The sequence below is a fragment of the Lepus europaeus genome, chromosome 1 (assembly GCF_033115175.1).
Source record: "Lepus europaeus isolate LE1 chromosome 1, mLepTim1.pri, whole genome shotgun sequence".
In the NCBI taxonomy this organism is placed as follows: Eukaryota; Metazoa; Chordata; class Mammalia; order Lagomorpha; family Leporidae; genus Lepus; species Lepus europaeus.
In genome coordinates, this window is record NC_084827.1 from 183,733,738 (window position 1) to 183,837,992 (window position 104,255).

Genomic DNA, 104,255 nt, shown 5'->3' on the forward strand with positions numbered 1-104,255 from the left:
GTAGGCCTGGCACCACCACCCTGAGTGGCTTGGGGAGGGGCTGCAGTCTTGGATTATGGCAGGCTCCCAAGACTGGTCCTTGGGCCTCACATGTGCCTTCTTGCCGCTGGGGCTGCCTCTTGGTGTCACAGACTGGCCCATGGTGCTGGAATGGCTGTGGCTCCCGGGGCCCTGGGCCTCGTGTCTGTGGGTGCTGTGGCTTCTCACTGTGCGGTGCTGGGTCCCCAGCAGCCAGGCTGGGCACTGTAGGCTCTCCACGTGCACCCGCAGAGGTCACAGGTCAGTCTGCTGATTCTGTTGGTCAGAGGTGAGTCCCAGGCAGGGTGGCTCTGGGGCACCTTGGAGAGGTAGCAGCACACCCGTTACCTGTGGCTCCTGGGGTGTGAAGAGCAGGGCAGTGAGGTCTGAGGTGGGTGCATCCAACAGCAGAGGCTCTGAGGGGTTGCCGGGTAGGGGGAGGTGGTAGAGAGGGGTGGCACGCAGCTGAGCAGGACCCAGGCATCAGGCTCCAGCTTTGTTCAGTTTAAATCCAGTGGCTTTTGTTGGAAGACTGGGGCCTACCCAGCAGGCAGGCTTGTCTCATGGAGGCCCCCACATACATCTGAGGCAGCCTCTACCCAGGCCCTGATGCCACTCGGGTGGCCCAGCCGATGGGGAGCAGGGGCCCCCTCACAGGCTGTGTGGCCTTTGATGGCTGCCTTAACTTCTCTGAGCCTCAGAGCCACCAAGAGGGAGCAAGGCAGAGCTGCCCGGGAGAGCGGGGTCCCAGGCCTGCCACTTGGCTCTCAGGCTGCCCCCAACACTTCACCCCAGAGCACTGCCCTGAGTTCCTAGTCGCCCCACACCTGCCCTCCTGCCCCGTGGCAGCCAGCGGGGCACACACTGCCCCTCAGGCCGGACCTTCCTCCTGGCAAGGCCCTGGGGTGTGAGTGTGGCCGCACGAAAGCCACCAGCCTGGACCTCCCCTGGCTGGGCCGCTGTGATACAGCCGGGCTCTGGAGTGGCCTCACGGAGACCCCAGCCCCAGGGGCAGAGACAACTGGCGCTGCTTGGGCTTTGGAGCTCTTGTGAGTGGAAAACTCATTTTTCTTACCTTGATTAAAAGTTGGCAGTTTTCATCTTTTTCCTTCTTATAAGAGGAAAATTTTATTTAGATGTGTATTTATTTTCATCTACTTGAAGGGCAGAGCGACAGCTGGGGGTTGGGGGAGAAAGATTTTGCATCCACCGCTTCACTCCCCAAATGCCTGCAACAGCCAGGCCTGGGCCTGGCTCCCCCTCAGACTCCCATGTCGGTGGCAGGGGCCCAAGCTCTTGGGCCATCAGCTGCTGCCTTCCAGGATGCTTGGCCAGGAGCCGGATCAGAAGCAGAGGAGCCGGGACTGGAACTGGCACTAACGGGCTGTGCCACGTGCCCGCCCCACGAGTGAGGTCTGTTGTCACAGAAGAGGAGAAATATGTAAAGAACTCTCACACATAAATATGAACAAGCCAGGCCCCGCTGGACCCAGGACGGAGTGGACAAGGACAACGGCCGGTTACCAGCAAGCACACGGGAAGACGTGAGGCCGGTGGCAGGGGGAGGTGCACAGCAAAACCGCTGGACACAGCCACTGGCAGCAGGGGTCAGGCCTCACGGTCACTGCCAAGAGGTAGAGCCGTTCACGCGCACGGATTCGCACGCCAGCGTTCATGGCCGCGCTACTCAGAGCAGCCAGAAGGTGGAGACAGCCCACGTGTGTGTCAGGCAGCAGGCGGAGACGCCAGCCTCGGCACAGCCCTGCCCAGGAATATCACGCAGCAGGACCAGGGAGGGTGCAGTGTGGACAGACCTTGAGGACACACAGTGCGATCTCGCTGGGGTGACATCCTGAGTAGTAACGTGCTTTTTACAAATTAACTTTACAGTAACAGACTGTTACCTAAATAAAAAGGAAACCCCAGGGAGCAGGTGTTGGCTCAGTGGTTCTGCCTGGGCCCTTCTCCTGTGGTGCAGTGCCTGGTTCAGGCCCCGGCCACTCCACTTGGGTCCAGCCCTGATGCGCACCTTAGGAGTGGCAGGATGGCTGCCACCCATGTGGGAGGCTCGGGCTGAGTTCTTTGCTCCTGGCTTTGGCCCAGCCTGCGCGTGGTGGTTGCAGGCATTTGGGGAGTGAGTCAGCAGGTGGAAGGTCTCTCTCTGTCTAGCTCTTTACCTTTCAAATTACAAAAGGAGAAAAGCACACTGAGTAGGAAAGGGAGGCAGGAAGAGCCTCAAAGGGCAGAGACTTAGACACGGGGCAGGTCCTGCACCTGCTGGGAGCTTGTGTGAGGACTTGTACGTGAGGTGCTTCAGGAAGTTCAAGGAAAACAGCTGGCAAAGGAACCGCAGAGGAGCTCAAAGAAAACAGGAGGTGCTGAGGGTCCCTGCTGCAGCCCCTCGCAGCCCCACCAGGCTCCAGACACCGACACGTGGTCATCGCATGACCCTCAGAACAAGTGTCCACGAGGCCCAGCCAGGAGGGGACCAGCTGCTCCCCTGGGGGTCATGGATTCAGCTTGCTGGTCTGGTGGCTTCAGGAGGACCTGGGACAGACCCTCCCCGTGGGAGCCCCTGCAGCTGGGGTGTGGGGGATGGCAGGACGAGGCCTGGGAGGCTGTCAGGGGCCAACTCGGCTGGGATTTCACACATGGATTTAAAACTTTATGATTGACACATAAAAATTGCACAGATTTTAGGGTACCATGTGACGTCTGGATGTGCGTCGGCATCCGTCTACACCAGCAGACTGGTGTGTGTGCTGAGAAGGGAATTTTCAGCAAGGGAGTTGCAGGGGCTGGCTCCAGGGCTCCTCCCGTTTCTTATTGTCAGGTTAAAGTTCATGTAATGCACAACTGTCTTAGAGTGTAAGTCCAGGCCCGGCTAAGACCCGGCTTGGGACGTCTCCTCCCGTATCAGTGCCTGGGCTCGAGTCCCATCCGTTTCCTGCGAGTCTGGGAGGCAGTGGTGATGGCTCAGGTGCCTGGGTCCTGGCCACCCATGTGGGAGACCAGGATAGGGTTCCCAGCTCCTGGCTTTGGCCTGGTCCAGCCCTGGCTGTTGTGGGCATCTGGGGAGCGAACTAGCAGGTGGGAAATGGCTCTCTTTCTCTCTGTGCCTCCTCTCTGCCTTCCAAATAAAAATAAATGAGTGCACAGCCCAGTGACGATCTTTCAGCCCAGAACGCCCTGTCTCCTGAGCGGCCGCCCTCCCGCGGCCCAGCCTCTGGCAGCCGTGCTGCCGGCTGCGTACGCTGCCTTTTCTGGACGCGCAGCCGGCAGCGTGGGTGGCCTTCTGTGTCTGGCTTCTTTCACGCTCGCCGAGGAGCGGTAGCGGCCGGCCAGCTTCATTCCTTCTCCCTGTGCACGGACTGGGGTGAGCCGGCCCCCGGGGAGCACAGGGGGTCTCTGCCCTTGTCGGATCCTGCCCGTCACGGCTGACCGGACCACAGTCGCCTGAACGCGCACATGGCCTCCGAGGGGCTGTGGCGTGGTGGATCACAGCCCATGCCCAGCCCACCACTCTGACCATCAGCGAGGCGAGCATTTCCCCATGTGTCTCACATCTGGGTTTCTTTGGCGAATCGGCACTCTTCTTCCTTAGCCTTCACCCTGGGGAACTTGCAGGTGCTCCTCCCCAGGCTGCCACTCGCCTGGCTTTTCCTTCGAGGGCCTCCTACCTCTCTTCCTCCTGTGGCCTCTGCTTTCCTCCCGGCTTGTGGACAACGGGCCCTGTACTGCTGCCTGCAGGGTGTCCAGGACAGTGGACAAGCAGGCGCAGGGGGCTACTCCCTGCTCAGTTTCAGTGGCTCCTGCTGGCCACTGCTTCCTGGCAGGCTCACCCTGGGCTAAGAAATCCCCTGGGAACTTCTCCAAGGGGTGACCAGCCTGGCACCAGCGTCAGCTAGCTGCACGTGCTGTGGAGTGGGACCCCCATCCTGCTCACACCCGGAGGCTGGGCCCTCCATGGGGGATTCTGCTGACCTGCGGCTCCCCCTCTGCAGGCATCACGTGGGGCAAGGTGGTGTCCCTGTATGCTGTGGCCGCGGGGCTGGCCGTGGACTGTGTGCGGCAGGCCCAGCCCGCCATGGTCCACGCCCTGGTTGACTGCCTGGGGGAGTTTGTGCGGAAGACCCTGGCCACCTGGCTGCGGCGGCGCGGCGGATGGGTGAGCCCCCACCCCCAAGCCCTGCCTGTCCCAACCTCTCCTGTCTGGTGCAGGGGGAGCCCAGCCCCGCCTCTCAGAACAGGGCAGACCCCCCCCCCCACTGCTTCCCTGCCCCCAGCCGCAGGCACTGTGAACTGGGGAGCACAGCTGTCTATTGGAGTAGCCGGGGCGGCAGCTGGGGCTCCTCTGCTGGGGCCCTTTGATGCAGGATCCGGCGAGGTTGCAGGCTGAGTAGGTGGATCTGTGGCGGCCCTCAGCATGGACTCCAAGGCTGCTGTCCTCTGCCCAGTCCCCTGCAGGGAGGTGAATGGGGAACTCTGCTCCCATGCTGCGGGCAGACCAGGCTAAGGGACGACATCATTTCTTAGCGGGAATAGGAAGATGGGAGACCCAGGGGTAGACACCCATTCCTTCTTCCGGAAGACTTCAGAGTCCAGGGAAACCCAGCGTGCTCTTGTTCCACGCAAGAGTCTGGCTTTGCCCCTTCCCGGGAGCCCAGCTCGCGGCCTCGCCTCCTGCTTCTCTCCTGGCTGTGGTCTCTGCTCAGCTCACTGTCCCCCTCCCCTCCCAGACCGACGTGCTCAAGTGTGTGGTCAGCACGGACCCTGGCCTCCGCTCCCACTGGCTCCTGGCTGCGCTCTGCAGCCTCGGCCGCTTCCTGAAGGCGGCTGTCTTTGTGCTGTTGCCGGAGAGATGAGGCGCCCAGGTGGACAGCGGCTGCTGCCCAGCCCAGAAGCCCTGCAGCACCCGGACAGCATCTCCCCCTCCCCCCCGACTGCTCCCCCCCAGACCAGGGCCCTCGCCTGGAGCTGGCCTGCCTGCCGCCTGGGCCCTTCCCTTCACGTCTCCTGCGAGAAGCCAGAGGGGCCCCCTCAGGACACGAGCTGGCCTCGGTCCCTCTGGGCAGCAGGCCCAGCAGATGGTGTGACTTGTCTCTGGAAGGAGGACCGAGGCTGTGGGGTCCACGCGGCACGCCTGACCACAGTGCAGATTGGTCCCCACCTCCCCTCTGTGCCCCTCCCCGCCCTGCCCATGGACTCTGACACCAGGGAGGCTCGGCTCTGCAGGCTGCCCCTGGCAGGCCCACGGGAGCTGTCCCTGGGGCCTCCAGCCCATGTGGAGTGGCGCTGGGGACCCTGGGGCTGAATGCAGGCCCAGCCCTGCCCTGCCTCCCTGTGGCTTCTGACGGCCCGCGGGCAATAAAGTCCAAACCATGGTTTTCACTGTCGATGGCAGTCTTCCAGTGCTCAAGGCTCTGCCTGTGGCATCCTGGGAGGGTGGAATCCCTTGAGAATGGCGTGGGGGCTGGGAGGGGGGAGGGACAGGAGCTGGGCCTCCAGGCTCATGGGATCTGCAGGTGCTCACACGTCTGGAGCCGGCAGGCCCTGCTGGGGAGGAAGCCTCTGGCGACCTCACGACACTTTAGTCCAACCAAGGACAGTGGGCGTGCCTGGCCGGGAGGGCCAGGGTGGGCTGAGGTTCCAAGTCCCAGCTCTGAGGGCCCCTAAGTAGCATAAAGTTTTGACCTCAGTCCTGGGGGAGACCTTTGTCTCTGGGGCTGCAGGGCCAAGACCTTTGAGGTGCTGGGGACACACGGGGCACTGGCCACTGGGCTGGGCGTGTGGAAGGGGCCCAGGAGAGGCACCCAGCCACAGTGGGCTGGGGCTGAGGGCATTAAGCCTGCTTTGTCCGAGGAAACAGCAATGCACACCCCAACCCCTGCAAGATGGAACTGGGTCTCTGCTTCTGCACCCACAGCCTGATCCGGGCCCAGCCAACCGAAGTCAGGGACGCAGCCACAGCCTGATCTGGGCCTGGCCAGCCGAAGTCAGGGACGCAGCCACAGCCTGATCTGGGCCTGGCCAGCTGAGGTCAGGGACACAGCCGCCAACGAACCGCCTGCTTATCCAGCTCACAGGGCAGAAACCGGGACGCATGTGGGAGGCATCCTGAGGGTGTGGGACAGCAGTGGGAGGGACAGGAAGTGGACCTGGCAGGTTTGCTGTGGCTGCAATGTGGCCATGGGGTCTTCCACCGTCCCTGGCTCAGTGCAGAGCGGGGATTTGGGGCTCAAAGATGGACACAGCATGGATTCGGCCTCCCTCCAGATACCGCATGACCCAGCCCCGATGCCACACCCCAGGGCCTCTTTCGACCTCAGCAAGGGGGTTCCCTGACCGTCTCCACCCCTCCCAGGGCAGAGTTTTGGCTGAGGAGCCACAGGGAGGTGGCTCAGGAGCAGTCCCACAGCCATATCCCTGTCACTTCTGCTTTGGACACCTGTCCCTCCTAGATGGGGGCCACCACGCTTCCCAGAGCTATGTCCGGGTCTTCCTGGCAGAATGGGTGTTTCTGAAATCTCCACATGGGCCGCAACAGTGCTCACGTGTGCACACTCACACGCACAGCTCCCAAGTGCCAGATCACACAGCACCTCGGCTCTCACGGTCCCCTGTCCCCATCAGCTTCACCCTCTGTCCCCTGCACAGGGCTCCCAGGCAGGCCCACAGCTGCGTCCCTCAGCCTCTCCCTCCTGCTGGTCTCCAGGCGGAGCAAGACCTCCAAATCCAAGGCCTCTGGCCCAGGACCCCTTCCTGGGCGCCTGCTCCTGCTGTGTCCCCCAACCCCAGGAAGCACGGAGAGGGATCCCAGAAGCCTCTGGGCTGTGTCAAGCCTGGCTCAGGGCATGTGCCAGTGAGGTGGCCTCAGCTGCACCTGCCTGGGGACAACAGGTGGACAGAAGGGGACAGCTTCCTGACCTGCAGCCCTGCACTTTGGGCTCAGATGTTCCGGGATATTCCCAGCACGGAATGTGATGTCACCAGGAGCAACAGCAGGATTTAGGAAAACAGGGACCAGCAGCCTGCATGTGTGTCCAGTTAGTTTAGTCTCGGTTCTTTACTCAAGTGTTTGGGCTCTGCACCCCATGGGAGACCAGGATAAGCACCTGGCTCCTGCCATCGGAACAGCGCGGTGCGTTGGCCGCAGCGCGCTACCGCGGCGGCCATTAGAGGGTGAACCAATGGCAAAGGAAGACCTTTCTCTCTGTCTCTCTCTCACTGTCCACTCTACCTGTCAAAAATAAAAAAAAAAAATTAAAAAAAAAATTTATTTGAGAGGAAAAGCTAGAGAGGGAGGGAGAGGTAGAGAGACAGAGAAGTGATGAGCAGACTCCACTTCCCACCTGCAGCCTGGGCTGGGGTTTCTACATCTCCCTCGACCTGGTGCCCCCTGTGTCTTATTTCACATGCGCCAATGACTGGGATACGCATTTGCTACTGGAAACAGACCAGGGGGTTGGTACTGTGGCATAGCAGGTAAGACCACCGCCTGTGGCGCCGGCATCCCACATGTGCACAGCAGTCCCGGCTGCTCCTCTTCCGATCCAGCTCTCTGCTATGGCCTGGGAAAGCAGTGGAGGATGGCCCAGGTGCTTGGGTCCCTGCCGGCTTATGCGAGAAGCTCCTGGCTCCTGGCTTCCGAACCTGACCTGACAAGGCTGTGGAGTAACAGAGCGCCCAGACTCAGAGCCTGCCCCAGACCCGAGACCCCACTTTGCTCCACTCCCTCCAGTGCAGGTGCTCATGGTGGAGGCCCCTCTGGCCAGCATGGCCACGAGCCCTGCATGGCCACTCACTGCCTGACCATAAGCTCCAGGCACAAGGCCACAAAACCCAGAGAGACGATGCTCCTGGAGTTCCCCACGACCAAGTTCAGAATCCAGGCCTCCCTGACTCTGCTCTGCGCCCAGGCTGGCACCAGAGCAAACAGCCACACGCATGTTGCTCAGGAAACTTGTTGTGTGCCCAACAGCATGCCAGGCCGGGGGTGTGGTGCCTGTGTACAACCGCGAGGCAGAACAGGTGCTTCCACCCACCAAGTCTCACGCCCAGGCTTCTTCCAAAGGCTGCGTGGCTCCCTGATCCCAGTAACAGCAGCAACCATGCAGCCCTCAGAGCTCGAGAGCGCAGTGGAAGTCTCACTGGTTCCAGCTACACCAGCGCAGCAGATGGAAACCAGGAAAAACACAGCACATGGGAGCGGGCGCCGAGCTGGCGGCCGACACGGTGCACCGCAGCCGACAGCCGGGTTGGATTCCTGCTGAGGCAGACCACGGGAGGCGGCAGGGACAGAGCTCCTGGCTGCAGCCAGCCCAGCTCAGCTGTCGTGGGTGTCTGGGGAGTGAGTCAGGGTTGGGAGCCATCTGTCTGTGTCTAACTCTTAAGTAAATAAAAACAAGTGAAATTTTTAAAAGAATTTGTGGCCGGCGCCACGGTTCACTAGGCTAATCCTCTGCCTGCGGCGCCGGCACACCAGGTTCTAGTCCCGGTTGCCCCTCTTCCAGGCCAGCTCTCTGCTGTGGCCCGGGAAGGCAGTGGAGGATGGCCCAAGTGCTTGGGCCCTGCACCCCATGGGAGACCAGGAGAAGCACCTGGCTCCTGGCTTTGGATCAGCGCGATGCGCTGGCCACGGCGGCCATTGGAGGGTGAACCAACGGCAAAAAGGAAGACCTTTCTCTCTGTCTCTCTCTCTCACTGTCCACTCTGCCTGTCAAAAAAAAAAAAAAAAAAAAATTGTGTGCCAAATTGGTAACTAAGCACACAGAGAAATTAATTATTTCAAATAAAATATCTTTTCACTTTGTATCTTCAATGGGAAAAGCATAAAAAGATAGCAGGGGCTGGTGCTGGTGTAGTAGGTTAAGCCTCCATCTGCAGTGCCGGCATCCCATATGGGTGCCACTGCTAGTCCTGGCTCCTCTTCTGGTCCAGCTCTCTGCTGTGGCCTGGGAAAGCAGTGGAAGATGCCCAAGTGCTTGGGCCCCTGCTCCTGACTCCTGGCTTCAGATCAGCCCAGCTCCAGCCACTGTGGCCATTTGGGGAGTGAACTAGTGGATGGAAGATTCTCTCTGTAACGCTTTCAAATAAATAAGTCTTGGGGCTGGCGCTGTGGCTCAGCAGGATAAAACCATGGCCTGAAGCGCCAGCATCCCATATGGGTGCCGGTTCTAGTCCCAGCTGCTCCTCTTCCAATCCAGCTCTCTGCTGTGGCCTGAGATAGCAGTGGAAGATGGCCCAAATCGTTGGGCCCCTGCACCCATGTGGGAGATCCAGAAGCTCCTGGCTTCGGATCGGCACAGGTCCAGCCATTGCAGCCATCTGGGGAGTGAACCAGCAGATGGAAGACCTCTCTCTCTATCTCTCTGCCTCTCGTCTCTCTGTGTAACTCTGACTTTCAAATAAAATAAATCTTTAAAAAAAAATAAGTCTTAAATAAAAAATAAATAAAGATGGCAGGAACCCAAGGACTTGAGCCATCACCTGCTGCCTCCCACAGTGTGTACGACAAGGCGGACCAAGAGCAGAGCCAGTCCTTGAACCAGGCACTCTGATATCTGACATGGGGCTCCCAAGCAGCCTTATAAAATACACTTTTAAAAAATATTTATTTACACTATTTGAAAGGCAGAGTTAGAGAGAGACAACCACTCTTCCATTTGCTTGTCTATACCCCAGATGGCTGCAATGGCTGGGGCTGGGCCAGGCTGAAGCCTGGAGCCTGGAGCTTCTTCCGGGTCTCCCACATGAGTGCAGGAGCTCAAGCACTTGGGCCATCTTCTGCTGCTTTCCCAGACACATTAGCAGGGAACTGGATCAAATGTGGAGCAGCTGAGACTCGAACCGCTGCACTGATAGACACCAGCACTGCAGGCGGTGGCTTAAGTCACTGTGCCACAATGTCAGCCCCAAAAGTGGCATTTTAACCCGAGCCAAGCACTTGTCCCAAAAGCAACAGTTGTAACGAACTACGACTTAGTGCAAGAGACAAAATCAAAGAATGTATGCGGAGACATGAGTGTGGACCGAGACTTTCTTGTACCCACGCGGTTAGTGCTGAAGGGTCACAGCTTCGGTCCAGGGCGAGGTCTGGGAGCTCAGCTCCCGGCTAGACAGCAGCACCACAGGCTCCAGGCCCACAGCCAACACGGGACCCCCAAACACCTTCCTTCTGCAAGGCAGTGGCCGGCAGAGGTGACCGCAAGTACACGAAGCTCAGGAGAAGGGCGGGAGGGAGGCGTGGGGGGCTCTGTGTGCCGTGCCCTTGGCGGTGTTGCTGCCTCGCTGCTGTAACCTTACTTCAACAAGAGGAGATGTGGCCTGGCGAATGCAGGGGTGCCGAGTTCCAGCTCTGGACGCAGCCACAGTTGTGGGGCCAGCGCTGCAGCATGCCTGCAACGGCAGCCTCCTGTATGGGCGCTGGTGCTGGTCCCGGCTGCTCCACTTCCATCCAGCTCCCAGCTGTGGCCTGGGAAAACTGGAAGACAGCCCAAGTGCTTGCGCCCCTGCACCTGCGTGGGAGACCTGGATGAAGCTCCTGGCTTCGGTCTGGCCCAGCCCTGGCTGTTGCGGCCACTTGGGGGTGACCCAGGAGAGGGAAGATCTCTAACTCTGCCTTTCGAATAAAATAAGTCATTAACAGAAGTCGCTCTGCAGCCCGAGGGAGGGGTAGGGTCAGGCATTAGGGGCTAGGCTGCCACCATCCAAGCCGACTAATTTTAGCATCAACAAAGTGGGCCAGCACACGTGAGGCTCCCTGTGTGCTGAGCTGTGGAGAACTGAGCACGCCCACGCGTGGGTGAGCAACAGGACTCAGGTCCAGCTCGGGACAGCAGCAGCCTCAGCGAGGACGATGTGTCGATCCCGAGTGGGGGCATCCTCTAGGACGACAGGCATGGGGAGGCGAGGGGGCGTCGCCACACACAGCTGCTGAAAATCCACTCGGGCAAAGGCGTTCCTGACACCAGGCACACGTGAGGCCTGCATTCTACGCCTGTCCTGACAGTACCAGAACCATGTCTTAGTGACTTCTCGGCAGCTGGCTCCAAACCCCACCTTCATGCTGTACCCTGGGCGCTGCCCTCTCAGAGGCTGGCCAGCAGGTGGGAGGGGCGCGCTGGACACCTGGGCCCCCAGGACGGCCCAGGCACTTCCTCCCTGGTTCTGAGAAGCCGACCCCAGGGCCTGTGGTCCTGCAGCTCCCTTACTGGGGAGGTTACTGATACCGTGCAGGGAAAAAGAAGCCTTTGTTTTATTCTTGGATGCATGCCAAAGCATGTAGGGGCAGACGGGGGAAACCAGCCTGGGAGAGTGCGGGGCAGCGAGGCTGGGGGCAGGGACGACGCATGGTAAGAGACTCCGAGGCCACGGTGGCATCATGGCACAGCTGTAGCACAGGCCTCACGGGAGAGTGCTGAGCCTCAACCAGTTCTCTTGGGAATGCACTTGGTTCTGAAAGTAACAACGAATAACCACATCCCAGCCGGTCCACCTTTGTTCTTCACCTTAGGGTTGACCACGCCACTGCAGATGTGTGTGTTTTACATCTTGCCAAACCACAGGAACAGAGAGAAAGCATTGGCCCTTCTTAATTTCTTGGGAAAAGATTTGGGGAAAAAAATTAGGCAGCAGATGAAAAAAACGTAGGCTACACAAGTGATAATATTCAAAACCCTCAGCCATAAAAATAAAGGCCTTTTATTTGGTTTTCTACGCCACTACAGGAACATCTGGGCACCACTCAGGAGCCAGCAGCCCCCTCCTGAGGGCTCTGAAGCTCCACTCCAGGTCACGGGGTCACCTTCTTGTAGGTGACATGAAGATGCTGAGTCATAGGCTGTGTGGTGGTTGCCATGGAGACTGTCTGCTCAAGTTTGCCTTCAGAATTCAGCCTGAATTTCCGGGTAATCTGAACAGAACAAAACAAGCCACCTTAGTTTTAAAATCTTCAAAAGTTTCAACCAATGTCTGAGCAGCTGCCGGTGCCAGGCCTGCTTCATGGCTCTGCAGGTGGGCAGTTTCTCTCCGTGGATGATGGCAGTGGGCACAGAGCCACCCCACGGAGGGCAGGATCAAGGTGTCCTGGCCCCTGGGCCTGTGCCCCAGAGGGGAGCACCTCTGGTGCTTCCACAAATCACTCGGTGTTCTCAGAGACTTCCCTCTACTCACCCAGGCACACACCGCAGTGCAGCTCATGCCACAGTGTGACGGGCCCTTGCTGGCGAGGATGAGTGACAGCAAGTGCACAGCCTGAGGGCACAGGCCCGGGTGCCAGGACGTGTGCTGGGCAAAGGGCAGAGTGGGAGATACACCCACACAGGCCGCACTCCGATTCCAGCTTCCTGCTTGTGCACCAAGAGAGGTGGCAGATGACGGCTCGAGTACCTGGGTCCTTGCCACCATGTGGGAGATGCAGGTTAAGTTCCAGGCTCCTGGCTTCAGCTGGGCCCATCCCCAGCTGTTGCTGGCATTTGGGGAGTGTCTGTTTCTCAGTCTTTTTTTTTTTTTGACAGGCAGAGTGGACAGTGAGAGAGAGAGACAGAGAGAAAGGTCTTCCTTTTTGCTGTTGGTTCACCCTCCAATGGCTGCTGCGGACAGCGCATCTCGCTGATCCGAAGCCAGGAGCCAGGTGCTTCTCCTGGCCTCCCATGGGGTGCAGGGGCCAAGCACTTGGGCCATCCTCCACTGCCTTCCCGGGCCACAGCAGAGAGCTGGCCTGGAAGAGGAGCAACTGGGACAGAATCCGGCACCCCGACCGTGACTAGAACCCGGTGTGCTGGCGCCGCAAGGTGGAGGATTAGCCTGTTGAGTCACGGCGCCAGCCTGTTTCTCAATCTTTAAAACAAACGAAATGTGTATGTGTGCGCATGTGGTATGTGCACGCTGTGTGTGCACGTATGTGTACACTATGTGTGCATGTGGTGTGTGCACACTGTGTGCGTGTGCCGTGGCACAGTGGCTGAAGCGGCCACTCCACGGGATAGCGCTGCTGTGAGCACGCGGTGTGTGCGTGTACGTGTACACTGCGTGCATGTGTGTGTGCACGCTGTGTACGTGTGCGTGTACGTGTACACAGTGGCTGAAGCGGCCACTCCACGGGATAGCGCTGCTGTGAGCACACGGTGTGTGCGTGTACGTGTACACTGCGTGCATGTGTGTGTGCACGCTGTGTACGTGTGCTGTGTGCCGTGGCACAGTGGCTGAAGCGGCCACTCCACGGGATAGCGCTGCTGTGAGCACGCGGTGTGTGCGTGTACGTGTACACAGTGGCTGAAGCGGCCACTCCACGGGATAGCGCTGCTGTGAGCACAGGCTTCTCTGCTCTGACGCAGCTCCCTATTCATGCATCCTGCCAGGCAGGGGTGACGGCTCAGGTGCTTGGGCCCCAGCTACCCACAGGGGAGACCTGGCTCCTGGCTTTGGTCTGGCCTAGCCCCAGCTGTTCAAAGCATTTGGGAATGAACCAGTGAATATAACATTCCCCCTGCTCCCAGCCCCCACCGCCCCGGTTGCTCTGCCTTTCAAGTAGATAAAACACACTCTCCCTCTCTCTCTCCATATATATATATATATGTGTGTGTGTGTGTGTGTGTGTGTGTATGTATATGTATATATATGTAAACACATACATATTATATACACACATATACTGTTATATGTCGATTACATACACTGTTACACGTGTATCACACTACATATACGTACTACACACCCATACATGTATATCACACTACACACATATCACACTATGCACATCCACTACACCCACCCACACATATGTAGATCACACTATGCACACATCCACACACACACATATTACACTATACATAACCCCCCCCACGTGTATCACACTATACACCCCCACACACGTGTATATCACACTACACACATCTACTACCACAGACATTTTTAAGAACACTGAGCAGTGCTGGGGGCACCACGTCATAAGCCCTGGAAGGCGCAGTGGCTGCCCAGCCACGGGACAGGACTTCTGCCTCGGCCAGGCCAACTCCTCTGTGACTCACTAACCCTGCTGCTGAGAAAAACCCAGAGAAGCTGCATTTTTTGTTTTTTTGACAGGCAGAGTGGATAGTGAGAGAGAGAGACAGAGAGAAAGGTCTTCCTTTTTGCCGTTGGTTCACCCTCCAATGGCCGCTGTGGCCAGCACATCGCGCTGATCTGAAGCCAGGAGCCAGGTGCTTCTCCTGGTCTCCCATGCGGGTGCAGGGCCCAAGCACTTGGGCCATCCTCCACTGCACTCCTGGGCCACAGCAGAGAGCTGGCCTGGAAGAGGAGCAACCGGGACAGAATCCGGCATCCCAACAGGGACTAGAACCCGGGGTGCCGGCGCTGCCGGTGGAGGATTAGCCTAGTGAGCCATGGTGCCAGCCAAGAAGCTGGATTTTGAAAAGTCTATGTAAAGGTGTCAGAGCACCACTAAGCAAGGACCCGGGCCTCCAGAGAAAGGCTATCTCCCCAAGGAGGTTCAGGCCGGGAGTCCTCTCAGGGCACTCACCTGTCCGTGAGCCCGCCTGACAGCTGCTGAGGCTGACACCAGCTCTGAAGATCTAATGCTTGACCATGATTTCCCTTCCCAGTGGTTCTGCAGCCTGCAGCCTTATAGCCCTGCACCACACAGGCTTGTACAGGCCTCAGGGCCTCTCTCTCTGCAGTCTGTGACTACAGCCCTGAGCACGCTTGTACAGGCCTCGGGGCCTCTCTCTCTGCAGTCTGTGACTACAGCCCTGAGCACGCTTGTACAGGCCTTGGGGCCTCTCTCTCTGCAGTCTGTGACTACAGCCCTGAGCACGCTTGTACAGGCCTTGGGGCCTCTCTCTCTGCAGCCTGCAGCCTTATAGCCCTGCACCACACAGGCTTGTGCAGGCCTCAGGGCCTCTCTCTCTGCAGTCTGTGACTACAGCCCTGAGCACGCTTGTACAGGCCTCGGGGCCTCTCTCTCTGCAGCCTTATAGCCCTGCACCACACAGGCTTGTGCAGGCCTCAGGGCCTCTCTCTCTGCAGTCTGTGACTACAGCCCTGAGCACGCTTGTACAGGCCTCGGGGCCTCTCTCTCTGCAGTCTGTGACTACAGCCCTGCACACGCTTGTACAGGCCTCGGGGCCTCTCTCTCTGCAGCCTGCAGCCTTATAGCCCTGCACCACACAGGCTTGTACAGGCCTCAGGGCCTCTCTCTCTGCAGCCTTATAGCCCTGCACCACACAGGCTTGTGCAGGCCTCAGGGCCTCTCTCTCTGCAGTCTGTGACTACAGCCCTGAGCATGCTTGTACAGGCCTCGGGGCCTCTCTCTCTGCAGTCTGTGACTACAGCCCTGCACACGCTTGTACAGGCCTTGGGGCCTCTCTCTCTGCAGCCTGCAGCCTTATAGCCCTGCACCACACAGGCTTGTACAGGCCTCAGGGCCTCTCTCTCTGCAGTCTGTGACTACAGCCCTGCACACGCTTGTACAGGCCTCGGGGCCTCTCTCTACAGCCTGCAGCCTTATAGCCCTGCACCACACAGGCTTGTACAGGCCTCAGGGCCTCTCTCTCTGCTGTCTGTGACTACAGCCCTGCACACGCTTGTACAGGCCTCGGGGCCTCTCTCTCTGCAGCCTGCAGCCTTATAGCCCTGCACCACACAGGCTTGTACAGGCCTCAGGGCCTCTCTCTCTGCAGTCTGTGACTACAGCCCTGAGCACGCTTGTACAGGCCTCGGGGCCTCTCTCTCTGCAGTCTGTGACTACAGCCCTGCACCACACAGGCTTGTACAGGCCTCGGGGCCTCTCTCTCTGCAGTCTGTGACTACAGCCCTGCACACGCTTGTACAGGCCTTGGGGCCTCTTTCTCTGCAGTCTGTGACTACAGCCCTGCACACGCTTGTACAGGTCTCGGGGCCTCTCTCTGCAGTCTGTGACTACAGCCCTGCACCACACAGGCTTGTACAGGCCTCGGGGCCTCTCTCTGCAGTCTGTGACTACAGCCCTGCGCACGCTTGTACAGGCCTCGGGGCCTCTCTCTGCAGCCTGTGACTACAGCCCTGTGCACGCTTGTACAGGCCTCGGGGCCTCTCTCTGCAGCCTGTGACTACAGCCCTGCGCACGCTTGTACAGGCCTCAGGGCCTCTCTCTCTGCAGCCTGTGACTACAGCCCTGCGCACGCTTGTACAGGCCTCGGGGCCTCTCTCTGCAGTTGCCCACGTACAGCCGCATTTCCCACAGGGGCTTGCACTTGCCCAGTCTCAGTTCTGCCTCTGCTGGTGCCATCGATGCCCTGGACTGCAGTCCTGCTATGGAGGAAGTGGCACGGCAGCAGAAGCAGGCAGACGGGCCCGGGCAGACTCCATAATTGCCACACCTCCTTCACGGCCCTATTTCTCAGTCCCTGGGAAGAACACAGTGACAAGAAAACAGAGCTGGAGCCCGACCTTACACCACACAAAAACAGTCATGAACCTCAACGTGAAAGGGAAAACTACCCAGTGCTTAAGAGAATGCAGGTAAAACTCTCTGAAGACCAGGTCAGGCGAAAATGTAAGACAGGACACACAAAGTACCAAGCACAAAAGGAACTAAGACACACGCTGTGTGAGAATTGACCTGGCAATCCTGGTGGCAGCCGTCTCAGCCTGCGCCCCCAGGGCTCTCCTGCAGGCCAGGGCCTGGACCCCCCTCAGAAAGCAGGAAATGCAAGTCGCAAACAAGCTGTGGCAAGGTGGCCACTGCGTCAGTCACCAGCAGCGGGCACCGTGTGACACAGCCTGCAGCCACACCCTGGGCCCCTGACACGGGCAGCCCCCATCGCAGGTGTCACTGTGTGCACACAGCCCTTACAGAGGCTCTGTGCAGCCATACCGAACCACACCAGCTCAGAGGACGCACGGAGCTGAGGGCACGGGTGCCGACACAGCAGCAGTGGGAGTGCAGCCTGCACAGTTGTGCTCTGGGGACCACAGTGGGGGGCTGGTTTCTGCAGCGACGGGATTGTTCTGTCTTGACTGCGGTGGTCCAAGACCATGCACACTGACCCAAATGGTCACACTAACTGCCTGGGACAGCACCACATGGAACTGCATCGCACAGCACCACACGTGACTGCACCACATGTGTGACAGCACCACACGTGACTGCACCACAGGTGAATACACTCCACAGGACAGCACCACACGTGACTGCACCACACAGGACAGCACCACACGTGACTGCACTGCATAGGACAGCACCACACAGGACACTACTACACGTGACTGTACCACATGTGTGATAGCACATGTGACCGCACTGCACGGGACAGCACCACACGTGACTACACCACATGTGTGACAGTACCACATGTGACTACACCACATGTGTGACAGCACCACACGTGACCACACTGCAGCATGATTGGTTTTTAAATGCAAAGAAAAATTCCATTAAGCAAAGCAGTTGAGACGGCGCAGTCCTGGCAGTGGGACAGGCGCTGGGCCACTCGGAACAGCAGAGTGAGAGAAACTGCCCTGAAGGCAGGGTAAGGGGCAGAGGTGGGAGTCTGGGAGGGAGCAGGTGGAGGCAGCAGGCCACTTGCCTGGGAACAAGACAGCAGACACAGCACACACACAGCTCCAGGTGGACACACACACACACACACACAGCTCCAGGTGGACACACACACACACACAGCTCCAGGTGGACACACACACACACAGCTCCAGGTGGATACACACACACACACAGCTCCAGGTGGACACACACACACAGCTCCAGTGGACACAGCACACACACAGCTCCAGGTGGACACACACACACACACAGCTCCAGGTGGACACACACACACACACACAGCTCCAGGTGGACACACACACACAGCTCCAGTGGACATAGCACACACACAGCTCCAGGTGGACACACACACACAGCTCCAGTGGACATAGCACACACACAACTCCAGGTGGACACACACACACACACACACAGCTCCAGTGGACACAGCACACACACACACACACACAGCTCCAGAGCAACCAGGACAGCCAAAGGGAAAGTTTGAGGTGACACAGGAAAACTCCCTTCAAATTATAAATACCTGTTTTGGACCTGTTTTTTTTTGTTTTTTCCCCAGAAGGAAAAATAAGGCACAGGACAGACAGGGTCCGAGCAGTGGAAAAGGAGCCCAGTGTCTCACTGAGGGCAGTGTGGGCAGTGCAAGGAAGCGTCACAAATTTGGAGAAATGGAATTAAAAGTTTTATTTTAGGGGTGTGTGTACCTGAACTGTGTGTACACGAAGTGTGTGGGTATGTCGTGTGTGAAGTGTGGAGCTGGCATTGTAGTGTAGTGTGACGCCAGCATCCCATATGAGCGCCGGTTCAAGTCCTGGCTGCTCCACTTCCAATTCATCTCTCTGGCCTGGGAAGCAGTGGAAGATGGCCCAAGTGGGTGTCTCCCACGTGGGAGACCAAGAAGAAGTTCTTGGCTTTGATCTGGCCCAGTCCTGGCTGTTGTGGCCATCTGAGTAAAAAAGAAAGTTTGGGGTCTGGCGCTATAGCATAGCGGGTAAAGCCACCACCTGTGGCACTGGCATGCCGGCATCCCATATGGGCATTGGTTCGAGTCTCGGCTGCCCCACTTCCTATCCCGCTCTCTGCTATGGCCTGGGAAAGCAGTGAAAGATGGCCCAAGTCCTCGGGCCCCTGCACTTGCACAGGAGACCTGGAAGAAGCTCCCGGCTTCTGGCTTCAGATCGGCCCAGCTCCAGGCGTTGCGGCCATTTGGGGAGTGAACCAGCAGGTGGAAGACCTCTCTCTCTCTCTCTCTCTGCCTCTCTGTAACTCTGCCTTTCAAATAAATAAATAAATCTTTAAAAAAAAGTTTCATTTTGGTACAAGACATTTTAAGTTCACCCCATATTTTTGTGAAGCAGATTCTCAGTTAACGTCTTCCAGGCTCCTTGTAGCACACAAGCTCTGGAACTGACAGGTCAAGGAGGAAACCAGCGCAGGAGACAACGTGACCGTACCGCGGCGGGAGCTCCGTGCTCACGGGAAGGCTATTTTTTCCATGCTGTGCACTCGGCCCAGGGCCTCAGGGAATTCCCCCAGCTGTGCAGGGCCCCCTCCTGTCGCCCCTCGCACAGCCCCTGGCCTCCAGGTGCCACACTGTGTGATGTGCTTCCCACGGCCCTGTGCAGACTGTGCAGACGCCTGCTTGGTGCCGCACCCCAGGCCCCTCCACATCACCCTGCCCTCCCTCCTTGCGCAGAAGAGGCACTCTCTCACTGTTTAATTAACAAGAGCCAAAAGCTATTCTCCAGAAAACAAACAAAATCCACATAAAACCCTTGGCCAGGCGTGCTCAAGAAAAAGAAAACACGCACACACAAGCATCCAGCAAATACACATGACAGAACTGACAGGACGGCAGACAGAAAAAACTATGTCTACTACCTGTTCCAAAAATCTTGAAAATCTACAAGAAATAGATGTTCTCCCTAGGAAATGTGCATTTGCAGAGCTGGCATCCCACATGAGCGCAAGTTGGAGTTCCGGCTGCTCTACTTTCAATCCAGCTCCCTGCTAATGGCAGGGGAAAGCGGCGGAAGACGTGCTTGGACTCCTGCCACCCCTGTGGGAGACCCAGACAGAATTCCAGGCTTCTGGCTTTGGCCTGGCCCAGCCTGGACCCTTGTGGCCATTTGGGAAGTAAACCAGTAGATAGAAGGTCTCTCTCTGTCTCTGTCTTTCAAATACAATAAAACAAAAGATAAAAAGAATAAACAAGCTCTCTGCCGTGGCCAGGGAGTGCAGTGGAGGATGGCCCAAGTTCTTGGGCCCTGCACCCCATGGGAGACCAGGATAAGCACCTGGCTCCTGCCATCGGAACAGCGTGGTGCGCCGGCCGCAGCGCGCCTATCGCGGCAGCCATTGGAGGGTGAACCAACGGCAAAAAGGAAGACCTTTCTCTGTCTCCCTCTACTGTCCACTCTGCCTGTCAAAAGTAAATAAATAAATAAATAAACAAGAAAATTTGGAGAAAAGAATATGAAAACTTTCCTTTAGAAATCAAAATGTAACATCAACCTGAGACAATGAGAAGACTGTGTTACTGGTGAAGGAGTGGACAACCAGAGAGAGACTTCTGTGTTTATGTGGTGACACCCCAAACCTGTGGGCTCAGGCGGAATTCATGAAATGGCGTTGGGAACAAGGGCCACCTTCTGGAAAGTGAGACTGGCACCAGCCAGCTTCGAGACAGATTAAAGGTGTGGACATGGAGACCACGTTCTCACTGTGGAGGAGCCCACGGTGGACGCTGGGGATCAGAGACCCTGGGGAACTGCAGATGCCACACACAGGGGAGGCGCCCATGTTGCAGGGAGCAGACAGCAGATGGACGAGAGGAAAACACCCACCCTCAGACAGCCCACTGAGCACCCACAGCAAGACGTGGCCCAAGCACGAGCCATGGGCTCATCGCTCAGACAGCAGATTCGAAACAGACGAGACACCACCAGACTCCAAAGGCAGCTGCAGGCGACCCCACAGCTCCTGTCAGAACGGCACGCACCTCTGTCCTCACGGCCCCACTCACACAAGTGTTTGTGACAGGAAACCAGGGACTGGGGACCAAGTGGGCCACACGCACAGCTGGGACGACCCTCAGGGCTGGCAAGCTGGGCTCACCTGCTCCACGTGGGGCTCCTTGGCGAAGGAGATCCTGGCAATGGAGTGGGATGCGATGCACAGCTCCTGCCCGTTCACCTCGCCCTCCTCCACCTCCACGATGCCTGCAAGGGAGGCAGGGGCTCTGACTGTGACTCAGGCAACACGGACCCCAGCGACCGAGCTTGGCAGCCACGGCAGTCCGTGTCGCTCCATCCCGACGAGGGCTTCAGGACGGCAAGAGGACAACTCTTCTGACAGCTTGGGGAGGGGCACCCTCTTCAGAAGTGCCCTGGACCCTGCCTCCTACCTCCACCCACGAAGGGCCAGGGAGCTCCACCCCCAGGAGGTCCTGAATGCCCAGGAAGGTGGACTCTTGGCCAAGTGGACAAGGTGGCGGCCACACGCGCTGTTACTGAGTAACTTCCTGGTAAGAAACTGCTGGGGAGCGGTATGTTCTGGGAGGACTCCAGGACAGGCCAGGGCAGACCAGGGCAGACCCGTGCTCCCCTGTTACGTCTGCAGCAGCGGCACAGCTGTGAGGGGCCAGCGAAGCAGGCGGACAGCAAGCTGCTGCTGCCCCATCCCCACCAACATGTGACACGAGCAGGGACGCTGGGAGCCCCGAGGCAGCCCCTCCCTGCCCTCAGAGCAGTACCTGTGTTCTGTGCGCTGACGAAGGCCACCTTGTTGGTGTCGGGCTTGAGGCGGATGAAACCACACTCCCTGTGCATCGGCTTGCGCGTGTCGGGGTGGAAGGAGTTGAACCTGGACAGGATGCCGAGGAGGTGACGTGGGCGCCGTGCGTGCTGCGCGCTGGCTGCAGCCGCGGGGGCAGGGCTGCTCTGCTCCACCCAGGAGCCGCTCTTGCAGACCCCTGACCCGCAGGCCCCCTCCCCTTCCCATCGCTGCGGCTGCCTCACTCAATGTCAACGATTTCTTGGCTGAGGTGAGGAACTCTTTGTGCCCAGTGCTACACAGTCCTCAGCCCTGAGCACTCTGCGAACGGACACTGGCCGTGAAATCCCACTCCCACTTCCTCTCCGCAGCCCTGTGCTTGGGGAACCGGTCCGTATATATGCCAAGAAACACATCCACGTTCATTACTGCAGGTTCATGATGGAAATAAAAGGTACCTGCGTCCTGAACTCAGCAAACAAACCCACGACCTGCAAACTCACTCGCTGATCACTTCACCAGCCCAGCAGCCGCTATGGGGAATCTTTCTCTCAGAGAGGGCGGTAGCACATATTTCCCCTTTAACGTAACCCTAAAACGTGCTTCTTCTATCATAATGCAGTAACGCACATGAACACTCACACGACACTCTCCAAACCCAGCTCCTACTCTACTCTGCTTTGTTCTTCTTTGCCTGCTGGTCACAGACAACGTTTGACCCTCTCTCCCCCGCACCTCCCTCCCGGTTCAGAGAAGGCTGCACTCGCTGCCCTGTGGACCTGGCTCAGATGCTCTGGGGCACCTGGCTCAGAGGCCCTGGGGACCTGGCACAGACGCCCTGGGGTACCAGGCTCAGATGCCCTGGGGTCCTGGTACAGACGCCCTGGGGACCTGGCACAGATACCTGGGGACCTGGCTCAGAGGCCCTGGGGTCCTGGTACAGACGCCCTGGGGTACCTGGCTCAGAGGCCCTGGGGTACCTGGCAGAGACGCCCTGGGGACCTGGCACAGATACCTGGGGACCTGGCTCAGAGGCCCTGGGGTCCTGGTACAGACGCCCTAGGGTACCTGGCTCAGAGGCCCTGGGGTACCTGGCTCAGACGCCCTGGGGTACCTGGCTCAGAGGCCCTGGGGTACCTGGCAGAGACGCCCTGGGGTACCTGGCTCAGACGCCCTGGGGTCCTGGTACAGACGCCCTGGGTACCTGGCTCAGATGCTCTGGGGTACCTGGCTCAGATGCCCTGGGGTACCTGGCTCAGACGCCCTGGGGTCCTGGTACAGACGCCCTGGGGTACCTGGCACAGACGCCCAGGGGTACCTGGCACAGAGGCCCTGGGGTACCTGGCTCAGAGGCCCTGGGGTACCTGGCTCAGAGGCCCTGGGGACCTGGCTCAGACGCCCTGGGGTCCTGGTACAGACGCCCTGGGTACCTGGCTCAGACGCTCTGGGGTACCTGGCTCAGACGCCCTGGGGTACCTGGCACAGACGCCCTGGGGACCTGGCTCAGACGCCCTGGGGTACCTGGCTCAGACGCCCTGGGGTCCTGGCTCAGATGCCCTGGGGTACCTGGCACAGACGCCCTGGGGACCTGGCTCAGAGGCCCTGGGGTACCTGGCTCAGACGCTCTGGGGTACCTGGCTCAGACGCCCTGGGGTACCTGGCTCAGATGCCCTGGGGTACCTGGCTCAGACGCCCTGGGGTACCTGGCTCAGACGCCCTGGGGTCCTGGCTCAGATGCCCTGGGGTACCTGGCTCAGACGCCCTGGGGACCTCGTTCAGATGCCCTGGGGTACCTGGCACAGATGCCCTGGAGTACCTGGCACAGATGCCCTGGGGTACCTGGCTCAGAGGCCCTCGGGTCCTGGCTCAGATGCCCTGGGGTACCTGGCTCAGATGCTCTGGAGTACCTGGCTCATCTATATGCAGAGATTACTCTGTCCTTGTCTGTTTAAACAGGCTAGTAAGAAAGGCGTAATAATACTGTTAACAACAACAACGAGGTCTTCTACATCTAAAACTGTACAGGACCAAGTTCAGCTTGGGATCCTGCAGCTGCACCACCAGCTTGGCTGAGCGGGGCTCCTCACACACATCACTGGCACAGCAGACACAGGGGAGAACAGCTTTGCTTCTTACTTTACACACTCAGACTCCTTCGTTGTTCAGACTTGTAAACAGTGTGTTTGCTCCTAGAAGCAAAGCGCACAGCTCTCAAGCCTCGAGTGGCCCTGGTGCAGCGCTAGCCTCCCTGCCTGGGGTGGGGGGGGCGGGGACGGGGACGCTCTGCTGCTCCTGAGACTGAGAACCCAGCCTGGCGGCCGTCTGCAAACTCAGGCAGCTCAGGGAGAAAGCCACGCCCTCTTGTGTCACACTGGGGCAGTGGTTGTCCACGGAGGGACCCGGCGTGAGAGCAGGGCCTTCACGGAACACAGGTGCTTGTTTTTATACCTGTGTTAACAAACCTGTAATCTTGTGGTCTGCCTAGCATGACCAAAAGTGGACAGAACCCGAAAGAGCCATTTTACCAACTGTGGGCCTTGGATGCTGGCTCAGGGAAGGACACAGATGGACACAGATGGACAGGCTCCTCTGCACTTTCCTGCCTGGCGTTTGCCCTTGGTCAATCTGGAAGGCTCTCAGGGACCCAGGCGCAGCAGGAACTTACGAGAAGTTCAGCATGGGCTGGCCCACGTGGGAGATGTGCACCTCCTCCAGGTACTGGAAAGGCGGCAGCGTCGGGAAGGTCCCGGCCCCCGGGGGGTCCGACAGCCACGTGCCCAGCATCCAGGACAGCGGCTCCACCACTGGATTCATCTTGGGAGGCTCTGGGGACAAAAGGAGAAGAGTCAGGGCCGCTCTTGACGGGGTCTCATGAGCTTCAAGCCCACTCTGCAGGGAAGTTCGCCTCAGGCAGCCACGGCGTGCCCTGCAGGACCTGCACAGTGGGAAGGAACAGGCTGACCACCAGCAAATGTCCTGCTGTGAGGTCCATTTCCAGAGCTCTGCAGTTCCAATGAAGACACAGAACCAAGAGGGCCCTAGGGGGCAAGAGGAAGGGGAGAGACCTTGCCATGCCGAGCTAGGCTGCCCAGGTGTGGGCTCTGGCGATGGAGATGAGAGAAGACTCCAGGCAGGTAATGGTGAGGACAGGTAGGAGCTGGGTGCAAACTGCTGGCTCTGGTCTCTTTGAGACGTGACCTACAGGGCTGGCTCTCTCATCCCACCAGGTGTGGGGATGACACTGGAGGCCTGGGACTCCAAGGTCCTGAGGGGGAAGGGATGCAGCCAGTGGACAGTGGGCACAGCAGGCAGGATTGGGACATGTGGCTGACTTGGCTTCCCAGGGTGAGCCCGTGTGACCCCCATCAGCTGGAGAACTGGGCACTAGAGGAGAGGCTGTGCAGGGTCCATGGCAAGGCGTGCAGCAAGGGTGCTGGGAAAGGCAGTCGGCCTCCCAGAGGCAGCCGAGACTGCCCCTGACCACAGCCCGCCTCCCACGCCTGACACCTCACGTCCAGGTGCTTTATCCCTGAAGAATGGACAATGACACCAAAGAGGAGCAGCAGGGAGGGGAGCGCACAGGCCCCACCTATTTGCTGGCTTCACCTGCCAACCCCAAATGGCACGCCCACCAGCTGCCGGGAGGGCAGATGCACTGGCTGGGGCAGGAGTCCTCAGGACCAACTCCGCCTCCTGTGGACAGCCTGGGACCCCACACTGGAAGCCGCTGGGAAAGGACATGGGGAGGAAAGAAGTTAAAGGGCTGAGGCGAGCCCTGGGCACTGCTGAGGACAGGGAGAGAGACGGGCGTGGACACCCATCCCCTCCCCGCCTGGCCCACCCTGGCAATCTTTCCTTTTCCAGCTGCCTGTGAGGAGCTGGAGCAGATGACCAGAGTCAGGGTTCTGGTTACGATCTCTGATGCTGACTGCCCACGGTGATGGCCAACTCCCTCCACCCACGGCTTCCTCCCTGTGCCAGACAGCAGCAGCTAAGAATACAGACACCCTGCCACCCTGTGGGGCATGCGTCCCAGTGAGGGAGCACAGGGTGGCAGAAGCAGAGTCCACAGTGTAGGTGGGGATGAGCCGAGAGACATTTTCAGAACCTCCTTAAAAGGGCCAGGGTTGTGGCGTAGCGGGTAAAGCCGCTGCTGTTATCCCATATGGGCACTGGTTCAAGTCCTGGCTGCTTCACTTCTGATTCAGCTCCCTCCTAATGCTCCTGGGGAAAAAGCAGAAGACGGCCTAAGTCCTTGGGCCCCTTCCCCAGGTGGGACACCTGGAAGAAGCTCCTGGCTCTGGGCTTCGGACCAGCCCAGTTCTAGTCATTCTGGCCATTGGGGGAGTGAACCAGTGAATGGAAGACCTATGTCTCTCTCTCTTTGTCTCTGTAACTCTGCCTTTTAAATAATTTTTTTTTTTTTTTTTTTTTTAGACAGGCAGAGTGGACAGTGAGAGAGAGAGAGACAGAGAGAAAGGTCTTTCTTTTTCTGTTGGTTCACCCCCAATGGCCACTGCGGCCGGCGCGCTGCGCTGATCCGAAGCCAGGAGCCAGGTGCCTCTCCTGGTCTCCAACGCGGGTGCAGGGCCCAAGCACTTGGGCCATCCTCCACTGCTTTCCCGGGCCAGAGCAAAGAACTGGACTGGAAGAGGAGCAACCGGGACAGAATCCGGCACCCCGACCGGGACTAGAATCCAGTGTGCCGGCACTGCAGGCGGAGGATTAGCCTAGTGAGCCGCGGCGCCGGCCACAAATAAATAAATCTTTTAAAAAGAAACTGAAGGGGCTGGCATTGTGGCTTAGCGGGTAAAGCTACTGCCTGCAGCATCGGCATCTCATATTGGCGTTGGTTCAAGTCCCGACTGCTCCACTTCTGATCCAGCTCTCCGCTATGGCCTGGGAAAGCAGTAGAAGATGGCTCAAGTGCTTGGGCCCCTGCACCCGTGTGGGAGACTTGGAAGAAACTCTAGGTTCCTGGCTTTGGATCAGCCCATCTCCAGCTGTTGTGGTCATTTGGGGAGTGAACCAGTGGGAGGACCTCTCTCTCTCTCTGTCCTTCTCTGCCTCTCTCTAACTCTGCCTTTGAAATTAATAAACAAATCATCCTTGAGACCATCCTTGTTGAGAAGGGTGAGAGTGGGTGGGATGTGAGAGCAGACCCGGCAGAAGCATGGAGATGTCGGAGCCCTGGGGTGGGCAGAGCTGGCAGGGACTGAGCAGCAAGAAGCCCTGGGCATATCTCTGTGGGAGAGACGAGCTTGCCGGGTGTGGGGGAGCAGACACAGCTGCAGGGAGCCAGGACAGCAATGGCACAAGTGCTGACGGCAGAGGTGCACATGGTGTCAAGGACCAGCGTTTGGCAAAGGAGCTGCAGAGTGCAGCTGAGCGGATGTGCCGATGGCTTGCACAGGGTGCACGAGAGCAAGTGAATCACCGAGAGACAGGGGCTGGGGGAAGCGAGCTGGAGGGCTTGGGCTTTAGCAGCTGGGAAGACTGACTGATTTCCAGACAGAAGACTGAGAGACCAGGCCGCCATGACAGCCCCTGCCACCTCGTCAGCGTCCTGGGACGTTCATCACACAAAGCACAGCCAAGGTCACTGCCCGAGTGTACCAAAGCTGAATGTTAGGAGAAGGGGTCCCTCCCATGATGTGGGACATAGGGGCCGGGGCAAGCCTGGCCAACCTGGCACCCTGGCACAGGAAGTGACGCCTGCCTACGATCCAGACCAGAGGTCTAGGGTCTGTCCTCAGAGCCGCGCTCTACAACACCCTTGATCCCCCCCTCCCCACACACACCTGAGCTCTTTAGCATGGGATTTCACAGGCGCTCCACCCTGGCCCTCCCTCTCGTGCAGGCCCCCAGCGTAGGGAGGGACGGGGCTCCAGCGCAGGAAAGCCCGCAGGTGTGTTCCGGCTCAGGTCTCGCCCTTCCTCATCCACCCTACTCTGAGCACACACCTCCAGTGCTGCCAGGGGGCCCAGTCCTTCCTCCAAGGTCCTGCCAGGCTCCTGCTCTCACTCAGCCCTGGCAGCAAGACCAGGAGTGGGGCGAGCCTGCCCCCTAGGGTGGGAGTCCTGGCACTGCAGCTGCCGAGAGTGACAGGGGGCGTCCCGGGCGGCCTACCCAGGCGGCTGAAGCAGAGGAGGGAACGCCGCCACCCTGACCACGGAGAGGCCCTCCACGAGGCCAGTGTGCCTGGGCGCACCGCACTGCCCTTGCTCCCGGGTTCCCGCTCCTCCACACCTCCCATCCGCCCCACTGGGGAGAGACCCTGCCATCAAGCTCGAGGGCCCTCCGATGTCCACGTGGAGACGGTCTGAGGCCCAGCCACAGAGGAAGGCAGAAGCGGACCTGGCCCTTTCTTTCTCAGACCAGCTGGGGATTTTCCTGAGGGCTGGGACTGGGTAAGTCAGCATGGTTTCCTTCTCCGCAGGAAGTGAGACAAACTTCTTCCCGAAGTCGATTCTCAGGGAAAATAGGCCACAGACAACCTTTGGTCACCAAAATTGGTATGAGGGCTGGAAGACACAGCTTGGGGAGCACAGTGGTGGCTGGAGGTCCCATAGCAGGAGAGGGGGCTGGTGGGCAGACGGGAGGGGTGGGAGCGCTGGACTCAGAGGCCTGGACGCTCCTTTGACTGACCATCTGCCATGGGCAGTTCCTGCCAACAGCAGGCCTGCATACCCAGAACATCCACCGAGGAGCAGGGAATGGCAAGGCCAGCCTCTGTCCGAGCCTGTATCCAAGCAGGATGTGCCCAGATGTGGCAGGGGCGCTGCCCCCAGCTGACTCTGCTCCCCAACTCGGGAGGCAGAGGAAAGCTGGTGAAGCCCAAGGGTGGGGCACGCAGGGTGCTGACATGGACCAGAAACAGGCTACCCGGGAAAGACGCTGTCAGACATGAGGCAAGAGCTGCTGCTGAGCTTGCAGAAGCCTGGAAAGCAGTAAATGAAAAAGAAAGGTGAGCTCTCTCCAAGACCCAGGTGAGAATCAACACAGCACAGGGAGAGGAAGACACCTGGGACCATGTGGGACACAGAAGATGGAGCAGAGTGACAAGGTCAGACAGGATTCAAGGCCCCCCCACTGATGGGACTGTCCATCACACAGCCCCTCCCCCCCCCACTGATGGGACTGTCCACCACACAGCCCCTCCCCCACTGATGGGACTGTCCATCACACAGCCCCTCCCCCCCCACTGATGGGACTGTCCATCACACAGCCCCTCCCCCACTGATGGGACTGTCCATCACACAGCCCCTCCCCTCCCCCACTGATGGGACTGTCCATCACACAGCCCCTCCCCCACTGATGGGACTGTCCATCACACAGCCCCTCCCCTCCCCCACTGATGGGACTGTCCACCACACAGCCCCTCCCCCACTGATGGGACTGTCCATCACACAGCCCCTCCCCCCCCACTGATGGGACTGTCCATCACACAGCCCCTCCCCCACTGATGGGACTGTCCATCACACAGCCCCTCCCCTCCCCCACTGATGGGACTGTCCATCACAAGCCCCTCCCCCACTGATGGGACTGTCCATCACACAGCCCCTCCCCTCCCCCACTGATGGGACTGTCCACCACACAGCCCCTCCCCTCCCCCACTGATGGGACTGTCCACCACACAGCCCCTCCCCTCCCCCACTGATGGGACTGTCCACCACACAGCCCCTCCCCTCCCCCACTGATGGGACTGTCCACCACACAGCCCCTCCCCTCCCCCACTGATGGGACTGTCCATCACACAGCCCCTCCCCTCCCCCACTGATGGGACTGTCCATCACACAGCCCTTCCCCTCCCCCACTGATGGGACTGTCCATCACACAGCCCTTCCCCCACTGATGGGAATGTCCATCACACAGCCCCTCCCCCACTGATGGGAATGTCCATCACGCAGCCCCTCCCCTCCCCCACTGATGGGACTGTCCACCACACAGCCCCTCCCCTCCCCCACTGATGGGACTGTCCATCACAGCCCCTCCCCCACTGATGGGAATGTCCATCACACAGCCCCTCCCCCACTGATGGGAATGTCCATCACGCAGCCTCCAGGACGACAGTCTGGATTTCTGTACTAGGGGAGAAGGGAGCAACGACCCAGCGACTCCACTCCTATGGCACACATCTGACCTAATGGTTAAGGTATCCGAGTGCCCAGCCTAAGACCCAGCTCAAAGCCGGTGCCGCGGCTCAATAGGCTAATCCTCCACCTGCGGTGCCGGCACACCGGGTTCTAGTCCCGGTCGGGGCGCTGGATTCTGTCCCGGTTGCTCCTCTTCCAGTCCAGCTCTCTGCTGTGGCCCGGGAGTGCAGTGGAGGATGGCCCAAGTGCTTGGGCCCTGCACCCCATGGAAGACAAGGAGAGGCACCTGGCTCCTGATCAGTGCGGTGCGCCGGTCCAGCGGCCATTGGAGGGTGAACCAATGGTAAAGGAAGACCTTTCTGTCTCACTGTCCACTCTGCCTGTCCAAAAATAAATAAATAAATAAAAAAGACCCGGCTCAGCTCCTGACCCAGCTTCCTGCTAGTGCACACTCTGAGGCAGCAGGTAATGGCTCACGTAACTGGGTCCCCGCCTCCCAAGTGGAAGAAGCGGATTGAATTCCCAGCTCCTGCTCTGGCCTGGCCTGGCCCAGCCCTGGCTCTTTGGGAATTTAGGAAGTGAACCAGCAGGTGGAAGATCTCTCTTTCTGCCTTTCAAAAAACCAAAACCAGAAAAAACTCCAAGAAAATGGACACACCTGTCCACACAAAAACTAAGCAGCATTATCCTAGCAGCCCGAACTCAGAGAGAAAGCAAACACCCATGGCGAGCGCACAGCACGCCAGTGGTGCAGACCCTGGACGCCACACAGCCACGGAGGAACAGAGCACGTGCTGGGGGCAAGAGCCATACTGAAAAGAGCACATCTTGGAGTCTGTTTACTTGAAATGTCCATAAGGGGTAAACCCACAGACAGGAAGTAGACCAGCGGTGAAAATCCCATATGGGAGGCCAGGCTCTCACAGCCTGCCCCCGGCCCCGCCCCTGCCACTCCCGAGTGCATGCCCAGTAGGGCAGGTCAGAGGCCCTGTGAGGCGGAGACCACCTGGGTCTGGAGCTGTATGCTGACGATGCTTCAGGTGCACTGTTAGAACCAGCGCCTTGCTGCTTCTGTGTGGTCTCGGGTGGCTGTCAGGAAAACTGCAGCTCCAGCTCCGACCTCTGGCCACACTGGAGTGGGCAGTGTCCCACACCCAGCTCCAGGGAGCCCTCTCTTACCCTAACCCCGAGGAGGGCACAGAGGACAGGCCTGACCACCCAGGGCCTTCTCTTCTTCACACTGTCACTACTGCACACCTTCGGATAGCTCAACGAAAGCCAGAAACATTATTTTGTGCAAAATATCTCGATTTCTAAAGATCTGATCAAATTAAAACAAACAGCACAGCTGTGGCGTGAGCCACACGCCCTCGTCCCCGGCTGAGTCCTGTCCATGAACACCCACAGCCTTGTCCTCCAACACGGGGCGGTGTTGGCGGGACGGAAGCTTCCAGGCCCAGCCTCCCCTCCTGCTGGAATCTCTGTAGCGCCCAGTGCTGTCAGAGAGGAGGTTTCTTGTTGTGACTGCACAGCACGCAGGCTGCTGGGCGCCTCCGTGTGCCGTCACGTCATACTGCACACATGCACTGGGGAGGAACTGGCCGCCCAACAAAGATCCCATGGAAGAAAACAAGAGATCCTGCTGTAAAATACCCGTGAGAACCGGGGAAGGAGTGGGTAAGGAAGCCTGATACAGCTAGTCCCAAGCAAGACCCGAGCTGTGTGGAGTCCGACCAATACCCACCCCACCAAGGCCCACCAGGTGGGCTGGAAGCCTCTCATGAAGAAGGGGAGCGCCCCTCCAGAGTGAGCAATGCTGACAAACTCAGAAAAGGGCCTCACGAGGGAGGTAGAGATGAGGCTGCAGAAGCCTGCGAACAGGGAGTCACGTGGGGGCTGTGCTACAGCGGCTCCTGTTCTTGTACAACAGGAAGGGTGGGAACAGGGGACAGCAGAGGATGTGTCCCAAAGGCCTGGAGGGTGTTGCAGGGTGCTGAGGGGCTAACAAAAGCCTGTCAGGAGTCAGGCTGCCCCAAGCCCATAGACCACCTGGCACCCGGCCAGCCAGCTCTGGCTGTGCCTGACACCCCAGGCAGCAAGAGAGGGTGGGATGGGGCACACGTCCCTTCTCTGCTGTGACACCAGCCCTGGGTGAGGTCTGAGTGAGGTCTCACTTGACAGCAGCTGTGCTCTGGGGGCTACGCAGGGACACTCAGGTCAAAGGGGCTGCCGCTGGAAGCGAGATGTCTGGGAGGGCAGGATCACCAGAAATCACAACGCAGGATGGCAGGTGGTCAGGGAGGTGGAGGTGCCCAGAAGGCAGGTCGCAGGAGCCATGAGGGAGGGTGACAGGTGCAGGGCCCATGAGACCAGAGAGTGGACATCCCTTCTGGACAGACAGAAGCTGCAGAGGGCAGAGCCCAGTCTGACGGGGGCACTGGAGCGGAGGACAGGAGGTGCCTGAGAGCAGGTGGGGAGACTGCTGAGTGCCCTCACTTCCTGCCCTTGCTCTTTTTTTTTTTTTTTTTTTAATTTACCAATTTACTTGAAAGGCAGTTAGAGAGAGGTAGAGAGAGATGGAGAGAGAGGTTTTCCATCCTCTGGTTCACTCCCCAGATGGCCACACAGCTGGAGCTATGCCATCTGAAGCCAGGAGCCAGGAGCTTCTTCTGGGTCTCCCACGTGGGTACAGGAGCCCAAGGACTTAGACCATCTTCCACTGCTTTTCCAGGCCATCAGAGAGCTATATCGGAAGTGGAGCAGCCAGGACTAGAACCGGTGCCCATATGGAATGCCAGCACAGTCTGTGGCGGCTTTATCCGCCACATCACAGCGCCAGCCCCTGCTCTCGCTCTCGTACCTCAGCTCTTGCAAATCGACTTGGCCAATGTGAGCGAATTCATGAACCCAAGTCCAGCAGGTCCTTCCAGAGGCGGAAGCACAAAGGTGGGTGCCTGGGGACCCTGTGGTGCTCCTGTGGATAATCTTGGCTTCTCTGGACAAGCCCGTGCCGCACACACTGGGAGCGGAAAGCAGCAGCAGTGTTTCAGGCACCACCTGACAAGCACAAGGGGGCCTCAGAGGAGGCATCGTGAGTGGAAAAGTGGTCTCCATGGAGCCAGCAATGAGGCACAGCAGCACGGCTGCTGCCTGCAGTGCCGGCATCCCATACGGGTGCCGGTTCGTGTCCCGCTGCTCCACTTCTGATCCAGCTTCCTATTAATGGGCCTGGGAAAGTAGTAGAGGAAGCCCCAAGTATTTGGGCCCCTGCACCCATATGGGAGACCCAGAAGAAGCTTCTGGCTCCTGGCTTCAGCCTGGCTCAGCCCTGGCCATTGCAGCCATCTGGGGTGCAGATAGAAGATTGATCTAACTCTTTCAAATGACTAAATAAGTCTTAAAAAAAAAAGAAAAAGAAAAAGAAAGAAAGAAAGAAAGAAAGAAAGAAAGGTTAGAGCCCTTCATGGAAGATGAAGGGCCGCGCAGCTGTCCAGGCACCCAGCTGTGGCCTCTGAAGTGCAGGGCACTGACCTGCTGGAATCTCTGTGAATTTTTTTTAAAGATTTATTTTATTTATTTGAAAGGCAGAGTTACAGAGCGAGGGGGGAAGAGACAGGAGAAAGGTCTTCCATCTGCTGGCTTATTCCCCAAACGCCCGCCACAGCCAGGGCCGAGTCAGGCAGGAGCCAGGAGCTTCCTCCGAACGTTCCAGGTGGCTGGCAGGGGCCCAAGCACTTGGGCCGTCTTATGCTGCTTCCCCCAGGCCATTTAGTAGGGAGCTGGATTGGAAGAGGAGCAGCCAGGACTCAAACTGGTGCCCGTGTGGGATGTCGGTGTGGTGGGTGGCAGGTTTACCTGCCACATCACAGCACCGGTCCCAGAGTCTCTGAATTTTAACTTAGATAGTGACCAGGCTGCTCTGGGTGCTGGCTCCCTCTGTACTCACCCCTACCAGGGATGCTGCTGCCAACTTGCCCGCCACCGGCTGGCAGGATCATTCCAGAATCCAGATACAGGTCAAAATCCATTAAACCATATCCTCAAGGTGTGCATTTTACTTTATGCAGATTATCCTTAATTAGAAAACCAAAATGAACGTTAAAATGAAATAAAAAATATATTAAGTGTTCTACCCTATTTGCTACTTTAACCTCTTCAACTAAATCAGACAGGCTTTTCTATGCATTTTTTTCCTTGATTTCATTTTTCTTCTATTAAAAGATAACCAAAATGCAGAAGTAAAACTTTAACTTTTATAAAAAATGTAAAGTTTCATTTTTCTGGCCCAAGACATGGAAAGCAGGCTTACCCATCCCTACGTCTCCTAAACTCGACACCGTCAAGGTTCCTCAAGGTTGTTTGCTGCCAACCGGACACGGGAACTGTTTGTACCTGGCCGTGAATGGCCCTGCAGGAAGTGAGCGTTAATTCAGGGTGCATTCTGGGAGCTGTAGTTCTACAAGGAAAGATCATTTCTCAGAAGACAGTGGGAGGCAAAGATGGCCCTGGAGCTCACAGACTGTACAGCTGGGAGTTTTGGGGAGCCCCTGGATTTTAGGAGTGCAGGTCAGTCCTGCGCAGACTGAGGAGCAGGACTGCTGCCGAGGGCCACCTGCTGAGTGGGACTGGCTCGAGGACCCTGGGACAGTGGCTCTGGCATGAACTTCTCTGCCTGCCTCCTGGGGCTCGGGGACTGTTCTGTCTCTTGGCAAACGGGACTGGGGAACCTGGGGACAGAATCGTTCCTGGTGTTCCAACTGCACATCACACAGTGGGGCCAGAGTGGGGTTTCCTGCCAGCACACAGAGAAAACACTGACTGTGCAGCACAAGAGGCACAGGCGTGCTGCGGCCGCCCGGAGCACAGGACCTGGCCCCGCACACTAGGGGAACGTTCTGTCACACGACTGCAAGGAAGAGAGGTGCATGGGGGAGACAGACCCTGGAGACAGACACAGGGAACAGACACTTCTACGTAAGGGGCTCCAAATGACAACCGTCCGCAGATGCTTTGTTGGGTAACCTGGTTATGCTTGGTTACCTTGCTAATCCAAAAGTCCCAACTGAAAAACGATTAACATCAGTAACAGAACTGGATAAAACAGCTCATGTCTGAAACTCACGGCTCCCTCATATACTGACAATAGCCAAACTGAAGGTCATAGAAGGGGAGCTTCCAATTCCAACTCTGACACGTACGGACTACAGGTCCTTCCAAACAAAACAAGGAACAGACTGAAAAGCAAAGACTTTTCTTGGACCCAGCAGAGTAGTCAGGGCATGGACAGCGGCCCCAACACGGAACTGTGGCCCAGGTTGGCTTCCCCAGAGCAGAGACCGCAGGGTCCAGGAGCTGCCGGGAGAGGAGCTGGGCAGTGGTGAGCAGGCCGAGGCACAGCTGAGTGTCTCCTGATGGCCACGGCAGGAAGCAGATCAGGGCTTTACCGTGAGAAGCCAAGGGGAAAGGTTTCCTTCCCCTTCTGACAGGGGAAGGAGAGCTGGCCACTCTGAAATGAGCCCAGAGCTCTCTGAAACAGGCCCGTTCTGTAGAGGGCCGGGGCTGACCTCGCCTGGGAAGGGGTTGACGCCCACTGCCCCCTCCAGCCTTCCTGGCTCACTCGAGGGGAAATGCTTGTGAGTGCCTAGCAGGGCAGGGAAACAGGCCATGAAGGTCCGCCGCGTAGCCACAGCAGTGCAGACCACCTACCTGCCCCACACCCAGGGCTCCAGCAGGAGCACCGGGAGCAACCAGACATCAGGGAGATGAGGCAACGCTCCTCTCGAGCCAGATCCATCACCTGACACACCACACCTTCTCCCGGCAGGAAACTACAGGAGTTCAAACAACAGGAGGCCACTGCTCTGGGCTCCACGGAGCCAGCCACGCTGAAGGCCGACCTTCTCGCTCAGGAGGCAGGCGGCAGCAGCATGCCCCCTGCCTCCACCCCACAGAGAGGAACGCGGGGTCAGTCAGTCATTTCCCTGCCCTTCTCGGCGACTTGGAAACCACAGATCGCTTTATGTTTCCTTCTGCCTGCCCACTGCGACACCTGCTCCATCTCCCTGACACGCTGCCCACTTCTAGAACCACAAAGTCAAGCCAATCAAGACCTTGCACTGCTCTAATTCTGCCCTCTGACATATACACAATGAAAAGAAAAACACAGTCTTGAAAGACAGAGCCAACATGAGAATCAGACTCCCTGAGGCAGAGATGAGGGAATTATCAGACTGAGAATTTAAAGTGACTATGAGTAAGGGCTCCAACAGAAAACGTGCACAGAACAAAGAACACACAGGTGCTGCAGGAGGACAGGGGAACAGAGTCACAGAAAATGACACACTTAAGGGTTGGCACTTGGTGTGTAAAGCTACCACCTGTGACTCCGGCATCCCATTTGGCCACTGGTTCAAGTCCCAGGTGCTCCATTTTTGATTGAGCTCTCTGCTAATGTGCCTTGGAGCACACTGAAAGATGGCCCAAGTCCTTGGGCCCCTGCAACCACGTCAGAGACCCGGAAGCAGCTTGGTTTCAGTCTGGCCCAGCCTAAGCAGTTGCGGCCATTTGGGGAGTGAACCAGCAGAAGGAAGACCTCTCTCTGGAACTGTGCCTTTCAAATAAACAAATCTTAAACAATTAAAGAACAGAGGGCATTCATTGCCACTGGCCTTTCCGCAAGGGACATCATTTAAGTAGCCTTCGCCTTTTCCTCACATTCTTAACTGACCTAACAGATCGATCTACCAATAATAGCAAGCTTGCGGCTCCGTGTGGAAGTGAGACGAGCAGGCAGTCTACAAGGGACAGTGTGGAGCTGTAGACACTGTGCTAAGCCTTGCTCTGACCGTGCGCAGGGCAGTGTCGTCTGCTGTCACTGTTCCCTGCAAACTCCAGGACAACCCCTGAGGAAGCCTAGAGAATGCGTGTAAGTGATAACCTAGGAGAGGTAAGAAACTAAAACCACAGAAAAGCCAGAGCAGGTAGGAAAAGAAAGAAAGAAAATGAAAGCAAAAAGAACAGAGAGCAGTTACAAACATGGCTGAAACCACCTAGCACATCAGCGGCCCCTGTGGATACCTGAACACACCAATCAGAAGAGGCCACCGAGGGCCGGCACCGTGGTGTAGCAGGTAAAGCCGCCACCTGCAATGCTGGCATCCCATATGGGCACTGGTTCGAGTCCCAGCTGTCCCACGCTTCCAATCCAGCTCTCTGCTATGACCCGAGTCCTTGGGCCCCTGCACCTGTGTGGGAGACCAGAGGAAGCTCCGGGCTCCTGGCTCCGGATTGGCGCAGCTCTGGCCGTTTCGGCCAATTGGGGAGTGAACCAGCAGATGGAAGATCTCTCTCTCTCTCTTTCTCTCTCTCTGCCTCCCCTCTCTCTCTATGTAACTCTGACTTTCAAATAAATAAATGTCTTTTTTATTTTTAAACAGAAAAGGCCCCCTGAGTAAGCTAACATGAGGTTCAGAAAGATGAAAGATAGAAGCAAAGCTACGTCACACTGCACTAGGCACAAGTTCCAGGGGCACGTTTGGACTGTGGTTAGGACTCCCCTAGCCCATATCAAAGTGCCTGGTTCAACACCTGCTAATGAGGCCCCGAGAGGCAGTGGTGGCGGCTCAAGTAATTCAGTTCCTGCTACCCATGTGGGAGACGTGATCAGAGAACCAACTCCTGGTCCCAGCTGGCCCAGTCCCAACCTTTGTGGGCATTTGGGGATTGAGCCAGGGGACGGCAGCTCTCTTGTCTGTTTCTCTTTGTCCATTCTCTCTCTCTGTACTCCCCCACCAACAACAAGAACAGTTATGTTAATGTCAAACAAAACCAACATCAGCACAAGAACGACAATCAGGGATACAGCAGGGCATCACAGATAACAGACATTCACCTCCGGAGACGTCACGGCCCCACCCACGGAGCATCAGAACATCTGAGCCTGGAATACGTGCGTCAGAAGCAGACGGACCAAGAGCAGAAAAGTGGCGGTGACACAGCTCACCCGACAGCAGCATCAGTGAGGCCGAAGGGGCACCTTCAGATGGCTTCATCAGCCAGAGCAGAGCACACATACTTCTCTGGTCCTGAAACACTTCTCAAAGAACAGAAACCCTACAAACTCTGCTCTCAGACAACAACAGAGTTAATCTAGAAATCAGTAACATCAGGGCAAGGTATGTGGAGGGCCAACAGCCTCGGCACCCTCCCCAGGCAGGGGCTCAGCCCAGCAGGTGTGTATAGTGGCCCTGTTGCAGCCTCCAGCCCCTCTCCTCTTCCCAAAGGTTGGGGGTGGAGCTCTCTGGTCCAACAAGACCGGGTCCTCTGGGGACAGTTTCATCTCCAGCAGGCACTCAGGAGCACACAGGCCTATTACAAACCAAGGAGGAAAGATGCTCCTGTTACCCCATCACTCAGGAAATCCCACCTTGGGTTTTAGGAACTCTAGGCTGGGGCAAAGGCCAAAATGACATTTATGAGGGACTGCAACAAGACCATGGAAAGGGGCCGGCGCTGCGGCCCAGCTGGCGAAGCTGCCACATGCCATGCAGCATCCCATATGGGTGCTGGTTTGAGTCCTGGCTGCTCCACTTCTGGTTCAGCTCCCTGCTGATGGTCTGGGAAAGCAGAAGTGCTTGGGCCCCTGCACCCATGTGGTAGAACCAGAAGAAGCTTTTGGCTCCTGGCTTCAGACTGGCCCAGCTCCATCATTGCGGCCATTTGGGGGGTGTACTAGCAGATAGAAGAGCTCTTTATCTCTCTCTGTAACTATGCCTCTTAAGTAAATAAATAAATCTTAAAAAAGATCATGGGGAATGGAATTAAAAGCATATTTTGGTGGAAAAAATTGGAAATCAATGCATATGAGGGTCTTCAAATCATTCACGATAAACTCGTACATGTTATGCAGAGACTACACTTGATCTTAGCCAAAGGCTGAGAAACGATCATTCTATTATGAAAACACAACGCACGGATTTCCGATTTTTTTGGTAACAAAACAAATTTACCTTTTAATTCCACTTTCCATGGACTTTGTGAGGTTTCCTTGCATTGCATCACAGCATCACATGTGAGACACACATCACTTCACGGTGAGAAACTGGGTTTCCCACAGATCCAGACCAGGCAAGGACGCAGCCTCCGACCGCACTGACCGGACCTGTAGGTACCAGCTGACGCAACCCAAGAGGAGGGGGTGAGAGCTGATACAGACTGTCCGCACACTGTGTGCCTAGAAGATTCCAAAGAATCTGCAAAAACAAACACACACACACATCCCCTCCTAGAAGAAACATGGCAATGAGTGCAAATGGTCAGGAGGCACGCCTGCCACAGCCTGTCCACCAAGTGTCCAGGCGGAGCAGGCCCGCTTGACCTGGGTGATGTGCATGTTGGGTCTGGTTCATCTTAGCCATCTGGAGCAGTCTTGTGCAATTCTCTGGTTTTTGTTTTTTGTTTTCTAGATTCATTTATTTATTTGAGAGGCAGTTACAAAGAGAGAGGGGGAGAGACAGAGATAGAGAGGTCTTCCACCCACTGCTTCACTCCTCAGGTGGCCACAATGACTGGAGCTGAGCTGATCTAAAGCCAGGAGCCAGGAGCTTCTTCTGGGTCTACCACACAGGTGCAGAGGCCCAAGCACTTGGATCATCTTCCACTTCTTTCCCAGGCCATCAGCAGAGAGCTGGATCAGAAGTGCAGCAGCTGGGACTTGAACTGGCGCCCACATGGGATGCCAGCACTGCAGGCAGAGGCTTAGCCCACTACACCACAGCGCCAGCCCCCCATTCTCTGTTCTTTACCTGCACATTCCTCATCTATTCTGAGAAATGTTCCTTCTTCTGAGCGCCAGTCGTCTCTGAGGGTGTACACAGCCAACCGTGTTCTACAGAGAGCGATCTCCAGCCTGTGAGGACTCACCTCGGCTTCCCTAAGTCTCCTTTCCAGCCAAGCCAAAAATGCAGTGAAAAATAAAAATTATCATAGAACACGCACATTTCAACTAGAATTCGATCACTTTGGAACACTTCATTAAAAGTTGTTGGGCTTGTGAACGCAGGGCCTAGGTCAGGCTTAGCCTGCCCTGTGAAATCCTTTATTAGCTTTCTCACAGAATCTGCTCACTTCTGTGGACAGCAGTTACACCAACACTGCTGGCCAAGGTTATACACAAGTCACTTGCTTTTCTATATGCTAGCACCAGGCAATCAGAATTTGAAAAAAAAAAAAAAAAATTACCAACTTATATTTGGAGCAAAAAAATGAAATATTTAGGTATACATGGAACAAAATATATATACGGGCCGGCGCCGTGGCTTAACAGGCTAATCCTCCGCCTTGCGGCGCCGGCACACCGGGTTCTAGTCCCGGTTGGGGCGCCGGATTCTATCCCAGTTGCCCCTCTTCCAGGCCAGCTCTCTGCTGTGGCCCAGGAAAGCAGTGGACGATGGCCCAAGTCCTTGGGCCTTGCACCCACACGGGAGACCGGGAGAAGTGCCTGGCTCCTGGCTTCGGATCAGCACAATGCGCCGGCCGCAGCGGCCATTGGAGTGTGAACCAACGGCAAAAAGGAAGACCTTTCTCTCTGTCTCTCTCTCTCTCACTATCCACTCTGCCTGTCAAAAAAAAAAAAATATATATATATATATATATATATACACAAAATATGTACAAGTACTGAGGAAAACTATAAAACTCTGATGAGGGGATGGCATTGTGGTGCAGCGGGTAAAGCCACCGCCTACAATGCCGGCATCCCACGTGAACACCAGTTTGAGTCCTGGCTGCTTCACTGCCGATGCAGCTCCCTGCTAACGTGCCTGGGAAAGAAGTGGAAGATGACCTAAGTGCTTGGGTCCCTAAACTCACGTGGGAGACCTGGAAGAATCTCCTGGTTCCTAGCTTTGGTCTGGCCCAGCCCTGGCCATTGTGGCCATTTGGGGTGGATGGAGGATCTCTGTCTCTCCCTCTGTCTCTGTAACTCTGTCTTTAAAGGAAATGGAAGATTTAATACTGCTAAGATGTCAGTTATTGGCCGGCGCCGCGGCTCAATAGGCTAATCCTCCGCCTTGCGGCACTGGCACACCGGGTTCTAGTCTCGGTCGGGGTGCCGGATTCTATCCCGGTTGCCCCTCTTCCAGGCCAGCTCTCTGCTGTGGCCAGGGAGTGCAGTGGAGGATGGCCCAAGTGCTTGGGCCCTGCACCCCATGGGAGACCAGGATAAACACCTGGCTCCTGGCTTCGGATCAGCGCGGTGTGCCGGCCGCAGCGCGCCAACCGCGGCGGCCACTGGAGGGTGAACCAACGGCAAAAAGGAAGACCTTTCTCTCTGTCTCTCTCTCTCTGTCCACTCTGCCTGTCAAAAAAAAAAAAAAAAAAACAAAAACAACAGATGTCAGTTCTTCCTGACTTGATCAACCAATTCAAAATACCCAGTCAAAACCCAGGAGAGCATTTTGTAGACACGAGCTGGTTGCAAACTGTACATGGAAAGGCAGAAGGACCAGAAGAGCCACTACTGCACTGAGGACCACAGCCAAGGGCGCCCCCAGGGTCTGCTGTGCGCTGTGTGGTCACTAATGGACAAGTCACAGGGTGCAGAACTGGACCCACACAGAAAACACGGATTCTGGTTGTGGGTCACGTGTGGGACAAGTGTGCTAGAAAGACTGGCTGGAATCTAGACACAGACCTCACACTTGTCACAAAGGTAACTCAGGAGGGATCACAGGTGTAAATGTAGAACACAGACTACAAAACTCTTACAAGAAACAACAAAACCTAGGTGACCTGGGGTTTGGCAGAGTCTAGAAATAGCACCAAAGCATGACCCTCATAAGAAGAACCTGGTAAGCCAGACTTAATTAACACTGAAACCTCGGGGCTTGCGCTGTGGCACAGCGGGTGAAGCCGCCGCCTGCAGTGTTAGCATCCCATATGGGTGCCAGTTCAAGTCCCGGCTGCTCTACTTCCAATCCAGCTCTCTGCTATGGACTGGGAAAGCAGTAGAAGATGGCCCAAGTCCTTGGGCCCCTGCACCCGTGTGGGAGACCAGGAAGAAGCTCCTGGCTCCTGGCTCCAGATCAGCACAGCTCCAGCTGTTGTGGCCAATCGGGGGAGTGAACCATCGGATGGAAGACTTCTCTCTCTGCATCTCCTTCTCTCTCTAACTCTGATTTTCAAGTAAATAAATAAATCTTAAAAAAAAACAAAAAAGAAAAAAAAACCCTGAGACCTTCTGCTCTGCCAAAGACACTGTTAACAAAATATAAACAGACAAGCCACAGACCTGGAGAAAATATTTGCAAAACACACAGGATTTTTATGCAAAGAAACAGGAATTTTTAAAACCTGACAACAAGAAAACAATCTTTGAACCAGACCCAACATGCACATCACCCAGGTCAAGCGGGCCTGCTCCGCCTGGACACTTGGTGGACAGGCTGTGGCAGGCGTGCCTCCTGACCATTTGCACTCATTGCCATGTTTCTTCTAGGAGGGGATGTGTGTGTGTGTGTGTTTTTGCAGATTCTTTGGAATCTTCTAGGCACACAGTGTGCGGACAGTCTGTATCAGCTCTCACCCCCTCCTCTTGGGTTGCGTCAGCTGGTACCTACAGGTCCGGTTGGTGTGGTCGGAGGCTGCATCCGGACACCTCACCTCAGAAGATACACAAGTGGCAAAGAACCAGCAAGATGCTTCCTGCACGCGTCACCGGAGAATGGCAATGAGAACTCCACATAACCACAGCCGTGGCCGAGACAGAACACTGGTGCCGAGGGGTGTCGAGCCACGGGAACTCCCACTCGGCGCTGGTGCACATGCAGGACAGCACCAGCACTCCAGAAGACGGCTTGACAGTTTCCTACAGAGCTAAACATCCTCCTAGGAATGTGACTTCTTGTGAATCTGCACCGCGGCTTTAGTCACAAAAAGCAACCAAGGCCTCCCTCAATAGGGAAGTCTGGTCTCCCACGCTGGCAGCAGGGACTGGAGTACTTGAGCTAGCACCGTTGACTCCCAGAGTGCACATTAGCAAAAAGGTGGAATCAGAAGCAGAGCCAGGGGGCGGAGCTGTGGCGTAGCAGGTTAAACCTCCACCTGCAGCACCAGCATCGCATATGGGCACTAGTTCGAGTCCCGGCTGCTCCACTTCCAATCCAGCTCCCTGCTAATGCACCTGGGAAATTAGTGGAAGATGGCCCAAGTGCTTGGACCCTGAATCCACGTGGGAGACCTGGAAGAAGTTCCTGGATTTTCGTATAGGCCCAGCTCCAGCCATTACAGCAATTTGGGGAGTGAACCAGTAGATGGAAGACCTCTCTCTCATTCTCTCTCTCTCTCTCTCTCTCTCTCTCTCTCTCTGTAACTCTGCCTTTCAAATAAATAAATAAATTTTAAAACAAAAACAAAAAGCCAGGCCAGGACTCTGAATGCAGGTGTCAACTGCTGCGCCAAATCTCAGCCCATGTCTTTCAAATTAAAAGCAAACAAAATTAACAAAAACCAGAAACTACATTCTTAAAAAAAAAAGAAATGAGCTTGGGGTAGGCATTTAGCTCTGTGTTCAGACGCCAGTTATGGCTGTTAAGATCTACACTGGCAGCCATGCAGCCAGGCCGGTGACGGGGAGAGCGTGCACGCTGTCCAGTGCCCCCCATTCTGCCGTCTGCAGGATGAGGGGTGCTTCAGAGAAAACAAGCCTGGGAAGGGTCCTGGAGAAATTCAAACCGCAGTGAACAAAGCCAAGAGAGACCTTGGAATAACTCGTGGCCAGGTCCACACTGGGAAGCTCTGACAGAGCCCAGACGAGCCCAGGACCCAGGGGTTAGGGGCTGGCTGCCAGTAGCAGCTGTGGGCCACCTTCAGGATCTGTTCTGGTTTGGCCTACGGGCTCTCAACACCACCATCAAACAGCCTCTTGCTCTGCTTGCCTATAGGAGCTGCTACACTGAGTCCCGTCTCCCTTCTGCTGTGCGGCGTCATCAGCCAGTTACGCACAGACGAGCTGCAATCCTTACAGCACTAAAATGCAATGTTTACGTCTTGATTGTCAAATTGACAAGCCCACTTTCCCAGGATTCCCATCTCACCCGGGAGCAGGATGCAAGCTAAGACCCTACCCCGCTTGCTTATCCAATTAAGGTAGCACCCCTGCTTCACTGAAGAGAGGAGAGAAGAGAATGCTGGGGAGAGGCCTCCTTACCACAGGTACGGTGCGCTTGCTTGCACTCGCTCCCACACAGTCCTCTGGCCCACTCATGAGGGGCAGCCCACACTCACGCTTCAGTGTGTGCTTATCCTCACTTGTAAAGAAACCCTATTTTCACATGATGTAACGCACACAGATGCCTCTGCTTTGCATTCTTCTCTCTCTGGGGCCAGTGGCCCGGATCAGAAACTAAGACACACAGGTTCGAGTCAGGTTCAGGTCAGAACAGAGAGCTGGAGCTCGCTCGCTCGCACACTGTGTCCCTGGCTTCCTCTCCGCTCCCCGCGGTCCTGCTGTGGATCAGCACTGGCACACAACATTCCAGACTCGGCTTCTTGGTCCTTCATGACAAACAGAACTGTCTTCATAAGCTTTCACATCAGGAAAAACAAGAAGCCAATTAAGACGCCTGCACCCATGGCAGAGTGCTCAGACAACGTCCTGACTGGCTCCCGACACCCCAGGAAGTAGTGGCGACAGCTCAAGTCACCAGGCTCCTGCCAGCCATGTAGGAGACCCAAACTGAGCTCCCAGCTTCTGGCTTTGGCCTAACCCACTCCCAGCAGTTGTGAGCATTTGAGCCAGCAGACAGGAATTCTCTTTGCTTATCTCTCTTGCAAGCCATCCCTCAAAAAAAAAAAAAAAAAAAAAAAAAAAAAAAAAAAGCTATTAAACTATGAGGAGACAGGGAGGAGAGAAAGAAGCCAGAGTGAACAGGCAGCCTAGTGTGTTCCTTGGAGTTTTGCAAAGGGAAACCTATAGAGTAGCAACATCAGGAGCTGCTGTGGGCTGTGGGGAGCAGGAGGGAGGAGGACAGTGGGTTCTTAGGCAGGGACACCACTGCAATGGGGACACATCATCTGCTGCTATCAGAATTCAAGCACAAGGTGAACCTGAGTAATGAAGTGGCCATATTGTTTCAGTTTGGGAGAAATGGATCACAAAAGGCAAGATTTTCTTTTGGGAGGAAGCAGGAGTAAAGTTGTTCTTTGTATTATCTGAATTTTTCTGCTAATCTAAAACTGTCCTAAAAATCTACTAATTAAAAAGATAATGTGGGGCCTGTGTTGTGGCACAGGGAGAGAAACTGCTGCCTGCAACGCTGCCATCCCATATTGGAGTGCTGGTTTGAGTCCCAGCTGCTCCACTTCTGATCCAGCTCCCTACGACTATGCCTGGGAAGGCAGAAGATGGCCCAAGTTCTTGGGCCTCTGACACTCACGCAGGGGACCCGGATGGAGCTCCTGGTTCCTGGCTTTGGCCTCGCCCAGCCCTAGCTGTTGCAGCCATTTGGGGAATCAGCAGAAGGAGGCCTCCCCTCCCTGGCCGTGTCTCTCCTCATTCTGTCACTCTGTCTTTATTTCAAATAAGTCTTTTAAAAACAATAAAAAGTTGAGGGGTTGGTAGAAGTGCAGATGAAACAAAAGTGGCACCATGCTGATGTATCCCAAAGTTGGGACATGTGTGTGGGGACAGGTGTGTGGGGACAGGTGTGTGGGGGCAGGTGTGTGGGGGGACAGGTGTGTGGGGACAGGTGTGTGGGGGCAGGTGTGTGGGGGGACAGGTGTGTGGGGACAGGTGTGTGGGGGCAGGTGTGTGGGGGGACAGGTGTGTGGGGACAGGTGTGTGGGGGCAGGTGTGTGGGGGGACAGGTGTGTGGGGACAGGTGTGTGGGGACAGGTGTGTGGGGGGACAGGTGTGTGGGGACAGGTGTGCGGAGGCAGGTGTGTGGGGACAGGTGTGTGGGGGGACAGGTGTGTGGGGACAGGTGTGTGGGGGCAGGTGTGTGGGGGGACAGGTGTGTGGGGACAGGTGTGTGGGGACAGGTGTGTGGGGGGACAGGTGTGTGGGGACAGGTGTGCGGAGGCAGGTGTGTGGGGACAGGTGTGTGGAGGCAGGTGTGTGGGGGGGACAGGTGTGTGGGGGCAGGTGTGTGGGGGGACAGGTGTGGGGGGACAGGTGTGTGGGGGGACAGGTGTGTGGGGACAGGTGTGTGGGGGGACAGGTGTGTGGGGACAGGTGTGTGGGGACAGGTGTGTGGGGACAGGTGTGTGGGGGGACAGGTGTGTGGGGACAGGTGTGTGGGGGGACAGGTGTGTGGGGACAGGTGTGTGGGGGGACAGGTGTGTGGGGACAGGTGTGTGGAGGCAGGTGTGTGGGGGACAGGTGTGTGGGGACAGGTGTGTGGGGACAGGTGTGTGGGGGGACAGGTGTGTGGGGACAGGTGTGTGGGGGGACAGGTGTGTGGGGACAGGTGTGTGGGGGACAGGTGTGTGGGGGCAGGTGTGTGGGGGGACAGGTGTGGGGGGACAGGTGTGTGGGGGGACAGGTGTGTGGGGACAGGTGTGTGGAGGCAGGTGTGTGGGGGGACAGGTGTGTGGGGACAGGTGTGTGGGGACAGGTGTGTGGGGGGACAGGTGTGTGGGGACAGGTGTGTGGGGGGACAGGTGTGTGGGGACAGGTGTGTGGGGGGACAGGTGTGTGGGGACAGGTGTGTGGAGGCAGGTGTGTGGGGGGACAGGTGTGTGGGGACAGGTGTGTGGGGACAGGTGTGTGGGGGGACAGGTGTGTGGGGACAGGTGTGTGGAGGCAGGTGTGTGGGGGGACAGGTGTGTGGGGACAGGTGTGTGGGGACAGGTGTGTGGGGACAGGTGTGTGGGGGGACAGGTGTGTGGGGACAGGTGTGTGGGGGGACAGGTGTGTGGGGGCAGGTGTGTGGGGGCAGGTGTGTGGGGGGACAGGTGTGTGGGGGGACAGATGGGGGGAGGGTCAGGTGTGGGGGGACAGGTGTGTGGGAGACAGGTGTGTGGGGGCAGGTGTGTGGGGGACAGGTGTGTGGAGGGACAGGTGTGTGGGGGGACAGGTGTGGGGGGACAGGTGTGTGGGGGACAGGTGTGTGGAGGGACAGGTGTGTGGGGACAGGTGTGTGGGAGACAGGTGTGTGGGGGCAGGTGTGTGGGGGACAGGTGTGTGGAGGGACAGGTGTGTGGGGACAGGTGTGTGGGGGGACAGGTGTGGGGGGACAGGTGTGTGGGGGGACAGGTGTGTGGGGGGACAGATGGGGGGAGGGTCAGGTGTGGGGGGACAGGTGTGTGGGAGACAGGTGTGTGGGGGCAGGTGTGTGGGGGCAGGTGTGTGGGGGGACAGGTGTGTGGGGGGACAGATGGGGGGAGGGTCAGGTGTGGGGGGACAGGTGTGTGGGAGACAGGTGTGTGGGGGCAGGTGTGTGGGGGACAGGTGTGTGGAGGGACAGGTGTGTGGGGACAGGTGTGTGGGAGACAGGTGTGTGGGGGCAGGTGTGTGGGGGACAGGTGTGTGGAGGGACAGGTGTGTGGGGACAGGTGTGTGGGGGGACAGGTGTGGGGGGACAGGTGTGTGGGGGCAGGTGTGGGGGGGTCAGGTATGTGGGGGCAGGTGTGTGGGGACAGGTGTGTGGAGGCAGGTGTGTGGGGACAGGTGTGTGGGAGACAGGTGGGGGGGTCAGGTATGTGGGGGCAGGTGTGTGGGGACAGGTGTGTGGGGGACAGGTGTGTGTGGGGGCAGGTGTGTGGAGGCAGGTGTGTGGGGACAGGTGTGTGGAGGCAGGTGTGTGGGGACAGGTGTGTGGGGGACAGGTGTGCGGAGGCAGGTGTGTGGGAACAGGTGTGTGGGGGGACAGGTGTGTGGGGACAGGTGTGTGGGGGGACAGGTGTGTGGGGGGACAGTTGTGTGGGAACAGGTGTGTGGGGACAGGTGTGTGGGAACAGGTGTGTGGGGGACAGGTGTGTGGGGACAGGTGTGTGGGAGACAGGTGTGTGGGGGGACAGATGGGGGGAGGGTCAGGTGTGGGGGACAGGTGTGTGTGGGGACAGGTGTGTGGGGACAGGTGTGTGGGAGACAGGTGTGTGGGGGGACAGATGGGGGGAGGGTCAGGTGTGGGGGACAGGTGTGTGTGGGGACAGGTGTGTGGAGGGACAGGTGTGTGGGGACAGGTGTGTGGGGGACAGGTGTGTGGGGGACAGGTGTGTGGGGACAGTTGTGTGGGGAGGCAGGTGTGTGGGAGACAGGTGTGTGGGGACAGGTGTGTGTGGGGACAGGTGTGTGTGGGGACAGGTGTGCGGAGGCAGGTGTGTGGGGACAGGTGTGTGGGGACAGGTGTGTAGAGGCAGGTGTGTGGGGGGACAGGTGTGTGGGGACAGGTGTGTGTGGGGACAGGTGTGTGGAGGCAGGTGTGGGGGGACAGGTGTGTGGGGGGACAGGTGTGTGGGGACAGGTGTGTGGGGGGACAGGTGTGCGGAGGCAGGTGTGTGGGGGGACAGGTGTGGGGGGGACAGGTGTGCGGAGGCAGGTGTGTGGGGACAGGTGTGTGGGGGACAGGTGTGTGGAGGCAGGTGTGTGGGGACAGGTGTGTGGAGGCAGGTGTGTGGGGGGACAGGTGTGTGGGGACAGGTGTGTGGGGGGACAGGTGTGCGGAGGCAGGTGTGTGGGGACAGGTGTGTGGGGGACAGGTGTGTGTGGGGGCAGGTGTGTGGGGACAGGTGTGTGGGGGACAGGTGTGTGGAGGCAGGTGTGTGGGGACAGGTGTGTGGAGGCAGGTGTGTGGGGGGACAGGTGTGTGGGGACAGGTGTGTGGGGGGACAGGTGTGCGGAGGCAGGTGTGTGGGGACAGGTGTGTGGGGGACAGGTGTGTGTGGGGGCAGGTGTGTGGGGGGACAGGTGTGTGGAGACAGGTGTGTGGGGGACAGGTGTGCAGGGGCAGGTGTGGAGGGGAAGGTGTGCGGGGGGGCAGATGTGTGGGGACAGGTGTGTGGGGGGACAGGTGTGTGGGGACAGGTGTGTGGAGGCAGGTGTGGGGGACAGGTGTGTGTGGGGACAGGTGTGTGGGGGCAGGTGTGGAGGGGAAGGTGTGCGGGGGGGCAGATGTGTGGAGACAGGTGTGTGGGGGACAGGTGTGTGGGGGGACAGGTGTGTGGAGGCAGGTGTGTGGGGGCATGTGTGTGTGGGGACAGGTGTGTGGGGGGACAGGTGTGTGGGGACAGGTGTGTGGGGGGACAGGTGTGCGGAGGCAGGTGTGTGGGGACAGGTGTGTGGGGGACAGGTGTGTGTGGGGGCAGGTGTGTGGGGGGACAGGTGTGTGGAGGCAGGTGTGTGGGGGGACAGGTGTGGGGGGGACAGGTGTGCGGAGGCAGGTGTGTGGGGACAGGTGTGTGGGGGGACAGGTGTGTGGGGGACAGGTGTGTGGAGGCAGGTGTGTGGGGACAGGTGTGTGTGGGACAGGTGTGTGTGGGGGACAGGTGTGTGGGGGGACAGGTGTGTGGGGACAGGTGTGTGGAGGCAGGTGTGGGGGACAGGTGTGTGTGGGGACAGGTGTGTGGGGACAGGTGTGTGTGGGGACAGGTGTGCAGGGGCAGGTGTGGAGGGGAAGGTGTGCGGGGGGGCAGATGTGTGGAGACAGGTGTGCAGGTATGTGGGGGGCCCACTATGCTACTCTGTGTGGCTTGTATATCCTCAAGACTTCACAATGAAAAGTTTTATTTAATTTTTAAAAAGACATATTCATATGAAAGGCAGAGTGATGGGGAGGAAGAGGAAGAGGCAGATCTTCCATCTTCCATCTGGGGTTCACTCCCCAAATGGCTGCAGCAGCCAGGGCTGGGCCAGGCTGCAGCCAGCAGCCCCATCCGTCTCTCCTGCAAGGGTGGCAGAGACCCAAGTGCTTGATCCATCATCTGCTGCCTCCCAGGCACATAAGCAGGGAGCTGGACCTGAAGCAGAGTAGCGGGGACTTGAACCCACAACCCCTCTTGGGATGTGGGGCTCTAAATAAGTGGCTTAACCTGCTGTGCCACAATGCCTGCCCAGTAAAAAGCTTTTACAAGCCCACATGTGCATGATCACGCTATAAAGGAGAAGGAAATACAAACTTTGAAGCTAGTGTGAAATCCTTAAATTGAGAGCAACAGTCAACTCCTCTGTGATCCACGAGCAAGGGGCACAGCGGGCAGTCAAGGAGCGAGCAGCTGAGCAGTGAGCCCCTCCAGGAGCTGGTCTGGGTGTGACAGCAGCACCCTAAGGCCCATGGCCAGAGAGGGCTCAGGGAGCAGAGCAACGCCTCCTGAGAGGGCGCTCAGACTGACCGCTGAAGCCCGTCGGTCCAGCTGCTGCATCTTGAGGAACTTGTCCAAAACTGAAGTAAATGGACTGAAGAGCACCGTACTGTCCTTTCCACATAACCCCCCGACTGACAGCCAGAAAGTCCCCACGCTGAAGAACCCTCAGGACGGCAGACCTGAGACAGCGCCTGGCTCTCATGGCTCCTGGCCACACCCTCCCAGCTCGGGCGCAGAACTGCCACTGAGCAGCCACCGCCTCTGTCCCCATGTCCTGCTGCTCTCCCAAGACAACCAAGACTCTGCTCCCTTCACAGCTCAACTTCCTAGGCAGAGCACCTCCTTCCGGGGCCCCCTTCCCATAGGGCCTTGGGCCCAGTCAGCTGTCTCCATTCTGACCACATCCAGGTCCCACACAGCCGAGTGCCCCTCCTTTTCAGAATGCTCCCTCTCCCCTGGCTCCCATCACTCCACACACACCCCTACAGTCTCCTCTCCCAGATCTGCCCAGTGGCACCTCCACAACCATGGCCTGCTGCTGGGTGTGGTGCCACAGCCCAGTCTAGAACCTCACTCAATCCCATGGCTTCAAACCCCAGACCTCACCCTGACACTCCAGACTCCAACGCCCAACTTTAAGAGGTTCCGTGGGGCCAGTCTTGTGGCATAGCTGAAGATGCTGGCTGCAACACTGGCATCCCATATGGATGCCAGTTGAGCCCAGCTCCCTGCTCATGAGCTCGGGAAAAGCAGTGGAGGATGGTCCAAGTGCTTGGGCCCCTGCCACCCAACCGGGAGACCTGGATGGAGCTCCACGCTCCCGGCTTTGGATTGGCCCAGCCCTGGCTATTGCAGTCTTTTGGGGAGTGAACCAGGGAATGGAAGGTGTGTGTGTGTGTGTGTGTGTGTATGTCCTCCTCTCTCTGTAAGTGCCTTTCAAAGAAATTTAAAAAAGAAAAAAAAAAAAAAAAAAAAAGGATTTTGTACCTGTTCAAAACTGGCCCTAGTCCCTCATGGCACCTCCAACTCAATTCCTCCCCCATGTCAGGAAACCCTCACAGCAGGTGCTCAACCCCACATCTGGCAGATGGGAGCTGGCAGTGCCTGCATCGGCCAGATTGGCATCTCCATCTTCACGGCCACTGTCTACCCTGGGGCCACAGCTGCAGACACCAGCGCCCACTGCAAAATCTACAGGCCACAGGGTCCCACCCTGCTAAAGCCATTCTATCAATTCCCAATGCCCCAGGAAGAAAATGATTCAGGAAACAGAAGACTGTCCACACCTCAGGTCAGAAAGTTCCGCCAAGGGGGTTAGCACTGTGGTGTGGCAGGTAAAGCTATCATCTACATGCCGGCATCCCATACAGGTGCCAATTTGAGTCCTGGCTGTTCCACTTCTGATCCAGCTCCCTGTTAATGTGCCTGGGAAAGCAGCAGAAGATGGTCATTGTTCTCGGTTGGGCTCCTGTGCCCACAGGGGAGACCTGGAAGGAGTTCCAGGCTCCTGGCTTTGGTCTGGTCCAGTCCTGGCTGTTCCAGCCACTCGGGGACTGAACCAGTGCTTGGAAGATCTCTAACTGTGCCTTTCAAATAAAATAAATATCACCAAAAAAGGGGGCGAGGCCCACAGGGGACAAGGTAACAAGATCCACATCAGACACAGCGATGACATTCAGCACTCCAGGGACAAAATGCAACAGCATCCAGCTTGCAGGTCACCCTACAAGGAAACCAGGATCTGACTGGCATTGGACAGTGGGGCCACAGAGAGGGTGACTGATCCCTGTGGGGTGGACATCTGGTGTAGTGGTCAAGATGCTGCTTGGAGCACCCACATCAGAGGCCCAGCTCCGAGCCTGGCTCCACTTCCAATTCCAGCCTCCCACTAACGCACACCCTGGGAGGCAGCAAGTGGTGGTTTCAACTTGTTGGGTTCCCGCCATCTGCACAAGAGACACAGACTTGAGTACCAGGCCCTTGGCTTTAGCCTGGTACAGTCCTGGCTATTATAGATGTTAGGGGAGTAAACCTGCAGAGAAAGATCTGTCTCTCTGTCTTGTCTAATAAGTAAAAATAAATAAACAAAAACCCCAAAAAATTGATTCTTCTGGTTCAGACAGAAAAGAACATGGATATCCAGAGGAAAGATGTTTCCCTGTGCTCAAGGCCAGGAATGCTGACAGCAAACAACCCTTTCCTGGAACTTTACTAGAGTATAAATTCTATACTATACTAGAGTATAAATTCTATACTATACCAGAGTATAAATTCTCAAGAACAATCATCAGACATTTTCTCAAAGGAGAATGACTCCGGATACGATGGACAGTGTGCAGAGGCAGGCGTGGCACTGTGGGTAAACCACTGAGACGCCCCATCCCGTATCCGAGTGCTGGGTTCAAGTCCTGCCTCCACTTCCGATCCAGCTTCCTGCAAACGCACACTCTGGGAAGCAGAAGGTGACGCCTGAAGTACTTGAGTCTCTACACACCCACATGGGAGACCTGGAGCTCCTGGCTGTGCCCTGGTCCAACCCCAGCTGCTGCAGGTGCTTGGAAAGTGAACTAGTAGATGGAAGATCTCCATCTCTCTGCTTTTCAAAAAAACTAAAATTTCTTTTTAAATGGTAAAAAAAAGGTAACCAGTAAAATCTAAATTAGGGTTGCTTCATGCGGGAAAAGTAAGAACACGGGAACTCAGACCCCTGTCTGGACCTGGGAAGCACAGCACAGGGGAAATGACCAACTCTAACCACCGACAGGGTGGGCATCGGCCTGCAGCTGAGACGCCAGTCAGCCCCGGTCCATCAGGGAGCAACATGGTGTGATACTGGGATCTGGCCCTGACTGCAGCTTCCAGCTAACACAGACCCTGGAAGGCAGCAGGTGACAGCCCAAGTAACTGGGTTCCTGCCACCCAAGGAAGACCAGGGCTGGGGCCAGTGCTGTGCTGTAGCAGGTAAAGCCGCTGCCTGCAGTGTAGCCATCCCATAAGGGCACTGGTCTGAGACCAGCTGCTCCACTTCCGATCCAGCTCTCTGCTGTGCCCTGGGAAAGTGGTAGAAGATGGCCCAAGTCCTTGGGGCCCTGCAAGAAGCTCCTGGCTTCAGCTCGGTGCAGCTCTGGCCATTGCAGCCGACTGGGGATTGAACCAGCAGATGGAGGACCTCTCTCTCCCTCTCTCTGCCTGTCCTCTTCTGTGTAACTCTTTCAAATAAATAAACCTCATGGGAAGAAAAAAAAAAGATGACGACCAGGGCCGAGGTCCTGGCCCTTGGTCCAGCTCAGGCCAGTCCCAGCCACTTGCTGCAGGCACCTGGGCAGTGAGTCAGCGGCGGGGGCAGGGAGCTTTCTCCCTCTGTGTCTCTTTCTCGCTGTCTAAAAAAAACAAACATATAAGCATTTACAGGAAAATGGGTTTAATGTCAGTTTCTAACAATGACAGACATCCACTAGAAGAACAGAAACAGGAAAGCACTGTAAACTCAGAAGTAAAAAGATATATAAAAATGCCAGAGTCCCCCACGCACAGCTACAGGTCACAGCCGACAGCCCCAGAGCCCCCACGCACAGCTGCTACCACTGGACCTCAGTACATCAGACAGGAAATGGAGCTCCCTTGCCCCAGCAGTCCACTCCAAACACTGTCAACGCCTTTCTAGGCAACTCCAGGGTTCAAAAGATTCCACCAGCAACAGGGCAGCAGGGGTGTATGGCCAGGCGGAGAGGACAGAGGCCAGTCGCAGGCTTCAGGAAGACAAAATAAACCAAACAAGCAGACACAGGTGGGACGCCAGCGACAGAAACACAGCGGAGGGAAGGGCTGGGTGCGGGCAGAACTGCAGCAGGGCCTCCAGAGCAGTCCTGGAAAACACACGATGAGAAACGCTGTGCGTGGCGTTCAAACACTTTGGCACCAAAAAAACCTGATTTTGAAAAAGATTTGGGGCCAGCGCTGGGGAGTAGTGGGTAAAGCTGTCGCTTGAAGGGCCGGCATCCCATATGGCACCAGTTCGAGTCCTAGTTGCTCCACTTCCAGTCCAGCTCTCTGCTATGGCCTGGGAAAGCAGTAAGCAGACAGCCCAAGTCCTGGAAGAGGCTCCTGGCTTCACACTGGCCCAGCTCTGGCTGTTGCGGCCATTTGGGGAGTGAACCAGTGGATGGAAGACTTTCTCTCTCTGCCTCTGCCTCTCTGTAACTCTCTGCCTTCCAAATAAATAAATCTTTATTAAAAAAAGATTTAGTTATTTATTTGAATGGCAGAGTGACAACGACAGAGAGCGTGTGTGTGAACGCATTATCACTAAAAAGGTATCCTCCACCTGCTGGTTCATTCCCCACATGGCCCAGACTAGGCCAGGCCGAAGCCAGGAGCCAAGAACTCCATCTGGTCTTGCACATGGCTGGCAGGGGCCCAAATACTTGGAACGTCATCTGCTGCCATCAAAGTGCATTAGCAAGGAGCTGCAGTTGGACTGGGAATGGAGCAGCCAGGACTGGAAGCAGCACCCTGATAATGGGATGCCGGCATCCAGGCAGCAACTTAACCCACTGTGCTGCAACTGTGGCCCCAAGGTCATCGTCTAACACTGCTTTCTCGTGAACTTTCTGAAGGCATCCCGGTACAGTGAGAAACCGAAGGAAACGTGGCCAAGAGGGACAGAAAGGCACCACAGCAATCTCAGGTCAGAGAAACCAGGAAACAGGTTACGGTTCTAGGCCAGTCGCCTCGCGTTACCCAGCGTGTCTGAGGAGCCCGACGCAGCGAACGCATCTCAGCCCGGCTCAGCCCACAGCCCGCTGCGGTGCCCTCCTGCTCCCACGAGGGAATGTGCTGTGCTAGAACAGACGCTACGAGGGCAACCACTCACGTCCACACCGACTCTACCCAGGAATAGTCCCGAAACAGGCGTGGAGACGGTCTCCCCAGACAATGCCGCCTTGCCCTGCTTCACACCCAGCTCCCCCACTCTCTGGCTGCCTCTCCCGGGCCATGTGAATACCATGCACGGAGGCAGCACACACTGGGCCCGAGCCCATCCCCGCAGGGCACGCAGCTGCCTTTCTCAGCCACAAACCCAATCGGTGCAGAGGCCTCTCACGTGACCAGAACCCCCCAAGGTCTGCTCCCGAGCCTGGGTCCCCTGTGCACAAGGCGCAGCCACCCGCAGCGGCCCCCAAGGACAGCCCTGGCTGGGGGGAGAGCGGACGCGGGCGCTCATACTGACCACGGCTGGGGGGCGGCAGGCCGCTCAGGTAGGGCAGGCTCAGTCTCCGCAGCTCGTCCAGCTTCTCGCGCAGCTGGCGCACCTGGCTGTCGGAGCGGCTGACCCGCTGGCGCAGGCTCCTCAGCTCGCCGTTCTTCTTCTCCACCTGCTCGCGCAGGCAGCACACCTGGCTCTTGTTCTGGCGGGAGGAGAAGCAGTAGGAGTGCAGCGAGTCGATGAGTTTGCAGGCCCCCGACGCGGACAGGATGACCTCGTTGATGGACATGGGGCTGGCATCGCTGAGCTCACCCTTCACAGCTTCTGCGGCTGGCTTTGGGGGGACGTCGGCGGGAGGGGAGGAGGGGCCCTGGGAAGGCTTCTGGGGCGTCGCCGTGAGCGACGAGCCTGGGGGACTCTGGGCCATACCCTTGTCGGGGCCCAGGCTGTTCCCACTGCAGCTCGGCTCCACCTCTCTCCTCGGCCTCTTGCGGTCGATGGGCTCCCGTGGGACGGACGGCCTCTCTCGAGTGTGCCTGGAGGAGAAACTGTAGGAATGCAGGGAGCCGATGAACTTGCAGGCCCCAGATCCCGGCGGGGAGAAGTCCTCCACGGAGATGCCGCTCTTGTCTGCCACGGCCCCGTCAGCGCAGGCAGGGTTCCTGTCACAGGCCTCAGGGGCAGGCCCTCCTCTCTCTCCCTGGCTGCCTCCCGCCACAGGGGCCAGTCCAGCTCCAGGAGTCCTCTGCGGAGACGGCGGGGTCTGCTCTTGCCCGGCAGCCTCCTCTGGGACCCTGGCTGCGCCTTCGCCCTGCAGAGCAGCGCGCTTCAGCCTGCGCGCCTCGGGCTTGGCCATCAAGGTCTCACCGGAGGATGACGAGCCCGCGGCTCCTCTACTGGCCGCCGTGCTCCCGTGTCCACTCACGCCCGCCTTGGCCTTGCTGGCCTCCTTCCTCCTGGTGCGGCCATGCCCTGCAGGCCCCCGCTTCTTCTCCGTCAGGTGGAAGATGGAGGGCACGGCTGTGGGCTTGAGCAGGCGGTGCTGGTCCTCCAGCCTTTTGGAGAAGCTGTCTTTGGTGAAGTGCTCACTGCACAGGAACGAGTACTTGGTGGGGGTCCAGTTGTCCCTCTGAACAGCTTTTAACCACTGGATCAAGCGTTTCGAGTCCTTGAGAGGGAACCTGTGGGATAAAAGACGAAGCAATTGGAACAAATAACTACCAGTGTCCCTGTCGACTACAAAAGCAAAACGCGTGTTCCTGCAAACACCCAAGTGTTAAAGGAGACTTGAGCCAACAATGGAGGACACCTTGTACTTGGAAGTTATCGCTGGACAGAAACACAAAGATCCCACTGTGCGCCTTCCACAGCGTCTGCCCCGAAGCACACACAGGCGTGGACGACATCCCACAGGACACGGGGCACCTGGGGGACAGCCAGCATCGTTTCTGGAAGTGCCTGCAAGGCAGGACTCTGGGCAGGACCTCCATTGGCAGGGTCGAGGTCAGTGTGGGAAGAGGTGGGAGCACAGGCCAGGAGGGCTGCCAGGTCCCCCGCAACGTGCTGGCACCGCCGGTGGCTCGCACAGCCGTGGGCGGCCCCAGAGGCAGGTGTGGGAGCTGTGACTGTGTTCTGACCGAACTTCCACTTCCAGAAGTAAAACTCTCCTTTAGAAGTCGGCCAGCCCAGCCTGTGCAGGCGGGGACAGCCACTCTGTGACCCCCCCTTGCAGGAAAGCCTGGGGGTGCCAGGACCACCCACACAGACGGTGGCCGTCAGGGCCTCATGGTGCCTTTCAGCTCCCCAAGTTCAGAAAGATCCGGGAGACAGGCGCCAGCGATGGCACAACACGGGGAGAGCTCCGTGCACTTTACCATAGAAAAAAATCATTCCTGAAAACCACTGAGGGAATACAGATTCCTAGTAACCACCTCTTTGTTAGGGCGCAGTCTACATGCACCCGAGGGTGGGGGGCCGACCTCTGACCTGGGCAGCCGGGACCACCGCCAGGCGGGCGCTCCGCGAGCTGCTTCCACAGCCACGGCTGGGGGGTCTGCCCCAGCCCACGAAGCCCCACGAAGGCCGCGCACCTCTCCAGCTGTCAGCTGCCACCGACACGACCCGGGAGGGCACCTGCCGCGCTCCCACAGACGGTCCACCGCACAGGTGCTCCGCTGGGCGCCCGGCTGAGGGGCGCAGCGGGGAGGCCCCCAGGCCCCCGCCGGCACGCAGGGACCCCGGCACGAGGCTCTCCGGAGGGCCTGCCTTGGCACGCGCACGGGGACGAGTCGCCCACGGAAAGACCCTTCCCAGCACAAGCCGCTTCTGGACACCCGCAGCGCACCGCGGGCCAGGGGGCGGCGGCGGGGTGCGAGGCGGCCGGCGGTGGCCGCCGAGTGGCCTCCCCGACTGCCCCGCGGCGCCCGGCCCAGAGACGGCGGCCCGGGCCAAGGTCACACAGCGTCCGCGCCCCCTGCCCGCGCCGCGCCGCCCGCGGGGTCCCGGGCGGCCGAGCCCTGCGCCCCCCGGGGCCCCTCGCCCCAGGGCCGGCCTCGCGGCCTCAGTTTCCCCGCGGGGCCGAGCCGGGCCGGGCGGGGGCGTGGCGGCCGGGCCGCGTACCTGTGGAAGGAGACGGCGCGCTTCTCGCCCTTGCCCTGCCGGTTGGAGCAGTTCACGGCCGCGCAGCAGATCACCATCGCGGGCCTCGGCCGGCCGCGCCGCCAGGCCCCGGCCCTCGCCGCCCGCCCGCCGCCCGCGGACCGCCCGAGGGAGGGAGCGAGCGAGCGAGCGAGCGAGGGGCGCGGGCGGCGACGCGGCTCGGGGCGTGGGCGCGGCCGCCGTACGCCAAGATGGCGGCGCGGGGCTCGGACAGACAGGCGCCCAGGCGTCTCGGGGCGGCGGACGCTTCTGGCCGTTGGAGCGTCAGCGAGAGGGCGGACGGATGGCGGTGGCCGAGGCGGCGGCGGCGGCGGCGGCGGCGAGTGGGGAGCGAGCCGGCGGGGCGGGTCGTGCGGCGACATGGCGCGCGGACTGTCCGTAAAGCAAGATGGCCGCGCCGGCTTGACCACGCGTGCCCCTCCCGCCTCAGCGGGCCGCTCCGGACCTTCCTAGGGAGAGAGCGCGGTGCGTGGCGCGAAGGGTCCCGCCAGGCAGCAGGGTAAACCGCCGGCCGCACCCTCCGCGCGCGGCCTTGGGGCTCGCGGCAGCCACCGTACGCCAAGATGGCGGCCCCCGCGCTTCCGCCCGCGCTTCCGCCCGCTTGCGATTGGCCCTCGCGCCGCCCCGTCGTCGCGTCGCGCTGCGAGCCCGTCGGGCTCCGCGCGGGTCAGTCGGCGGCCGGACCGGGAAGATGGACGCAGGTGAGGGGCGCGGGCCCGGGGCCTCCCCGCAAGGCGAACCGGCTTCTCTCTGCCTCCTGTTCGGCCCGGCCCGCCGCGATCCGCTGGGCGCACGCCGCGGCGGCCTGGGCTGGGCGAGGTGCGGGGAGCGGGCAGCGTCCGCGGGCCGAGGGCGCGCGGGGAGGACGCCGCGCCTGTCCCAGCCACGCCGGAGCCGCCGGCGCTCTGCGGTCCCGCTGGGGCGCGGGCTTGGCGGCCCGAAGTCTGAGGCCTGGGGGCGGCGCTCCGGGCGGCACGGCTGGGCCTCCGCGCCGAGACCGCCAAGTGACCGGCAGGCCGGAGGCCGGGAGCTCCTCTGGGTGCCTGTCCAGCTCGCCGGGCTGTGTGTTGTGCGGGTGCGTGCGGCGGGCCCGAGCTTGCTGGCGACGCGAGGCCGGGTTTGCCGCGTTTCCCTCGGGAGGGGACGATGCCTTCGCCGTTGCTGGCGACGCTGTCGGTCGGCCCCGCACCGTTTGCAGGCTTCCGCACGGACGGCCGCTTCTTTGCGCCCTGGGATCCCCGCAGGCGTGGAAGGCCCGGGCGCGCTGCTGCGACGGTGGCCGGGGAAGGTCCCGGCGCGGCGCGGGGCTGACGCGGGTCGGGGGTGGGGGAGCCCGCGCGTCCTCCCTGTGCGGTTTGCGTCCGACGTGGTCGCCCCGCAGGTCGGAGCTGAGCGCGGGGAGGAACGGGGCTCCGCTTTGGGACGTCCTCACGTGCGCGGGGGTGACACTGCCGCTTGCAGGAACAGAGGAGGTGTTAGCGTGTGGCGCGCGTGGCGGCCGAGCTTTCCCCGGAAACCACATCACTGCTGAGGGCAGGCCCCAGACCCTGGGACTTAGAGGAGGGAGAGGACGTCCTGGACGGAGGCCTGGTTGGCAGCCGCTGGTGGGGGACACGTGCCCTGAAGGTTGTGTTCTGGCTGGGACCCACGGCTGTGCAGGAAGTGCAGGGGGCCGAGGGCGAGTGAGCAGGCCCTCGTGAGGACATGGCGTTTGCTCGGAGCAGGATGGCGACCCCTGGGGTGTGTGCAGGGAGCCTGATCAGCCGACTCGCTGCGGTGTGTGCGGAGCGGACTGCAGAGACCGTGGGGAGGCGAGGGGTCGGCGTGAATTCTGGACAGGCTCTGAAGGTTGGGCCCCAGGGTGCACGTGGGGAGGCGTGGCGCCAAGAGGCCGGGGAGGCCTCCCTGGCGGGCAGCCGTCCGAGCTGGGTGTTGTGCTGTGATGCCCAGGGGCCTTGTGGATTTGGAGCTGAGGGAAGCGGCCTGGGCTGGAGATGGGTGGGAGGTCGCAGGGCTGGGACTGGTTCGGAGGAGCAGGTGGACCCTGGTTTGCTTTTGCTCTCCCCACTGCTCCTGGCTGCAGGAGCTGGCAGGGGCAGCGCCGCCACAGCCACTCTGCCCATTCCTGAGGACAAGCTCTGTCTCGGGCCCACGTTGCTCGTGCGTCTCACGTCTGGCTGGAGGTTGGCAGTCGAGGGACCAGCACTGCGAGGGTTTGCAGGGTTGGCCTTCGGCACAGGGGTTAGGACACCGCTTCCCACACCCGCATCCCACACCCGAGCACTGGGTTGGCGTCCGACTCCACTTCCCACTCCAGCTTCCTGCCACGCCACATCCCGGGAGGCAGCCCTCCACTCACGGGAGAGATCTCGCTGGAGCTCCCTGCGCATGGCTTCAGCCTGGCTGGCCCTGGCTGTTGTGGGCATCTGAGAAGTGAACCAGCAGGTGGAAGACCCATCTTTCTCCTCTCTCTCTCTCTCTCTCTCTCTGCCTTTCAAAGAAAAACCAAGGATTTCAGGGGCTGGTGCTGTGGCACAGCAGGTAGAGCTGCCATCTGCAGTGCCAGCATCCCATATGGGTGCCAGTTTGAGACCCGACTGCTCCACTTTTGATCCAGCTCTCTGCTAATGGCCTGAAAAAGCAGTAGAAGACGGCCCAAGTCCTTGGGCCCCTGCACCCGCGTGGGAGACCCGGGAGAAGCGCCTGGCTCCTGGCTTCAGATCGGACCAGCTTCAGCCGTTGTGGCCATTTAGGGAGTGAACCAGCAGATGGAAGACCTCTCTCTGTCTCTGTCTCTGTCTCTCTCTCTCTACTTCTCTGTAACTCCACTTTCCAAGTAAATAAATAAATAAATCTTTTAAAAAAACAATTTCAGTCCGTAGAGTTTGTGTGTGAGGTAACTGGTGTACACTGGAAATGCCTGGGAAGGAGCAGTGGTTTTAAGGTGGACATCCTGTGTGTGGCGCTCGCTGGGGCCCTGTCCCCTGTGCGTCTGATGGAGCTGGGACCTGTGTGTGGCGCTCGCTGGGGCCGTGTCCCCTGTGCGTCTGATGGAGCTGGGACCTGTGTGTGGTGCTCGCTGGGGCCGTGTCCCCTGTGCGTCTGATGGAGCTGGGACCTGTGTGTGGTGCTCGCTGGGGCCGTGTCCCTGTGCGTCTGATGGAGCTGGGACCTGTGTGTGGCGCTCGCTGGGGCCGTGTCCCCTGTGCGTCTGATGGAGCTGGGACCTGTGTGTGGCGCTCGCTGGGGCCGTGTCCCCTGTGCGTCTGATGGAGCTGGGACCTGTGTGTGGTGCTCGCTGGGGCCGTGTCCCCTGTGCGTCTGATGGAGCTGGGACCTGTGTGTGGTGCTCGCTGGGGCCGTGTCCCCTGTGTGTCTGATGGAGCTGGGACCTGGGCTGCTTGCTTTGTCTCTCTTCTTCCCTTTCTTTCTGAGCTGAGCCGTTGAGCCAGTGTCTTCATATGAACTCTTTGGGGTTAAAATAACCACAATCACGTTGTTACCGTAAACATGAGAGCTTTCTACGGGAAGAGGAGAGGCTTTCTGTTGAGTTTATTTATCAAGTTTAATCTTTCAGAATATGTAGGTGTCCAGGGAAGTATTTTCAAAATGAGATACTTTACAGTCAGCTCTAAATTTGTTGCTTATGGTTTTTGTGTTTCTTCCTGGTTAATTAGTGTAATTGGAGCTAAGTGGAGAAAGCCTGGTGAAACTCACTGAGCCTGGTCTTTTTTCTGCCTGCTGCATTAATAGTATTTGGTCATATCTTCTTTTCAAAATAAAATCATCCCCTGGAGACTGGCATTCATTTTGAGGCACAGCTCGCTCGCTTGCTTGCTTGCTTGCTTTCTCTCTTCCTTTTTTTTCTTAAAGATTTATTTACTTATTTGAAAGGCATAGTGACAGTTTCCATCTGTTGTTCACTCCCCAGATGGCCGCAATGGCCAGGGCTGGGCCAGGGCTGGGCCAGTCTGACGCCAGGAGCTCCATCCAGGTCTCCTATGGAGGTGGGAAGGTGTGGGTGGCAGGGGCCCAAGCACTTGGGCCATCTTCCACTGCTTTTCCCAGGCCATTGGGTCCGAGTGGAGCAGCTGGACATGAACTGGCGCCCATGTAGGAAGCTGGCATCGCAGATAGAAGCTTTACCTGCTACGCCGCAACACTGGCCCTGAGGCACACCTCTATCCCAGCAGCTGTACGGACCACTTCAGAAACGGCCTGCTGTGGTGCGTGAGGGTGCTGAGGTCACATGTGATGGTGCTGAGGTCATGTGTGAGGTGCTGAGGTCACAGGTGAGGGTGCTGAGGTCATGTGTGAGGTGCTGAGGTCATGGCGCGAGGGTGCTGAGGTCATGGCGTGAGGGTGCTGAGGTCATGGCGCGAGGGTGCTGAGGTCACTGAGGGTGCTGAGGTCACGGCGTGAGTGTGCTGAGGTCATGGCATGAGGGTGCTGAGGTCACTGAGGGTGCTGAGGTCACGTGTGAGGGTGCTGAGGTCACGGCGTGAGGTTGCTGAGGTCACATGTGAGGGTGCTAAGGTCACGTGGGGGTGCTGAGTTTGCGGTGTGAGGGTTCTGAGGTCCATGTGAGGTGCTGAGGTCACTGAGGGTGCTGAGGTCATGTGTGAGGTGCTGAGGTCACAGCGTGAGGGTGCTGAGGTCACAGGTGAGGGTGCTGAGGTCATGTGTGAGGTGCTGAGAGTGCTGAGGTCATGTGTGAAGGTGCTGAGGTCACAGCGTGAGGGTGCTGAGGTCACAGGTGAGGGTGCTGAGGTCATGTGTGAGGTGCTGAGGTCACTGAGGGTGCTGAGGTCATGTGTGAGGTGCTGAGGTCACTGAGGGTGCTGAGGTCATGGCGTGAGGTGCTGAGGTCACTGAGGGTGCTGAGGTCATGTGTGAGGGTGCTGAGGTCAAGGTGTGAGGGTGATGAGGTCACATGTGATGGTGCTGAGGTCACGGCACGAGAGTACTGAGGTCACAGGTGAGGGTGCTGAGGTCACGTGTGAGGGTGCTGAGGTCATGTGTGAGGTGCTGAGGTCACTGAGGGTGCTGAGGTCACGTGTGAGGGTGCTGAGGTCATGTGTGAGGGTGCTGAGGTCACGTGGAGGTGCTGAGTTTGCGGTGTGAGGGTTCTGAGGTCCATGTGAGGTGCTGAGGTCACTGAGGGTGCTGAGGTCATGTGTGAGGTGCTGAGGTCACGTGTGAGGGTGCTGAGGTCACGTGTGAGGGTGCTGAGGTCACATGTGAGGGTGCTAAGGTCACGTGGAGGTGCTGAGTTTGCGGTGTGAGGGTTCTGAGGTCCATGTGAGGTGCTGAGGTCACGGCGCGAGGGTGCTAAGCTGAGGTCACAGCCAGGGTCGTGAGAAAGGCAAGCCCTTCCATGGAGAATGCCCGAGTGGAGCTCACCTGTGAGTGGCCGGCAGCCCTGGCGAGTGGAGTTGGTGACGGCCAGCCCGTGCAGTTGTCAGTGACTGTGAGCTTTCCACGCGGGATTTGTCCTTTTCCTGGGCCCTTATGCCGCTGGCAGAGCTGGCCACCTTGCCCATCTGTGGGCCTGCTGAGGTTCAGATGTGTGTCACTCAGTGCACACGTGGGCTGTCATTCTCCACAGACGTCAGGAGCCCATGATCTGTGCATGGTGCTGCAGTGGCGACTGGGAGCGTGTGCGGGCGAGGCAGGGTCCGCTGGGGGCTGCCGTCAGATGGTGCGGAACCTCTTGTTGCTAGCGTAGTAACGACACCAAGGCTGTGTTGGTTCCAATGACTTCATTATGCAGTGGGGAAGTCACACATTCTAAATCACACAGCACACTGGGCAAACCGACCACCCTGGGTTCCCAAAGTACCTCTGCTGCTCCTCACAACGTGTCTTAGCCTCGGAGGGTGGATTCTCACAGCATTCACATGGGTGGTAGCTCTGGACTGGTGAATGTAGGTCTTGAAGGGCGAGCAGGGCCTTGGTGTCAGGCAAGCTCAGGGCCTTGGCGTTGGGCAGGCACAGGGCCCCATCATCGGGCGAGCTCAGAGCCCTGGTGTCAGGCCCCATCATCGGGCGAGCTCAGGGCCCTGGTGTCAGGCCCCATCATCGGGCGAGCTCAGGGCCCTGGTGTCAGGCCCCATCATCGGGCGAGCTCAGGGCCCTGGTGTCAGGCCCCATCATCGGGCGAGCTCAGGGCCCTGGTGTCAGGCCCCATCATCGGGCGAGCTCAGGGCCCCGGCGTCGGGTAGGTACAGAGCTGGCTGGGAGAACTCTCTCATGGGAAGGTCAGAGTGCGGTGGGTCACCTGGAGCTCTCCCTCTGCCGCTCGGGAGAGTCTGTCCAGGGAGTCTCTGTGGGCCTCTTCAGCCTGCAGTTTGTGTGTGCACTTTTGGGGGTCAGTGTGGGGCTGATAAGGTCTCAGGAGGGCGTGTGCGGGCCGTGGGCGGTATCTCCTGCAGGCAGTGTAGCTCTTGCTTGTTTCTTGTTGATAGTGTGGTGGAGCTGTTCAGCTCCTGCTCGTCACACCACTGCAGTTCGACGAGGACCCAGGTGTGAGGGCCTTCCTGTGCTCCCTGGGGTCCACCATGCCTGTCCTGCAGCCTGCGTGCGGAGGGCTCTGGGAGCCAGCCACGAAAGGCTTCTGCATGCAAGGTTCAGTTCTAGTAAAGAAATTCACGTATTTTGCTCAGTTTATATTGTGTTTGGGACTGCAGCCAGTCTGGGGATAGAATTGGAGGCTGTGTGTGCCCGTCTCACCGCCAGGGACTGGAGAAGGCGCTCCCGTTTCCCCCTTACCCAGTTCTGTGACGGGGCAGAGTGGGCCAGAGCTGAGGCACAGAAAGGTTCCCAGCCGGCTGGTAGTGGCTCAGACCTCTGACTGCTCACTGAGGGGATTGTGCTGGCCAGTGTGACACACGGGTGCCCCCCTTGCGGTGTCATCCAGGTGTCGAGAAGAGGGGACACTGCGGTGTGGCTCTCATCCTGCACAGGGGAGGTTCTGGGAGGGGCCTGGGCGCATCCCAGCCGGGAAGAGCACGGAAGCTGGGATGCGGGGAGGGAGCGTGGAAGCCTCCCCAGGGACTTGTGGTCATCTTGCCCCACTGGTCTGCTTGCTGGCTGCCAGCTCATGAGGCCACCCAGCCCATAATTGTCGTGGTTGCAGCAGGAGTGTTGGTGTTGTTCCCTCTGAAGTCGGCTTCCTTGCCTATAAAGTGTGCTGATAAACCAGGAAGTAGGCCTGGCTGTCACCCTGTTTCCAGAGTGAGCCTTCTTCCATTTCTGCTTCAAATGCTTGACTTCGTCCTTTGTTATTTATACATATGTGTGTGTGTATATATATATATATATATATTTTTTTTTTTTTTTGACAGGCAGAGTTAGTGAGAGAGAGACAGAGAGAAAGGTCTTCCTTTTCCGTTGGTTCATCCCCCAAGTGGCCGCTGCGGCCGGTGTGCTGCACTGATCCGAAGCCAGGAGCCAGGTGCTTCCTCCTGGTCTCCCATGCGAGTGCAGGGCCCAAGCACTTGGGCCATCCTCCACTGCACTCCCGGGCCACAGCAGAGAGCTGGCCTGGAAGAGGAGCAACCGGGACAGAATCTGACACCCCAACCAGGACTAGAACCCGGGGTGCCAGCGCCGCGGGCGGAGGATTAGCCAAGTGAGCTGCAGCGCCAGCCCTGTTTATTTATATTTTGAATACTGGAGGCTGGATACCATGGAAGCTCAGCCCCCCTCCTCCAGTTCCAGTGCCACCACCGATGGATCCTTCTGGAATGCTCCACAGAGAGGCTTATCCAATGCACTCATCAACTCCAGGATTTGATAGATACTGCATTTTTAGCTCAAAGCTGGGTCTTTGGGGGTATCTCAGATCTCACTAGGAGGTTCCGGTGCCAACAGGGATTAAAGTGCCTGCCCTGCCCTCTTTGAGTTGGAGTCGGATGGGGGTGTTCGCAGCTCCTGCCCTGAGAACGTTCTGGTCTGAGTGTGCGCGTTGAACACAGCCTCGAGGTTGAAGTCTCCGGAGAGGTGGATGTTCGCAGCTTCTCCTAGAGGGAGGCCTGAGCGTGACTCCATTGCAGGTCAGGTCACCGGGGACAGGAAGCTTACGTGGAGTCAGCGTGGCGGACATGGTCTCTGAAAGCCTGGACAGGGGAGGGCGGAGCTGCAGGGCGTGGTCCCTGCTGTCCCCCAGTGCTGCCCTCACGCCTCTCAGGAAGCCGAGCGCTGTGCTTGTGGATTCGCTGCTGGGCGTGGTGAGGCTTGTGTGTCTGTAACCCCACGACGCCAGCCGAGTCCGGAGCCCCACGTGTGTGTGGGAAGCCTCACAGCCACACGCAAGGCTGCCCTGTTATTACCCCAGCTTACGGGTGTGGGATGGGCTGTGGCTAGACGTGAATTCAGTGGCCTGGGAACCCGCAGTGAGCGCCTGAGCTGGGATCCGGGTCCTGAGGGCCCCTGCCCGTTTCTCCCTGAAGGGTTGGGCCTTGTGTAGAAACATGGCAGAGCGCTGGTGCCAGCAGTCTGTGACAGTGAACATGCGTGTGGCAGGGACGCTGGTGCCGGCAGTCTGTGACAGTGAACACGCGTGTGGCAGGGACGTTTGTGCCGGCAGTCCAGTACAGTGAACACGCGTGTGGCAGGGACACATGCCGGCAGTCTGTGACAGTGAACACGTGTGTGGTGGGGACACTTGTGCCGGCAGTGTGACAGTGAACACGTGTGTGGCGGGGACACTCGTGCTGGCAGTCTGAGACAGGGAACATGCATGTAGCAGGGACACTCATGCCAGCAGTCTATGACAGTGAACACTTGTGCTGGCAGTATGAGAGTGAACACGTATGTGGTGGGGACACTTGTGCCGGCAGTGTGACAGGGAACACGTGTGTGGCGGGGACACATGTGCTGGCAGTATGAGAGTGAACACGTGTGTGGCGGGGACACTTTTGCCAGCAGTGAGACAGTGAACACGTGTGTGGCGGGGACACTTTTGCCAGCAGTGAGACTGAACACGTGTGTGGCAGAGACACTCATGCTGGCAGTGAGACAGTGAACACACGTGGCAGGCATGTTGGTGCCACGGTCTGTGACGTTGAGCATGAGTGAGCTTGTGCCAGCAGTCTGTGACAGGGTGCACCTGTTGCTGATAGCACCGCGTGGGTTGGTAGGATACATATACAGTGATGGCCTCGTTGTCGGAAAGGTGAAGACGGGGCCCGTGTTGGCACAGTGGGTGTAGCTGCTGTCTGTGATGCTGGCATCCCACAGCAGAGCCAGCTGCTCATTTCTGATCCGGTTTCTGCTGATGCACCTGGGAGGCAGTGGATGATGGGCCCCTGCCACCCTGTGGGAGACCTGGATGGAGCTCCTGGCTCCTGGCTTCAGCCTGGCCCAGCCCTGACCTTCGCCAACCATTTGGGGAGCAAACCAGCATTTGACAGATTTCTTTCTTGCTCCCTCACTCTGTCACTCTGCCTTTCAAATAAATAAAATCTTTGTTTTATTTTATTTTATTTTTTTAGAAAAACAAGGTAGAGATGAGGAAGCCGCAGATGTGGTCTTGTCTGCAGTGGGTCTGTGGGTAGACTTCAGGAGGTGTTGGCAGGGGAGGGGACTTCAGGTGACTTCGTGCTTTCGTGGTGTTGTGTTTGCCGTTGTCACTGAGAGGCGGGCTGCTCTCACACGTGGAGTCTGGGTAGGCGTCTGGTGCCACAATGACTTGGGACGTGGCATTGGTACCAGAGTGCCTGCCCTGGGTGTTTCCCTCCATCTTCCTGCTAATGTTCACCCTTGGAGCACCAGGTGATGGCTCCGGTACTGGGCTTCCTGCAGCCATGTGGAGACCTGGGTTGAGTTCTGGTTTCCTGGCTTCAGTCTGGCTTAGCCCTGGCTGTTCCATGTGTTAGAGATTTATTTATTTATTTGAAAGGCAGAGTTACAGAGAGGCAGAGGCAGAAGCAGAGAGGTCTTCCATCTGCTGGCTTACTCCCCAAATGATGCAATGGCCGGAGCTGAGCTGAACCGGAGCCAGGAGCCAGGAGCCTCTTCTGGGTCTCCCACACAGGCACAGGGGCCCAAGGACTTGGGGCATCTTCCACTGCTTTCCCAGGCCATTAGCAGGGAGCTGGATTGGAAGTGGAGCAGCCAGGTCTCAAACAGGCACCCATATGGGATGCCAGTACTGCAGGCGGCAGCTTCACCCTCTACACCACAGCATCAGCCCCTCAAAAAAAATTTTTTTTTGACAGGCAGAGTAGACCGAGAGAAAAGTCTTCCTTTTCCATTGGTTCATCCCCCAAGTGGCCGCTGTGGCCGGTGCACCGAGCTGATCCAAAGCCAGGAGCTTCTCCTGGTCTCCCATGCGGGTGCAGGGCCCAAGCACTTGGGCCATCCTACACTGCCTTCCCTGGCCACAGCAGAGAGCTGACCTGGAAGAGGAGCAACTGGGACAGAATCCGGCGCCCCAGCTGGGACTAGAACCCCGGGGTGCCAGCGCCACAGGCGGAGGATTAGCCTATTGAGCCGCGGCGCCGGCCCAAATAATTTTTTTTTTTTTAAGATTTATTTTTATTTATTTGAAAGATGGAGCTACAGAGAGAGGTAGAGACAGAGAAAGAGGTCTTCCATCCGCTGGTTCACTTCCCAGATGGCTGCAACAGCCAGAGTTGACCGATCCGAAGTCAGGAGCCAGGAGCTTCTTCCAGGTCTCCCACGTGGGTGCAGGGGCCGGAGCACTTGAGCCATCTTCTGCTGCTCTCCCAGGCCACAGCAGAGAGCTGGATCAGAAGAGGAGCAGCTGGGACTAGAACCGGTGTCCATATGGGATGCTGGCGCTTCAGGCCAGTGCTTTATTTAACCTGCTGTGCCACAGCGCTAGCCCCTCAAATAAATTATAAAACAAAACAAAAACAAACAAAAAAAACACCTGGATGCCAACTCAGAGCGAGCTGTGTGCAACTTGGCCCTGTCCTCCTGCCAGAAGCTTTTGTTTGGGAACGGTGTAGAGCACAGGCTTCCTCAGGCACAGTTCTGTGGACAGGAGGGTGTTGGGCCTCTGGGTCCCTTCTTGAAGCAAACAGAACCAGCCCAAAGGCCTTGTCAGCACAGCTTGTGGATACTATGGCTCCTGACCAGCCAACTCCTGGGAATGGGGTGTGGCCACATGTTCCCCTCCAGGAGTGGTGTCACCCTGAACGCAGATTCCAGGCATGATGTCTTGGCATCAGGCCCATTGGAGGACTTTGCAGGGGGCTTCATGTCTGGGGTCACTTCCCATTCAGGAGTAGCACATGCCCACCCCCTGCACCTTACTGTGCCATCCAAGGAGGGGACCAGGAGCCCAGCACTTGTGCCCCTGAAGAGGCTGCCCCAGTACAGCATGTGCCGCTGGGAGAGCTGCGGTGAAGCTGAGGTGTCCGGGACAGCTGACTCCATGCTCTGGTTTTCCTGTGGCCTCCCTGGCCCACGAAGACCAAGGGTGTGGTTTCATGTCACTTTGTCCTCTAGGCTTTAAACATTTTAAGTCTAAAACAATTGTTTGGGTCAGTTTTCTTTTTTTGTTTTTAAGTGTACATTCTATTCAGGCCGGCCCCAGCCGGTTTCCTCAGGCTCACATCCGCTGCTGGCTCCTGCACGTGTAGTTTTCCTGACAGCGGTGGCTGTGGTGGCACCGGACACACAGGGCGTGCCACGTGTAGGGCTGGTGTTGTGCAGCTGGATAAGCCACCACCTCTGATGCCAGTGTCACATGTGGAGGGCCGGTTCAAGTCCTGGCTGCTGCCCTGCCGACGAGCCCGGGCTCCTGGCTTTGTCCTGGCCCAGCCCCAAACATCACAGCCAGCAAAAGGGAGATCTCTTTATGTCTCCCCCCCTTTCATTCTGCCTTCAAGTAGTAAAGAAAAAGGAATTGACACGCATGTTCATTTTGGTATAGATATGCTGTATCTTATGAAATCCTGGAAGCCTGATCGATGTGTGTTTCTGCTCTCGACAGCCACTCTGACCTACGACACTCTCCGGTTTGCCGAGTTTGAGGATTTCCCCGAGACCTCGGAGCCCGTGTGGATACTGGGTAGAAAGTACAGCCTTCTCACAGGTGTGAGTTGTGCCGCGGCAGGGGCTGGGATCCTCATGGTTGCGACTGACCTCTGTGCTGTGGCCTGCAGACTCATGGCTCCCCTGTGTGTTCTTCTCTTAAATAACCTCTAGAAAAGAACGAGATCTTGTCCGATGTGGCGTCTAGACTGTGGTTCACATACAGGAAGAACTTCCCGGCCATTGGTGAGTGCCCGTTGGTGCTGCGGCGTTCTAGGGAGGAGAAAGCTTGCTCGTGCTCTGGGCCAGATACTTTGCCACAGCCCTTAGGCAACCCTGGAGATGTGAGGCAGCTGAGGGCCCAGGGATGGCAGGTCTGGCGTGTCACTGCAGGCTTCTGACGCCACTCAGGTCACCACTTGTCCTGAGTGTCGAAGTCACGTCAGGGCACAACCAGCAGTTTATTTTATTTGTAAAGATGGATTTACTTATTTATTTGAAAGGTAGAGCCACAGAGAGAGAGAGGGAGACCTTCCATCTGCTGGTTCATTCCCTAAATGGCCACAGCAGCTGGACTGGGCCAGGAACTGTATCCTGGTATCCCACACGTGTGGCAGGGGGCCACAGCAGCTGGGTCTGGGCCAGGAACTGTATCCTGGTATCCCACACGTGTGGCAGGGGGCCACAGCAGCTGGGTCTGGGCCAGGAACTGTATCCTGGTATCCCACACATGTGGCAGGGGGCCACAGCAGCTGGGTCTGGGCCAGGAACTGTATCCTGGTATCCCACACGTGTGGCAGGGGGCCACAGCAGCTGGGTCTGGGCCAGGAACTGTATCCTGGTATCCCACACGTGTGGCAGGGGGCCACAGCAGCTGGGTCTGGGCCAGGAACTGTATCCTGGTATCCCACACGTGTGGCAGGGGGCCACAGCAGCTGGGTCTGGGCCAGGAACTGTATCCTGGTATCCCACACGTGTGGCAGGGGGCCACAGCAGCTGGGTCTGGGCCAGGAACTGTATCCTGGTATCCCACACGTGTGGCAGGGGTCTGAGCACTGAGTCGTCGTCCTCTGCCTTTTCAGGCGTGTTAGCAGGGAACTGGATCAGAATTGGAGCAGCCGGGCTCGAAACAGCACTCCGATATGGGATGCTGGTGTTGCAAGTGGCAGCTTCACCTACCACAGCTCTGGCCTGCAGCCAGCCTTTGCTGAACGCAGGACAGAACAGATTGTGATGGTGCATTGGCCATAGGAAGATAGCTTGTTGCTGCAGGAGACTGAGTTGCGGTTTGTGGATCTGAGTGAGCGTGCTGGGTCCTGTCCGCGTTGTGTCTCTCGCTCCAGGTCCAGAATGTGTGGAAGCCATTGCTCTATGCATCACCTTTCTGGTGCATTCCACGTTTAGCAGTGGGGAGATCTGAGAGGTAAAGTGGATGTGATGTGTTTTACGTCCCACAGACACACGTTCCATTCTGAGTGAGTCTGCCTCCTCCTGTGCCCTGCAGTGGCTGCAGGGTGTGGCTGCTCTGGACGTCGAGAACAGAGGCTAGGGCTGAGGCTGACGTTGCTCTGGTGGCCAAATCATGGTGCCCCGAGCAGGCACCGTTCTGAACGGGGCCTCGTGTGTTCTCTGGGCGCGAGGGGGAAATGAAGCAGCCACAAGTACCAGATGCAGCACAGGCAGGTGCGCACTCCCGCACGGGACGCTCGGTGCTGTGATTTGTCAGAATCGCTCTGGGAATTCCACAAATCTTTCCTGCACACCTGCTTGGTGCCTGCCCTCTGTTCAGTCCTGGTCCTCAAGGACTGTGCCAGGCGCTGGGCAGGAGACCGGTGCGGGAGAGCAGTCTTCCTCTTGGCAGTGTCGTGGAGGGCTGGGCCAGGGATGGGCCGCGGGAGCTCTGCTCAGTCCTGCCGCCCATGTACAGGATGTGTGCTGCTCAGACGAGGACTGAGGGCCCTGCCGTGAGCGCGGCTGCCCGGCTGCCCGTCGTGCCAGCTGCCTCTGTCCCAGGAGGCTGGGCTGTCCCCCAGTGTGTGGGAGAATCTGCTGGAGGCGGGAGGTGGGTGAAGTATGGGCCAGGACCCTGAGTCCCTGCTCCCCCACCTTGGTGTGCTGCCACCTGCCTCCCCCACCACGTGGCGCCCTTTGTCATCCTTCTCTGTCACAGGCCTGTGGTGGCATCCCTGGGGCTCCTGCTGGCAGCCTCCATGATGTCTCCCAAGCACCTGTCACACAGTGCACGTGAAGAGCCTGAGGTGTCAGCCCAGCACTGAGACGCCACACCTCCGCTGCATGAGCCTCCGCTGCACGAGCATCCGCCGTGTGTTTGAGGGGCCGTCAGGACAGGTCGCTGGGCGAGCGTGGCCCCTGTGTTACTGAGGCAGGCAGAGCGGATGGACGAGGGTGTCCACACCTCCGCTGCACGAGCCTCCGCCGTGTGTTTGAGGGGCTGTCAGGACAGGTCGCTGGGCGAGCGTGGCCCCTGTGTTACTGAGGCAGGCAGAGTGGATGGATGAGGGTGTCCACACCTCCGCTGCACGAGCCTCCGCCGTGTGTTTGAGGGGCCGTCAGGACAGGTCGCTGGGCGAGCGTGGCCCCTGTGTTACTGAGGCAGGCAGAGTGGATGGATGAGGGTGTCCTCGCCTGTGCTGCACGAGCCTCCGCCGTGTGTTTGAGGGGCCGTCAGGACAGGTCGCTGGGCGAGCGTGGCCCCTGTGTTACTGAGGCAGGCAGAGTGGATGGATGAGGGTGTCCACACCTCCGCTGCACGAGCCTCCGCCGTGTGTTTGAGGGGCCGTCAGGACAGGTCGCTGGGCGAGCGTGGCCCCTGTGTTACTGAGGCAGGCAGAGCGGATGGACGAGGGTGTCCACACCTCCGCTGCGCGAGCCTCCGCCGTGTGTTTGAGGGGCCGTCAGGACAGGTCGCTGGGCGAGCGTGGCCCCTGTGTTACTGAGGCAGGCAGAGTGGATGGATGAGGGTGTCCTCGCCTGTGCTGCACGAGCCTCCGCCGTGTGTTTGAGGGGCCGTCAGGACAGGTCGCTGGGCGAGCGTGGCCCCTGTGTTACTGAGGCAGGCAGAGTGGATGGATGAGGGTGTCCACACCTCCGCTGCACGAGCCTCCGCCGTGTGTTTGAGGGGCCGTCAGGACAGGTCGCTGGGCGAGCGTGGCCCCTGTGTTACTGAGGCAGGCAGAGCGGATGGACGAGGGTGTCCACACCTCCGCTGCGCGAGCCTCCGCCGTGTGTTTGAGGGGCCGTCAGGACAGGTCGCTGGGCGAGCGTGGCCCCTGTGTTACTGAGGCAGGCAGAGTGGATGGATGAGGGTGTCCTCGCCTGTGCTGCACGAGCCTCCGCCGTGTGTTTGAGGGGCTGTCAGGACAGGTCGCTGGGCGAGCGTGGCCCCTGTGTTACTGAGGCAGGCAGAGCGGATGGACGAGGGTGTCCACACCTCCGCTGCGCAGCCCCTCTGACCACGCGTCCTCCTCCTTGTCCACACAGGGGGAACTGGCCCCACCTCAGACACGGGCTGGGGCTGCATGCTGCGGTGTGGCCAGATGATCTTCGCCCAAGCCCTGGTGTGTCGGCACTTAGGCCGAGGTGAGTGTGGCCGGAGTGGGGAGCTCACAGCCATATTAGGAGCAGAGAGGACTATGGGGAAAGGGGATTTTAAAAAAGAGCCCAGGTAAAGCAGCAGCTAGAATTTGGGGTTTTCTGGGGTGATCACGCACTGGCTTGATGGCTGACTTTAATAGATGCAATTATGTGAACTTACAGTTTGGAGGTTCAAGTCCCTTGTTGCTGGTGCAGGGGCAGTTGCATGGTGTCCTCATGAGTGTGGCCAGCTGAGGCCGCCTCAGTGACTTAGACCCCGGGGGCCTCCAGAGCCGTTCATGCGTCAGGTCTCCACCCTCGATAAGACTCCGGGGTGTCGGCCTTGGCGTGCGTGTGCAGAGCCGGCGTCCGGGGAGTCTGGGTGCCGCCTGCGCCTCTGTGTTTCCTCTGGTGGTGGTGAAGCTGACCTGTGTCTGTGTCTGTCAGATTGGCGGTGGACACAGCAGAAGAGGCAGCCAGACAGCTACTTGAGTGTCCTGCATGCCTTCATGGACAGGAAGGACAGCTACTACTCCATTCACCAGATAGGTCGGGAGGGCGCCGCGTCCCCAGCTCCCCAGAGAGCTCTTTTGGGCTCGAGTGTGGGCGGGGGCTGTGAGATGCATGGGCTCGAGTGTGTGTGGGGGGGGGGCTGTGAAATGCGTGGGCTCAAGTGGGGGGCGGGGGCTGTGAGATGCATGGGCTCGAGTGGGGGGCGGGGGCTGTGAGATGCATGGGCTTGGGGGGGGGCGGGGCTGTGAGATGCATGGGCTCCAGTCGGGGGGCTGTGAGATGCATGGGCTCGAGTCGGGGGGCTGTGAGATGCGTGGGCTCAAGTGTGGGGGGGGCTGTGAGATGCATGGGCTCGAGTGGGGGGCGGGGGCTGTGAGATGCATGGGCTCGAGTGTGGGGGGGGCTGTGAGATGCAGTAAGAGGTCAGATCCCAGGCCTTGCCCTAGCACTGTGCCCTTACGGCCTGCAGTGGCTGCTGTCCATCAGAGCCTGTGAAAACGGGACTCCACCTCAGAGGTTCTTGTTCCCGTGTGCCTTGTCTGGGTCTGGGTGCTCAGGTGGCCTTTGTCATACAGGCCCAGCTCGGAGCGGTCTGTGCTCAGCTGGGGACGGGGTTAACAGGCCTGAGAGAGAAACAGGGCGCTTCCTCAGTGAAGAGCAGACCTGAGAAGCTTCGACCTTTCCTGCCCCCCTCCTGGAGGAAGCGTCCTGGCATCTCCTGGAGGGTGGGCTGGCCTGTCCAGGCCTCCTGCAAAGTGCTTTCCGAGGGCACAGGACACGGGATGGTGGTCAGGATGGGAGGGAGGGTGTGCCGCTCACCTGGATCTGTCTTCCACAGCACAAATGGGCGTCGGCGAGGGCAAGTCAGTAGGCCAGTGGTATGGGCCCAACACTGTCGCCCAGGTCCTCAAGTACGTACCAGCCCAGCCCTGCCCTGTTCCCTGGGGCCACCCCGTCCTGTCTTTGTTGCCAAGGGAAGGAAGAGGCCCTTTCCTCTTCACTGGAGGGCCCTCGAGAGGGTCCTCAGGTGGCCGTGTCAGCGGTTGTGGGAAGCAGAATTTGTTTTCCAATACAATGAGTGCCTTGCTGTAGATCATGGCCGTTTTTGCAGGGCCCAGGGCTCTGTCCAGGTGGTGCTTTCTCGTGGTCTGGGCAGGGGAAGCTGATGTGGAGCCACAGCAGTCGTGGGGGAGGCAGCCCTTCCACCTCTGTGGGTTCCAGGGCAGCTGCTGCCTTGCCCATCTCCCCACACTCTCACTGCCGGGTCCCTCACAGGCTCCCAAGGAACATTTGCCGCCTTCTGCCCCCGCCCCCACCAGCACCTTCAGTTTCTGGGATGTGGCTCCTCCCACGTGGTTTCTGGTCAGTTGTTGCCTCGCAGTCTGCTTGGTCTGATGGGTCCCAGGACCCACCCACCCAGGGTCTCCTTGCCGGGTCTTTGAGCCCGTCTGTAGCCGGGCTTTCCCTACAAGGCCTAGTCCCCTGGTCCCTGTCCACCTGTCACTGCACCCAGCTTGGACTCTTCATGTGTCCACATTTCAGTGCCAGCGGTCCCCAGGCTGTCCCCTCAGCCTGTGCTGTGTGGACCCCACTCTTTGCCTCTCAGGGCCCTCAGCCAGACCCAGTCCTTCCACCTCACTGTGTGTTCTGTAGCCCCTCCCCTCCTGCTGCTGCCGCTGGGGAGCCTGTCCAGGTTCCCCCCTTATTGTAGTTCCTGTCATCCTCACCCAGAGCCTGGGCACTGTGCCTGCTCCCCTGATGGGAGCTGGGCTGCTCTCTCTCTTTGTCGTCCTGTCCCCGTGGCCCCCTCTGCTCCGTTGCTGGCCCCTCTTAGCTGACCTGTGAGTGCCCCTTGCCCAGCACTGTCCTCTGCACAGGGACAGTGCCCAGGGCTGCGTCTCCAGGGCTGATTCGTCCCCAGTTCCAGACTCGGGTCCCGCTGCTTCTCGAGCAGCACATCCAGAGACTGTGTGAGGGCCATAGACCCCTCCAGCCCCTACCCCACCCCGAGCCAGCCTGCTGCTCTGCGGGGAATGCCATGCTCTCAGGCCCAATCCAGGGTCACTCCAGACTCCTTTGTCTCTTTCTGCCCAAAATACATCCAGATGCTGACCAGGGTTCCCCTCGTGCCTCCTTCTGGGTCTCTTCTCTCTTGGCCATTCTGAGGTTGTGTTTGTAAATACCAGCCAGCATGTCCGTGCTCTGGATGGCCAGGACCTTCCCAGCCAACACAGTTCCCTGGCTGCATCCCCCTGGTGTCCCTTTGCCTGGGACCTTCCTGTAGTGTGCACCTGGGTTACGTGCCGGGCCCTGCCCATGCGCTGTCAGGGCCCTCCTGGCAGCTGCTCTGAGTGGCGCCTCCCCTGGGCGTCGGCCTCCAGAGGGCTGCTGTCTGTCAGCACTGCAGTGGACTGGAGGGGAGGAGCAGGCTGCTCTCCTGTGTGCTTGTGCTTCTGTCCCCAGACAGACCACGCCCCTGCTGCCTCGGCCTTCTCTGGCGCTGTGCCTCTCTGCTGCATCCCGCAGTCTGTCAGGCTCCCGACACCTGCAGAATCTGCCCTTCCTTCCCACTGTCATTTACCGTTTTGCTCTCCAGTAGGTCTCCGTGAGAACGCCATTGTCTGCTCCGTGGTTGGTGGCATTGGGGCGAGCAGAGAGGCGCTGGCGCCGGGTGCACAGTGAGACTGGGCTAGGGCAGCCTGCCTCAGAATTGGTGGGAGCTGCAGCATCGAGGGCCTGGCACGTGTTCTCTCTGTCTGTGCTGCCCGAGGGGCTCTTGCCGTGCGCTGTGTCTCTGGACATGGACCCTGGGCCTGAGTGAGCAAGAGAGGCGCCAGCCTCCGCTTTCTCCCTTCCGTGGCGTTCGTGCCCCTTGACTTCCTCTCCCCCAAGGAGCAGCTGAACCCTGGGCCAGGATGCAGCATCTGTGATGGTGGGAGGCTCACGGCGTGTCTCTCCCAATCTGCCTAGGAAGCTGGCCGTCTTTGACACGTGGAGCTCCCTGGCTGTTCACATCGCCATGGACAACACCGTGGTGATGGAGGAGATCAGTGAGTAGCCTGGGGTTTCAGTGCACACAGTGGGAATTGTGGGGGGTGGGGAGTAGGGGTGGCGTTGTGCCCATTTTCCTGCCTGAGCCCACAGAGGAGCCTCATTGGGGAGGTTGCACTGTGCACATTGGGCCACATCTGGTCACTTCCCTGCAGTGACAGGACCTCTTCACCCCCGGGTCATTCTGGGATGCAGCCGTAGGGTCAGGAGGGAGGAGGCTTGGGATGTTGATAGAAAGCTGTGTGTTTCTTCCTCTGCCTTTTCCCTTTGTTCTGTTTCTTGAAATTTTTGGTAAAACATCAAAAACTTGGGGAAAGTACAAAGAAAGAGATCACTGCTTTTTTTTTTTTTTTTGACAGGCAGAGTGGACAGTAGAGGGAGACAGAGAGAAAGGTCTTCCTTTTTGCCGTTGGTTCACCCTCCAGTGGCCGCCGCGGTAGGTGCGCTGCGGCCGGCGCACCGCGCTGTTCCAATGGCAGTAGCCAGGTGCTTCTCCTGGTCTTCCATGGGGTGCAGGGCCCAAGCACTTGGGCCATCCTCCACTGCACTCCCTGGCCACAGCAGAGAGCTGGCCTGGAAGAGGGGCAACCGGGACAGGATCGGTGCCCCGACCGGGACTAGAACCCGGGGTGCTGGCGCTGCAAGGCGGAGGATTAGCCTGTTAAGCCACGGCGCCAGCCGAGATCACTGCTTTTACCATTCAGAAAGAATACGTATTGGTGCTCGTGTTGTGGTGCAGCAGGTTAAGCTCGCTGCCGAGTGCCGGTGACCCATATCAGAGCACTGGTGTGCATCCTGGCTGTTCTGCTTCCAATCTAGCTCCTTGCTAATGGGCCTGGGAAAACAGCAGGTGATGGCTTAAGTACTTAAACCCCTGCCACCCTCATGGCAGTCCCAGATGGAGTTCCAGGCTCCGGGCTTTCAACTGGCCCAGCCCTGGCTATTGAGGCCATTTGGGGAGTAAACCTGCAGATGGAAGATCTCTTTCTCTGTTGTTCTAAATAAATAAATAAATAAATGTTTTCAAATAAGTAAAATAATTTTTAAATAAAACACTAAGATTTGGTATACTTTTAGTATTTTCTTTGTGCTTTTCAAAAACTTAATGGTGTCTTAACTGTCTCATTAGCTAGCTGCTCTGTCCACTCGTACACTCTAGTACACTTTGTACACTCTAGTCCCTCGATTGCTTCTCCTCCATCATCCTTAACCATACTCACCATCTAGAATTTTTATTTTATTATTTGAAAGGCAGAGAGACAGAGACAGATTGCCCATCTCCTCATTCACTCCCCAGGCTGAAGCCAGGGTCCGGGAATTCCATCTGGGTCTCCCATGTCCATCTGTCTTCCAGAGTGTGTATTTGCAGGAAGCTAGAATCAGAAGTGGAGGTGGGACTTGAACCCAGGCGCTCTGACACAGGACACGGCGTCCCAGGCGGTGTTCTGACCTCACAAGGGAGGCTGATCGCCACAGTGCGATGGCCAGGAAGGGCAAGGGTCAGGCTGTTTTCAGAATGCCCATCCCTCTGGATTTGTGTGGCATGGTGGGGTGCCCCAGGGCTTTGTGACTATCTTTATGTGGACCCTGTCTGGCTTCAGTCTCCTCTGGGGTCTCAGTTGTCCAGATAGGCAGTGCTAGAACTGTGTTGAGCACATGAATTAAGGGCTTATCTAGAGGGGGTGGTTTGGGTCCTGAAGGGCAGGACCCAAGTCTGCAGTTTTTAAAAAAGATTAATTTATTTAAAAGGCAGAACCACACACACACACACCTTCCATCGACGGGTTCACTTGCCAAATGGCCACAACACCCAGAGCTAGGAGCTCCATCCAAGTCTCCCACGTGGGTGGCAGAGACCTCAAGTACTTGGGCTATCTCCTGCCTCCCAGGTGCATTGGTAAGGAGCTGGATGGAAGTGGCACTCCCATGGCTTAGCCAGCTGTGGCACAGCGCTGGCTGCTGAGTCAGCATTTGTAACAGCTCCCAGGGACTGTGGGAGCGCTGGTCATGACTAGGGCCAGTCACTTCCCAGCAGAGGTGTCACTGCCCGTCGTGGGGGTGGGAGGGGATCCAATGTCTGAACTAGGATGAATCCATTGAACCAGAAGAGCTTACAAGGACACGCAGACTGACAGCCCGGTGTGCGTGGTGTGGGTGTGGGTGTGGGGAGATGCAGAGGGCCTCCGTAGAGATAGGAAGTGAGCTGCCAGGACTTGCCCAGTGGGCAGCCTGGGAAGAAGGCACCTTGGCCAGGCCAGGGCTCTTGTCCCTCAGAACTGCTTGTGGGAGAACCAGTGAGGGGACCACACTCAGACTGCAGGAATGCCTGTTGAAGGCCAGCAGAGATGGCCATGCAGGCCCCGTGGCCTCTCCTGTCTGGAGGTCCGGCCCTCACAGCTGCCACAGACGGGGGAGGAGTTGAACCTGGGATAGATGGTACGTGGGGGTCTGTTAGCTGCCAAGCAGGGACAGTCGGGAGAGGGGGCAGCAGGACTCGGGGAGCTGGAACTCACCCTGTGCAAGGTGTGACGGTAATGTGCAGGGCCGAGAGCCGCTTTGCGCATCAGGATGTCCCAAAGGCCTGGGAGAGAACCCCTGGGTCAGTGGTGAGACGTCCTGATAACGGTGCTGGTGCTGGCACTGAGCTGCCTTTGCCAGGCTGTCCTGGCTGCCAGGGGCAGGGCATGACAGACATAGTGTGTGGCTGTTGTCACTGTTGAGTCAGTGGGGAGATGACAGACTACCAGAACCTGTCCTCTTGAACAGCACTGTATCCCGTATTACAGTGCCTGTGTCCCTGTCTCAAAGCCACGTCTTGAGTGTAGCACCTGGCTGAGGTCACCCTCAGGGTGGTGCTTGCCCCCACCTAGAAGATCTGGGTTAAGTTCCAGGCTCCTGGCTTCAGCCTGCCTGGCCGCAGCTTTTGCAGGCATTTGGGGAGTGAACCAACAGATCCTGGAAGATCTCTGTGTGTCTGTCTTCCAAACAAAAATATGTTAAAACTCCTAGGGCTTGGAAGACCACGTGTGCACTGATGAGAGCTCAGGTGCGAGGGCCACAGGCCCTGCCACCTGAGACGGAGGAGGGTCCTCGGCTAGGACCATGTCACCACCATGGAGCTTTCCCACCAAGACAGACAGAGAGCCAGACCTGTGCTCGTAGAGAGGACACGTAGCGGGACCAAGATGGCACAGTACCAGGGTAGGTTCTGATGGCAGAGTGTGCCGCTGCTCAAGAGGAAATGCTCCACTAACAACTTCTGGAACTTGCTCTTCGTGGGAAATAGAAAGGTCGGGACCAGTGCTGAGGCGCAGTGGGTTAAGCTGCCTGCATCCCACTTGGGTGCTGGTTGGAGTCCCAGTTGATCTGCTTCCAGTCCTGCTCTTTGCTATGGCCTGGGAAAGCAGTAGAAGACGGCCCAAATCCTTGGGCCCCTGCACCCCTGTGGGAGCTACGGAAGACGCTCCTGGCTCCTGGCTTCAGCCTGGCCCAGCCCTGGCCACTGTCGCCATTTGGGGCGTGAACCAGTGGATGGAAGGTCTGTCTGTCTGTCTCTCCCTCTGTCTCTGTAACTTGTTTAAAAATAATTAGGTGAAGTCTGAAGAGAAAGCTAAGATACCTTCTTCCCGGAGAGTTCTGAGCTGTCTGCACAGGTTTCAGTCCTACCCAAACGTCCTGTGACTCAGCCCGATGCCCCCACTGTCCAGGAACCACCTTGGGGGCTGGCTTGCTGGCTGGATCAAGGGGCCAGCATTGGGTGTAGGTAGTGGCCACATCTCTACTGTCCTTTAGTCCAAAAAGTTCCTCCTCCCTCTCTGGTCTTCCATAGCATCAGCTTGACCTGATTCTTCAATGGGGTGCTGCCCCCTGGATTTGTGTCTGTTTCATGATAGTTGGATGGGGGTCTTCTGGCTCAAGAGTAGCAGCTGGCGCCTGTCTTGGGGTCAGTGAGCTCCATTGGGTCACCTGGGGAAGCTGAAGTACTCTGGTCTCGTTTACTGAGCAGGGAGTGATCGTTAATATGCATGAGTTTTATGTGAATCGTCTCTTACATATGGATCTGAACTTGGTGATTTCTGCCTCGTCTTCCTCCATATTTATGGACTGGTATTGTTGAGAAGGGCCCCCTTCCCCATCTGTATTGGAAAAGCTTTGTCAGAGGTCACGGATTCATGGATTCTTTTTTATGCAGTGTTAATGGTTACTCTCATTCTTTAACGAATTCGATAGACAGCACCTGCCTGCTCTTTCACTCCCCAGATGCCCACAACAGCCAGAGCTGGGCAGGTCAAAGCCAGGAGCTGGGAATTCAATCTGTGCTTTCCTCGTGTGAGGCAGGAACGTAGACATTTGAGCCATCGCCAGTGCCTCCCAGCAGGAAGCTGGAGTGAGGAGCCAGGGCCAGGACTCTAATCCGGGCACTGCAGCATCCCAGCTGGTGTCTTAACTGCTAGGCAAATGCCAGCCCCTGTCATTCCTTTCGGTTGTCCCATGTTTGTGCCATCTCCGATGCTCCAGGCTCCCCCTGTGTGTCCCCGCCTTGAGTGGGGAGGTGCGTGTTCCCCACGGCTGGAGTCGCTCTGCCAGTTAATGCATTTGCCGCGGTCGGAGGTGTAAGGAAAGGAGGAGGAGTTAGTGCTGGTGCCTTCCTGCTGAGCAGCATCCGGGCGTGGTGAGCTGTGTGTGGCCAGGCAGGTGACTGGCGGGCACAGGAGCTCTTGGCCGTTTTGTGGGTGTGCTCCATTTCACAATAAAGTTTCAAACTGAATATGTACAGGCAACGTTTCTCTGTGGGTGGCAGAATTATAAAACATTAGCCTTTTTATACTTCTGTTTTCCAAATTTGAGTTGCTCTTTAAGCACTTGGCTTTTTAGCTCACTTTTTCTGCTTCTTCGGGAGAACTTTGGTCTGGTTCCTTGGCCTGTGAGCTCTTCCCCCGCAGGGAGACTGTGCAGGAGCAGCCATCCCTGCGCAGGAGCCGCCACCCCGCCTGCAGGTGCCGACTGGCACTGCAATGGGTTCCCTGCCAGCACCGAGGTCACCAACAGGTCGCCCTGGAGACCCCTGGTGCTTCTCATCCCGCTGCGCCTGGGGCTCACGGACATCAACGAGGCCTATGTGGAGACCCTGAAGGTGAGTGGCCAGCCTGGGGGCTGGCAGCCACGTCTGCCAGGACCACATCACCTGCCCCTTGAGGTGGGAGGGGCCTCCTCCTAGTTTTGTTTGCAAGTGTGGGATCCTACACTTAGGGTGACTTGAGAACTTACTTGGAGGGTCCTGGCGTTCAGGGCGTGCTCTCCTTCCCGGGTCCTTGTCCCTTGGGAGGGTCGGCCTGTGGGAGGGGACTGCGGGCAGGGCCGGGGGTGCCCGAGGACCACTGCCATCCCTGACGAGCACATCCCCACTCCTTCAGTGAGCTCAGGGCCGTACCCAGAAGTCACGTTCGAGGCCATCACTGTAGGAGCTGGGTGTGGCCTCGGCCCCGGCCTCCAGCCCTCTTGCTGTTCTTGAGCCTGCTGGGGGCCTCTGTTCTGTTTCGCTCTCTGCTCCTCCCCACCCGACTCAGCGCGTCAGACTGCGTCCATGGCGTTCTCCGGCCCCAGCTGGTCACAGCCGCTGTCAGCAGGCTCCTTCCCTGTCGCTCGCCCGCTTTTCCGTGAGGGGGTCTCCCAGCCTCTGCTCTTGAGCCTGTGGACTGTTCTGTGCTGTCCTTCCTGGGCTTCGACTTTGTAGACCCCGTCATCTCTGTCCTCCTGCTCTAGCCCGTTGGGTGCCCGGCCGGCTGGCCACGGCATGTGGATGCTGTCCCTCGCGTGCTCAGTGCCTTGCCTCTCTCCCACAGCACTGCTTCAGGATGCCCCAGTCTCTGGGGGTGATCGGAGGGAAGCCCAACAGCGCCCACTACTTCATCGGCTACGTGGGTGAGTCCAGTCTGGGGTCTGCCTGCTCCCGTGCCTCTCAGCCTGGCTCGGGGTGGCTGCCCACTGACCGCTGCTGTCTCGCCCAGGTGAGGAGCTCATCTACCTGGACCCCCACACGACGCAGCCGGCCGTGGAGCTGACGGACCTCTGCTTCATTCCCGACGAGAGCTTCCACTGCCAACACCCGCCCTGCAGGATGAGCATCGGGGAGCTCGACCCGTCCATCGCTGTGGTGCGTCTGCCCCGAAGGCCACCGGGCGCGTGCGGGGCGTTTTGTACCAGATCCTGTATGGAACGAGCATGGGCGCCTTGGATTTTTAAAAAATTTTTTTAGCATTTTGGAGTCAGTATCTGTTCACGTTTGGTCTAAAGGCACAGCAGGTCCTTGTGTCATCTGACCACTCAGGTCCTCTCCAGCCTTCTGACAGCAGAGCCATGTGTGTGTGAGTGTGGGTACGTGTGCAGGCGTGTGCTGATGGGAGTGTATGAGTGTGGGTGTGTGTGCAGGCGTGTGCTGAGGGGGGTGTTGGTGCGTGTGTAAACATGTACTGATGGGAGTGTATGTGTGTGTGCAGGTGTGTGCTGATGGGAGTGTTGGTGCGTGTGTAAACATGTACTGATGGGAGTGTATGTGTGAGTGTGGGTACGTGTGTAGGTGTGTGCTGATAGGAGTTTGTGTGAGTGCGTATGTAGGCATGTGCTGATGGGAGTATGGGTGTGTGTGTAGGTGTGTGCTGATGGGAGTGTGTGTGTGAGTGGGTGCGTGTGCAGGTGTGTGCTGATGGGAGTGTGTGTGTGTGAGTGGGTATATGTGTTGGCGTGTGCTGATGGGAGTGTGTGTGAGTGGGTGCATGTGTTGGTGTATGCTGATGGGAGTGTGGGTGCGTGTGTAGGCGTGTGCTGATGGGAGTGTGTGTGAGTGGGTGCGTGTGTTGGCGTGTGCTGATGGGAGTGTGTGTGTGTGAGTGGGTGCGTGTGTAGGCGTGTGCTGATGGGAGTGTGTGTGTGAGTGGATGCGTGTGCAGGTGTGTGCTGATGGGAGTGTGTGTGTGAGTGGATGCGTGTGCAGGTGTGTGCTGATGGGAGTGTGTGTGTGTGAGTGGGTATATGTGTTGGCGTGTGCTGATGGGAGTGTGTGTGAGTGGGTGCATGTGTTGGTGTATGCTGATGGGAGTGTGGGTGCGTGTGTAGGCGTGTGCTGATGGGAGTGTGTGTGAGTGGGTGCGTGTGTTGGCGTGTGCTGATGGGAGTGTGTGTGTGTGAGTGGGTGCGTGTGTAGGCGTGTGCTGATGGGAGTGTGTGTGTGTGAGTGGGTGTGTGTGTAGGTGTGTGCTGATAAGAGTGTGTGAGTGTGACTGTTAGTCCTGCTCCTCTCACCGCCTCTCAGTGAAGTCTTGCTGCCCACCCTAAAGTGACCCAGTGGGGAAGGACCACCCTTTACCCCTTCTCTACCCAGAGGAAAAACTGGGAAGAGTGACAGCCTGGGGATGCAACAGCTGTACCTGAGGGGTTCTCTCAGTTCTGTTATTAAGAATTGGAGGGGCTGGCGCCACGGCTCACTAGGCTAATCCTCCGCCTTGTGGCGCCGGCACCCCGGGTTCTAGTCCTGGTTGTTCCTCTTCCAGTCCAGCTCTCTGCTGTGGCACAGGAGGGCAGTAGAGGATGGCCCAAGTCCTTGAGCCCTGCACGTGTGGGAGACCAGGAAGAAGCACCTGGCTCCTGGCTTCGGATCAGTGCGGTGCACTGGCCGCAGCGGCCATTGGGGGTGAACCAACGGAAGGAAGACCTTTCTCTCTGTCTCTCTCTCTCTCTCACTGTCCACTCTGCATGTCAAAAAAAAAAAAAAAAAAAAAGCATCAGAGGAGTCTGGTCCTAAAACCAGAGGGTCTCTTGGACACAGCTCAGTCCTGGAGCACACGCTTCTCACACGCACAGCCCAGGTGAACCTACTTTTGAGTTGCTCATCTCACTGAAGGGAGGCACGTGGGCGAGCACGTGTGTGGGTCAGTGGCTCACCACGGGGGTGTGTGGTCACACTGGGAATCCGGCCTCCGCCAAGGGAGGAGTGGGCTCAGCACACGGCTGTGGAGCAGACTGGTGACTGCTTCGTCTGTGGGCGTCAGGGAGGCTTGGAGAGCGCACCTGATGTCGCATTCTGTAGGGAAATCCAGGCCGGTGCCGCCGGCTGCCGGCTGCCGCTGCTGTTCACCGCAGGGCTTTCATTCAGTGACATCATCATTTCCTTGCAGGGGTTCTTCTGCAAGACAGAGGAAGACTTCAATGACTGGTGCCAGCAAGTCAGGAAGGTCTGTAGCTGCCCCTCACACAGCAGCGCAAAGCCTCCTGGGGAACCGGCAGCGGGTAGACAGGGCCAAGGCCAGGGGTCCCATGGTGCTCACGCGAGGGACCTGGGTGTGCGTACCGGGCACTTGTGTCATCAGCGATTCTGGTGCACCCCCATTCTGTGTGGACACAGGAGGTGCTGAGTGGAAGCTTGCTCCTGGGGGCTTCCTCCACTGACACCAGCTGCCCTGCGCCCTCTGCTGGCTGCTGTGTGCTGCACTGCCAGCCGATCAGGCCCATTCTGCATGCCAGTTGGCAGACTGGGCTCCTGCCATAGCTGGCACCTCCTAGTGCCATGGGATAGCAACAGTGCTTCCTCTAGGGCCGTGGCTGTCCGGTCTCTCTAGGGGTGGGGACAAAATGATGGGTGGGTGGCCTGTGACAGCCTTGTCTTGCCCACAGCTGTCCTTGCTGGGAGGTGCCCTGCCCATGTTTGAGCTGGTGGAGCAGCAGCCTCCTCACCTGGCCTGTCCCGATGTCCTGAACCTGTCCCTAGGTGAGTATGCAGTTCCCTGGGTGCTGCCTGCTTCTGTGAGGCCTGGAGCGCAGGCATGGATTCCAGGCTCGACCTTGCAGTGTCCCCTCCCCTGCCCAGGGCACTGTGGGCACCATGGGCACCGTGGGGCTGGCTGTGCTGTCTCAGCGTCCTCGGACTCTACAGGAGACAAGGAGGTGGGCCCAAAAGCACGTCCAGCCGAGTGTCAGGTGCCAGCCGGGAAGGCTCCAGGCAGATGCCTGCTAGGCGTGGGCAGCCCTGTCTGGGGGTAGTGGGGTCCCCTCCCTGGTCCTTGTCCTCTGCAAGCAGTGTCTGGGTCCTGCTCTCTTTGTGTTCCCTTTCTTTTTAAGATTTGTTTGTTTATTTTGAAAGAGAGGGATTCCAACTGCTCCCCAAGGGGCTGCAACAGCCAGGGCCAGGGCTGGGCCAGACCAGAGTCAGGAGCGTCATCTGGGTCTCCCATGTGGGTCCAGGGGCCATCTTGGCGACTTGGGCCCTCTTCTGCTGCTTTTCCCAGGCCATGAGCAGGGAGCTGGATTGCAAGCAAAGTAGCCAGGACTCCACACGCCCATAACGATGCCCGCCAACCAGCTCTGCTGCACGCCGGCCGCGCCTTCTCCTTAACTAGGCTGTCCTAGTTTGCCAAACTCTTCTATGAGTCCTCTCTGCCTCCTCAGGTCTCACCCTCCCCCGTGGCTGCTCCGACCCCAGTCCGGGCTGGCTGAGCGCCTCCTTACCCTGAGGGTGAGATCGCTGACGAGGGTCTATCTTGTTCCTTCTAGAGTCTTCTGATGTAGAGCGACTAGAAAGATTCTTTGACTCAGAGGATGAGGACTTTGAAATCTTGTCCCTTTGAAGATCCTGCGTTGGGAAATGGCTTCGGCAGGCCTCGCCGGGTGCCATCAGCCTGCCCGCCCGCTGAGCGCCTGTGCCCTGGACCACCCCACTCTGCCGGTGGGCCGAGGACTGCCGCCCTGAGACCTGCCTTCTTGGAGTCAGACCTGCCTTCTTGGAGTCAGCGTGCACAAGAAGAGCTGCTAGACAGCCTGGTGCAGCTGGGCCTGGAACTGCTGCAGCCCCCGGGGCCCTGCCAGTCCGGCCGTCTTCGTTGGCTTCAGGGCTGCTGCTGCCTGGCGCCTGGGTCTGTGGTTGGTGTGGAATTAAAGCCCTGTTTGAAGTTGTTCCACAGACACGAGTCAGTCGTGGCAGCCCTGCAGGTTGGCACGTGAGGGACAGCGGTGGCTGCGCTGTGGCCCGGTGCCCGTGGACAGGCTAGCTCTCGGGCCATGGCCTCTGCCCAGTGTGGTGTATCCAGGGTCACCTCGCGGGAGATCAGGCGGAGTCACAGCAGAGTTCCTCCTCGCTTTGGAGACAACAGTGTCCAGACCAGCTGTGTGGGAAGTGCAGCGCCGGCTGCCTGCCAGGACCGCGTGGTGGCCTGGCCACAGGCAGCCTGTCCCAGGTGTCTCCAGCTGCCACACCCAGCTTCCCCTCACCCTCACTGCTTGGTGGCCATGCTGGGATGGGGACGGGGGAGTGGCACTTGCCTGCAGGGGTCACTGCAGCTTTGAGTTCTGGAGCCAGAGTGCTCGTGGATTCCAGCTGTGGTTCCAGACCCACTTGGGCGCCTCTTTCGGCACCTGCCCTTTTACCCCATGCCATTGGGGCCATGCTGCCTGGATCTGTTGGGAGAGCTTTCTGTCCACTCGGAAGTGTAGACGGGGTGGGAGCTCGGCAGCTGATGGCTGGGGCTGGAGCTCAGCTCGGCTCGTCTCCGGGGACATCCGGCTGTGGCTGGCAGCTCCGCCCGGCCCAGTGAGGCAGCAGAGGACTCCCTAGCTCCAAGCACTAACCTAATTTATTTTCTCTTCTTTCACTTTTCCTCCCGGCCTCCCTCAGCTGCAGCGGGTGGGGCAGGAGGGAGGTGGGGTCAGTCACCCTCTCCTCAGGGTCTCCAGCATGGACCAAAGGGGAGCTCTCTCTTGCTCACGAGGCTCTGAAGAGGATGTCCTTCTCAGTAGTGTAGTTTGCTGTGCTCAATGGCGAATAATAACATTTCAGTAGAAAACGGTTTGTGTCTGTTGATTTTTCCTGCAATCAGTTGAACAGTCTCCAGAAGACAAGGAGTGAACCTCTGAGCTCCTCGGCGGGCTCATCCCCAGCCTTTGGCAGCTTCCACCTGCCCTGGTCCCGCCTGGCTCCCGGGAGCCCCGGCATCTGTCTCTGCTCCTGGGCTGGGTGAACACTTGACCCTGAAGCAGCAGGCACAGGAGGCAGCAGGAAGTGCCCCCTGGGCAGCTGGGACTGACCTGGCTGGAAGAAGGGGCAGGTGACGAGGACTGGTTCTTCCTCTGTCCCATGAGATTCAGGTGGGGCAGCCCTGGGTAAACGCCTGCCTTCCAGGTACAGGCTAAAGAGGGAAACCCTGAGGCCAGCGCTGTGGTGTAGCAGGTAAAGCCGCCACCTGCAGTGCCGGCATCCCACGTGGGCACCAGTAGGAGTCCTGGCTGCTCCACTCCTGATCCAGCTCTCTGCTGTGGCCTGGGAAAGCAGTGGAACATGGCCCAAGTCCTTGGGCCCCTGCACCTGCATAGGCGACCCAGAGGAAGCTCCTGGCTCCTGGCCTTGGATCCGTGCAGCAGATGGAAGACCTCTCTCTGTATAACTCTGCCTTCCAAATAAATAAATAAATCTCTTAAAACAAAACAAAACAAAAATCGAGGGAAACCCTGCCGGGCCCTAGATGGAGTGGCCCAAAAATCTGTCATGGCTTCTCGCCCTGCAGGCTACTGTGCCGCTCATGTCACGCTGCCAGCAAGCCCTCTTTCTGGGGCGTTTCTGTGCCTGGGGCCCTGCCCCCGCCACCCTCACAGCTGGCGACACAGCAGCTCCCAGATTGGACTGCTGTCCTCACTGGTGCTCCAGGACTCTCCCAGGCCAAGGTGCTTACCGGATGCCCACTGCAGGAGCTGTTTGCTGAAACATCACACCCTTTCCAATGGGGAGGCCCCTCCTCCAGGACGTGACTGTAGCCCCATCAGCATAGCTTCATCTAGAATACAGGTCCTTGGGACTGGCCTTTGGCATAGTGGGTTAGCCTCTGCCTGCGACTCGCATCCCGTGAGTGCCAGTGTGTGTCCCAGCTGCTCCACTTCCAATCCAGCTTCCTGCTAGTGCACATGGGAAAACAGTGGAGGATGGTCCAAGTATTTGGGTCCTGCACCCACATGGGAGACCCAGAAGAAGCTCCTAGCTTTGGCCCAGCCCAGCCCATGCTGTTTTGACCAGGGAGCGAACCAGTGGATGGAGGTTCTCTCTCACACTCTAACTCTACCTTGCAATAAAAAAAAAAAAAAAAAAAAAAAAAAAAAAAAAAAAAAATGCAGCTCCTTAGGCCACTCACACTGCCTGCCTGGCTGCCCTGTGATGTGAGGACATAGGAGCCAAAGTCCACAGTGGAGACCCTTCACCAGGGAAGTCCTGGACCTGAGATGGGGCCCTTTTTCACTCAGTGAATGGGGTTGAGCCCATTGCTGGCTAAGAAGGTGAGACCTCCCACAAGCACACTGTGGGAGTTTTTATTCTAAGAGATTCAGGAGGACTGCCACTTCATGCAGTGGCCTGACATAGGACAGGTGGGGAGGACCTTGGCCGTGGGAACAGGAGCCCTCCAGTTTCCTCTCTCCAGGGATGGCCTGGGCTCACTTCCACAGCTCTCCCAGCGGCCTCTGTGCGGCACTGAAGATGGCGTCCTCGGAGAGAGCACGGATTTCCTCGTGGACGTCTTCAATGCTTTTGGAAGCATCCACCGTCTGTTCCCAAGATCCAGGAGGAAGAGATTCCGTTAACAGTGCTCAGCGCTGGTGGGCCTGCAGAACCCGAATCTGCCACAGGGAGCCCCCCCCCATCTGATCAAGTGTCCACGGTACAGTGGCGTTGCCCCCACACCTGCCACTGCCCCGAGGCAGGACGAGCTCTGGCGTCCACGTCAGCTGCTTCCCCACTGTGGGCACTGCAGCTCCTTTAACTGTCCTGGTTCCCACCCACTCGTGACTGCAGGGGTGGAAGGAAGGTGTGGGCAGGGCCAAGCCAACCTGGGCCAGTCCTGCCCTCCTGGGGCTGCACTTTGCTCTGGCCCAGCCACTCTGTGCCCTGGTGTGTGCACCTGAGAAAGGTCATGGGGATGGTCAGCACACAGGGGCTTCTCCGCTGGGGCCGGGGGATGCATTCCCAGGGAGTCCCCTGTGCCGCCAGGGCTGGCCCGGAATCTGCGGCCTCTGTGACAGCAGCTTCTGGAACACTCCCAGAAAGCACCAAGAACGTGATCCCCACACACACGTCCTAGTGGCAGCGTGCAGGGCCCGTGCCTAGACGCTGCAGGGGGCTCTTGGGGCTGCTTGCGGCCAAGGGAGAGCACAGCTCAAGGACATCGCTATCCACTCTCTGCTGTCGGAACCAAGAGTGCAATGTCAGGGTAAACCCTTCCGTGTCACAGGCAAGGGACCAGTGAAGCAGGGTGGGTGGCACCGAGACCACCCCTGGCTTTGGTGGAGGAGCTGGGTGGGCAAATGCAAACTGGACACTGCAGGCACTGCCTGACCAGGACCTCTGGCTGTGTGGAGAGGCGCACGGGGACCAGTGTCCAGAGAGAAGTAGCAGAGGCTCAAGGAGGGGCCAGCTTTGGCATCCAGCCTGGGACTGGGGTGAACATGTGCCCTGAGGCCAGAGGACACCACACACAGCCTTGTCCTGCACAGGGAAGTCCTGCTGTGGCACTTCCATCTAGGTGAGGGGTTGGGGACACCTGTGCCTGGAGACACCAAGGGCGAGATGGGCAGGCAGGAGGGAATCGGCAAACGCGTCCAGGAGCTCCAAGAACTGGCCTGGGAATGGTCGAACTCCGACCCTGGACCACACAACCTCAGCACAAGCGCTGCTCTCTGGGACAAAGGCAGAGCCAAGTGTGGAGCAGCTGGGAGTCTCCCTTGGCTGGAGGCCCTGGGGGCAGGGCTGGGCTGTCAGTGCAGGGTGCCTGTTCCTCAGCGCCTCACCGAAGCCAGATGGTCAGAGCAGAAGCAAGCCGCAGGCGCGCCGAGTGCTACAGGCTCAGATGCTCACCTTCCAGTTGAGACTTGGGTCTTTCATGAGCTGGTGGAAACTCTGCAGTGCCCGCTCCTGGAAGGCCCTGCTCTCGTACCGCTCGCGGCCAAACTCTCCCCGCGAGGCAGCCTCTGCCAGCTGTAACTGCAGGAACAGGACCAGGTCGGGTTTGGGGAGGCCCACGTCCGGCTGCTTACACCACTCCAGGGAAAAATTCTGCTAACAAAGAAAGCAACCCTTAAGAGAACGAAGCTTAGTGGGACCTAATTTTCATTTTAAAAGGAATTAGAAAGGGGGAAAAAGCTGAGGTGTATGGTGGCACAAGGATTCTTGCACAGCCACAGTTCTTTTGTTTCCTCCCACGATTTCCTTCTGGGTCTCCTCTGAAGTCACTCCCAACGGGACAGATGGCGTCACAGCCTTGGGTCCTCATGGGCCTGCTGAAGTGGTCCTGGGATCTCGTCCAGGTCAGCGTGCATGCTCACTCTGATTCCTCCACCCACCCTCTGAAATGCCCTGTTTCTGGAGATGAGGCAGGGCCACAGCCTAGGACGACAGCCCGAGCAGCGGGTAGGGGAAGTAGCCCGTCCCTCGGCCTGCCCCGACCTGTAGGCTGGCAGCATGCCACGCCAGGGGACAAGCCCACCACTGCCAATTCCCGTCTTGTTCTTACTCAACTGAGTCTTTCATAGGGGAAGGACTCCACCTAGCAAAAGAGCAAAAAGGTTGTCACTGGGGCTGCCATTCCACACTGCCGTGAGCGCTGGTTACAGCCCTGGCTGCTCCACTTCTGATCCAGCTGCCAGCTAATACGTCCAGGAAGGCAGTGGACGATGATCCAAGTGCCTGGGCTCCTACCACCCTTGTGGGAAACTCGGATAGCGTTTCTGGCCCAGGCCTGGCTGTTGCGGCCATTTAAGGAGTGAGCCAGCAGAAGGACGCTGTCTCTGTCTCTCCCTCTCTGTTGCTCTGCCTTTCAAATAAATAAAATAAACCTTTACAAAGAAGATATCATTGGGGCCAGTGCCATGTGCAGGTTAACCCTCCGCCTGCAGCGTCGGCATCCCATATGGGTGCCGGTTCTAGTCCCGGCTGCTCCTCTTCCAGTCCAGCTCTCTGCTGTGGCCTGGGAAGGCAGTGGAGGATGGCCCAAGTGCTTGGGCCCCTGCACCCATGTGGGAGACCGGGAAGAAGCACCTGGCTCCTGGCTTGGGACTGTTGCAGCTCCGGCCATTGTGGCCATCTGGGGAGTGAACCAGTGGAAGGAAGACCTTTGTCTCTGTCTCTCTCTGTCTATAACTCTACCTCTCAAATAAATAAATAAAATCTTTAAAAAAAATTAAAAAGAAGTTAACATTTTGCAGTCAGTCATCATCAAGAGCTGTTCTCACAGAAATTCCGGGGCCCGTGTTGTGTTGTAGCGAGAAAAGCTGCCACCTGCAAAGCTGGCACTGGTTTGAGACCCCGCTGCTCCACTTCCAATCCAGCTCCCTGCTAGTATGCCTGGGGGTGCAGGGGGCAATGGCCCAAGTGTTTGGACTCCTGCACCCATGTGGGAGACCTGAAGAAGCTCCTGGTTCCTGACTTCCACCTGGCCCAGCCCCAGCCATTGGGGCCATTTAGAGAGTGAATCAGTGGATGGAAGATCTCTCTCTCTCTCTCTCTCTTCCTCTCTGCGTAACTCTTTCAAATAAATAAATAATATAAATCTCAAAAAAAAACCCAGGGCCGGCGCCGTGGCTTAACAGGCTAATCCTCTGTCTTGCGGCACCGGCACACCAGGTTCTAGTCCAGGTTGGGACGCCGGATTCTATCCCGGTTGCCCCTCTTCCAGGCCAGCTCTCTGCTATGGCCCAGGAAGGCAGTGGAGGATGGCCCAAGTCCTTGGGCCCTGCACCCGCATGGGAGACCAGGAGAAGCACCTGGCTCCCGGCTTCAGATCAGCGCGATGTGCCGGCCATGGTGGCCGTTGGAGGGTGAACCAATGGAAAAGGAAGACCTTTCTCTCTGTCTCTCTCTCTCTCTCACTATCCCCTCTGCCTGTCAAAAAAAAAACCAAAAAACCAGAAATTCGAAAATCTTAATACAAGAAAAAGATGCGAGGACCTACACACCAAGAGGAGCCTCTGTGCTCTGTGGACCTTGGCGGCACTCTGATTCCACATCACCAAAAGGAGACGGGACACAGCAAGAGCTCCCCACACAGCTGAACACAAGACACGGCAACAGCTCCCCACACAGCTGAACACAAGACACGGCAACAGCTCCCCAGACAGCTGAACACAAGACACGGCAACAGCTCCCCAGACAGCTGAACACAAGACACGGCAACAGCTCCCCACACAGATGAACAGACACAGCAACAGCTCCCCACACAGATGAACACAAGACACGGCAACAGCTCCCCACACAGCTGAACATAAGACACGGCAACAGCTCCCCACACAGCTGAACACAAGACACGGCAACAAGCCGGCGCCGTGGCTCAACAGGCTAATCCTCCGCCTTGCGGCGCCGGCACACCGGGTTCTAGTCCCGGTCGGGGCACCGATCCTGTCCCGGTTGCCCCTCTTCCAGGCCAGCTCTCTGCTGTGGCCAGGGAGTGCAGTGGAGGATGGCCCAAGTGTTTGGGCTCTGCACCCCATGGGAGACCAGGATAAGCACCTGGCTCCTGCCATTGGAACAGCACGGTGCGCCGGCCACAGCGCGCTACCGCGGCGGCCATTGGAGGGTGAACCAACGGCAAAAGGAAGACCTTTCTCTCTGTCTCTCTCTCACTGTCCACTCTGCCTGTCAAAAAAAAAAAAAAAAAAAAAAGACACGGCAACAGCTCCCCACACAGATGAAACAGACACGGCAACAGCTCCCGAGACAGCTGAACACAAGACACGGCAACAGCTCCCCACACAGCTGAACACAAGACACGGCAACAGCTCCCCAGACAGCTGAACACAACACACGGCAACAGCTCCCCACACAGCTGAACACAACACACAGCAACAGCTCCCCACACAGCTGAACACAAGACACGGCAACAGCTCCCCACACAGCTGAACACAAGACACGGCAACAGCTCCCCACACAGCTGAACACAAGACACAGCAACAGCTCCCCACACAGCTGAACACAAGACACGGCAACAGCTCCCCAGACAGCTGAACACAACACACGGCAACAGCTCCCCAGACAGCTGAACACAAGACACGGCAACAGCTCCCCACACAGCTGAACAGCTATGGCAACAGCTCCCCAGACAGCTGAACACAAGACACGGCAACAGCTCCCCACACAGCTGAACACAAGACAAGGCAACAGCTCCCCAAAGAGCTGAACACAACACACGGCAACAGCTCCCCAGACAGCTGAACACAAGACATGGCAACAGCTCCCCACACAGCTGAACACAAGATACGGCAACAGCTCCCCACACAGCTGAACACAAGACACGGCAACAGCTCCCCACACAGCTGAACACAACACACGGCAACAGCTCCCCAGACAGCTGAACACAAGACACGGCAAAAGCTCCCCACACAGCTGAACACAAGACATGGCAACAGCTCCCCAGACAGCTGAACACAAGACATGGCAACAGCTCCCCAGACGGCTGAACACAACACATGGCAACAGCTCCCCAGACGGCTGAACACAAGACACGGCAACAGCTCCCCACACAGCTGAACACAAGACACGGCAACAGCTCCCCAGACAGCTGAACACAACACACGGCAACAGCTCCCCACACAGCTGAACACAAGACACGGCAACAGCTCCCCAGACAGCTGAACACAAGACACGGCAACAGCTCCCCACACAGCTGAACACAAGACACGGCAACAGCTCCCCAGACAGCTGAACACAACACACGGCAACAGCTCCCCACACAGCTGAACACAAGACACGGCAACAGCTCCCCAGACAGCTGAACACAACACACGGCAACAGCTCCCCACACAGATGAACAGACACGGCAACAGCTCCCCACACAGCTGAACACAAGTCATGGCAACAGCTCCCCAGACAGATGAACAGACACGGCAACAGCTCCCCACACAGCTGAACACAAGACACGGCAACAGCTCCCCACACAGATGAACAGACACAGCAACAGCTCCCCACACAGATGAACAGACACAGCAACAGCTCCCCACACAGCTGAACACAAGACACGGCAACAGCTCCCCAGACAGCTGAACACAACACACAGCAACAGCTCCCCACACAGCTGAACACAACACACGGCAACAGCTCCCCACACAGATGAACACAAGACACGGCAACAGCTCCCCAGACAGCTGAACACAACACACGGCAACAGCTCCCCAGACAGCTGAACACAAGACACGGCAACAGCTCCCCAGACAGCTGAACACAAGACACGGCAACAGCTCCCCACACAGATGAACAGACACAGCAACAGCTCCCCACACAGCTGAACACAACACACGGCAACAGCTCCCCACACAGATGAACACAAGACACGGCAACAGCTCCCCACACAGCTGAACACAAGACATGGCAACAGCTCCCCACACAGTTGAACACAAGACACAACAACAGCTCCCCAAACAGCTGAACACAAGACATGGCAACAGCTCCCCAGAGACAGCTGAACACAACACACAACAGCAGCTTCCCCAGCTGAACACAGACACAGCGGGATGACTGCTGTTTCTAGGCGAGGCAGGGCATTTCCTGGACACGTACGGAACCATTTCTGAAGAAGCTGACACTGTTGTCTGTGTGGTACACAGGAAATGAGCAAGTCCCTGGGGCTTGTAAGGTACTGATGGCTTGTTCTTTGCTGGCATGTACACAAAATTTTTAAAATAAAAACTGGAAGAAGGGCTCTGCAGTCGCCACCATCCAGCTGTAACGCAATGACTTCCTGGAACGAGGGGGCAGGAGAGTAACAGCTCCGAGATGCCCCGTGCTGCCCCCCAGCTGTCTCCATGAACGCAGGTCGGGTGGGTGCTGTGCAGAGGGTGAAGCCAGTCCACATCCCAGCCTGGAGTGCCTGGTTTTGAGGCAGCTCCCTCCTAATGCACCTGGGAAGCAGCAGATGACCAGTCAAGTGCTTGGGGCCCTGCACCCACGTGGGAGACCCAGATGGAGTTCTGGCTTCTGGCTTTGGCTTGGCCCAGCTTGGCTGTTATAACCATTAGGGGAGTAAGCCAGTGAACGGAGGATCTGTCGGCCTTTCAAATAAATAAATACATATTTTTAAAAAACTTATGTCATGGGGCTGGCACTGTGGCACAGCATGTTAACGCCCTGGCCCGAAGCACCGGCATCCCATATGGGCGCTGGTTCAAGACCCGGCTGTTCCACTTCCGATCCAGCTCTCTGCTATGGCTGGGAAAGCAGTGGAGGATGGCCCAAGTCCTTGGGCCCCTGCACCCTTGTGGGAGACCCGGGAGAGGCTCCTAGCTCCTTGCTTTTGGATCGGTGCAGCTCTGGCTGTTGCAGCCAATTGGAGTGAACCGTCGGATGGAAGACCTCTCTCTCTGCCTCTCCTCTCTCTGTGTAACTCTTTCAAATAAATAAATAAATCTTTAAAAAAAAGAAAGTACGACAGTGAAATATATCATCCCAATAAGAACACATTTCATATCTGTGAAAATCTATAGCCACCGAAGCTCTTCTCACTGATGAAAACCAAATCTACCTGAAAAAGAGATGGAAAGAAATAAAAGGAGGACCTAAGACCCTGGACTCTGTGAATGAAGATAGCACAGGCCCCTGGGGTGCCGAGGCAGCACTCACCTCCTTGGCGCTCGTGAAGGCGACACCAGAAAACGCGTATCTGTCCACGACGAGGGTCACACCCTGGCTCAGCGTCTCCTTAATGAACGGCCTGGAAGACAGGAACACTCCTGAGCCCTGCCCTGGCCTCGGAGGCCCTCAACTCTTTCGTACGTGGTGATCCTGACAGAGCCACCCAGAAGCCCCACAGGACACAGGCCTGTTCAGAAAAGCTCTGAGCAGGGAAGGCAGCCCTGCTGCACAGCAGCACATGCTGATGAGAAAGCCCAGTGTCCCAGAAACACCGGAAAGGGGACCGGAGGCCTCTCAGCTGCCTGTGCAGAAGGCAAGACGCAGCCAGCAGGGGATGTACCCGTGTGCCGGGGCTGCCCTGATGAGGATGGCCAGGATGCCAAGGACAGACTCCATCAAATGCCACAGGCCCACCGCATCTCCACGGCTGCTGAAGGCCTGGAGGCAAAGTCAAGTTCACCTCTCCCAGCTGATGTCACCAGGGACCTCCAAATGCAGGGACACCCACCTAAATCTAGCAACCTGCCTCTGACAGTGCAGCAAGTCTCCAACCAGCGGACAGCACGTGCAGAGAAACGGACGCAGGCACAAAGCTAACTCGAAATGGATCACAGAACTGCAAAGCTGCGACAGTAATGAGGGAGAAAGGCAAGATGACCCTGAGTGTGGCGATGACTGTGCAGACGTAACAGCAGACACAACCCATGAACTGGTCAGCTGGGCTTCAGGAAGACAAAAATTCTGCAGTCAACACAAACTGGGAGAAATACGCATCACAGACATCCGATAAAATGTTATCCAAAATACAAAGAACTCTTAAAACACAGTAGCAAGCAGGCAGATTTAAAAAGGGATTAAAAAAATAAAAGAGGCCAAAAGGGCCCAGCACTGTGGAGCAGTGGGTGAAGCCATCACTTGTTACGCTGCATGCCACATAGCAGAGCAGGTTCCAATCCCGGCTGCTCTACTTCTGATCCAGCTCCCTGCTAACGCCCCTGGGAAGGCAGTGGATGATGTCCCAAGTACTTGGGTCCCTGCCACCCACACTGGAGACCTGGATGGAGCTCCTGGCTCCTGACTTTGACCTGATCCAGAGTTGGCTGTTTCTAGGGCGCGAACCAAGAGATGAAGCTCTGTCTCTCCCTGTCTCTGCTGCTCTTTCAAAATAAATCTAAAAAACAGAACAGGCCAAAGACCTTAACCGACAGCTTGCCAAAGACTCAAAGATGGTAAGTTTGTGAGAGAAGCTCCACATCAGCTCCTTAGGGGAATGCAAATCAGACACGGCCACACTTATCAGGAAGCCAAAAATGAGAAACCCCACACCAGACGCACCAAGTATGTGCGGCGACAGCAGCTTCCCCTGCTGCTGCGGGAATGCAAAATGGCAGGCGTCTGGGAAGGCATTTTGGCAGTTTCTCACAAAACTAACCGATCCAGCAATTCTCTTCCTTGGGATTGACCCCAAGGAGATAAAAATTTATGTCTGCACAAAAGCTTGCACGTGCATGTTTGTAACGGCTTTATTCCTAACTGCCAACACTTGGACACAACCAAGACATCTTTCAGTAGGTGAACGGCTAAACAAACTGATCCATCCAGACAGCAGAACAGCATCTAAGAAGAAATTAACCACTGGGCTGGTGCTGTGGCACAGCGGGTTAAACTGCTGCCTGTGACACCAGCATCCCATATGGGTGCCAGTTCAAATCCCAGCTGCTCTGCTTCCAATCCAGCTCCCTGCTAACGCCCCTGGGAAAGCAGTGGAAAATGGCCCAAGTGCTTGGGTCCCTGCCACCCATATAGCAGACTTAGATGAAGCTCCTGGCTTCAGCCTGGCCCAGATGGTCATTTGGGACATGAACCAGTGGATGGAAGATCTCTCTCTCCCTCTCAAACTCTGCCTTTCACAGAAATAAAATAAAATTAAACAAACAAAAAAACACCCTGAACCATGAAGACATGAGGGGAAATGAACACAGGTGCTGAGTTTGGCGCTTTCAGACAGGATTACCCTCTCGCTAGACATCGCTACCCGACTAGACATAAATGTTTTACACTTTTCTACAAACCCACAAAAGGCAAAATGGGATCAATCACCACCATAAATTCCAGACATGTTAAAAGATTACAAAAATGACCTCATTGTCATCTCTAACTCGGAGTGGGGGAAGCCATTCCAAGCAAAGCATAAGCAACACGGAGGAGAGTGACAGAGGTTTGTGTAAGTAGAAACCAGAAGCCTCAGGTCTACCGGCAAACTGGCTCAGTCACGGTGTGAGGCTTGGTGGAGAATCCTGCAGCCACGAAAAGGACCAAGGACACCTGCCAGAGCTGCGGAGGAGCCAAACACTTTGTGTGCGAAAGACACACACACACACACACGCACACACGCACACAGGTTAAGCTACCAGCTGCCAGGCTGCCATCCCATCTGGGTGCTGGTTTGTTCCCCAGCTGCTCTGCTTCCCATCGGCTCCCTGCTAAGGCACCTGGGAAACCAGCGGAGAACGGCCCAAGTGCTTGGGGCCCTGCATCCGTGTGGAAGATGGATGAAACACCTGGCTCCTATCTGGCACAGCCCCAGCCACTGCAGCCATTTGGGAAGTGAGCCAGTGGATGGAATCGCTCTCTGTAAGTCTGCCTTCCAAATAAATAAAATAAATCTTAAATTTAACAAGCAACAACAAAAACCAGGGCCTGGCACTGTGGTATTAACAGGTAAAGCCACTGTCTATAGTGCCGGCATCCCATACAGACACAGGTTCGAGACCCGACTGCTCCACTTCTGATCCAGCTCTCTGCTATGGCCTGGGAAAGCAGTGGAAGATGGCCCAAGTGCTTGGGCCCCTGCACCCATATGGGAGACCCAGAAACTCCTGGTTTTGGATCAGCACCGCTCTGGCCATCTGGGAAGTGAACCAACAGATGGAAGATCTGTCTTTTTCTGCCTCTCTATAACTCTGCCTAATAAATTAATTAATTTTAAAAAAGCCATACACAGAGAAATTAAAAAAAAAAAACAACTTCAACTGTGTGATATCTGTGTATATGTGAATGGAAATTAAAATATCTGAACGGGCACGCCAGAGGCGCTCAATGAACACATACATTGAGGAAACCTGCATGTAAACCGCACGCTTGTTAATGCAACGGCCACCCGCGATGTAAGTAGGGAAGATGGGGCGTGTGTGTGTGTGTGTGTGTGTAGGCATTCTACTTTCGGATGACTTTCTCTACATACTTAAACAGAGGTAAGCCTATGAGTTCCAGGAGGGGTCTTGAGCCCTCTCTGGAACTGAGGACTAACTAGACCAGCCCTGCTGGCAGCCCCGGCCCCTTCACCAGGGCGAGGCCGTGCGTGGGGAAGGGACGGCAGGGGTGGTTGTTTTTACACTTGTTCCCAGCGGTTTGCAGAAAAAAGCAGGTGCACCGAGTGATCCTCCACTTCACTTTTCTTTTCCAGGTAGGAACTCAGCAGTTTGCCGATTTCAGTTGATCTTTCTACAAAAGAGAAACACACAAGGGGTCAGGCTTTCCGTTGGGGTTAGCGTGTGCTCTGGGCCGAACCTCGCTGTATGAAAATTTCTACGCAGACTGGGGCTTTCCCCTGACGCCAAAGCAGTTTTTCTCAGAAAAGGGCGCGCCACGTGGACAGCAGGGACTCGAAAGGAGGGATTTCTAAAACTTGCAGCCAAGCTGGCTCCAAGATTAGACTAATAAATGCCCAAGGAAGCCCTTCCGCACCCGGCCTGTGACGCCCTAAGCGTTCCCCTGACTAAACATCCAGTGTCTTCCCACGCGTCGCCCGGGCCAACGCTCTGCTTCGCAAACGCGCCCCCAGACCCCCCCAGGGGCGGGCAGCCGCCCGAACCCGGCCCCACAGGGACGAGACGCGGACCCCAGGGCTGGAGGCGGCTTCTGGGCGCGGGGCGGCGACGGTCCCGCGTTCGGACCGCGCACTTACAGGCGTGCGGGTGTCTGCACGCCAAGCGCAGATCCACCGAGCGGCGCGACGCCGCGGCTGTCAGGGCCGCCGGACCGCGAGGCGGCGCGCACCCACCCGGGAAGCGCAGCAGCTCGGCGCGGTGGCCCGCGGCGCGCAGCGCGGCCACCAGCCTACGGCTCTGCGTGCTCTTGCCCGCCCGATCCACGCCCTCCAGCACGATCAGGGCCCCGCGCCTGCCCGCCATTGTCCTTCCCGCCACCGCGCAGCGCGTCACTGTTCGCGCCGCGGCCCGGCGTCGCGGCGCGAGCGGCGATTGGCTGGGGGCTTCTGACGTCAGCGGCGCAGGCCGCGATTGGCTGGGGGCTTCCGGCGTCGGCGGCGCGGGCCGCGACTGGCGGGGACCTCTGACGTCAGTAGTGAGCGACTGGGACCGCCGTGGGCGTGGGGAGGGCGATCGCTGACAGAGCCGGCGTCCTCCCCGCGTATTGGGCCGCGTCCGGGTCTCGCGTGGGCGTCGGCCGTCTGTGTACCGGAGGGGGGCCCGGGCGCGGGCGCGGGGTTGGATAGCACGGGGCTGCGAGACGTGGCGGTCGGCGCGCGCGAACCCCGTCCCGGAGCCCTCGTACAGCACCCCCGCGACCCCGGGGCAGGGGCGGGCGGGCGGGCGGGCGGAGTCCCCCGCTGGGCGGGTCGCCTGTGGCCCATTGTAATCTTCGGTCACTGTGTCATGGTACCTTGAGCAGCTTCCGTTTCGGAGACAGCTCCGCGTGCCGGGGCGAGGGTGTCGTGGGGGGCGTCGCACGCGTGCCCCGTGGCCACGGGGCCTCCCGGGCTGACAGGCCCCCCGTTCAGGCAGAAGCGGCTGCACCAGCCCCCTCCTGCCCCCCAACATGAAAACAGCGAGCGAAAGCACGGGGTTTGCAGCTCGCCCCCGAGAAGCCCCGAATCTGAGACCCTCTGAGCACAGCACAAGCTGCTGAGCGCCGCGGAAGGTGCGTGGTGCTGTCTCCCAGGTGAGGAGCCACAAGTCAGCATCTGTGAAATGTCCATCCGGGGGCTTGGGACACCTGCACCCCACGGCAGGGTGCCCGGGGTCGAGTCCCATCTGTTTCCCATCCAGCTTCCTGCTAACTGCACCTTGGGAGGCGGCAGGTGATGGCTCAAGTACCTGGGCTCCTGCCTCCCGGTGGGAGGCATGGGTGGAAATTCTGGGCTTTGGCCTGGTGCGGCCCTGGCTGTGTGGACGGCTGGGGACTAAATCAGCAGGTAGAAAGTCCATTCTCTGTTGCTCTGCCTTTCAAGTAAATAAAAATAAACTAGTAAAACTTTAAACAAAACACCAGTCTTACTGCCTTCAGGATGAAGGGTTGTGAGGAAGAGAACCTGTGGCAGTGGGCAGGGTCTGGGAGGCTGGTGCGTCCGGGCAGGTGAGGGCAATGGGCACGGGGTCTCAGGCCTGTACACGCAGAGCCTTCCTGGGGGCCCATGGTGAGGGGCCTGCATGCAGGGTAGGGGAGTACTCTGGACGGCAGGAATGGCTCCACTGGCCCAGGCGCACTGGGGTTTGTTTTTGAGATACAAGAAGCACTTTTGTTTCATCTCTCCCAACGTGGCATCAGCGTGAGCAGTACCAGCTGTGGCCTAGCTCGAGACTCGTCATTACCTCAGAGGCACAGGGTCCCGAGTCCAGCAGCCAGGTCCTGCTGCCGCTGCTCCACGGTCCTAACGACGCCCTTGGCTCTTCCTCTGCGATCCCGGGTCCCGACCTCACGTGGGCACAGCAGAGTCTGCAAGGCATCCAGCCTCTGTGCTTGTGCCCTCTGACAGTTACGGCTCAGACCTTCTCTCCAGCCCAGCTTGCCCCGGTGCAGTGGGAGTGAGGGGCTCGTCTCCCACCCACGGCGGCCTACAGATGACACCAAGGGGTTCTGCCCACTTCCACACAGGTGGGGGCTGCGTGAGGGGACCCAAAGTTGGCTAAACTTGGCAGGTGGGCATAGGGGCTCATTGGATTCTCTCTGGTTTGAGACTTTCCCTTGGAAAAAGGGAGAGTAAATCCCTTTTGCTAGTCCCTGCCTCCTCCTGTGCTGCAGGAAGGTGCAGGCTCCTCTCGTGTTCATCCAAGTCTTTCCCTGTTAGTGTGCCTGTGCTGCCACGGATGGGTGGCTGGTGTGACGGAAATGTATTTTCTCTTGGTTCTGGACACTGGAGGCCAAGGTGCCGGCAGGGCTGCTTCCTGGTGTGGGCCCAGCTGAGTCCCCAGGGCTGATGGAGTCTCCTTTTCTTTCTTTTAAAGATTTACTTAAATATTTATTTGAAAGGTAGTTAGAGAGACAGAGATCTTCCTTCTGCTGGTTCACTTCTCCAAATGCCTACAACAGTTGGGGCTGGGGCAGACTGAGGCTCGGGGCCTAGAACTGCATCTGGGTCCGCCACACAGGTGGCAGGGGCCCAAGCGCTGGAGTGCTGGAGCCATCGTCTGCTGCCTCCCAGGTGTGCACTAAGCAGGGAGCTGGATTGGAAGCAGAGCAGCCAGGACTTGATCAGGCACTCAGATGTGGCCACCGGCATCCCAAGCGGTGCTTAACCTGCTCTGCCACAACGCCTGCCCCACTTTCTCTTACATGAGCAAGAGTCCTATTGTATTAGGCCCCCTTTGTAGCCTCGTTTAACCTTTTTTTGCTTTATTTATTTAATTTGTATGAGAGGCAGAGAGAGAGGTCTTCCATCCGCTGGTCACTTCCCAAATGGGCTGCAACGGCTGGATCTGCGCCAACCCAAAGCCAGGAGCCCAGGAGCTTCTTCTTGGTCTCCCACAAGCCAGCAGAGGGGCCCAAGGCCTTGGGCCATCTGCTGCTGCTTTCCCAGGCCACAGCATCCAGATCCAGATCCAGAGCTGGATCGCAAGTGGAGTGACCAGGACTCGAACAGGCACCCATGTGGGATGCAGGCACTGCAGGTGGCAGCTTTACCCTCTACACCACAGCACCGCCCCTCATTTAACCTTAAATACCTCCTAAAGGTCCCATTTGCAGTTATGGTCATGTTGGGGTGAGCATTTCAGTCCACAGCACCCACTCAAAAACAGACCACTAAACATACCACTGTGTGCTGGTGTTTCCCAGGCTTCCTTGCAGGTGGATGTGGCCGGGCTATTGTGTTACTGACAGAGATGGGAGAAGCCCCTTTAGACAGCCTTGCTACCTCCACACTCTCCCACATACTCCAGCCGCTCCAGGGACTCCCTGTGGCACGGCTGCCTCCAGACCCTGCTCGTTGGAGCTCTTACACAGATAAAAACTACTCTCTCCTAAACCGCTGGGTTGTGGTTGGGTAAAACTCTTTCCTAAACTGCTGGGTTAGGGTCACTGTCTTCTCCTGAAGCAGTGGCATTTGGTGATGTAGGGCCAACAGTGTCTGGAGGGAGGATGCCAGGGCACCGCTAAACATCCTACAAAGCCCAAGACAGCCCCTCACCAATTCGTGCAGGGCCTAGAACATGTGCTGTGCCAAGGCTGAGACACCTGCTCTGAGTGTCCAGCAGGAAAGGCAGGGAGGGTTGCCTGTCTCAGGAAGGTTCTCAAACAGGGATTGAACGAACTGTGAGTGACTGAAAGACCAGCTTGTATCTGGGACGAGATCTTTTCAAGTTCTGTTTGCCAGAGCTCTGGTTTGGTTCCCAGCTGCTTTGAGCTGGGGATCCAGCTTCCTGGTAATGTGCATGGGAGGGAGAGGATGGCTTAAGTAGTTGGGTCCCTGCCACCCACATGGGAGACCAGGATGGAGTTTCTGGCTTCTGGCTTCAGCCTGGCCCAGCTCTTGCTGTTGTAGGCATTTGGGGAGTGAACCAGTGGAAGAGCTCTCTCTTTGCCTCTCCAATCAATCATTCAATCTTAAAAAGTTAG

The 104,255-nt window shown here is 58.0% G+C and overlaps 4 protein-coding genes and 1 long non-coding RNA gene across 11 annotated transcripts in view; 2 read left to right on the forward strand and 3 right to left on the reverse strand.

Annotated features, from left to right (window-relative positions):
- BOK (BCL2 family apoptosis regulator BOK) overlaps positions 1-5,409 on the forward strand; it is a 7,996-nt gene extending 2,587 nt beyond the window's left edge. Inside the window, exons 4-5 of one of the 2 annotated variants that reach the window (XM_062194339.1) lie at positions 4,023-4,186; positions 4,758-5,409. In XM_062194339.1, the coding sequence (XP_062050323.1) occupies positions 4,023-4,186; positions 4,758-4,883 (290 nt within the window). In that variant the 3' untranslated portion in view covers positions 4,884-5,409. Of the gene's footprint in view, positions 1-1,182; positions 1,948-4,022; positions 4,187-4,757 lie in introns of those variants that run through there. The other variant, XM_062194349.1, reaches the window with a different exon arrangement.
- A 6,296-nt stretch (positions 5,410-11,705) lies between these two features.
- On the reverse strand, positions 11,706-57,678 carry THAP4 (THAP domain containing 4). 2 transcript variants are annotated; one of them, XM_062194364.1, is made up of 6 exons: positions 57,557-57,678; positions 54,962-56,118; positions 24,000-24,159; positions 21,315-21,424; positions 20,678-20,781; positions 11,706-11,932 (listed from the first exon to the last, which is right to left on the reverse strand). In XM_062194364.1, exons 1-6 carry the CDS (start codon positions 57,631-57,633, stop codon positions 11,813-11,815), a joined length of 1,728 nt encoding a protein of 575 aa, XP_062050348.1. In that variant the 5' UTR covers positions 57,634-57,678; the 3' UTR covers positions 11,706-11,812. The 2 variants fall into 2 exon arrangements, with proteins under 2 accessions (XP_062050348.1, XP_062050357.1); XM_062194373.1 differs by lacking the exons at positions 54,962-56,118; positions 57,557-57,678 and adding an exon at positions 33,740-33,833.
- A 548-nt stretch (positions 57,679-58,226) lies between these two features.
- ATG4B (autophagy related 4B cysteine peptidase) lies at positions 58,227-86,392 on the forward strand. 2 transcript variants are annotated; one of them, XM_062194398.1, is made up of 13 exons: positions 58,227-58,296; positions 69,564-69,665; positions 69,779-69,850; positions 73,106-73,204; positions 73,646-73,747; positions 74,550-74,622; positions 76,682-76,761; positions 81,706-81,896; positions 82,606-82,684; positions 82,771-82,916; positions 84,934-84,990; positions 85,430-85,523; positions 86,306-86,392. In XM_062194398.1, the coding sequence occupies exons 1-13, from the start codon at positions 58,287-58,289 to the stop codon at positions 86,377-86,379; spliced, it is 1,179 nt and encodes a 392-aa protein (XP_062050382.1). In that variant the 5' UTR covers positions 58,227-58,286; the 3' UTR covers positions 86,380-86,392. The 2 variants fall into 2 exon arrangements, with proteins under 2 accessions (XP_062050382.1, XP_062050372.1); XM_062194388.1 differs by lacking the exon at positions 58,227-58,296 and adding an exon at positions 65,368-65,652.
- Positions 80,057-88,887, reverse strand: LOC133761730 (uncharacterized). Of its 2 annotated transcripts, XR_009866217.1 has the most exons (3): positions 88,474-88,887; positions 86,261-88,194; positions 80,057-84,941 (listed from the first exon to the last, which is right to left on the reverse strand). It is a non-coding gene; the product is annotated as an uncharacterized LOC133761730 (long non-coding RNA). The 2 variants fall into 2 exon arrangements; XR_009866218.1 differs by lacking the exon at positions 86,261-88,194.
- Positions 88,888-88,913: 26 nt separating this feature from the next.
- DTYMK (deoxythymidylate kinase) lies at positions 88,914-100,619 on the reverse strand. 3 transcript variants are annotated; one of them, XM_062194411.1, is made up of 5 exons: positions 100,465-100,619; positions 99,797-99,905; positions 96,390-96,480; positions 90,642-90,842; positions 88,914-89,335 (listed from the first exon to the last, which is right to left on the reverse strand). In XM_062194411.1, the coding sequence occupies exons 1-5, from the start codon at positions 100,592-100,594 to the stop codon at positions 89,225-89,227; spliced, it is 642 nt and encodes a 213-aa protein (XP_062050395.1). In that variant the 5' UTR covers positions 100,595-100,619; the 3' UTR covers positions 88,914-89,224. The 3 variants fall into 3 exon arrangements, with proteins under 3 accessions (XP_062050395.1, XP_062050405.1, XP_062050414.1); XM_062194421.1 differs by having other exon boundaries at positions 88,917-89,335; positions 90,642-90,839; XM_062194430.1 differs by lacking the exons at positions 88,914-89,335; positions 96,390-96,480 and having other exon boundaries at positions 90,665-90,767.
- Between the last annotated feature and the right edge of the window lie 3,636 nt (positions 100,620-104,255).

Bases quoted from the DNA above. Each gene is read 5' to 3' on its own strand.
- THAP4 (XM_062194364.1), bottom strand. From the start codon at position 57,633: ATGGTGATCTGCTGCGCGGCCGTGAACTGCTCCAACCGGCAGGGCAAG. The intron at 24,160-54,961 runs GTCAGTATGAGC...TTTTGTCCCCAG, and splicing joins CCTGCCGCCCCCCAGCCGTG to AGCCTCCCAAGATGAATCCA. The intron at 21,425-23,999 runs GTAAGTTCCTGC...CATCCTGTCCAG, and splicing joins CAGCCCATGCTGAACTTCTC to GTTCAACTCCTTCCACCCCG.
- ATG4B (XM_062194388.1), top strand. From the start codon at position 65,604: ATGTTCGCAGCTTCTCCTAGAGGGAGGCCTGAGCGTGACTCCATTGCA. The intron at 69,666-69,778 runs GTGTGAGTTGTG...AATAACCTCTAG, and splicing joins AAAGTACAGCCTTCTCACAG to AAAAGAACGAGATCTTGTCC. The intron at 82,917-84,933 runs GTGCGTCTGCCC...ATTTCCTTGCAG, and splicing joins TCGACCCGTCCATCGCTGTG to GGGTTCTTCTGCAAGACAGA.
- DTYMK (XM_062194411.1), bottom strand. From the start codon at position 100,594: ATGGCGGGCAGGCGCGGGGCCCTGATCGTGCTGGAGGGCGTGGATCGG. The intron at 99,906-100,464 runs GTGGGTGCGCGC...TCTCTTTTGTAG, and splicing joins CGAGCTGCTGCGCTTCCCGG to AAAGATCAACTGAAATCGGC. The intron at 89,336-90,641 runs GTGAGCATCTGA...TCTTGGGAACAG, and splicing joins ACCCAAGTCTCAACTGGAAG to ACGGTGGATGCTTCCAAAAG.